Source organism: Eleutherodactylus coqui, chromosome 4 (genome assembly GCF_035609145.1).
Source record: "Eleutherodactylus coqui strain aEleCoq1 chromosome 4, aEleCoq1.hap1, whole genome shotgun sequence".
In the NCBI taxonomy this organism is placed as follows: domain Eukaryota; kingdom Metazoa; phylum Chordata; class Amphibia; order Anura; family Eleutherodactylidae; genus Eleutherodactylus; species Eleutherodactylus coqui.
The window spans coordinates 270,453,712-270,597,890 of record NC_089840.1 but is presented as its reverse complement, the minus strand read 5'-3'; the positions used below and the strand labels follow the sequence as shown (position 1 = coordinate 270,597,890).

The 144,179-nt window shown below is 44.1% G+C and overlaps 1 protein-coding gene across 3 annotated transcripts; it reads left to right on the top strand.

Annotated features, from left to right (window-relative positions):
- The first annotated feature begins 61,724 nt into the window (after window positions 1-61,724).
- Window positions 61,725-128,524, top strand: LCOR (ligand dependent nuclear receptor corepressor). 3 transcript variants are annotated; one of them, XM_066601329.1, is made up of 7 exons: window positions 61,725-61,845; window positions 86,687-86,752; window positions 89,591-89,670; window positions 92,270-92,402; window positions 93,840-94,130; window positions 96,923-97,019; window positions 120,499-128,524. In XM_066601329.1, exons 1-7 carry the CDS (start codon window positions 61,749-61,751, stop codon window positions 124,835-124,837), a joined length of 5,103 nt encoding a protein of 1,700 aa, XP_066457426.1. In that variant the 5' UTR covers window positions 61,725-61,748; the 3' UTR covers window positions 124,838-128,524. The 3 variants fall into 3 exon arrangements, with proteins under 3 accessions (XP_066457426.1, XP_066457428.1, XP_066457427.1); XM_066601331.1 differs by lacking the exon at window positions 120,499-128,524 and adding an exon at window positions 98,596-99,879; XM_066601330.1 differs by lacking the exons at window positions 61,725-61,845; window positions 86,687-86,752; window positions 89,591-89,670 and having other exon boundaries at window positions 92,321-92,402; window positions 93,844-94,130.
- Window positions 128,525-144,179: the final 15,655 nt, after the last annotated feature.

The window sequence follows — 144,179 nt, the reverse complement described above, 5'->3', positions numbered from 1 at the left end:
TACAAGTCATAACTTTTACCTTCGGATCCTGATAACGATAATTTTGGTTAACCTTTCAGATCGGTTTTAGCTTATCATTCTGTTTTTCTCCACTTTGTGCTGAATATTTTTGAGCTGTAATCAGAGAAGTTTCTTATCTTTATCTCACCTTGTGTGATTTCTTGTAAACATCAGCGGTTTTAAAGCTGCATACCAAACTGTTCTCAGAGAATACAAAACACACATGGGAGTAGATTGGGTGTTTGTTCACATGGATGCCTTCCGTGTTTGCCAAATTAGTAAGACCTGAAACAAACTTTAATAATACGTGAATTTATAGTTACAAAAAGCAAGAAATACTGGTTCTGTGTGTGCAAATTTGGTCGACAAACTTTGTTACTTAGTACCCCTGCTTAACTCCAAACTATTAAAGTCCGTTTGGAAAGGATCCAGCAAACTAGGTTTACAGAAGCTCATTCTGTATTTCTTCCTTATAGACTTGTGAGTAATAAATTATCCAGAGGCTTGTTTCACATGACTGTATTGTAGAGCGTCCATAATACAAATAGACTATAAAGACATATGATGAAAAAGAATGCATCAGTACTCTATCAGTATTTGCTTCCATATTTGCTTTATTTGACTTATTTTCTATTGGCCAAAACTGGATTTATTCTTGTCCAACAGAAAATAATGCCAATGAATACAAACATTGATGCATCCATATTTAAAGAGCTCTTAACAAACTCCAATGTGTGTTTCCATCCTCACGTACTTCATGTTGGGTTTTTAAAATGTGGGTATATTTTCTACACCTGTGTAAATAGACTCGAACATGGTTGGTCAATCCATGAGCGACATAAAGTGTCTTAGACTGCAAATGCACTACCAATACCCAGTAGTCAAAAAAAGCACTGTGGCCCTCTTAGAAGAGAAACAAGGGGTCTGAGATTCGATGAATGCATGGCAAAATGTTGCAAAATGTTCCCTGTTCCCTCACTGTCTACCTGCAAAGCCCCCAGTCAATGCATTGAGCTAACTCCTTCTCTTCCTTGTGTGCGCAATACCACACTGTTCTGTCTTCATGGACAGTGTGTGCCTATGCAATGTTGAGGAGTTTGCTCAATAATCCAAGTGATGCCTTTACAAGCAGACAGTGAGAGAACGGAAAGGCGGATGAGTATAAAAAATTACACCCCTTGATTCAGCGACCCCTCTACTATGAGACCATAACTTAACTTTATAGACCTCATAGGTTTTCTTTAACCCCTTAATGATTACTAGAGATGAGCGAGCATACTCGCTAAGGACAATTGCTCGATCGAGCATTGTCCTTAGCGAGTATCTCCCCGCTCGGCAGAGAAGGTTCGGCTGCCGGTGCAGGTGACAGGTGAGTTGCGGTCATGAGCAGGGAGGAGTGGGGGGGTGAGAGGGAGAGAGAAATCTCCCCTCCGTTCCTCCCCACTCTCCCCCGCCCGCCGCCGGCAGCCGAATCTTTGCTCCCGAGCGGGCAGGTACTCGCTAAGGGCAATGCTCGATCGAGTAGTTGCCCTTAGCGAGTATGCTCGCTCATCTCTAATGATTACCCATACATGTTTTCATATTCTGGGCGTCTGGTCTTTAGTCTACAGGGCCATAAAGACAGCCGGCCCTGTAGACAAAAGTCCCGAGGTCTGTTAGTGTGACAGCTCCCTGCTATCAGCTACCAGAGGTAGCCAGGAGCCTGGAGCTGTAATCGAGGCCACAGTGTGCGATCGCCAGTCACACGATCGCCGTTATCTGATGGATAACGCCAATTGCATAAAAGTAAAAACAAAGTTAAAGTTTTATCCGTGAGGGGAGATGAAATTACTTACCTAAGGTCCCCGGATTTGTCCCCTGACAGGATCTTTATCCACGGACCTTTCCCCAGAAGTCGGGCATGGCTCAGGAAACTTAAAATCTCCCTGCTCCTGACAGCCAAAGGTAGCCAAGAGCCTAGAGATGTCACGAGAGGCCGCAATATGCGGTCCCCAGTTATGTGATCGCCATTATCCAATGGTAACGGCGATCATGTAAAAGTTAAAATAAAAAGTTAAAGTTTCATCTCCCCTCACAGCACATACCAGCGTTGATCACAACTGTGTTGCAAAAGCTCAATTCTGGCCATAAGAACGCTTCCGGGTGCAGACTGTGGCTCCGATCATCAGCTCCTAGTCGCAAAAATCAAGCTCAGATTCAGCAACATTTAAAGGTCACCAGCAATATGCCGTTTCGATGTAGACAACATCCCTTTACAATACGCAGTTGAAGTGAATAACAGGTAACAGTAAAGAACAGGTTGCCACGGGAGGTGGTGAGTTATCCTTCAATGTAAGCGTTCAAACAGAGGCTGGACAGACATGTCTGGGATGATTTAGTGACCAGGGGGTTGGACCAGATGACCCTGGAGGTCCCTTCCAGCTCTACCATTCTAGGATTCTATATGAATAACCGATTTGAAGCACTCAGCAACATCGGAAAAGACCCCCACAAATTATGGGAGGAAATCAAATCACGTGGAAGACAGCTGAACAAGTCATCCCATTCAAAAATCTGCAAAACGACCGCAATGGTTATCGGATGAATCCATCAGAATCACCAACAAGTGCCAAGCAGCTAAAGCAGCAGGCACCATTATTGAATTCAGACAGCTAAATGTGGAATTTCAAAGAAAAGTGAGACGAGACAAGGAGCACTACTGGAACGAGCAATGCGCAAAACTGGAAGAAGCAAACCAGCAAGGCCACACCTGAGCTCTCTTCACTCATGTGAAGCAGAACTGGGTACCGGTCATACCATGCAAGGCAGCAACTATCAAAGATTGGGATGGCAAATTATTACAAGAAGATCAAATGAAGCGTAGGTGGCGAGAATATACAGCAGAGTTGTATGCAGGCAATCAAAAAGACAACCCGTTGGATCACGTACATCAAGTAGAACAAGAAGCGGGCATACTGGAGGAAGAAGTCAGATGGGCCCTGAAACAACTACCAAACAGTAAAGCTCCGGGCGTTGATCACATACCAGCCGAACTGCTCAAACCAGTGTCAGTCAAGATCCTAACCGACCTATGTCAAAAGATTTGGAGCTCCAAATCGTGGCCAAAGACTGGACAAGATCTGTCTCCATCACACTTCTAAAAAAAAGTGATGCTCAAGAATGTTCCAGTTACCGCAGCATCACCCTCATACCTCATGCGAGCAAAATTCTTTTAGGGATCATACAAAAATGCATTGCGACAATTGTTTAATGGGAACTGCTGGATGTTCAAGCTGGCTTCCGTAAAGGACGTAGCACCAGAGACCAAATCGCGAACCTGCGCTGGATCATGGAGAAGACCCGGAAGTATCAAAAGGACGTGTACATGTGTTTCATCGACTACAGCAAGGCATTTGACTGTGTCGAACATGACAAGTTTGGAAGTGTCTGAAGCAAATGGGCGTCCCAGAACATATTGAACAGATCAGAAGGTCGCTTTACAACAACCAAGAAGCAACAGTCAGGACAGCTGATAGAAACATGGATTGGTTTGGAATCAAAAAAGGCAGACGGCGAGGCTGCATTCTATTACCAGTCCTTTTCAATCTATATGCAGAAACGATCATGAGGCGATGCAATGTGGATGCATTAGAAATCAGAGTCAAAATCGGTGGCAGAAATGTCAACAACCTCCGAAATGCAGAAGGCACCACCCTGCTTGCGGAAAGTGAAAGGGACCTGGAATACCTTATCCAACGAGTGCCAAAAAGAAAGCGAACTGTACCTCAATAGCAAGAAAATGAAAGTCCTGACTATGGTAGGCAACGGTACAGTGAACATAAAAATTAACAACGAAGAAGTCAAGTCGGTCCAACATTTCATCTTCCTTGGATCCAAAATCGATTTCAACGGGCAATCTGGGCCTGAGATCAAGAGACGGATTACACTTGGTAGGAACGCAATGGAAAGAATGGAAAAGATCTGGAAAAGCAAGGATATTAGCATTGCAACAAAAACCAGACTGCTCAATGCAATCGTCTTTCCCATAACGTAGGAAAATTAATGCGTTTGAACTCTGGTGCTGGAAGAGAATGCTACGGATACCTTGGACCGCCAGGACAATGAACAAGGTAGTGTTAAGATTCCATCAAACCGAAAATATCACTAAACAACAAAATCATCAAACACAGACTCTCTGTTTTTGGACACGTGATGCGTGCTAACTCACTGGAAACAGTACTGATGCTTGGCAAAGTCAGTGGAAAGAGAAGATCAGGACGACAAAGAACAAGATGGCTAGATACAATCAAAGCCATTACGAACATGTCAATCGTGGAACGGATAGAAATGGTGAAAGACAGGAATGCATTGAGAACATTGATCCATAGAGTGACCGAGGATCGGATGCGACTGAATGGATAATCATCATTGTTTTCCAAGGCACTGTGGACTGGAGGACTGAAATTTTTGTACATTCTGTCCGTCAGAGTCAACTGACAGCTCCTGCCCCAGCAGGCTCTGCTATTGTGAGTGTGCACTTACAACCTTTCCACGGAGCTATTACAAAGTGTTGTATGATATTGCTGAGGGATGGTGGAGACCAGGAGGACAGAGAGCAGAGAAAGCTACTATTTCAGAGGGCTGTAATTCACTACAGTTGAATTATCTGCTCTTATCAGCAGTGAGGGGGAACGGACCAACAGCTACTCAGAGAAAAGATGGAGAGATAGCTGTGTAGTATTGATTGGGCATGATTATGTTACACAGCCTCTGAAAGAGGAAAAGGGAGGGGGAGCTGAACTTGTGCATATTCATGAGAGAGACCAGCTGATCAGTGCTGGGACCACCTCCAATGAGAAAACTGAACTTAGAAAAGCCTCCAAACCAGTATGAAGCTTTCTACATGAATGAGAAGGAAAACTCAATAAAAAAAAACAGATAATTGCATATTTTTTTTCTGCAGGAACCTAGTAAGATATGCATATATTGATTTTTCATTCACAAAGGTCTTTAAATCAAAGGAGAGAATTTGGATGTTTGATTGAGTGGTAGCAGTATATTGTTAGCTGCTTATATATGAAATAATAAAAAGATTTTGATTTTTGAAGTTATAAAAGTGTCGTGCTCATTTATATTTGTCTGCACTAAAAGAGTATGGAGGAGCCCTAATCTGCATACACTGCTGCGGCACCCATTTGCTGCAGTTACTAACATGCTAATTACATAAACAATTATTTTGTAACATTGAGTGGAGTCTGACATTGAGAGCAGTCATTCCTATAATGAAGGGTGATAAAGACTAGTGTTTACATGCAGCAATCATCACACTGAAACCCCTTTGATGACAAATGTCATATTAATTTCTATTATGATGGCACTGATTATCCTCATTTTGAAAGCAATCAGATCTTTCACATGCAGCAATTATCTCTAGATTAAGGCCGAATTAATCACTTGTTGGCAAAAATGTTCATAGTTGAAAGTATGTAGACATCAGAACATCACATTATATATTGTGTATGCTGGATATCTTGTTCAAAAACCCATGAGCATTTATATCAAATTAGTTGACTCTTTTATTTCCCTTTAACCCCTTAGTGACCACCCAGACGTGTTTTTACGTCTTGGATGTCTGGGCTTTATTCTACAGAACCATGAAAGCACGTTGGCCCTGTAAAATAAAGCCCCGGGTCGGGGAGTATAAAAAAGCTACTTACTATCCGCTACCGGAGATAGCCGACAGCTTGGAACGTGAAAGTAAAAAAAGGGATAAAAAGTTAATTTCATCACCGATTAGATAAAACTTCTTACTGGGGGCCTCAGCGATTTCCCCCAACGCGATCATCCTCCATGGACCTTCCTTGGCTCCTGCACATGCGCCGGCCGGCAAAATGGTGGAAGCTGGGGAGGGCCTGGGAAATTTTAAATCTTCTTGTTCTAGGCTGCAAAAGGTAGTCAAGAGCCTGGAGCGGTAACCAGAGGCCCTGGTGAGCGGTCCCCAGTCACATGATCCATGTTATCCAATGGTATAACAAGCAGTGATCTATCTTATTCAGACCGCTACCTATAATGCCTACGTAAATTTGTAAATTACGTAGGTATTATACATAGCGATCTGAATAAGGCCAGGCATACAATTGTGGAACCGCTGGCGGAGGCCCGCAGCGGATTCCAGCTGTGAGCCCGGCTGTGACCCTGCGTACGGCCGCATGATGTACTGTGTATAACTGTGTATGCAGACAGTCATGCGCAGTACACCTTTTTTTTGCTTGTTTATATTTCCTGCTCTGTCGCTTAGGAATGACGCAGGTACCCGAAGCCATACACAATATAATTGCGTACGGGCTGCGGGTATATTCACGACTATAGAGCATAATGGGCTCAATGTCGCGGATATCTGTACTAAAATAGAACATGCTGCATTCTATTTTCTGCAAGTGGATTGCACAATTCCAATTCGCTAATGTGAACAGATTTGTGTAATCAAATGCATTCGATTGATTCACATATTACTGTGGATCAAATGCTTGCGGAGTCTGCAATCCCTATCTGGTCCCGTGAGACCGACCTAAGACAGACAGCAAGCTAGAAATGAGCGATGAGCCTTATCAGTGTTGCACGCTGATTTTCTTAGTGGGCGGCACTGATAGCATTCTTTCAGCTGGTATCCCGCTGGGACTTCCTAGCGGGATACCAGCGGAAAGATCCGAGAACTAAGGAGCTGTCAGCACTCCTGCTGTTTCACGGAGCTAGCAGCTCAGTGGGACACTGCTGATAACTGAGAGAACAAAGCAGCTGTTTGCATATACAAAACTGCTGCTTTCTTCTCTGAGCTATCGGGGGGGTATCCTGCTCCACCTGCATAACTCTTAAGTAGGTAATTAGCTACTTAGAGTTATGCAAAGATGATCGCTCAAAACTGTCACTCAAACTGTCATTTAAGCGAATTTGGAGCGATCATCGCTCCATGTAAATGGGCCTTAAGCAATACAATTTTAGAGGCCACCTAAGAGTGACTTTATATGGAATTACTAATTCAATAGTTGCAAGACGTTTCGGCTAACCTAAAAAATAGTCGCTGGTTGACCTAAAATCGCCTGGTACCAACAATCTTTCATATTTGAATGACTTGCAACGAATTTGCCTGGAGATCCTCTTTCTTTCTCTCTCTCCCCTCCAAAATAGAACTACTGAACAATGATTGCTCTGTGTAAAAGCAAACAAACTGTTTTTTCGAATGCTAACAACTTGCTTTAGCAACTATACATAGGATAGCTGTCCAGTGCAAAACCACCCTAAGGGCCTATTCACACGAGTGTATATCGGCCACTGTTTTCACGCCTTGGCCGATATACGCTACCATCTGATGCACTGGATTCCAATGCATCAGATCAAACAGGCGTATTCCCGCGGCAAAAAAAACGCCTGGCCGGACAATATAGCGCCAGGTGCTTTTACGCCAAGTAGGGAAGCTAGTCCTGGAACTATCTTTCCCGGCCGAAAGACGGCCACTGCCATAGACTCCTACGGGAGCCAATGACAGCTGCTGGAGAGTGGAGGTGGGAGGGAGTTTAGCAGCGTGACTGCTAAACTCCCTCCCCCTTCTCTCCTCTATTCTGTCCCTTACCGGCTTTTGCGCCCGTTCACGTGGTTTTTTTTACGTCGCCAGCTGGCGACCATAAAAACGTACATGCCTGTGTAAATCCAGCCTATGTAATAGATTTTCAGCATATTATGATGCACAAAAAGACAACAGATATTAATGTTCTAACCTCCATCGTTATCAGTACGGATTGCTGGGACAATACTGTTGACTAATGCTATTGTTGACTAATACTACACTTTCAGCATTTTCCCTATCTAATTGTTGGACTTCTCGATCACTAAGGGATCCTTCCCACGGACAGATTTCCGCCGCGTAATACGCAGCGGAAATCCGCTGCGTTGCCTGCAGCTATTAGGTTCTATTCCGCACCGTGAAAACACCCAACCTCACCCACGGCATGCTCTATTTGCCGCGGGTGTACGTGCGGAACGGCTTCCATTGCAGTCAATGGAAACCGTCCGTCACACTATCTTTTACTGTAGCACAACAGAAGATAGCCCACACCTACCGGCGCGTCATATGACACGGCTGGCCGCATCATGTGACGCTGTGGGCGTGTCATGTGACATGGCCGGCATGTCACATGACACTGCAGCGCGTAACGCCGAAGCGTCTTGCAGTACGTAGGACGCCGGATCCGCAGTTAAGTATTGGGGTCTCTGGGGGGTGCCGTGACGGGCTCCGCCGGTCACGGCCGTGTGCAGCCGGCCTAAATGAGTGATACTTATGTCCAATCTAATGTATGCAGCTTCTAAAGCTGTAACAATATTTTATAGATATTTTTCTGCACATATTTGAAATAGCATTTCTATAACATAATGAGCAGAAAACGTACTTTGTGTAAATGTACTTCTACTCTTACAATTCTCCAATTTTCTCTTTTCTACTTCTTTACAGTATGGCATACAATACCATTTAATTTAGGCATAAATGAAAAGTGTCAATGAAGCACGCTGTTGAGTGGAGAATAATCTTTTTTGAAAGTGCTGATAAATAACATTGACCTTCAATTTATATGCATCTTGTAGCACTCCATAAGGAAGGGTTAAACAAAACATAAGTGAATGCTATTTCTTTTTGCAGGTATTCACAGCACATTAATTTACGTTGCGACAGAAAGAGTCACATAAGTGGCCTCCATTTTCTGGTGAGCTGTATTAATTATCCAGCATCTAAACATTCTGTAATAAGACATATACATTTTCTTTTTCAGCATTCACACACCCAACAATGGAAAAGCACTTTCATGAGATGTATATACTACAACTATAGTTGTGTGTTTCAATGTCTACATCGATAATTTGTAGAAGGGGAACTATAAAGCACCAACGAACTGTGATTATCATTCTGCGAGATTCCTTTGTAGTTCTCATGGTATATGAATAATTAGCATTCTAGTCTTAGATTAAAATGTTTGCTAGTGCTCACTATATTTATTACGCTCACCTTTCTTCACATAGAGCAGTCCTTAATTTTAAAGTGTATGTCACCCTTGACCATAATCTTACAGTTTATATATGCATAAACCTCAGAATAGCTGATAAAAGAAGAGCAGCAAAGGCGGACGGCAACAAAGACGAAGTTCGGGAACTAAATGCCGATTTTGAGCGAGCGGTAAGGAAGGATAAGGAAATGGACTGGAATGAGAATTGCAAACAACTCAAAGCCGAAGCCATGAAAGGCCATATGCGAGGCCTATTCACACAGGTCAAAATGGCCCGAAAACCTTTCATGGCACACAACAGCACAACCAAAGGCAAAAACGGGAAGGGAGTGAATGACCAACAAGTATCAAGGATAGGTGGAGGGAATACACAGAGGAACTATATGCCTGCAATGACATACCTGGACCATTGCATGAGGTGGAGCCGGTGGACATGGAGTCTGAAGTGGTTATGGCAATGAAATAACTGGCCAAAAATAAAGCATTAGGCATAGATAACATACCAGCAGAGCTATTGATGCCAGTACCAGTGAAACCCATCACAGTGCTGTGCCAGGCAGTATGGGCATCCACACAATGGCCACAGGACTGGAAAAGATCTGTCTTCATCCCTCTACCAAAGAAAGGCGACTCCCAGAGTTTCTCCAACTACTGAACAATCGCCCTCATTCTGCATGCAAGCAAGATCCTTCCCAAAATGATACAGGACAGACTGAGATCAGTAGTTGAAGCAGCGCTCCCTGATGTGCAGGCAGGATACCGGTGAGGACGCGGCACCCATCACCATATTGTAAAGCTGCGATGTACCGTGAAAAAAGCTCGAGAATACCAAAATAATATCTGCTTCATCAAGTACATCAAGGCCTTTGACTGCATCGACAATGACAAAGTATGACAGGCCCTACAAGAGCTGGGCATACTGGCACATCTAGTCAAGCTAATAAAATCACTTTATACCAATCAAGAAGCTACTGTGAGAACACAGTATGGGGGACACAGATTGGTTTGGGATCGGCAAAGGTGTCTGACAGGGCTACATCCTCTCACCCTTCTTGTTTAAGCCATATGCAGAAGTGATCATGCAGAAAATGGACCTAGACAAATTGGAAATCGGGGTGAAAACAGGTGGAAGAAACATCAACAATCTCCGTTATGCGAATGACACAACTCTGCTTGCAGAAACAAAAGAATGTCTGAAGCCGCTGATATGGAAGATTAAAACTGAAAGTGAAGTTAAAGAAGACTAAAGTGCAAAAAATGGCAAAATTAAAATCAACAATGAGGTCATAGAATGCGTGGAAGAATTCATGTTCCTTGAATCAAAATTTGACCAGGCTGGAGAATTTATGCCAGAGATAAAATGTAGGATAGCATTGGGGCAAACGCGATGCTAAACGTGGACAAAATCTGGAAAAGTAGGGATATCGGTATAGAAACTAAATGCAGAATAGTGCAAACGATCATTTTCTCCTTAAGCATGTATGGATGTGAACGCTGGCCTGCAGAAAAAGCAGACAGAAGGAGGATTAATGTGTTTGAGCTGTTATGCTGGTGAAAGCTGCTGCCCTGGATGGCGAGAGTAACAGAGAAGTCCTGAATCGTATAAGACCCGATATATCACTGGAGGGTAAGATGACCGGACTCACAGATTTTGGCCATGTAATGTGAGTAGAGTCACTAGAAAAATCTATAATGCTTAGACAGATCAGTGGCAAAAGAAGACCCAGTCGCCAAAGAACACGATGCCTGATACTGTCAAAGCTGATACTAGCTTTGATATCACGCAACTGAAAGAAGCAGAGCAAACCCGAAAAATATGGAGGGAGGTCCCCTTTAGGGTCGCCGAGGGTTGTGAACGACTAAACAGCTAACAAGAACCACCAACAACATATGAATAAAATATAATGTAAATCATAAAGTGTGAATACAATTGTAAGTACTCAGTACTAATCCTGACCTGCAGTTTGTTTTATAGAGTTCAGAGCTGCATTCATGATTCAGCTTGTGATCTGGAACACAAGTATATTCAGGCTCCAAGAGCCACTACTACAGGACATCCACACTTGTCCGAATGACAGATTTCGATCACCTATTGCCACTGATTAGACTTTTTTTGTGACACAAAAGACAGTGTCAGACACTGACTAATCAAGGAAAATTCAATCTAGGATATTCTATTTTCAGGCCATCAGGTATAGGGTTGAGCGAACATACTCTGCCGTGCTTGATGCTCGTTCGAGTATTAGCGTAAAAAAAAAAAAAGCTCGGCACCCGGCGTCCTACATACAAAAATGCTCGAGTCTCCCATTGTAGTCAATGGGTTTCGTTACTCGAGTAGAGCTCTCGAATTTTAGGAGAAGCTCGACTCGAATAACGCGGCCCCGAGCATTTGGGTGCTCGCTCATCTCCAATCAGGTACAGTTGTTGCCAATAGTTAAAAGGTGCAACCCATGTCAAAGAACGAATAGGAGCTCGAACTGTAATGGTTCATTTTACCTTATGGAGAAGTTGACGATAACAGCAACTTTTGCAGACCAACCATCACCAACAAGTCATTCAGACTTTATCTACAGCATAGGGAATAACTAGCTGATTGGTAGAGATCCGACTACTTGGACCCTTATGATCACCAGAACAGGGGTTCCAAGTCCCATGTCCCCTGAGAGACTGGTAAAATGATTGAAGTGGCAGCACATATGCTCAGCCACTGCTCCATTCATTTTAGTGAGAACACCAGAGATTGTCAAACGATTGAACTCAGCTATTTTTGGAGCTCCCATTGAAATGAATGGAGCGACAGCAGAGCATGTGCGCTGCCGCTCCATTCATTTTATCAGTCTCTTGGTGGGCACAGGACCCCTATTCTAGCAACCAGTGTGGGTCCCAGCAGCCGCATCCCTATCAATCTGTTACATTATCCCCTAAACTGAATGTCACCAAAATACCACTCTAGTGTTGCCCCATCCAGCATCGGAACAATAGTCACTGTTGTTCTAAGCCTTGAACAAGCTGGTAGTGCTAATGTGCCATTCATTGGCTAAATGTGACAACACAGAGCCAAAGAAGAGGCTGCAGCACTCACCTGATTGCGACAGCCCCTTCATACAGCTGATTGCCGGAGGTGCTGGGAATCAGATCCCTATTGATCTGATATTGATGACTTACACTATGGCTAGGATATCAATATTTTAGTCCAGGAAAACCCCTTTAAGTTTGCTACTTTTGTGTGAAAATGGGCCAGAGATTTAACCTTCAACTTTTTATGCAGAAACACAAAAAATACCTGCACAACATAGTGGAGTAAAAAGTGGAGGACACAAGTAAGCAGAAAGGTACTGTACTCACCAAATTCTTTTGAATGATCGGCAAATAGCACTAGGTGGTGCATGGAAACCATCGCCAATCACAGTGGATCCTACGTAGGTAGCTGCATTCATTCTGATGCTTTGCTCAATTTTAAAGAGCAAATACCTGATACACCATAAACCCCAGGACTGTATTCAAATAGGCTATTAGGCATTAAAATCAATGAAACAAGCAAACAAATATAGGGGCTTGACAAACCTTCTCTCCTAAAGGCTTTCAAAATTTCAGGTATTTTTTGCATTTGTCACGATCTATGTATCCAAAAAGCTGGTAAGCTTTAAATCCTCATTTTTAGTGTTCTTTTTTATAATCTGCCTTATGTATGCACCGAGTGATCGTTGGAAATGAGAACCTGCTCTTTGAATGTTAAAATACATAAATACAGAAAATGTTCTAGTATCAGATGTAAATGTTTCCTCATGTTATATAGCTACTATGGTTGAATAAATCCATATGACCCTCATTTAAAGAGTGGAGAGAGAAGATGAGGATAAAAGAAGGACAAGCCTAAATCTTAGAAGTTAGCTTCTCCTAGAAGAATACAATAAAGCCCCACAAGGCATGTGCCAATCAGAGGAAAGAGGAAAACAACTACATCTCAAAAACGAGTGAAGATCAGACTACGGCAGATCGATATTCCCATAAAGCACAGTTGTGTAAAGTGTTGATGTCACTCTTGATCTCAAAGTTGTAAAATAATTTTGTTTGTATAACTTTAATGTAAGAGAAATAAGAAAATGTGATATCGGAGTATTTTGCCTGTTTCTGAACGGATGCAGATTAATTTTCGGGTTGGGCCTATGACAATTAGTATAAATATTATCCTCTGCCTTTGACAAACGCTAAGCATCTGGTACGACTGGCTTTTTTAAAAGTGCAGTTTTACTAATAATTACAGACAAAAGTCAAAGTAATTGGGGTTCCTGTGTTTTTTTTGCATATTTCCCAGACATAGTGTATGAGTAATGGTTTAGTTTTTACTATGTTTAGTGTCTAGGCACAGAGCAGCAGATAGAGCTAGCTAGGTATTACATGCTCCTACCACTCCAGCATCGCTCCTCTTTGTCTCATCAACAAGTGCACCACGTTGTCATGATCTACCTAAGTGTCTGGTTGCCATGGTAACTGGATGCACACCAGTTCTGGCAGGCTATTTAAACAAGCAAGGGTCTCCTCGCCCTTGCCAAAGTATTACTTTTTATACATTCACTCTCTCTGGACTATTATATACCTATATTAACTCTGTTGCATCCTTGCTCTCCCCTGCATTTTGTCTATTGCCTTCCTCTCTATTGTTTTTTTTTCCTTGTTCTGACTTTGACCTGAACTTTGATTTTGCCTTTTTTTGTTACTTCGCGATTTTGTTCCTGGCTAACCTTCTGCTTATGACCCGTGGCTCCTTCTAACTACCCTACCGTTCTGCCATTGTTGTAGTGTCATGTTACCATGACTACTCAGAGGCCCCCCCAGAAGATCCTGGCACTCGTACGTTCAATATTTTGACATAGATAGTGAAAGATAACAGATGTGTTTTGGCCAATCAAAGAAGACTTTGGCAACCGGTGTCTACGTAGTTGAAAACGTCTTGTTGGATGGGCCAAAGTGCATCCTTTATATTTTGCTATCTGTGCAATAAAAATACCGAAAGAGGAATTGCAAATGCCCATTTTGTCTTAGAGTACTACTGGGCTTTGCCTTTCCAAGAGAACTGTCTAAAAACTTAAAGGACTGCAGTCTGAGGATCCAATTGGTTAAGTCCAAACATCCTTGTGGGGATTCCTGGTAAAGCACGGAAGGATCCCTTAGGCTTCGCACCTTATTTTATAAGCTCCAGATCCGTTGCAGCCTCAACGTTTCACTTCCGATGAAAGCTGGCGAGTAGAGTATGAAGTTCAAGAGGTATGAAAAGGTATAGGTGAATGCTATGTATTAAATTCTTCTTCAGTAGTTGCCCAACTTTTTCATTTTAAGAGCCACATTGACATAGAGTTGCTGGTGTCTTACCTTTCTCAATGAAGAACGTCTTGTATTTTCTTGTAAATGAGTCTTGCTACTTATAACAGTAATGCCTTGTTGTCCTTGTATACAAGTGTTGGAAAGCAAAACACTTCAGCTTTAACTCCATCCTCTTCAACACAATTGCGCCACTTTAGATATTTTGCCGTTGAAGAAAACGCACCAAAAACCGAGTGACCTGAATTGCGGTTTTGTTTTACTATGGCCCTTTTTTTGTGTTATTTTTTAAACCATGTGTGAAAGAGACCTAATATACTGTCAGACAATGTCATTAAAGCATCTCGTTCAAACCAGGCATGTGTCTTCCTCGGGGGTAAATTCTCATTATTGGCTGTTGAATATGAATTGAATAGTTGGTCCTGTATTAATAGAAGGGCTGACTGCTGAAATTAATAAAAGAATACATGAAAATGTATCATTTGCTTTTCTCAAAGCCATCCAATTCTCAAGGCATTCAAGTTGGCGGACAATGCATTTGCTTTATCAAGATTTAAGTTATTAGAATAAAAAACATTCAATTAGCGGCGTTAAATGTTGCATTATCTTGATACAAGACTAATAATTTCAATTAGAAAAAAACGGATGTTCCAAGGTGAAACAGTAAAAGCTTTTAAAACACAAAAATCAACCAAGGCGATAACCGTCTGCTTATCTGATCTCCTATACAATGTAACAAAGTGAAAGCACTTCTAAATACAAGACCGATAAATTATGATATGTGGAAATGTAAATCTGATGTCAATGCAAGGTAAAAGCACTATTGAGACTAAACTGTACAAATGGATACTCTAATGTATTAATTTATAGCTAAGAAGAACCTTGCAGTGAAGATCGCACCCTTCATTTACACAACATGACAATAGCTGCATTGAGGGACTCATCATTCAGTAACACACATCAGGGTCACACATTTGGACAATGATTGAAAAGTATTACATTAATTATTCACGCTGTGATACATTTATAAAGTTTTGTAGAACCTGCTCGTAGAGGGGTGCTCACATTTGCCAGTTTTGGTGCTTTTTTCCCTTTGCTTTCTTGCTGCCCTAGAAGACATAACCGCTGACATGAATGCCCGCTGCTTTGTACTTTTGTCTATATCTTTTTACCCTTATCACATTATTAAGCTGTCAAAATCCAGCTCTGTCTTCACTAAAAGGTACCTTTAAGGTCCTTTTACATGAGACGAATGTCAGGCACTCGTCCCTATATTTCCTCGCTCCCAGAGCAGGCTGGTTCACGGAGCGGCCAGCAGGGGGGTGGGGCAGTGCAGGAGATTTCTCTCCTCTCGCTCCCCCGCCCCTCTCTATTCACATAACACAGCCACCGTTCACTATTGAATGGCCGCTGTTTAAACTGAACGATAAGCGATGAGCTGATCGTCCATCGTTTATGCAGCATAAAAAGATCAGTGATGAAGCTCATCGTGTAGTTTAAACAGCCGCCGTTCAGTACTGAACTGCCGCTGTGTATCTCAATGGAGGGGGGCGGGGGAGCGAGAGGAGAGAAATCTCCTGCACTGCCCTGCCCCCCTGCTGGCCGCTCCGTGAACCAGCCTGCTCTGCTAGCTCCCGTGCAGGAGCACGGGAGCAAGGAAACACAGGGACGAGTGTTGGGCATCGTTTGCCCTGTGTAAATGGACCTTTATATGGGAAGATTATTGCCTGAATAATTGTTGGAAAGAGCAATTTCGGGGGACAGTCGTCCCGTTACACACAGCCATCGACAGCGCACTCAGCGAGAAACTGCTCCCTTGTTGTAGTCACTTGGCTTTTAGCTCACCTAAAAGTGCCTATTGACTACTACATGCAAACAGGTTCATTTATGAACAACTCCCTGTTTGCAATGAGTGGAGATGGGTGGCAAGAAGAGATCTCCATTGTGATCCACCTCCATTCTCCAAGTGATTGTCACTCCTGTGTGAAAGCCAATGGGACGGCTGTTAGGTGCTTCTGTGCCTGACAATCATCCCGTGTAAAGGTACCTTAACCCCTTAACGACCATCCATATGCCTTTTGAGAGCGGCCATTAAGAGGCTTTACTCTGATGCAATTGCCTTCTTACTGCACTGGATTAGAAGCCTGGCCCCGGTGCTCAGCTGTTGGACAACAGCCTGGCACTTGCCCCAACAGCGGGGACCAGAGAAACCTTTGATCCCCGCTGTTTAACCCTTTACATGCCACAATCAATGCGACTATGGCATGTAAAAGACCGACAAAGGGAGGGGACTCTCTCTGCCACTCATGTGACCCTCTGTAATGTAATGGCAGGGTTCTGATGGGTTGCTATGGCACTCAGAGGCTTGAATATGGCCTCTGGGTCTGCCAGCTATGGTGGTCTATGAGACTCGCAGTATAGCAGTGTATTATAAGAATGATAAAAGATGGTGATATTCAAGTTTCCTGGGGGGAAAAAATAAAAAGTTTAAAAAGTATTTAAAAAATTGTAAAAGAAATTACAAAATTACAAAAATGGCACAACCCCACCATTCTCACTTTATTTTGTAAAAAAATGTAAAAAAATCACAAATCTTCTATCTTCACGTCTGTAATAACCCAGATAAAAAAGTTAGCACAGTGCATACCATGAAAATGAGTACAAAAGACGGGGCAAAAATAGCAAATTTTGCCTATTTTGCTTACAAAGAATGGAAAAGAAAGCAATTGAGTGTTATATGAATCAACACATGATACCATTAAAAAGTGGAAAACTCATCCCGCAATATAAAACCCTCACACAGCACCATTGAAAAAAGAAAAAAAGGGTTCTTTGAATGCAGTGACAAAAAAATACATTTTTTAAAAAGTCTGAAAAAACCTATATAAATTTGGTATTGATATAATCGTACTGGCCGCAGAATTAATTTAACATATTATTTATGCTACGCATTAAAAATAAAACACATGCCAGAATTGCATATTTTGGCTCCGGAAAACAATGGAATAAAAAGTAAAAGAATATATCTGAGAGGGCTTGCCCGGAGCTCGGAGCAAAATGGCAGCACCCTAGTGAAGCTCCTTCCAGGCCTTAACTAAAGCTACAGAAAGCAGCAATTCCTCACCTTCCTACAGCTGCCTCCTACCAGCCGAAACCTCCTTAGAAATGGCCCGCCGCAGAAGAGGCCAGAGTTACAGCACCAGCATTAACCGTGGGCCAGGAGAAGGCTTACCCCACCACTTACCTACCGCCGCTTACTCCTCCATGCTGTCTACGGACGGGGCTCCAGAACAGGGCCTGGGACATTGATTCAGTGCAGCCTCCCGCTGTCATTCCGCTTCAGTCTCTCGCTCGGGCATCCAAGCATGCTGGGAGTCCCCACGATGGATGTTCAGGGGGCTTGCCTGGGAAATCCCCCATTTAACAGCACATCGGGGCTTGTGATCTCCTCCCCGTGGGATCACCTGGGGATTCCCCTGCTAGGTCTTCTTCTCCGCTCAGTGGAGATACAGACCTCTCATTATGGGAGATGAAAAAAATAACCACAGGGAAAGGGATGTTCTCCTAGAGGAATACTCCCATACTCCTGTGACCCAGAGAGGGGAGTAGGAAAGCAGGGGCCCACAAGCTACCGATGGACAAAGACCAAGCCGCAACTAAGCCTGTTTCTAAAGCTAAGATGGCCCTAGTGGCAGATCTCAGCTGGGACTTATCCCCCTCAAAGGACCGAATGGAGGATCCTCTGAACGGTGGCTCCAAGGTGGACCAACAGACTCAGGTCAGTTAACAACCCAAAAAAGAAAATCTAAACAGAGAAACAACACACATATAGACTAACATCCTGCACACAAGGCAGGGAAAGCATTGCGGTTAGTTAAACTCCCCTCTACTATATGTCCCTCAAACAGCCCTGCTAAACAACGCACTAAGGACTCATGTCCACTACAAAAATACGATCCATGGTCACCATTAATTAGACTGTTTATTGCTTGAGTTGAATGGAGCCCATCCGCGCGTGATCTGCAGTAAAATGGAGCATGTTGCGTTTTTTTTCCGCTAGTAAAATCCACAAATCGAATTAAATCACATCTGCGGGTGTTAAATTCAATTTAATTGACCGCGGGTGACCAATGATTCCCTATGGCAAAATTTGACTGCGGATCTCACCTGTGGAAAAATGCGTGGATTTGCTAATTCGATTTTTCGAGTGGACATGAGGCCTAAATGAGACGCTCAGATGGACATTAATTGTTAAAGCACTCTATTACCACTCAAACTAATATAGCAACTACAGAAGATTCATTAAATGCGATTGCCACCAGCAACCAAACCACATAAGAGGTCTTCTTCAAGGAAGCCATGCTAGCCCTGGGTAGCTCCATCTCAAGGAATATCGCCAAAGTGCAGTTTTATCTACGTTGACACCCTGGGAGAAACGGTGAACTACATAGAACAAAAAATGAGGGAATACTCCACAGCTCACAACACATTGGTGGATGAGTATAATTCACTAGAAGAGGAACTCGAGGCCTTAAAATCTAAAATAGCTGACAGTGAAGGTGAAAACCGCAGAAACAATATAAAATTCAGAGGCATCCCAGAATTGGTGAGAGGCATCCCAGAATTGGTGTCACCTGTGGAACTTCCCTCATATATACAAAACCTAATCTGCACTTTGCTCCTAGATTGTCTACCTCAAGAATTGGTCATTGAGTGTGCCCACAGACTACCAAAATCAAACCACCTTCCAAATGCTACGCCATGCGATGTCATCGCTCGCATTCACTTCACAGTGGAAAAAACATTTGCTCTTGTCAAGAAAATTGCCTTCACTCCCAGCCTCTACCACAATATTACACGGTTTGTGGATCAAGCTACAATTACAGCCCGGAAAAGACTTTCACCAACCACCCAAATTTAAGAAAGCATGCAAAATTGATAATCACAAGAAACAGCTCACCACATCTTTAACCCCTTAGAAAAAGGAACATAACTACTCTAACAATGGGGTTTATACTTAGCATCTCCCCACAAGCAAAACTCATCCAAACCACAATTACCTTCTCTTGAGCTGGTCAAAAATTGGACACCGGCGATGAAGGACTGCTGAGGTTATTTACTTTTCAGCCCCTAGTAGGCCTTGGACAAATCTGTTCTCCTACATGCATGGTTAGACCATTTCTTTATACTAGAAGCAAAACTAGGATAATGTACTTGAGATACCAGGGCTCTGGAGATAAAATCCTAAATCCACAAGCCATAGTCGACAAATTTAAAAACGACCACTACAATCTTTCCTATCTAAAGCTCAATACCTCCTCCCTGCAATCCCAACAAACAATGATAAACAATTTACTTAAAGGGCTAAATCTACCCAGTTTATCAAAATAATGACTTTGATATCTTAACACACTAATATCCGATCCAGAGATAGCCTCTGCAACCCAGGGATTGAAACTGGGAAAGGCCCCTGGTCCAGGGGCGTAACTATAGAGGGTGCAGGGGATGCGATTGCACCCGGGCCCAGGAGCCTTAGGGGGCCCATAGGGCCTCTCTTCTCCATATAGGGAGCCCAGAACTATGAATAAAGCATTATAATTAGGGGCCCTGTTACAGGTTTTGTATTGGGGCCCAGACGCTTCAAGTTATGTCTTTGTGCAGCATGGTTTAGGTACGGGTATGGGTACCGATACAGATAGAGGGGGGCCCCAGCTCACCTTTTGCATCAGGGCCCCTGAGCCTTTACTTACACCCCTGCCCTGGTCCTAACGGACTTTCTAATGAATATATCAAATCTTTCAATCCAATTCTACTTCCATATATTAGCGGCTTTTTAAATCTAGCAATGACCGGAAGCACGTTCCCAGGCGAAATCTTAAAAGGCATATTAATAGCCGCCCTCCTAAAGCCAGGTGGAGAACCAAACTCTCCAAAACATGTTTGCCCTATCTCACCTTTTTAATTCAGATTTAAAATTCTACACTAAAACAATAGCAAACAGATTGTTCCTCTTGATTCCCAGCTTGATAAAAGATGACCAGGTGGGATTCACTACTGGCTGCCAAGCCTCAGATGGCACTGGATCTGTTGGATGTGGTTGCAAGTTGCCAAACGCCTTCTCTGTTCTTGTCCTTGGTCACGGAGAAGGCATTTGACAGTATTCACTGAGGATATCTGTTTCAAATGTTGCAGAAGTTTGGGTTTGAGGGTCATATCCTGTATTCCATTAAAGCCCTACACTTTTCCCCTTCAGCAACAGTGCTGATTAATGGTCTCCCATTAAGAAATGATCCAAATATGGAAGGCACAAAGCTGGGCTCAATGACACACAAGATAAATCTATTCGCGGACGCTATATTAACACTTACAAACCCGGAGACCTCATTACTAGACAAATTTGGCCTATTATCTTTTTACAAAGTCAACTCCGCAAAATCTTTGATGATGGGAGTCAATGTAACAATAAAAACACAACTAATGTCCTCCAAATTTCCATTTCAGTGGTCCTGCCATTCAATTCCTTACCTAGGTATATTATTAACCCCAGACACATCTAATTTGGTTAAAAAAAAATTCCCCCACCTTCTGCAATCAATTCAAAAAGAACTAGATAGGCTAGCCTGTTTGAAGCTCAGATGGAATGGGCAGGATCATCCCTTACAAGATGCCTATTAGAGATGAGCGAGTAGTGCCTTAGCCGAGTATCTCCCCGCTCGTCTCTAAAGTTTCCGGCACAGGTGACAGGTGAGTTGCGGCAGGGAGCAGGGGGAGAGAGGGAGAGAGAGATCTCCCCTCCGTTCCTCCCCGCTCTCCCCCGCCCCCGCCGGCCCCCGAATCTTTAGAGACGAGCGGGGAGATACTCGGCTAAGGCACTACTCGCTCGAGTAATGTGCCTTAGCGAGTATACTCGCTCATCTCTAATGCCTATGCTCCCTTAAAATCCTATATTATCTAAGGACACTTCCAAACCCCATTTCATCAGCAACCTTCGCTTCCTTTCATAGGCAAATACACCGCTTTATTTGGCAAAATGCAAAACCTTTCGTTGCCTGTACAATTATGACCAAAAACAAAAAAACCTTGTAGCTCAGGTCTGCCTGATTTACAAAATTACCACAATGCATTCCTGTTAGATCCATTTCTCTGCTCTACAAATTCTGATAAACGTGGCCTTCACTCGAATCCAACCATTTATGTGTATCAGACTGGCAGTCATATTCCATGGCCCTATCAAGCTTTCCTAATTGTTTACCCTCTCCACACACCCTGCCACTTCAGGCGACCATAACAATATGGAAATCCTGCTTCACAAGAGATCTCTTATTACAAGAAAGCCAGAGGGCTTAAATCCCCGTGTCAACACTTACACATGTTATTATGGAATTTCACCCAGACAGTTGGGTATCTTCTCTTTACATGGATGTGCTGTCATAGCCTACCTCACCTAGACAGTTAGTTGAATACGGATATTAAATTGATTGCAGAATTTTACCACAACGGCCAACTCTTACCATTCTTTGCTATTCAGGAAAAAATCAAAATTCCTCCTTCTGAGCTTTATGCATTCCTTCTAATGAGAAAATTCTGTCGCAAAAACTGAGTAACACGTCTGCAGTATAGAGATATTGATAAAGTGTCCCCAAACTATCCATATCAATTTGCTATTCAGGACCCTGGGAAAGCTGAGTGGACTCAATATTAATTTTCCACTTCCTCCCTCTCAACTGCCAAACCTTTGATGTACATGTGGCCATAGGAAGTCCTTTGTTTGGGTGGCAATAAAGTTAAAGGGGTTGTCTCATGAAATCAAGTGGGTCTATACACTTCTGTATGGCCATATTAATGCACTTTGTAATATACATCGTGCATTAAATATGAGCCATACAGAAGTTATACACTTACCTGTTCCGTTGCTAGCGTCCCCATCGCCATGGATCCGTCTAAAATCGCCGTCTTCTGGCGATTTTAGACGCGCTTGCGCAGTCCGGTCTTCTGTGCGGTGAATGGGGCCGCTTGTGCCGGAGAGCTGGTCCTCGTAGCTCCTCCCCGTCACGTGTGCCGATTCCAGCCAATCAGGAGGCTGGAATCGGCAATGGACCGCACAGAGCCCACGGTGCACCATGGGAGAAGACCCGCGGTGCATCGTGGGTGAAGATCCCGGCAGCCATCTTAGTAAGGTAAGGAAGAAGTCGCCGCAGCTCGGGGATTCGGGTAAGTACTAAACTTTTTTTTTTTTAACACATGCATTGTGTTTGTCTCGCGCCGAACGGGGGGCCTATTGAATAAAGAAAAAACCCCGTTTCGGCGCGGGACAACCCCTTTAAGGCAGTGACTGGTAGATGCTAATTGACCCCACTGCAATGAGGCTTAAGATCACGGGTAGTTCTTGAAGACTCCCTGTCACTGAAAGTTAGATTGATGGAGAATCTCTTAAAGATTATTAGTTGGAGTGTGAGGGATGCTTTACACATAGACAATGGTCAGACATTTAGCCATGTGATGGCAGAAACGGAATGACTGCAGGAGCAGTTGATGGTGGCTGGTAAGGATTGCAGTCAGTAGGTCAGGGAGCAAGTAATCAGGTGGAGTACAGAGGGATTTGTTTAGGAAATGCGGTATGCCTCCCTAAAGAGGTGCGTTTTTAGAGCATGCCTGAAGTTCTGCGAGTCCTGGATTGCCCAGGTAGCCTTTGGTAGTGCGTTCCAGAGGACCGGTGCTGCTCTGGAGAAGTCTTGGAGGCAGGAATGAGAAGTTCGAATCAGAGGGGTGTGCAGTCTAGTTTCGTTAGCAGAGCGGAGAGCCAGGGCTGGTTGATGGATTGAGATGAGGGAGGCAATATAGGAGGGCGCTGCACTGTGGAGGGCTTTGTGGATGAAGGTAGCAAGCTTAAATTGAATTCTGTATTTAACGGGCAGCCAGTGCAGTGACCGTCACAGGGCAGAGGCGTCCGAGTAGCAGCTGGACAGGAAGATGATCCTCGCTGCCGCATTCAGGATGGATTGGAGAGGGTAGAGTCTGGTGCAGGGGAGGCCGATCAGCAACGAGTTGCAACAATCAAGCCGTGAGTGGACGAGGGCAACAATAAGCGTTTTTAGCGTGTCTGCGGTGAGGAAAGAGCGGATCCTTGCGATATTCTTGAGGTGCAGCTGACCTGTTTGGGCAAGAGATTGGATGTAGGGGCTAAATGAGAGATCGGAGTCGAATATGACCCCAAGGCAGCGGGCATGTTGTCTGGGAGTTATGGTGACGCCACACACTGAGATGGAGATGTCAGGATGAGGTTGGTTAGTGGAGGGTGGAAATACCAATAGGTCAGTTTTAGAGAGGTTTAGTTTTAGGTAGAGAGAGGACATAGTGTTAGAGACAGCGGACAGACAGTCGGTGATGTTTTGGAGGAAAGGTGCAGAGATGTCATGGGAAGAGGTGTATAGCTGGGTGTCGTCAGCGTAGAGGTGGTATTGGATGCCAAAACTCCTGATGGTCTGTCCAATAGGCGCTGTGTAGATGGAGAAAAGGAGGGGAACAAGGACCGAGCCCTGGGGGACCCCAACAGCAAGGGGAAGAGGAGGGGAGGTGGAGCCAGCAAAGCAGACACTGAAGGAGCCGTCGGATAAGTAGGAGGAGAACCAGGAGAGAGAATAAAAAATACATTGAAACATATAAAAACAATGGAGTCATTATTCAATAAACATCGGAAAAAAATGCCTCACGGAAGATTATATGCCTGATAGAAAGTCATTCACATCTGATAAAATTGTAGAGCAGACTACTTCCTTTTACCTTTTCAAAAGTATTGTTGGCAGGAATAATTATCTTGAAATACGACTGCCGAAGGATAAACAACGACAAAAAAGGGGGTGGGGGTTGTTGGGGTCAAGACAAGAAGGTTGTATGGGGGGATGGTTTAAAGTTGGGCGTCTTAATGTCTGCCTGGCCTATGAAATTCTTGTGGTTTTTCTGTTAAACAGGAGGCATAGAGGTAACACTAAAAGTCTGACTAAGGTCGCGGGGGTTGGTCTAGGCTAAGGCGGTGGGGTTCCAGATCCGCATAGTTAGGGAATATTGATACTAGGATGCCAAAGTACGATCAAAGAGTTCCACCTGGTCCATCAGGAGGGAGGCTAATGTCTCTTTGGCCATTATCCACGACAATTTAACCTTAACGAGGTCAATGCTAACCGAGGCCTTCCTCCAGGAGCGTGCAATAGCCACTCGGTGCGGATAAGAAGCACAAGGAGATCCACCGGGACATATGTTTGGGCATATCAGGTATCCGCCTTCCCAAGAGTGCCTCCCACAAAGATTTACGCAGATTTACATTTGTGATGGAAAATATCAAATTATGTACTATAATTATATACTAGTCTAGGGCAGTTCCCCCAAATGTGTAAGAACATGCCCTGCCAGCCGCAACCTTGAAAACATAAGCCTGATGTCCCTGGAAACATCTTAGAAAGCCTCTAGGGGGTTAAGTACCATCGCATAAGAAGTTCATATCCTGCCTCTACAATGGATACATTGATGGACAGTTTTGCTGTTGTGTTAGCTATTTTATGCCAGTCAGAGGCAGGTATTTCCTCTCCCAATTCCTCTTCTCATTTAGTCATATAAAAGAGTTTACCCCGCGGTGTCGAAAAATTGGAATATAGCTTGTATTTCTGTTATTTTTAAGTACTGTTTTGTTGTTTATACCTATATTCCCTCATACTCCCATGTAGCAACCTTTTTGTGTGTGTATGTATATATACTGCGAAGATTGTGTTCATAATTCAGCTAACCTATAAAAGTTTGTGGTTGTAGCAAGTATCGTGTGGGCATTGTAGAGAGCGGGAGACATCAGTCCAAATCAGGTGGTAATTGGAACTTTCGCTTCGCATGTATGCAGAAGTCCGGAAAAGTTGGGTACAAATCAGACTGGATTCTAACAACTCCCACTTGCAATCCTGCTAGAGTGATTGATCGAGGCTCTGCCGTGACAAGTGGTCATAGCGGCGAGGCGCTCGGAACAGTCAATCTGTGACAAATCGGTGATAGAGGCGGGATCTGTCGGGTTCCCCCTCTCCCATCTGTGACAATGTCCATATTCCATCGATCTTAAAATATAAATGATCTAGAACTCCCAATGAATACAAAAGTCACACAAAACCAATCTACGCATTCCTTGCTAAAGACCTTTACTTTAAAAAGATTGATCAATTCTTGAAATTGAGAGGTTGACTTTACATACCATATCCCCTTAAATGAATGGCAAGTTGCTTTAAATTGGGCCGGAAATTCCACAGCATGAGCCTCTCACTATGAACAATAATATAAATTACCCCATTAAAACTTTCACATATTTATACTAACACATCTCCAAACTGCTGGAGAAACTGCGGCCATACAAGGTCTCTGCTCCATATTTTATGGATCTTTCCCCGTATCTGAAGTTTCTGGAAGCATGTGTTCCAACTAGTGAAAACATTTTCTCCCTTTTCAACTCACACCCAGCCCAGCCTAGCTCCCTTATTGTTTGGGATAGATGGTTTCCTGGTGGAATGCAGAGCCATTATGTTTCAAACGTATTTATTGAATTTTGGATAGAAAAAACATGGCAACAAACTGCCTTAAAGACCCCACAGAGGGGGATATAGAGAGCGACACAGTGAAAGGCATTTGTATAATGCAATATAAAACATTGAAAAGAACATAACAAAACACTAAAGGTCACATTGTAGAGAGTATTATATAGAAAACACTAGATCTAAAGAATTTCACAGAAGTTAGTTGCTGAGGTACGGTTCTGGATCAATGAGATAGGTCATTATGGCAGATCAGGAACCCTGGGGATGTTGGTTTATGCTTGCTATGGACATATGGGGTTTTAAAGTTGGATATAGTAATGTAGGTTTGGTACATTGACAAAGGATAACTATGGATCCCAGATTTTATTTTTAAACTGGGTCACCCTGTCAAGACATGCGATCATCAATTTCTCGTAGAGAAGTATCCTATTGATACGTTGAATGAGTGGATCAAAAGGGAGTTGGGATTTTTTCCACTGCTATGCTATATGCTATTGGGCGGGACCACCAAATGTGAAATAGTGATCCAATACTTTCACAACCAATGAAACATAACTTAGAGATTTCAGGATGACTGGCATGGATTCGGGTTGGGACAAGGAATGCTTTATGCAATACTTCCAGTGATGATTCCGTTAAAATAACTTGCCAACTATGCTTGCTTAATGTTTCATAACAATGATGCCATCTGTTCAGCGTTAAAGTGGAGTTTTTCCCATTGGAGAATATATGTTAATTTATTATTTTGTAATGTTCCATTCAAGATGCAATAAAGTTGTGAAAGAATGCTAAGATACGTGGGGGAATATTAACATATGGCTTCTAGAGGATTCAGTTCTACTTTGGTTGAGGAGGGAATGAGGGACGACCAAAAGTGGAAGATTTGAGTTTTCCTCCTCCATTCCTCCAGAGGAGGTTGAAATTGGTTATTAAAATAGAACAGTGATTTTAGCTTACCTCTTATTAAAATGTCCTGTAGTGACGTAAATTTGTTAGTTTGCCTCCACACAAATCGGCAGGGTGGAACCTAATCCTGGGGGGAACGGGGACGCTAGATTAGAAAGGAGGGGCCTGATTAGAAGTGGAGATGGGCCTAAACAAGGGAATGCAGAACCATTATATGTCACATATTACCCGCAAACCATCTCTTAATTGTTCACAACTGGAAAAGTTCAAAGATGTCTTCCATAGAAGAAATAATGTCTACAGTCTCAAGCAACTGCACATATGGAAAAATGGCGGCGATTCAAAACACTGATCTGCAGTTTTACAATTTTTTTTCTGTTGTTTTTAAATAAAGAGGTGTATTTTTTCCGCAGATTCCGAAAATGACCTTCAAGTCAGTTTTTTTTCACAATTCATGAAAATATGGGGGGAAAAAAAGGTATTTTTTTTAATGACATTCATATATGACGTTTGTAACATGTAAAATGTTCTCTGGAGGGATGAGATGGAATGGATCTGCAAGGAATCAATAAACATAAATACATAGCTGATTACGAAAATGAAATTAATTTATTTGTATTGCATCAAGATTTGCCGCACTCACAAAGCCTATACATGAGAGAAAGTAACCTTGGCACGCCAGAATGACTCATACCTCACGCCATCTCTCCCTTTTTTCTCTTCAGTGACTGTTCTGTTCTTTCTTCGTGGCGTGTACGATGGCTTCACGTGGTTGTGACAATCCTCCAGACATATTTTGCAACATATGTGGCTATTATACGACAGGATAACAAAGGCAAAATATTACAACTTTCGTGAAAAATGCTTATTATCAATACTTTCGGATTAGAACAAAATGTGCTGTGCATGTGTGGAGGGGTGAGGAACTGGAAAAGTGGAAAAAGGGAATTGATGACGTTCAGTGTACCCATGGTGCTACAACTGCTACTTCTGCACAGTGAAGATCATTGGCCATACCAGTACCAGTAAGTGTAACATTGTGTATCCCAATATGCCTTCTGCCATGAGACCAGTGCCCCGTAGTGAATCCATCCCTGTGCCATTATCCATCCAATCTCAAGCCCCCAACAGACACCAATTCCACCAATCAGACGGTGGAAAAAACATTGTTTCACTTCCACTGGTTGATCCCTCGAAAATACTGTTGCCACTGTTACACATAAAACTAGGCTTAATGAAGCAATTAGTGACAGCTTTAAGCAGGTACAGTAAATGCTGTCAGTACCTTGGTGTTAAGTTTCCATCAATCGCTTCTGAAAAAAATCAAAGCTGGCATTTTTATAGGCCCATAAATACGAAAATTAATGGCGGACAACATATTCGAGAAAACCATGCGTGAGTGCGAATGGCGAGCATGGACTGCATTCAGAAATGTGGGACAAAACTTTGGGGAACACGAAATCTGAAAATTACATCATTTTAGTCGATGAGATGTTGGAATCCTATAACCTGCTTGGTTGCAACATGAGTCAAAGTTCACGTTCTTCAGGCTCATCTAAATTACTTTCCTGACAATCTTGGTGATTTTACGGAAGAACATGGTGAACGCTTTCATGAGGATATTAAAGTGATGGACAAGAGATATCTGAGAAAGTGGATCATATTATGGCCGACTAGTGTTGGATGTTGAAAAGAGACTGTACAGACGACCCCCGAGGAAAATCCAAAAAGAGGACATTTCAAGGGGAGCCAAGTGGTAAATGTTAGGTATGTTTGCATTATCACACGTTACAAATGTAGTCATATATGAATGTCATTAAACATTAAGTTTTTTGTAATTTTCACATTTTCGTGAAAAAACCTGAAGTGATCAGTGATCAGCTCATCCAGATTTAACAAGGTATCTTATGTTCAGCAAATGTACATCATTCTGCTAAACCCGCCTTTTATTAGAACAAATGTGATATTTGTTCTGTACACCTTTTTTATGTTCCGTGTTAAATTCTAAAACCACTAAATATTCATAGTAAAAAAAATAAAAAGTTATATCTCGGATAAATGAAGATTAGAATTCATTCCGCAAAACACAAGACTTATAGAGCTCCATCGATGTGAAAGTAAAAGAGGAAATCTTAAAAAAAAAAAAGAAAGTTTGTTTAGTAAAGAAAAGCAGCAAAACATAGGAATGCAACGATGAAAAAACATACAAAAATTAGTTGGTTATTAAGGTGTAAATAGGTCTTGTCGCTAAGGGGTTAAGAGCTTGTTCACATCAGCATTTTGATTTCTATTTTGAACGGATCCTTTTTTTTAATGGACGCCTGTGCTATTTTCTCTGTTTAAAAATCGGAAATTTAACGGAATGGAAGCAATCTGAGCTGAAACATTTTGGTTCCCACTGAAATCAATAGGAACTTTACCTGAACCATAGCTTTCCATTTAGCTCTACCTCAGGAGGAGCAGCTAAACGCAAAACAAAAGTATAGAACGAGCCCAAATACAGTCACGAAAAAGGACCAGTCTATGCGTCCAACAAAATCAAGAAAAATGCAAAGGGAGATCTAGTGCAATCACAGTAGGTGAAAACAAAACTGAAGGTTAGGAGGCAAGCCTCCTTTCCTTCATTCAGCTGTGGGGTCCAGAGAAGACCCCACCATGATGCCCACTCAACAGATAAGTGACAATCACTTCTCACAGCAGGACAGTATTCTCTGCACCCTTGTGTGAACCCCCGGCTGTCCCATGAAGAGGCAGTTTGCCTTTAAACGTTCATATCTTGACCTCATATCTTGTCTCCGCCTACTGTGATTGCGCCAGTTCCCAGTTTTTTCCTTTGCATTTGTCTTGCACCTTCACAATGCTGACATCTCGTACCTGATGTATCTATATGCATCTACAGAAAATATACATTACAGATTTTTTAAAATAAAAACAAGCCATAGGTAAATACACTCACTGTCCAAAAAATGCAGAGTTGTTGGAGTCAAACTAAACTTTCTATGTGTGAATGCAATGATGTTATATGTAAGTGATTACAATATTAGAGTGAAAGGATAACTTTATTGGGGAAAACTGTACAATTACCAATAGGTTTTAGCATCCTGCTGTATCGCCTCTAGCCTGGATAAATGAAGAGATGCGGTCAGCCATAGAGGCATGCAGACTCTGTATGTTAGCCTGCAACACATTTGCCCACAGATATTGCAACTAGGCCTCTAGATCCTGCACGCTCATAGACTGCCAAAGATGGCATCCCGAGTGGTCCCATAAATGCTCCATCAGCGATAAATCTGGGGACCGGGCAGGCCTGATGGAGGCAATCCTGGGAAATACTTGCTGTGTGTGGGCGAGCATTAACCTGCTGAGAAATGCCTGCTGTACGCCCGGCCATGAGAGGTACAACACGTACCCAAATGATTTCCGGCACATATTGCTGAGATGTTAGTGTCCCTCGCATCACTACTAGGGGTGACCAACTGCTGTATGCAATGGCTCCCCAGATAAACACGCCAGCAGGGGGCAGTGTGTTGCTCCACCGCAAAGCCAGCATTGAAGCGCTCACCCCGATAACTGTACACTCAAACACGACCGTCATTGGCTCCCAAGCAGAACCTGGATTCGTTGCTACAAATGATAGGTTCCAGTCCGTACCAGTCCAGGTTTCTTGTTCCCGACACCACTGCAAACAAAGGCTATGGTGTTGGGGTGTTAATGGCAGGACATGTAATCGGCACCATGACGCAAATTTTTTTCTCCTAAGTACCTGAAAATGATCTAGGGTAGAAACAGGGGTCTGTAATGGAGGTGCCACCTACAGTATGTCTGGATGGTGGACATTGAGCCTGTTGTCCTGAGCTTATCGGTGGATCAAACAATCCTCTCCGTGGTGGTCTGTCTGGGTAGTCCGGAGCCTGTTCACCATGTATGTATGCCCTCACATAACCACTGCTCCCAACACCCCCTAACAGTTTGTTCAGACCAGCTTAGATGGCCGGCAATTAGTTGAAATGACCATTCTGCGTCTCTCATTACAATGATGCACCCCTTCTTAAAGTCTGTTAGCTACCTTCAATGCATCCTAGAGGCATGTCTAGCAGTCGACGATCTCTCAACAAGAGGTACACTACATACATTAAAGGGATTGGGCAAAGCACTTTTATGGCCTCTGATAGCAAGACCTAGTTCCTAATCAGACCACAGCTGTAATTATTTACGGGTGTGCCTGAGACACAACTGCATGCTGCGTTTTGCAGCAATCCGACATTTCTTTTTTTCTCTTATTTGTGTCTTCTGCATTATTTTTCATTATACCAGTTCTAAAACAGAGAACTGAATTTAGCTTGGTTTCTGATTACGAGACTAGATAGCATTTTGGACCAAAAGGGACCACCAAGTTTCAGTCAATTAAACCCTGTGCTATGGGCATACAATGACTCAATGTCTGCATTATAAAGGGTTGTTTGGAAAGGCTGTTCAATGCCGCTCTGTGCTTGTATCAACCAGCCAGCGTGTTCTGAAGAGTTATACCGCTTACACAAACAAATACACCAAAATGGAGCTGCAGGAGTGTCATCTACATTACCTTCTTACATGAGATCTGTTTATTCTTTTCAGGTTGTAGTCATGTTATACTCATTTCCTCTGTTTATATGCTGCTGGTAATGAGCTATGTTTGGAGTTAGCGGGTTTGACAAATTACTGTGAATAGCAAAAGTCAGTCACAAAAAAAAAAAACACATGGAAACGTACTGATACTGCTACTAAATTTCGCAGACTAACTGCTACCAGATACGAGGGTCATCTAGAAAGAAATGCCTAAATTATTAGAACTACAGATTTATTGTAGATACAAATATCAAATTTGGCAGTAAAATACACTCACTGTCAAAAATACAAATGATGAGTTGTGGTGTGATTAGATGAACGGTCTTGTCACCCGAGGCCCTAAGAGTGGTGTGTTCCCCTCCCTCCCCCCCCCCCCCCGGCCTATAAAAGGCTCTTGGAGGCTCCTTGTGTGTAGTGACCTCTTCTTCCGCTTGTATAGAGCTTGTTGACCACTAGACGACTCTATGATACAATTGAAGAGATTTCGCCCAGTTAACAGAGTTTAAGAGGGGCGCATTATTGGAATGTGAGAAGCTGGATGGTCGTATCGGCGAATTGCCCGCCACTGGGGATGTTTTGATCAGAATGTTAGGAGGTGTTGGGGCCAGTGGATGAGTGATGCCGCACACAGAAGGTGACCGGGCTCAAGATGTCTTCAACAGACCACCAGCAGAGAGGATTGTCTGATTGTCCCACAAGCATAAGCAGCTCCAAGGTGGCCCCTGTGTCTGTAGTTTTTCAAAACCATTGCTAGGCTCTTGGCTGAAAGACATTTGGTCTAACAGCGCCCATTACGTGTAGTGCATTTTACACCCACCCACCGTCACCACTGTTCGCAGTGGTGTCAAGAATGATGAAACTGGGCTGCTATTGAGAGGAATTGGGTTTTTTCAGAGATGATAGCCGTATTCATGTCTGGAGACCTCGGGGTGAGCATCGCAATCCTGCCTTTGCTGTGGAGGGTCCCATTGACTCCACTGCTGGTATGATGTGGTGTGGGGGGCTATTGCATATGAGCGTTGGTCACCCATAGTAGTGGTATGAAGAAAAATGACAGCTCAGCCTCTCGTGGCAGGGCTTCCAAGAGGCATTTTCCAGCAGCCAATCTAGAGGCTCAGCTACAGCAACTGTGGAGCGATATGCCGCAGGATACCATATGGAACTTGTATGTCCCATACCCGCCTGTATCACAACTCGCATTCAAGCTAAAGGCAATACAACAGGGTACTAGAGCCTCCCTTCAAGTGTTCAGTTTTTGACAAATTCCTTTTGCTCTGATATTGTAATCATTTACATACATCAACATTACAATAACACAATGTTGAATGGCTGGGATTGGCTGACGCCGCGTGAGTTAGCCAATCTCAGCCATTTAATGATGTAATTGAATGGCTGTGATTGGCTGACACCGCATATGTTAGCCAATCACAGCATTAGCTTTCTGGAGGCGGGGATTTCAAGCCCCGCATCCAGAAAGCAATGCTCTGTCGGGAACAAGGAGGGAGCGACAGCCTGCAGTAGCACCGCAAAACGCCAGGGGAGGTGAGTACTGATTTTTTTTTATATACCGTATTCCAGGCATATAAGGCGACAGTTGGGGGTCGTCTTATACGCCCCGTCGCCTTATAAGCCTGAATATACGGTAATCCATAATTTGAGATATTGGAAAGGGTGTGCTAAATGTATTCCAGGGGAGCTATAAGGCCTAGAAAGCCAATGTATGTAATGAACAGTTGACCAGGCACAACATACTCATTGTAGGAGTCCAATAGTGCCCTCTTTTGGCACTCTTTGGGGTGTCTGGTGATTATATTGGGGTCTGCAGTTCTCCACTTGTTAGAGTGGATATCTCTAGAGGCTTCATTACATATCTGTTATGGTTCTTCAACTTGACCATTTGCTTTGATGCGCTCTTCTATCTACTTGTTTTTCTCTCATAAGTCTATCAAAGGAGGAAGATTTCCAGGTGGGACCCATAGGGCTCACATCAATCTGGCCCTTGTGCCTTTTAGATTTAGGCTGCCTGCAGATGGGCGGGTCGGATCCAGCGGCGAGAATTCTCACCACGGGACCCGACCCGAGCACCTGCAGGGACCAGCACGTACTCACCCGTGCCCGCCGGCTCCGGCTGTTTGATGTGCCGGCTTGCCGGACAGCCGGCGCATGCGCAGACCGGAGCCGGCGGCGGGTGAGTGACATTTCTGTGCGAGGCTCTGCGAGCCCCGCACAGAAATAGAGCATGCCGCGATTTGTTTGCCATGCGATATTTCGCGCGGCCAAATCGCGGCCGTCTGCATAGGAGTGCATTTGTTAACGCAATGCTATGCAGGCTTCCAGTAGCGGAAATCCCGCCGCAGAATTTCCGCTTGTGTGCAGGGGCCTTAGAAGGGATTTTGAAGGCAGTTATGCAGGCTATCCAAGAGGCCCGAGGACAAACAATGAAAGTGCAGGGTGTGGTCACTGGAGCCCAGTCAAGGAACAGCAGCAACAGTCAGGAGCTGTATTGCAGCTAGCTATTTCACAGCAGAATAGGAGTTACCCTCGAGTCCAGAAGGCTCCGTGGTAGTCAGGGAGCAGGCCTGGACATCAGTAACCACAAAAGGAGAGGAACAGGACAAAGTCAAGATAACGATTTCAGGCAGTCTGGCACAGAAGCCATCACACCACGCAGGCATCCACGTTGGATGGTAGTCACACCCATGGAATATTTAATTTACAGATAGTTCACTTGAGACTTCAACTTTATTAGAAATATGAAGTTGTGGGAACAACCTCATTACAATATACCTTTCTTTCAATGATGCAAAAAACATATATGCAGAACTGTAATGAACATCTAAAGAAAAATCAAGTTGGAGAATGTGTGTTTCTCATTTACAAGGGAAGTTCCTCTTTTTAAAAGGCAACTAAAGAGATTTCAGGAAGAATAAATCATTGGCAATTTTAAGAAGAAGGAAATGATTTCCCTTTTTTAGCCTTTGAAGATTTGTAGGGCAGATAAGACTGGATGATGATGCAAAAGGAAGTAAGCTCCTAAATTAGTCACGCACGTTGTTTTCCTTATTACAAATCATTCCAGTTCACACGAATGTATAGAATGTTTTGCCTGCACATAGAGAGCATGGCTGTACAGAGCTGCTCTTTTCTCACTGTGGACACGCTAAAAACGCTTACTGTTGCCCTCATCCACTCCCGGCTCGATTATTGCAACTCGTTGCTGATTGGCCTCCCCTGCACCAGACTCTACCCTCTCAAATCCATCCTGAATGCAGCAGCCAGGCTCATCTTCCTGTCCAGCCGCTACTCGGACGCCTCTGCCCTGTGCTGGTCACTGCACTGGCTGCCCGTTAAATACAGAATTCAATTTAAACTCGCCACCTTCATCCACAAAGCCCACCACAGTGCAGCGCCCCCCTATATCGCCTCCCTCATCTCAATCCATCACCCAGCCCGGGCTCTCCGCTCTGCTAACGAAACCAGACTGAGTGCCCCTTTAATTTGAACTTCTCATTCCCGCCTCCAAGACTTCTCCAGAGCAGCACCGGTCCTCTGGAACGCACTACCAAAGGCTACCCGAGCAATCCAGGACTCGCAGAACTTCAGGCGTGCTCTAAAAACGCACCTCTTCAGGGAGGCATACTGAATTCCCTAAACAAACCCCTTTGTACTCTGCCTGATAACATGCTCCCTGACCTACTGACTGCAATCCCTGCTAGCCATCATAAACCGCTCCTGCAGTCATACTGTTTCTGCCGTCACATGGCTAAATGTCTGACCATTGTCTGTGTATAGCACCCCTCACTCTCCACCTCGCCATACCATGCACATCTCCAGCCCTTTACCTTCTGTATCACCCCATTACTTGTAGTATGTAAGCTCGTTGGAGCAGGACCCGCACCCCTATTGTCTCCATCAGCTGATTACTATGTAACTGTGGTTCTGTAATGTTTGTACTTTTGTCTTTCTGTATTCCCCGTCTATGTAAGCGCTGCGGAATATGTTGGCGCTATACAAATAAAGTTTATTATTATTATTATTATTTTTTTTAAATCAATTTAGACAAAATACTGTGTAACAAATCCAAATGATAAATCTAAATAGCAAGATATCTGCTGAGAACCCATGTCATATTTAATGTAAATATGATATACCAATGACAAAACATGAGGACTAAAGGCCCATTTACACTGCAAGATGAGCGCTCAAAAATCGCACACAAATGACAGTTTCAGCGATCATCTTTGCATAACTCTTAAGTAGCTGATTAGCTACTGTGAGAAGGTGACTGGCAAAGTGCTGAAGGGTAGATATATTTTGTCTAGGATGCTCTCCTATGCTGCTTTGGGGAGCACTTGGGCAGATACGTGCCACCGAGCAGCCTGAGCTCGGTGGAGGAAGCCGGCAGTTGTATGTCAGTAACGTTAAGTTACTGACACGGTGTAGTTGGTAAGTGGCTCCAAGAAGCATAATCCGGGCCGGCTTTTCCTGGAGTGGCCAAAGTGAAGGGTGGGACGGCCACTCCCACGTACCAGGTGAGGCTGGCACCAGGCCTTATAAAGCCTGGGACTGCAGGTCTTGGGAGGAGTGTGCTGAGACCTCTGCAGGTCTGAGGACCAGACTGGCTGTGCGCAGCAAGCGGTGGTTTTTAAGTGAGTAGTTAGGGCCGGTCTATGTATAGTGAGCGCTCAGACGAGCAGGGGTTAATTTATGTTGGCCTGGAGTTAAGGCCTGTTTTGCTTAATTTTGTGCTGAAATAAATCCAGGCAAAGCCTGGACTGCGAACTTTATTCCGTGTGTCACTGTCTCTGGCTGTGAATGTCCAGGTCGCTACCTATCCTAACGCTAATCCCTCACACTACTTAAAGAGTTAAATCCAGGCGGAGTGAGACACTGCTGATAACTCAGAGAACAGCAGCTGTTTTGTATATGCAAACAGCTGCTTTGTTCTCTGAGCTCTCAGCTGGTCTCCTGCTGAGAAGTCCCATTGGAATACCTGCTGTAAGAATGCTATCAGTGCCGCCCACTGAGAAAATCAGCATGTGCCGCTGATAACAGTGATTTCTAGCTCGCTAAAAATCAGTGATGAAAGAATAGCGCACGAACGATGCAGGATGGCAGCGCGTTTAGACACAACGATTATCACTCAAAAGATGGCTTTTGAGCGATAATCACTGTGTCTAAATACGCCTGTAGTATTGCTCAATGGGATTAGTGATAGGAAGTCCAAAAACATGCCTGCCAGTATGATCACTATTTTATCTCTTATACATCGCAGATGTGTAAATGACATTAGCAACTCATTCTACATGCTGCTGACTTTACATTTATGTTCACATGTAGCTGATTTGCTGCAGATTTTAGTGCAGATCTGCAGCAGATTTCACCCCTTCAATTGAAAAGGTGAATTCTGCTGCAGATCTATACCAAAATCTGCAGCAAACCAGCTGCATTTGAAAATACCCTTAGGCTTCCTTCACACGGGCGAGCGTGACATCGAGCTGTGAAAATCAGCCGATACCCAACTCTCCAGCATGCTTTCTATACATGTCAAAAACACCTCCCATCCCTTCAGTAAAGTTGCGATCCTCCAATGTGCCTTTCAGCCGTGTTGGATATTTGGTGTTTCCCATTGTTTTCAATGGTAAGCCTCCCACTAGCATGCACATTGCATGGCGTGTGATGTGTTTTCCGGCTCCATTGAAGACAATGGGCGAGTTGTTCTGAGGAAACAGCCAAAGATAGGACATGCCACAATGTGGAAAAAAATTGCTTGTGTGTATGACCCCATTCAAAAGAATAGGGTTCATATTCATGCGAAATTTGTGCGTCTCGCAATGCACAAATTTCGCACAATTTTCGCAGCCGTGTGAGAGCGGCCTTAGGCCTCCTTCCCACGAACGGATTTCCGCCGCGTAATTCGTGGCGAAAATCCGCTGCGTTGCCCGCAGCTATTAGGTTCTATTGAACCTAATAGCTCAGGGCACACAGTGCGGAATTCCACCGCGGAATTCCGCACCATGAAATCTCCCGTTCTCACCCGCGGCATGCTCTATTTGCCGCGGGTATACGCGCTGACGGCTTCCATTGCAGTCAATGGAAGCCATCCGTTCATGCTATCTCCCGCTGTAACACAGCGGAAGATAGCGTGAAAACGCTTTCCCGCCTACCGCCACCGCGTCATATGACGCGGCCGGCCGTGTCATGTGACACGGTGGGCGTGTCATGTGACGCGGCGGCGGTGGGCGGGGAAGCGTCATGTGCGAGCGAAGAGACCGGATCTGCTGGTAAGTATGGGGTCTCTGGGGGGCGCCGTGACGGGCTTCGCTGCGGAATATTCCGCGGCGGAGCCCGTCACGCTCGTGTGCAGCCGGCCTTAGTGTGCCCGATTTCTGAACAAGATTTTATTATTCCTTACAAAAAGCCTTCTATATAGGAGTAATCACTCTTATCGCTGCTACTGAACTGAACTCTGTTTGTATAAGTGTCCTGTATCGAAAATAAACTTAGTGGTACTGAAAGCAAAGCGTCATGTACTGTATGTGGCATAACAAGTTGACATTTTTGTATACAAGGTGCAAAACAATCTGTAAATAACACCTCTGATTCTCTACAGGTCACATGGTTGACAGAGCATTTTTTTTGTTTCCATCATGTTAATAGAAGTTTTCTGCAGTAAAAATCAATGATGGAATTATCCTCCAACTATAGAATGGTAGCTGCCCTCTAAGTCAATATCGGATCTTTTAACAGGCCTTGCAATATGACTAGTAATGTGAGCCAAACCAGAAAATCCACGAACACACAGTTGTTTCAGGGATATGGCCTAAATGTACAGTAGGGTTTAGGTTTGGCTAGATAAGAGGCTATGAAAGTGAGGGTACCAGCTGTGTATACATGAATATTCAGGTTTGGTTTACATCCCTAGTCATACTGCAAGTTAAAAGATTGGATATTGACTCATAGGCAAGCTACCATTCCAATAGGTAGAACTGTGCATGACTTATATAAAGGCCCTTTTACACGCAACAATTATCAATCAACATTTGTCCAAACAGCCTGAAAATGAGCGATAATCATTACATGTAAACGCAGGCATCGTGCACTTATCATTTGAACAATGGATTTTTGTTCACTTAAAAACCATCATTCAGCCGCTGATAGACTGAGCAGATATATTCCATTTGAATGTATTTCATTCAACTTTCAAAAGACTGCAGGATGTTCCCCCCCAGCGGATCATTACACTAGACACAAGGAGAACAGCCGGAATGTGTTGGCAACCGCAAAAACAATGAAATGTGCGCAGCTGTTTGCACACACGCTGGGATCTGCAAACAACTCCTGGAGGTCCTTTTACATGCAAATGAAGATGTTAAAGTGTTAATAGCCCGTAATGCCATTAACGCTTTATGCAAATACATCACTAAATCTTTCAGTGGTTTGAAAGATTATCTTTGCATGTAAAATGGCCTTAAGACTCCCTACTTCCTTGTGGTGCTTTTTCCAGTGGTCTCTCTACAAGGAATAACATTACCCCCCCCCCCCCCCCGGACTTACCTTGATGGTTTCTCACCTAGTAAGATCCCTAGTGTACAAGGATGAGCAGCAATAACCCAGAAACAGCTGTCTGTACATGGGTTCTCTTGTTTGGGTTGCATCACTAGTTATCTTGCAAGGCCTCTTAAAAGGTTGGATATTGACTCATAGGGGGAGTTACCTTCCAATAGGTGGTGATATGCAGAATTATTCCATCACTCATTTGCATGGCTTTTCCCAAGAAGCATTGTATGGCCTATATAGGGCTCTCTACATCCTTGTAGTGCTCTCTCCACAAGGAGAAACATTTTTCCTCCTAGACTTACAGTACATTCATGGCCTCTCACCTAGCTAGAGCCCTAGTGTATACTGATGAGGGGCAACAACCCTGAAACACCTGTATGTATATGGATATTCTGGTTTGGCTTACATCCCTAGCAAGGCCTTTTAACACGTTAGATTATTGACTCAAAGAGGAGCTACCTTCCAACAGGTAGTGATATGCATCGCTTAACCAAGGAGCATTGTATGGCTTATATAAGCTATCCTACACGCTTGAAGTTGTCTCTACAAAAGGAGAAACATTATCCCCTCTCCCCCAGACTCATAATTCCTGCTAGAAACAGCTGACTTAATTTTGGCAGCATGAATTTAATAAATCTGTCATTGGATGCATCTTCTAAGACTACCTGAAGATTATCATGTGTCTTTGTTAGGTCTCCTTGAGTAAATAGGCATCTTCCCATTGATAGCAATGGAGACGAGAAAAGCGATCAAAATTACAAAAAGCATGATTAATGTTACATACTAATACATCTTTCGATTGTTAAAACTCGCTAAATTGTCGATTAATGCTCATTTTACAAATTCATCTTCACATATAAAAAAATCCTAAACATAAAAAAAAAACATTTATGCTGGTCAATTATCGGTCCAAACGTCTGATTCCATTTGACTGCCCAATCGTCGAGAAGTTTAAAAGTGTAAACAATCAGCCAATGAACAACAACATGTTTGTTCATCGGTTCTTCAGCTCGTTTATGCAAGCATAAGGAAGTGCGCTGTTTGGCTGCATGTCTCCCCATCTGAATAGGGAAATGTACAGCAAATCAATGTCAGCTCTATGGGGATGAATGATCATCCTAACAATCGTCCGTCCCCATGCTACTGATATCGGTAAAGCAGATCTAAATGAACGCTGATTGACGTTTTGTTGATCAGCATACATTACCACAAGCTGAGAATCGTCCTGCGTAAAATGACCCCAAGCATCTACAGTATCTCCAACCATTAGACAAGTGCCAAGTTGCCAGTGTGAGTGTCGTTTGCAAACAAGACTGTTAAATAGAGATGAGCGAACGTACTCGGTAAAGCACTACTCGTCCGAGTAATGTGCTTTATCCGAGTACCTCCCCGCTCGTCCTGAAAGATTTGGGGAGCGCCGCGGGACGGGGAGCTGCAGGGGAGAGCGAGGAGGAACGGAAGGGAGATCTCTCTCTCCTTCTCTCCCGCCCGCTCTCCCCTGCTCCCCGCCGCAACTCACCTGTCAGCAGCGGCACTCCCCGAATCTTTCAGGACGAGCGGGGAGGTACTCGGATAAAGCACATTACTCGGACGAGTAGTGCTTTACCGAGTACGTTCGCTCATCTCTACTGTTAAACATTTGTTTCCATTAAACATCATACATTAAATTTTGCAAAATCAGTGTAAAATACCTGAACATATATGGGAGATTTGGGTTTGTGGTTGAACACAGGAATATTTTCTTATCTATCCTCCTCCTGTGTGGCAATGAAGGGCTGTAAAAGTTGTATCCTGTATTACCCTGGAGAGAGAGAAGAATGGCAAATCTTTACAATTCCGCTAACCTTTAAAACATATTTAGCTCTCATTAACCCACCACTGATTATTTTATAAGCAGACGGATGGAGAAAGGTGATACAAGGTATAAAAATGTGAGCAGAGGAATATGAGTAACATTCAAGTTGCTGTCAAAGATGTCATGTACAGAGAATACATTGTTAAGAATATCAATTCAATAGGTATTCAACATACTGAAGACCGACTCGTTACTCGCAATGCATAATGAGTTGCTGCAGTGATTGAGCTACTTGTATAGCATGGTAGATGCTCCAAAGGTGACAGAACAATGATATAAGCACTCGGAATCTCTGTGGTTGTATCACTGCTGTAGGAGTCTCATGAAGTGCAAATGCCATTGGTTGCTTTCAGAATGGATTTCAGATAGCAGACCTGAATAGTGACTATCGAGATATAATTGCTGAATCAAACTACTAGTGGCCACTTGACCGTTAGTAATGTATGTATTGAGTATGTATGTTTGTATGTGCTTCTCATGCTCCGCCCCTGGTGATGTCATCGCTCCCCCCCTGGTGACGTCATTGCAGGTCCTACAACATATATAGAACACAGAGCCTGACCGACAGAAGAACAACAAAGTTAGAGCTTTTGGAAGGTGAGGATAAAAATAACAAAATGAGAATACAACTAAGCCGTTCTTATCTCAGACACACCACAGCAGTCCTAACAGAAGACATTGACCTACCATCACCACAGGGATCCGGTGAGCTGAAGGACCTGCGGTAATGTCACTGCTGCGGGAGGAGCCATTGTGCAGTTTGGTAGAAAGTACTGTATACTGGATAAGCAGCCACCAGGACCTGTGCTGATGTCACCGTGATGTAATCACCTGTGTGGGTGGAGTCGGGGATCAAATGACCAGGGGCTGATCACTATATCCAGGAGTCTGCTGAGCTGGTGATGTCTGGAAAGGGTGAAACCAGCTGCAGTTCTGCATCAAAATCTGCAATAAATGGTATGGATTTTGATACAGATTTTGGTGTGGACTCACACAAAAAAACATAATACAAAATATGCTACTGCACACAGCCCAGGCAGCAGAAATGTAACTTTACCATCAGTGATTGCGAAGGGGTTAATCTTGAATAAACTTACGCTATAGTCTATACTAAGTAAATACACTGTTGCTAGCAGCTCTTTCAGTTAATGCCTAACTCAACGTAGCTATACTGTATGCAAAAGGTTGTACTAATTGAAAACACTTGAAAACTTTTTCAGTAGGGTTCATTTACATGAATTATATCAACTCTTTTATTGGATCCCAGCTGGAGGAAGGAAGGCTTTTCCTTCGGGAATACAATTATGGAAGGGATATGAAATACATATATGAACAATTCCTTGCTGGGATTCCAAATGTGTGCTTTTCTTTTACATTCTTTTTCCGCATCTATGTGTTGTATGATCACTGGTGAATAGATTTGGTCAGAACACACCGCTGCAGCATAACTCAACTACAAGTGGATGATAAGGGTGTGGAATCCATTTGTTAGGACTTTAGATAACATTTTCAGAAGAAGTATTATATGAAGTATGTGAGTGACCGACTGGTTATGTGCATAATAGCCGGCAGCTGTCCTATACCCGTTAAATGAACACAGGCCAAATCTGCAGATTTTGGTGGGACTGGCCGACCATCCAAATTGTATTGGGGAGTCCTGATTTTCACCCAATGACAGACATTGGGGGAAGGAAGGATCAAGTGTATTGGATTTCACCCCCACTGCTTTGACTTTCTAGGAGATATACTACTGGCAGGGGCTTGCTACCCTCCCTTCACTGAGAACACATGCACACTCATTTTGCATGTACTCTCTGTATATACATCAGCGAATTCTCCCAACGTAAATGTCTAACCTGCTCATTGACAAAACATGGCAGACACGCGCCTCAACTATATTAAGTTTTTTGATACAATTACATGCAAAATACCTGTACAATACCAAACAATTGTGTTCAACATTATAGGCACCCTTGCTTGTTTAGTAAAAAACAGTCAATATGTTCAGAAATAAGTTGATATGTACTAACGTATCATTAGACTATTTAAAGAGTACTTGCAGCTTCACACTGGAGCACCATATTGGGCGGTCTTTAACTGCCAAAGGAGCCAAAAAGGTCTGATGGAGCACGAGCGCTCTAGCGTGAAAGTGCAGGTACTCGTTAATAGCCCGTAAAAATCCACACAAGAAAAGGTTGAGCTGTCAGTATACATGCCATTACTTCTAAATAGAATTAAAGAATACTGAAGGATATGATGACCGGGCTCAGGCTTACTGAAGGATATGATGACCGGGCTCAGGCTCACTGAAGGATATGATGACCGGGCTCAGGCTCACTGAAGGATATGATGACCGGGCTCAGGCTCACTGAAGGATATGATGACCGGGCTCAGGCTCACGGAGGACAAGATGACCGGACTCAGACTCACGGATTTTGGCCATGTAATGTGAGCAGAGTTGCTATAAAAATCTATAATGCTTGGACAGATCAGTGGCAAAAGAAGACCCGGCCGCCAAAGGACACGGTGCCTGATACTGTCAAAGCTGATACTGCCATGGATATCGCACAACAGGAAAGAGCAGTGCAAAACCGAAAAACATCAAGGGGGCTCACCTTTAGGGTCGTGAATGACTAAACGGCTAACAGTAACAATAATATTGACCATAATGTTTTATGAGAGCCAATTGCAGACATATGGATTCAGTGGAATGATTTGAGTAACAAATAAATAAGCTTAATACCAAACATGAGGCTACCCTAGCATATGGTCCTCAACAACCTTAGTTTGGTCAAAAGAGCATAGAAAGAAGGAGATACCTGAAAAAATAAAACAAGATTTTTGTTAGTCACATCCTTTTTGCGGATGTTTATTGAGGGACACAGCGAAGATCTCGGGTATAGCTCCTGCCACTAGGAGTTGGATACTGAGCAAAAGACCCGGCCACCAAAGAACAATTAACTTCTCCTATCAGCTATACCCTTCCTGCAGCCACTAAGCTAAATCAGTTTGTATGCAAGCAGTGGGAGAGTTATGGGCTATTTACACGTAATGACTATCACTCAAACCAACGAATTTGAGCGATAATCATGCAGCATAAACGCAAAAAAAAACATCGCTCACTATTTCTTCCCTTTTAGTCAGCGAAAAAACTCTCACTGGCCTCTCATTATGTGTAAATGCTCCCAGCTTCACATAGAAGGTAGAGCGCTGAGGGAGAAGGCCGCGATCCAGCGATAAGTCTTTCAGTGTAAACGCTCTGCATGAACGCTGACAACCTCAGCGGTGACGTCAGCGCTCGTGGAGTCATTTAAATGACTGTCAGTCCGTGTAAATGGGCCATAAGAGCCCGGGGACTAATTGAACATGTGAACCAAGGTAAGACATACAATCAAACGAAGAAGTAAAGGGGAAAGCCCACAACAGAGAAACAGCTGGCTTACCCAAAACAAATCGATGGGTGCTGCATCCCTAATGAATATATGTGAAAAGGATTTTACGGTGAAAAAAAAATCCTGTTTTCTTAGCTGTCTTGTTGAGGGACACGACAAACAGTTCAGAACTTTCAAAATTATCCCTAGAGGTGGGTAAAAAATACCTGTGATGCGATTAGTGCATTACCAAAAGTATGCACCCTGTAAAATGTTGTGAACATCTGAAGCAAAGACCACAGCCTTGCAAACCTAAAGAAAAGAAGCATCTTGGGACACCGCCCAAGAGGCACCCAGTAAAGAGGGCCGTGATCCAAAGGGACGTTGCCCTGCCCTAGGCATGATAGGCCTCCGTGATTGCTGACCTGATTCAGCGGGCGATTGTGGACTTGGAGACCACTAGCCCTCAGCAAGCCCTCTGTGATGAGAATCCATGAATCAGAATGGAGAAAGGATGAAGATCCGCAGTGTGCATATGACATCAAGCTTGTGAAGATGACATTCTGTAGACTATGCTGGCTCCAGATAGAAGGAGGGCAGAACAATGTCCTCATTAAGGTGGAAAGGCGAAACCACCTAGGGGAGAAAGAATGGAGCCAGGTGAAGCACCACCTTATCCTAATGCAGTACCAGAAAGGGAGATCGACATGACAACAGGGTGAGTTCCGAGATGCGGTGGATGGAAGTGGTGGCTACCAGGAAGGCGACCTTCCAAAATAACAGATGGAGGGAGATCTTACGCATGAGCTCATGAGGGAAATACTTGCAATGCATCTAGGACCAAGTTTAGGTCCCATAGTGCGGGATGTGATAAGGAAGGGCCAAATGTGTCATTCCCTGAAGAAAGGTACACATCACAGCTTTGGAAGCCAGGGGATGTTGGAAGAGGACTGACAGCGCGGAAACTTGACCCTTTAAAGAGATGAAACTCAACCCCATATCCACACCTTCTTGGGGGAAGGAAAGAATATTGGGCACGAAAAAGTGCATGGGTCGACATCTGAAGAAGGACCTCCACACCCTAAGGTAGATACAAGAAGATGAGGGTTCCCTGGCCTAAGCATAGTATGAACAATGGTGTCCGTGAATCCCTGTGCTCTCAAGACTGAGGATTCAACAGTCATGTCATCAAACGTAGAGTATGTAAATGTAAGTGAAGTGCTGGGGCCTGCTGCAGGAGATCCTAACTGAGCGGAAGACACTGGGGCGTGTCGTCCAGAAGATACACAATGTTGAGGTGGCCAGTCAGGGACTATGAGGATTAGTGGGATGCCCGTTATTTTGGCCTTCTTGAAAAGCTGTGTAACTAGAAGAGTCAGTGGGAAGATGTACAAGAAGGAGAACTGATTCCAGTGACATTATGATGGCCGGATGGAAAGGGGGAGCAAACAAAACTGGTGGGAACTGGAAATGCATGCTGCGCCACTCGAAAATTCGACATGTGGCCAGAAAAGACCGCAGAGACGAAGCAGTCAAAACTCCCCGGGAACAAAACCAAGAAAAAGATGCCAATCCAAGGGGCGTGACCAGGCAGCAGCGCACGGTCCCAATACCCCACCCAGGTTGCGAGATGGTCGGGTAGGACTGTGGGAAAACACAGTGACGGTAAGCCAAAAAAGGTGGACAAGTGGGGAGGGGGACTATAGAGGAAAGGAGTCACTAGCCAAGAATACTTAACTTCGCTGGAGTGGAGGAGCCATATGCCATAGCATTGATATACAGCATGATCTCTTATCATTTCTTACCTGTCTATGGTGTGGGAGGGGAACCCAGGGAATTTGAGCAAAAGAATCTTAGCTGGTGGGTCACAGAAATGCTTCTCTTTACCACCTGGCCTTTGGGAGGCAGAGATTCAGCAGGGGAGTTAGAGCAACCCTGATGTCTCTCCTCAGTAGGGTAGTTGGGGGATTCTATCATCCTGTGAACCCTAAAAGTCCAAGGAACTCCAGGATCTGGAAGACCTGCAGCAGGAAGGTCTGCCTCCTGTGCACTCTAAGCTAAAACTGATTTAACTGCTGCAAGAGGGGTGCAACTAGAGATAAGTGAGCATACTTGGTAAGGCGATATACTCGAGAGAGCATCGCCTTTTTCGAGTACCTGCTGGTTCGTCCCTGAAGATTCGGGTGGGGCCGCGAGGGTGAGCGGGGGGTTGCGGAGGGGATCGGGTGGGAGAGAGAGTAATCTCTCTCACTCTCCTCCCCGCTCCCCCTCGCTGCCCCCGACCCCCGCGGCCCCCCCTTACCGAGTATGCTCACTCATCTTTAGGTGTAACTAGTAGAAGTTAACTCTTCTTTTGTTTAGTGTACGCCTCCTAGTGGCAGGAGCTATACCCGAGGTCTTCACTGTGTCCCCTAATGACACAGCCGAGAAAAACCTGTTTGATCCTTGTTTCGCCCAATGGAAGAATGTGTTGGAATTTCAGGCTGAGCCCACAAATTGTCAGCAATATCCACTAACAATTATCTATTCATGTCTAAGGCCAGGACATACTTGAATATCAATCTATATATTAAACGCTTGGTACCCAAAACATACTCAGAATTTATTCTAATGTTTTCTTTTATTTTTGTCATGCCACAGTTTCACGTCTCCAGCCAAGGAGAAAAAAATCCAAGCCAAAATAGTAGACATCTAGAGAATTTACCCCTCCCTTGAGTTTAGATAAACTCTAACAAAGGTTTGTCACAGTAGACTGACATCTCAGTGTAGTAGCAGCATATGGCTATTCATACTGAAACCGTCGATTGACAACCAAGAATGCAAGTTAAGGCTCATGCCTTTTTATTTTCGCTTTTTGTTTGTCGCTCAGTTTCACCCTGCGTAAAAATCATCGCTGGTTTGCTCACTTCTCGTTATGTTTAAACACTCCCCATTCAGTGTTTCATGTAGGAAAGAATTGAACGAGAAATGAGCAATTCTCAGCGATGATCTTCCTGTCTAAACAGTCTGCACGAGCGCAAACAGCTAGCGGTGACGTCACTCGCTTGTGCGCTCGTTCAAACAAGAATCGTCCATGTAAAAAGGGGCATTTGTCAAGAGCTACCATAGAAACACACGAAGAGTTGGTTTTCAAAGTGACATATCTATTTTCTGAAAAAAACGAGTTAAGAGTTACATACGTTTTATGATGCCTGCAGTATCATTAGCAACATGTTATAGTCAAAATCACTCAAATACCTACAAAACATTGATTACAAAGATCATGTTCTATTCCAAAGTCACACCACAGAAAATCGGGTTTGTGGAAAATGGCATTTGTTGGATTTAAGTGACTTTAGAAATCACCTCAAGGGTGAAATTCTCAAAAGCACTTAAAAGGCTGCTCTCATATGCCATACAATGTGAGCGGCTTATTCTGTGATGATCAGTTACTTGGTACATTTTCCTGTAGTGCAGACACAAACATACATCAAATGTGGATGTAAATATAGATATACTGTAATTAAAATAAAAAACACCACATTTCATCAAGCTCTGGGGACATTTTGCCTCATTATTGAAAACGCTGGAAAATACTGCATGATTTTAATACAAACAGCATTTAACAGATGTACAAAAACCTGCCCTGTAAACGGTTAATTTCCAAACATAGTATAACACATAAAATCCACTAACATCCATGAGGCCGGCTGCTCGCTTCATTCTGTCAGTATATGATAAGTTCTCTAAATATTTCAGCCAGTAGTTTCTGTCCGGGAAGGAGCTAGGTAGGGCTCCATCTACACCAAACCATATATTGTTTGGACGAGCGAATGATTTCAGAGCTCAGATACATCATTCAGGCATTCACATTCACTGTATAGGTGAATGAGAACAACTGAACAATCGGTATTTGAACTGAACGATTAGCGAATGAGCCGACAATTTTTATACCTGCATGTAAGGAATGAAAAGTGAATGATTTTGCATTCGTCTTCAATCATTGGCGGCCTTTACACTAAACAATTTGTGCATTTTTGCTCGTTTGAACGATTTTTTTGAATGATAATCGCTCCATATAAAAGGGCCTTTACTGCATCCATTTTTAGCGATTATTCTGACCCTCTTGTCTATCTGTGGCGACTCCTGTTTTATCTTGAATTCAATCAAGTACCTGATTAAGACCTTATTCACAGACGTTTTATCGCAGCTATTTTGATAAACTGTTGGCTGAAAGTCGCGGACGTCTGAAAAATTGGATTCCAATGCGGTCATTCAGATGGGCGATTTTCAGGCACGTAAAATCAGCCGGCTGGAAAGGATAGCGCATACGCCAGCCGGAAGAGATAGGTTTGGCCCTATTTTTTGGCTGCAATCAGTACGGCAGCTCCCATAGAATCGTATGGGAGCTGCCGGCAAGGGGAGGGACTGTAGCACAGCTAGCGCTTTTAACCCTTTCCAATCCAATTTGTATCCTGTTTTTCCTAGGGGGCTTACTCTTTTTCTGCCGTTATACAACAGCGCTATATGCTGGCTAAAGCCAGTAGTGCATGTAGGCTCCAACAGCAGAGAGGCTGGCAATATACAGTAAGAGAACCCCGATGGGTGTCTTCCAACATCGGAGCTGTACAGCCTTAAATCATAATGTCTTTAGACGTCAGACAGTGGATTGGGAAGGGTTAAACTCCCTCACCCTCCCTTTGCCAGTAGCTCTCATAGGCTTCTATAGGAGCCTCTATTGCCACAATCAGCCGGCAAAGAGAGGAGAACAGAGTTTAGCATCGCTAAACTCTCTTTCCCCGGCAGACGGAATTTTGGGCTGAGGTGTATATACACCGAACCCGGACATGTGAATGGGCAAGGAAACGCGAGATTTAGCCACGAGTTGGTCGCGGCTTTTTCTCATTCATACGATTTTTGGCCGCGATGCGGGCAGCCCAAAATCACAAGGCCCATGTGATTAAAGCCTTAAGGTATCTTTGATGCGAAAAACTACAAAAATCAGTTCAGACTTTTCTTCTACAAACAACCAACATACAACATAACTGGAAAACTCCTTTAGTCACTGCACTCTGAAATAGCTTGTGTTAATATGGTAGCCAATGTGATACCTTGCCAAAGTGCAAAATCATTTATTTACCTGAGGTGACCAGATGTCCCGATTTAGGCGGGACAGTTCGGCTTTCTGCTGGGACCCTAGCGGGACAGCCATTTGTCCCGCTTTCGGGACGTCGGGTCACTACTACAGTGGTTACTAGCCGAGGTGCTGCAGCTCCCTGGTTGGTAATCCCACTTCCGGCAGTGTGTGCATTTAGGATCCTCGTCCCCTCCTCTCTCCTCTTTGGTTCTGCAAGAGGAGAGGAGAAGGGAGGAGGCGCTGCTGCAGGTGCACACACTTCCGCCTGCCAGCAGAGATGAGAGGAGCAGCGGCGCTGTGAAGACCAGGAAGAGGTAAGTATGTGGGTCTTAGGGGGAGCGTTAATATTATGGGGCTTCTGTTGGGGGGGGTGGGGTCACTACTATTGCTGGAGCTACTGTGGAGTGTCACTACTATTGCTGGGGCTACTGTGGGGTGTCACTATTATTGCTGGGGCTTCTGTGATGTGTAACTACTTTTGTTGGGGCTTCTATGGGGGGTCACTATTATTGCTGGGGCTTCTGTGGGGGGTCACTACTATTGCTGGGGCTACTGTGGGGCGTCACTTTTACTGCTGTGGCTACTGTGGGGGTCACTATTATTGCTGGGGCTGGATAGGGGAGCGCTATTACTACTGGGGCCACTGTGGGGGTCACTATTATTGCTGGAGCTGGTATAGGGGATACTTTTACTCATGAGGCCACTGTGCACGTGGCAGCATACCTCAAACTGACATGGTCAAAATGCTGTGGAATGTCCGCAGCGGAAATTCCACATCTAAAAAAGTCAAAATCTGCACCATTGGTGTAGATTTTGACTAAAACTCAGCTGTAGATATGCAGCAGCGCTCCCCTTCATCTCCTCTGAGGGCTTCCTGCTGTCAGCGCTCCCCAGCTTCTGGTTCCCGGCGCCACTGATCAGGTGAGGCCAATGCAGGCTGCTGGAAACGGAAGCTGGGGAGCGCCACTGCGTTTCTGCAGCTGATTTCTAGTCAAAATCTGCAACAATAGTACAGATTTTGACTGTTTTTTGGATGCAGAAATGTTGCGGAATTTGCTCCGTCTTTTTTTGAAGGGGCTCATACTTTTTATAAGGACGGAGGTAAAATCATACGTTGTAATAAGCTCCACCCCTGACCATACCCCTATGTCCCACTTTGACCCTGGAAAAATCTGGTCACCTTAATTTACCTAAAAATGATATTATTGTGCTGAAAAATCCCTTCCTTCTAATTTGCTGTCCCTTGTATAATGTAATGTGAAGTCAGTCTCTAGTAACAGAGAAATCGTGTTTCCCCTGAAAATAAGACACTATCTTACATTAATTTTTGACCCAAAAGAGGCACAGGGTCTTATTTTCGGGGCGTGCTTTATACTTACCTTACTTGATTGGTGAATTAAGCGCCGGCTCTGTTTGGCTGAGCCAGTGGTGCTCGTGATCCAATCACAGCACTTGCTTGGCGGAGGCAGGGTATTCAAAGCCTCATTACCTGGAAGAGAATCCTATCAGGGCAGAGGACACTGCAACCTGTCGCAGCGTCAGAGACCAGCGTGGGGCACCAGGATGCCGCCAGCTAGGTGAATATTGCTGCTGTTTTTTAATCAAGTGTAGCTAGGGCTTATTTTCAGGGGAGAGCTTATATTTCAGAATCTGCAGTTTTCCCCACGTACAGTATACAGAAGATATCATAGCAGCTAGTCTCATCCTTTAAGCTTAGAGAGAACTGGAAATTATGCATAAAACTTGCAGGATAGGCCATCAATAGTTGATCACTGGGGATTCGCTGCTCGTGATCTCCATTAATAGCCGATCGCCTGACCCGTTGTCAATGCAGCGCGGCCGAACGTCGTCATTGGGGCCAAAGCAAAAGTCTGATAGGCAGCTCTCCTCCCATGAAAGTCAATGGCAACAAAGCCGCATATTACACTTCCGGCTTTGAACCAATGCAGAACTGGAAGTGTAATAGGTGGCTTCATTCCCACAGATTTCAAAGAAAGTGAAGCCACGTATCAGACTTCCAGTTCTGATCCCGATGACAACAGCAGCCCTGCTGCACTGACAGTGAGCCAAGCGATCAGCTGATCGCTGGGGTTCCCAAGCGGCAAATCCCCAGCAATCAAATATTTATGGATAAAAATTTCAAAACGTGGTTGCTTTCTTTCCAGACGATGATGGTCTGTCATCAGTCAGCTAAGATGATCACTGTTTGTTGAGTGTCACTTGATTTTCCATATTTTTCCCCCGACTCGCACATACTCTTCGGCTGAGCATTCAGCGGCTCATCTCCAGGGGGCAAAATGTATTGATTTTACTCATTTATGTACAGTGCATATAAAAAGTCTATACACCCCTGTTAAAAAGCCATCTTTTTTGTCATGTTAAAAAAATCCAACAAAGATGAATCATTTCAGATTGATTTCCGCCACCAACATTAACCCTTTCCAGTCCAATGTCGGGCCTGCCCCGACATCATCATTTTCCTCCACAGCTCCGATGTCGGGGCAGGCCCGACACTGCAGTGCAGGAGTGGATCTGCACCCGATCGTCAGGCACATCGGGTGCAGATGCACTCCTTTACTGGTCGTCATCGAGGACCCCCGAGGAGAAGGCAGAAAGGGTTTTTAACCCTTTCTGCCCACTCCTTTACACATTACATAGCGCTCAATTAGCGCTATGCAATGCATAGATTCCGGCCGGCGATCATGTGACCGCCGGTGTTACCTGACCCCCGGCGGTCACATGAACGCCGAGCCGGGAGCCTGCACCGTGCAAGGACCTGCTTACCTGACCGGCGTCTTGTGCATTCTCCTTCTGTCTCCCGACCCGGCGATCATGTGACCGCCAGGTGTCACCTGACCCCAGCGGTCACATGATCGCTGAGCCGGGAGGCAGAAGGAGAATGCACAAGACGCCGGACAGGTAAGCAGGTCCCTCCCTGCACCCTCCTGAACTCTGTCAGATCAGGAGGGTGCAGGGAAAATGTATTTTTTGTCACCCATTCTCCCAGCTCCAATTTATTTGGAGCTGGGGAGAATGGGTGAGAAAAAATAAATGGATTGGAAAGGGTTAAAGGGGTTGTCCTGCGAAACAAAGTGGGGGTATACACTTCTGTATGGCCATATTAATGCACTTTGTAATGTACATTGTGCATTAATTATGAGCCATACAGAAGTTATTCACTTACCTGCTCCGTTGCTGGCGTCCTCGTCTCCATGGTGCCGTCTAATTTTCAGCGTCTAATCGCTGGATTAGACGCGCTTGCGCAGTCCGGTCTTCTTCTTTTCTGAATGGGGCCGCTCGTGCCGGAGAGCGGCTCCTCGTAGCTCCGCCCCGTCACGTGCCGATTCCAGCCAATCAGGAGGCTGGAATCGGCAATGGACCGCACAGAAGACCTGCGGTCCACCGAGGGAGAAGATCCCGGCGGCCATCTTCACAAGGTAAGTAAGAAGTCACCGGAGCGCGGGGATTCAGGTAAGCACTATCCGGTTTTCTTTTTTAACCCCTGCATCGGGTTTGTCTCGCGTCGAACGGGGGAGCTATTGAAAAAAAAACAAACCCGTTTCGGCGCGGGACAACCCCTTTAAGGGCATTGTACAATTCCGTTGAAAAGCAAACTGAAATCATTTAGGGTGGAAAAATAACATAATAAAACTAATATAATGTGCTTGGATAAGTGTGAACACCCTTATATTGGGGATGTAGTTGTGTTCAGAATTAGCTAATCACATTTAAGCTCATGTTAAATGGTAGTCAGTACACAGTTGCCATTATGTAAAGTGATTCGGATTTACCCCATATAAAGTTCAGCTGTTCTAGTAGGCTTTTCCAGACATTTTCTTAGTTGCATTTTTCAGCAAAAGCCATGGTCTGCAATACATCAAAGGGATCTTATTATAGAAAGGTATCAGTCGGGAGAAGGGTACCAAAAAATGTACAAGGTATTACATCTACCATGGAACACAGTGAAGATGGTCAGCAAGAAGTGGATTCAATTTGGCACAACAGTGACATTACCAAGAACTGGATGTCTCTCAAAAATTGATGAAAAGACCAGAAGAAAATTGGTGCGGGAGGCGGCCAAGAGGCTTACAGCAGCATTGAAGGAGCTGCAGGAGTTTCTGGAAAGTCCGGGTTGTGTAGTGCATGTGATAACCATCTCCCGTATTCTTCATATGTCTGGGCTTTGGGGTAGGGTGGGAAGACGGAAGCCTTTTCTAACAAAGAAAAACAGCCAAGCCCAGATATGTTTTGCCAAAACCTCCATCAAGTCTGCCAAACGTATGTGGGAGAACGTGTTATGGTATGATGACACCAAGAAGGAACTTTGTGGCCATAATTCCAAAAGGAAATTTTTTGCGCAAAGCAAACACTGTACATCACCAAAAGAATACCATACCCACAGTAAAGCATGGTGGACGCATTATGCTTTGAAGCTGTTTTTCTGCTGCTAGTGGAATACCCAGAGGTTACCCACACAAACACAGAGACCATCCAAACTCCATCCAGATGTTGACCTTGGTTGGATTTGAACCCAGGACCCCACTGCTGCAAGGCAACGTTAGCCACTGACAAAAGATCTGCGTTGCAATTAAACATGTTTGATCCATTTTTCCCTCCGACATCATCTGTTGGGTGAGGTGGAGAGGTCCTCATACACGTGTGAGAGCTGTCCAGCTTCAGCCAAACCATTGGGCTCAGAGGACTATAGTCTAACCGCGGCTTTACATGGGAGAACTATCATATAGTCCCTTGATTGAGCGACTGTGACAGTTGTTCCTTGTAAACACGGCCACTAAGAGTGATGAGCGAGAATTCATTCACTAATTGTTTTGAATCAGCTATTTGATGAAAGGCCTTTTCCAGGGAGAATGCTATTGATGACCTATCCTTTGGATAGGTTATCAATACTTGATCGGCTGGGGTCCGTCGCTCGGGACCCCGACCTATCAGCTGAGCGGGTGCATGCTGTCAGCGCCGCAAATACGCAGAAGTCAGAGTGGAAGCAGCAGAAGTCTCTGTGCCCATCTCTGTGTAGTGGCCGTTGCTTGTAACTGCAGGCACGGCTTTCATTGAAATCAATGGGATCCGTGCCTGCAGTCACAAGCACCGGCCACTACACGGAGGTAGATGTGGAGGCTTCCGCTCTGACCTCTGTATTTGTGGCGCTGACAGAATGCGCCCGCTCAGCTGAATGGTCGGGGTCCCGAGTGACGGACCAAAGCCAATCAAGTATTGATGACCTATCCTAAGGATAGGTCCTCAATAGCATTCACCCTAGAAAACCCCTTTAATTATCGTCTGCCATAAACATGTAATCGTTTTTCAACGACTAGCCAACAACTTCTCAGAAAGGTGTACGCTTGTTTAGTGTGCACGTTCCACTAAAAGCTAATTGGCTGCCACATTTTTTGGAAAGTTTGCCCTCCCACTTAAAGATGATTGGTTCCCAGAAACACAAATACATGCGAGTGATCCCTGACCAACAGTCTGTGCTGGTCTTGTTGCTATGGTCTCCGATTGGTCTTGCTCTTTTAAGATACATTCACTAATGCTGCCTCTGGCTGGTTTGGCCTTCGATGGAACATTAACTGTTCACTCGTTGACTGCTTGCACATATATATGTGCTCAGTGGACTCAGCAACTAATGAGTGTGCATTGCGTCCAAACGTCAAATACACGCCCCCCCAAACTAGCCGACAAATGGGATTTCAGCCTGTATAAAGGCTTCCATCAATTCATTAGGTGATGGAGATGAACAAAAGCTCTAAGAGAACACAAACAACGGTCATTCAATTCAGATGCTTCTTAGCAACTATTCAGACAATGTTTGTCCCATGTAACGCCACACTAAAGGCCATTTACACGTTACAATTATCGCTCAACATTCATTCAAACAAACTAATTTCAGCGATCGTCATTCAGTGTAAGGCTGCATTCCCACGAACGTATATCGGCTCGGTTTTCACGCCGAGCCGATATACGTTGTTCTCCTCTGCAGGGGGGAAAGATGGAAGAGCCCAGGAGCAGGAACTGAGCTCCCGCCCCCTCTCTGCCCCTCTGCACTATGTGCAATGAAAGGAGGTGGGATGGGGGCGGGGCTAAGCTCCAAGGAATTAGCCCCACCCCTTCCCACCTCTCCCCATTGCAAACAGTGCAGAGGGGAGGAGAGGAGGCAGAGAGCTCTGTTCCTGCTCCTGGCTCTTCCATCCTCCCCCCCCCCCCCCTGCAGATGAGGAGGACGTATATCGGCTCGGCGTAAAAACCTAAAGGCCATTTACACGTTACAATTATCGCTCAAAATTCATTCAAACGAACTAATTTGAGCGATTGTCATTCAGTGTGAATGCGAAAAGAAAAAAATCACTCACTTGTCGTCCGCAGTTTAAAAAAGCCTTGCTGGCTCGTTTGCTTCTCATCCTGTGTAAACACTTCCCGCTTCACGTACGAGGTGAAGCGCTAAACGAGAAGCGGACAAAAAGCCCGCGATCCAGCGGCAGGTTTTACTGTGTAAAAGTCTCTGCACGAGCGCCGACGACCTTAGCGGTGAGGTCAGCGCTCATGCAGTCATTTGAGAGACTGTCGGCCCGTGTAAAAGGGCCTTAAGGCTCAGTTCACATCAGGTTTTTTGCTCCGCTCAGGGTCCCATCATGGTGTAAGTTTAATATCCTGAAAACGAAGCCCTGGTCACAAGCCATCTCGAGCATTATAGGCTACCACGCTTTGCTTTTTGGCACCAAGTAGCGCAAATTAACAGAAATCTCCCGAAATAGAGACGTATTGGTTTCCTTTACAGCAGTTTTCTATAATGCTCTAGAGTTTCCATCCAGGGGTCCATTTTTCAGGATTTTAAAAGTATATCGTAATGAGAACCCCCAACGGAGACGGAAAGAGTATCATTCAAAAAATTAGTTCAAACGAGCAAAAAGGAATGAATAATCATTCGGTCTAAATGTGAGCGAACGACTGAATGATAAACAAGAATTGTTCGCTCTTTGCTCGTTGTTTATTTTATGCCGCCATAAAAATCATCGCCTGTTCAGGTTAAACACGGAACGATTCAACGATGAGCCTGCCGGTCTAACGGGCCGCACGAGAGCGAACGAGCTGGTGGTGACGTCACGGGCTCATTCGCGCGTGCAAATGAGAATTGTTTAATCTAAAGGGAGCTTAATGTGTATGGGGGCCTTTATAGTCACTTAGGCCGCCTGTCTACGGGCGCCGCGGGAGAACACTAAAGTCACTGCGATTTTCCCCAATTAACCTATCATTATGATAGAATCATCGCAAAAAATCAGGGCATGCTGCAATTTTTATACGCGAGCGGAAAATCGCGGTAGATTTCCACTTGTGTAAATCAGGCTGCGTTTTCCATAGTTACCCTTTGAAAAGCGTTCATTGCGTTACCCGCGTGCGGATTATCATCGAGGATAACGCAATCCAGAATCGCCCGTGGGCAAGAGGCCTTAAAGGGGTTGTCCCGAGGCAGCAAGTGGGTCTATACACTTCTGCATGGCCATAATAATGCACTTTGTAATGTACATTGTGCATTAATTATGAGCCATACAGAAGTTATAAAAAGTTTTATACTTACCTGCTCCGTTGCTGGCGTCCTCGTCTCCATGGTGCCGACTAATTTTCGCCCTCCGATGGCCAAATTAGCTGCGCTTGCGCAGTCCGGGTCTTCTTCTTTTCTGAATGGGGCTCCGTGTAGCTCCGCCCCGTCACGTGCCGATTCCAGCCAATCAGGAGGCTGGAATCGGCAATGGACCGCACAGAAGCCCTGCGGTCCATGAAGACAGAGGATCCCGGCGGCCATCTTCAGCAGGTGAGTATGAAGACGCCGGACCGCCGGGATTCAGGTAAGCGCTATGCGGGTGGTTTTTTTAACCCCTGCATCGGGGTTGTCTCGCGCCGAACGGGGGGGGGGGGTTTAAAAAAAAAAAAAACCCGTTTCGGCGCGGGACAACCCCTTTAACCCTCCCCAATCCAATTTGTATCCTGGATTTCCTACGGGGCTTACTCTTTCTGCTGTTATACAACGGTGCTATCTGCTGGCTAAAGCCAGTACTGCATGAGGTGACACATTGGATAGGCTCCAAAAGCAAAGAGGCTGGCAATATACAGTAAGAGAACCCCGACGGATGTCTTCCAACATCAGAGCTGTACAACCTTAAAGGGGTTGTCCCGCGAAAGCAAGTGGGGGTATACACTTCTGTATGGCCATAATAATGCACTTTGTAATGTACATTGTGCATTAATTATGAGCCATACAGAAGTTATAAGAAGTTTTTCACTTACCTGCTCCGTTGCTAGCGTCCTCGTTTCCATGGAGCCAATTTTCAGCGTCTAATCGCAAGATTTGACGCGCTTGCGCAGTCCGGGTCTTCTTCTTTGCTAAATGGGGCCGCTCGTGCCGGAGAGCGGCTCCTCGTAGCTCCGCCCCATCACGTGCCGATTCCAGCCAATCAGGAGGCTGGAATCGGCAATGGACCGCACATAAGCCCTGCGGTCCACCGAGGGAGAAGATCCCGGCGGCCATCTTCAGCAGGTAAGTAAGAAGTCACCGGAGCGCGGGGATTCAGGTAAGCGCTGTGCGGTTTTTATTTTTAACCCCTGCATCGGGGTTGTCTCGCGCCGAACGGGGGGGCTGTTGAAAAAAAAAAAACCCCGTTTCGGCGCGGGACAACCCCTTTAAATCATAATGTCTTCAGACGTCTGAGAGTGGATTGGAAAGGGTTAATGGGACTTCCAGCTCCTCAACAAGCAGCAAAAGAAGATATTGGCAGGAATTCAGAAACATAATGCTGTTTAATTATATTTTGATTACAAACCAGTATGAATGTAAGGTGCTACCAGCCCAGAGAATGCCTCAAAGCCCTTTTACACAGGCCGACATTTGCTTCAGCGACTGAACAAGTACTGACGTCACGGCTTAGGTCGTTAGCGCTCGTGTAGTGCTTTCAAACTGAAAGACTTGCCGGCCGCTCATAAGCTTCTAACTTTCCGCTCAGCACCTTCAAACAGCATGAGAAGCCAGCGAGGTCATTTAAGCTGACAGAAAAGTCATCTTGAACAACCGCTAACGACAAGTGAGTGATAAGCCGAATTTAGACGGGGTGAAGGTACCCGACACTCGTCCCCACACATACTTACTCGTCCCTGCATGTACTCGCTCTCGTGCTGCTGCGTAGGAGCTAGTATCGCTGGCTCACAGCTGGGCGGCTGCGGATTTCTCTCCTTGCGCTCCCCCGCCCCTCTCCATTGACCTAACATAGCGGCAGTTCAGTAGTGAACATCTGCTATTTACACTGAACGATCAGCTCATCATCCATCGTTTATGCTGCATAAAGAATAAGCTGAACGCTGATCGTTCAGTATAAATAGCAGTCGTTCATTACTGAACTGCCGCTATGTTAGGTCAATGGAGAGGGGCGGGGGAGCGCAGGGAGAGAAATCTCCTGCAGCTGTGACCCAGCGAAATTAGCTCCTGCGCAGCAGCACGAGAGTGAGTATGTGCCAGCACGAGTGTTGGCATCGCTTGCCTGACATTCGTCCCATCTATATGGACCCATAGTTTTGCTTTCGCACTGAACGATTATCGCTCACTTTCACTCATTTGTACGAATTTTCAGCGATAATCGTGTGTAAAAGGGCCTTTAGAAAATGGGTGTATTCGTGAAGTCAAAGATAAGATTGGAAAAACTGGGCAAGTGGCTTAAATAAGTGGCACATGAGCAAATACCGGCTCTGGAGACGGGGGGGGGGGGTAAGACCTGTACTCCACATTGAGGGTAACCACACAGCCGAGAAAACCAAGCGAGACGTACAAACCTCGCCTGAACATGAAGGGGGTCATGCAGATGAGCAATCCCCCCTCCCCCCGTCTTTGGGCGCGTCCTGGCATCACTCATTGTTTTCATGGGACCGGCGTGATTATCGCACCGTGTGCCACCTGCTTACGAGTGCGAATCGGAGAATCACTACCTCCCCGAAGCGATGTGAGGCGGTTTGATATAAAAACATTTCATATCTGCAGGGAAATCGCATGTTTTGAGATTCACGGCCCGATATCGCGCTGTGAAGTGAGCCCGATTAGACCCAAAACCAGGACATTTACGCGTTTCAGGGACGCAGAGCTTGGCAGAAGCGCACAGTCTGGTTGTATACTGGAGGTCGGAGGTCACTCCTCAAGCGCGCGTTTAGGCAGAACAATTAGCATTCGAGAATGAGTGAAAGCGAGTCAGCGAATTAGAAGCGCGCACTTCTGGCTCGTAAATCAACGGCTCGCTCACATCTCTGGGGTCTAAACGCTCCGCGCCCGTGCTTCACGTAGACAGATGCATCTCAACAGGCTGAACGGGTGAGGCGTCGGACTGCGCACAGCACAAATAACGCCGCGATGACACGAATCCCGCGACCTGTCCACAATGCCGATTGGGGTGGCGGACGGCCTCCATCGAAGTCAATTAAAGCCGTCTGCAAAAAAGCCGTAGAAAATCGCAGCATTTTCCGCTTTCTCCCCTGCGAGTGGAAAATCACAACCGATTTCCGCTGGTGGGCAGGAAGTCATGTTTTACCATAGCAGGCTGTTGGCGGCGGGTGCCCGCGCCAGATACCGCAATGCAATCCCGCCCGTGTGCAGGCGGCGTAGCGGTGACATCATCCTGACGGGAATCGTTGCCTTCCACCCCGCCGCTCTCGCGGAGGGGCGTTCGTCGCGTTCCACCCCGCCGCTCTCGCGGAGGGGCGTTCGTCGCGTTCCACCCCCGCCGCTCTCACGGAGGGGCGCTCGTCGCGTTCCACCCCCGCCGCTCTCGCGGAGGGGCGCTCGTCGCGTTCCACCCCGCCGCTCTCGCGGAGGGGCGCTCGTCGCGTTCCACCCCCGCCGCTCTCACGGAGGGGCGCTCGTCGCGTTCCACCCCCGCCGCTCTCACGGAGGGGCGCTCGTCGCGTTCCACCCCCGCCGCTCTCACGGAGGGGCGCTCGTCGCGTTCCACCCCCGCCGCTCTCACGGAGGGGCGCTCGTCGCGTTCCACCCCCGCCGCTCTCACGGAGGGGCGCTCGTCGCGTTCCACCCCCGCCGCTCTCACGGAGGGGCGCTCGTCGCGTTCCACCCCCGCCGCTCTCACGGAGGGGCGCTCGTCGCGTTCCACCCCCGCCGCTCTCACGGAGGGGCGCTCGTCGCGTTCCACCCCCGCCGCTCTCACGGAGGGGCGCTCGTCGCGTTCCACCCCCGCCGCTCTCACGGAGGGGCGCTCGTCGCGTTCCACCCCCGCCGCTCTCGCGGAGGGGCGTTCGTCGCGTTCCACCCCGCCGCTCTCGCGGAGGGGCGTTCGTCGCGTTCCACCCCCGCCGCTCTCACGGAGGGGCGTTCGTCGCGTTCCACCCCCGCCGCTCTCACGGAGGGGCGTTCGTCGCGTTCCACCCCCGCCGCTCTCACGGAGGGGCGTTCGTCGCGTTCCACCCCGCCGCTCTCGCGGAGGGGCGTTCGTCGCGTTCCACCCCCGCCGCTCTCACGGAGGGGCGCTCGTCGCGTTCCACCCCCGCCGCTCTCGCGGAGGGGCGTTCGTCGCGTTCCACCCCCGCCGCTCTCACGGAGGGGCGCTCGTCGCGTTCCACCCCGCCGCTCTCGCGGAGGGGCGTTCGTCGCGTTCCACCCCGCCGCTCTCGCGGAGGGGCGTTCGTCGCGTTCCACCCCCGCCGCTCTCACGGAGGGGCGCTCGTCGCGTTCCACCCCCGCCGCTCTCACGGAGGGGCGCTCGTCGCGTTCCACCCCCGCCGCTCTCACGGAGGGGCGCTCGTCGCGTTCCACCCCCGCCGCTCTCACGGAGGGGCGCTCGTCGCGTTCCACCCCGCCGCTCTCACGCAGGGGCGTTCGTCGCGCTCCACCCCGCCGCTCTCGCGGAGGGGCGTTCGTCGCGCTCCACCCCGCCGCTCTCACGGAGGGGCGTTCGTCGCGTTCCACCCCGCCGCTCTCACGAAGGGGCGCTCGTCGCGTTCCACCCCGCCGCTCTCACGAAGGAGCGACGTCCCCCAAAACGCGTCAGTTTAATACATCGCAGCGACGAGTCGCCCGGTTTTTGCCCATCGAGTTGCCGGGTTTTTGCCCATCGAGTTGCCGGGTTTTTACCCATCGAGTCGCCCCACACTCGCCCAGGGCCCGGCCTTTTATTTATTGTCTGGTCTGTAGAGGCAGGGCTCGCCATGCTGGGACTTGTAGTCCCCCGCGGGATAGCCCTGTAGCCCCGGGCTGACATCGCCATGGAGACCCGCCGCCTTGGGCCGCTGGGAGGAACATCCCAGCCCTCGGCGATGCTGACAGGAGACGACGTGCTGCCGTCACCGAGCGGAGGAAGGAGGAGGCAGCTGGGAGGGAGCGCCTGTGCAGGAGGAGGGGGAGGGGCCGTGCGGGGCCAGCAGAAAATGGCGAGTCTGTGTAAGAGCCAGCAATGCTGTATCGAGAGGCGCGGTTTTCGGCAGGAACTTGACTCTTGGCGCCACAAGCTCATTCACTGTGTAGGTAAGCTCTATTTCTTTTGACCCCCGCGATCCCTCGAATCACCAAGCGGCCGCTTACAACTTAACGCCCGCCGCCGGGAGGAGGAGGAGGGACGGAGAAACGACGACGACGACTAACCCGGAACCGGCCTCCGCCGCCCCCCTGTCCCCGCGACCGCCGCCGGGAGCCGAGCGCTCCTCTGAGGTAAAAAGAAAAGCGCGGGAAGGGGGCGTGTGAGCGGCGCGCGGCCAACGGCCACTCCGTCACGTGACCGCTCACCCTTCCAGATCCTTCCTCGGCCGCCTCACAGCCCGCTCGGAGCCGGTGGGGGATTATCGCGGCGGGGTGGAAGCTGTAGGGGCTGTGGAGTCGGTGTAAAATAACCCGGTGAACCGTGAGGAGAGGCCATAACCGGCTCGGTGGTCCGGCTGTTGTTGGGGGGGGGAGGAGGGCGGGCATGGGGGAGCGCGAGCGGTGAACTCCCGCCGCTCAGCCCGCGTTTCCATTGCCGGGCGCGAGCAGGAAACACCCCCCTGGCTTATATGTGCGCGCGGCGCGCGTCCCCGCCCAGGGCCCTCTGCTGGCGTGCGCGCTCCCGGCGCCCTCCTCCTGCCAGGGCGCGCCCCCGACGCCTTATTAATTGCCCAAAATCCAGATGCCCCCTATATGTGGTGCTGTGTGTTTTGGGGCTCGTTCACACAGTGCGGTGTATGCTCAGCAGCAGTGACGCCCCCTTATTTTAGTATGAAGTGCATTGTTATCGGGTTTCGAGGTGCCTGCGCCCCCCGTTTACAGCCTCTCGGGGTCACAGACCGCTTCAGTTTGCAGCTTAGACATTTTTTTGGGTGTGTTTTTTTTTTTTCCCCTGCTGTTTGCTTTAATTAAAGGCCCTGGATGCTCAGCGGCGCCCCCTCCCTGCTCTGCAAACACTTTTTGTGTGTGCTCCTTGAATGGTGGGCAGGGATGGGGGTGAGGCTCAGGAGGGGGGTGTGAGAGGGGCCTGAGGCCTACTGGATCCAGCTCGCCACCACCACCGCTTCCGTCCTCACCCCCTGGGTAAGGATCTCCCAAGGAATGGGAGCGGAGATCTTCCTTTTTGGTGGCTGCAGAATGCTGGGGGATGGGCGAGGGATGAATGAAAACTCCCCAGTGACAGGATGCCTCCTTCCTCCCTCCGTACGGTCCGGTACCCCTCCCCTCTATAGGATCCTCGGGATCAAAAATACCTAAAAACTCTAGTAGCTAATTAACCCTTCATCAAAAAAAGTAAGTTGTTTAGGCTTTGTGTGTTTTTGTTTGTTTTTTAATTGAAGGGTCCTTCACCCCCCTCCCCCCCCCCCCCCCCCCCCCTCCTCCTCCTCCTCCTCTTCTTCGCTTCCAGGGATTGTTTAGGTGTTTTACGGAATTAATGTTCACCTCGGTATATTTTTGGAAGGAGTATCTCTCATCTGCGCGGATATAGATCCCTGCAGAAACCGAGGGGGCAGATATCTGTGGTGTAAAGTTAATTGCACCCCTCGTTAGCTGGGGACCGGCTCGCAGATAATTTTTTAGTAGAGCCCATTATGCTAATGGTGCTTTGGTTGAGATGTAATTTCATGCTGGGATCGCCTTTCTTTGTCCCTTTTCCTCAAACAGTAGGTGACGCGTATTACATGGGGGGGGGGGGGGGAGGCTAAAATAGGACCTTCTGCAGGTTTAGCGTATTACATGGGGGGGGAGGCTAAAATAGAACCTTCTGCAGGTTTAGTGTATTACATGGGGGGGGGGGGGGGAGGCTAAAATAGAACCTTCTGCAGGTTTAGCATATTACATGGGGGGGGGGGGAGGCTAAAATAGAACCTTCTGCAGGTTTAGTGTATTACAAGGGGGGGGGGGGGCTAAAATAGGACCTTCTGCAGGTTTAGCATATTACATGGGGGGGAGGCTAAAATAGAACCTTCTGCAGGTTTAGCATATTACATGGGGGGGGGGGAGGCTAAAATAGAACCTTCTGCAGGTTTAGTGTATTACATGGGGGGGGGGGCTAAAATAGGACCTTCTGCAGGTTTAGTGTATTACATGGGGGGGAGGCTAAAATAGAACCTTCTGCAGGTTTAGTGTATTACATGGGGGGGGGGGGGCTAAAATAGAACCTTCTGCAGGTTTAGTGTATTACATGGGGGGGGGGGGGCTAAAATAGGACCTTCTGCAGGTTTAGTGTATTACATGGGGGGGGGGGGGGCTAAAATAGGACCTTCTGCAGGTTTAGTGTATTACATGGGGGGGGGGCTAAAATAGGACCTTCTGCAGGTTTAGTGTATTACATGGGGGGGGGGGGGCTAAAATAGGACCTTCTGCAGGTTTAGCATATTACATGGGGGGGGGAGGCTAAAATAGAACCTTCTGCAGGTTTAGTGTATTACATGGGGGGGAGGCTAAAATAGAACCTTCTGCAGGTTTAGCATATTACATGGGGGGGGGGGGAGGCTAAAATAGAACCTTCTGCAGGTTTAGCATATTACATGGGGGGGGGGAGGCTAAAATAGAACCTTCTGCAGGTTTAGCATATTACATGGGGGGGAGGCTAAAATAGAACCTTCTGCAGGTTTAGCATATTACATGGGGGGGAGGCTAAAATAGAACCTTCTGCAGGTTTAGCATATTACATGGGGGGGAGGCTAAAATAGAACTTTCTGCAGGTTTAGCATATTACATGGGGGGGGGAGGCTAAAATAGAACCTTCTGCAGGTTTAGTGTATTACATGGGGGGGGGGGCTAAAATAGAACCTTCTGCAGGTTTAGTGTATTACATGGGGGGGGGGGCTAAAATAGAACCTTCTGCAGGTTTAGTGTATTACATGGGGGGGGGGAGGATAATATAGAACCTTCTGCAGGTTTACGGTTCGCACATGATTGATCGGCGGGGACTAAGTGGGCTTCAGCCGTGACAGATCCGGGGGGGGGGGGGGGGGGGGGGGGGAACGTTTTGATGGAATCAAAGAAGCCTTCATGTCGGAGGGAGGCTTGTAAACAAGGGAAATGCTGGAGGATGTTTTTGGGGTGGGGTGGAGGGATGGAAATAATTAACCCTTCCCCTGCCGCGGATGGGTTTTTGGATTCTGCGGTCATTCCAGACCCCGCATCTCTAATACTAGTTCTACTGTTTAGAAGTAGCCAAAAAAAATTAAATTAAATTAAAGCGAGTTGTCCCGTTCGCTCCGGAAGTCGTATAGTTGAGCGTCACAACCGTATTTACACGGGCGAGTGCAATGTCGGGCCGAGATAGTCGCCCCAGTATTGCACATGTAAGCGTGCGGCTTTTTTTCTTGTTTTCTGTGAGTGCGATGCGTTTTGCCGCTGTGCATGTGAGTTTCACGTACGGTTTTCACGCGCGTGAAATAAATTGCACGTCCTTCCAGTACATATGCTTTAAAAAAAAAACCAACGCAAATACATGGCATGCACGTGCGATTTTATTTTTTTTGCCCGCCATAGGATTATAATGGGCGATATTGCGGCAAAAAAGGCAGGCTGCAAATTTTTCCTATCATCATTGTGATAGAAATACGCATCGCAAGTGTCTTCTATCTTCATCTGAGTTTTGCGCAAATTTTTGTGCATTGTGAAAGACAAACTCCCCCGGGTAAATACCGCCTTAGGACACGTTCACACAAGCGGATGCGGTTTTGGGCATCGGTGCGTATTTGTGCTCGCGCTGTTTTTGCTGTCTTTTTACTGTACTTCTGCACTAATTAGTTTGACGTTTTCTATTTTCCCCGCGCAAATACAACCGCTATTTTGTTGCACAGCGGAATGGATTTTCATCGACCCACTCATACGAGCGTCTTTTATTGCGTATAACACACAAGTAACGACAGCGCAGCATGTTCCGTTTTACCGTGTATTACATCCGTACAGCCCTATTTTCTATGGGTTGCATATTAACCCTTTCCTAACCACTGTCTGACCTCTGAAGACATTATGATTTAAGGCTGTACAGCTCTGATGTTGGAAGACATCCATTGGGGTTCTCTTACTGTATATTGCCAGCCTCTCTGCTGTCGGAGCCTATCCAACGTGTCAACTCATGCAGTACTGGCTTTAGCCAGCAGATAGCGCCGTTGTATAACGGCAGAAAAAGAGTCAGCCCCCTAGGAAAACCAGGATACAAATTGGACTGGAAAGGGTTAAACACTGTGCTCAGGCGTATGTTGCATATGTCCGGCGTTTAGTACGCAATGGCGCTAAGACAGCGTGCGTGAGAGACCCAGCTACGCAGCGGTTTACGCTTACAGTGAGCCGGCCTTAAATACGCTCATATGAAAGTAGCCTTAGCTCACATTCACACAGGCGAGTGCAAAATCGGGCCAAGAAACTCGGTCTGATATCGTACCGCCAACGTGCAATCTTTTTTTTTTTTTTTTTCACGGTAATGCAAAGCGTTTGATTAAAAACCGCATAACTTCCGTGACCTTGCGATCCAACGACCGTGATGGGATCCAAAGTGTTTCCCATTGAAACAAGGTGTTCCGAGCAAAACGGCCTAAGATGGACCGTGCTGCGATTTCCACGCTCTCCGGCCTTTGACTCGCCGGGTGGTGCAGAAGTCGTGGTCCTCAACACCTGGAGGAGCCGCAGGTTCAGGTGTGATTGTGGCCCTGGAATATGAGAAGGCGGCGGGGGGGGGGGGGGGGGGGATCCACTTTCACAGTTTGCTCCCGTCTTTTGGTGTCTTGTTTCTGTAAAGCCTTTATTGGGGGAGGGGAGCTGTAAACGCTGCGGGCGGCTCACTTTATATCATCGTATTCTTGGTAACTTTTTGTTCTCACTAAATTAACGACAGTCAGAGAACATTTGAATATTGGGCGCAGACCTTGTCCCGGCCCTGAGGCCGGCGCTGCTGACTGTCCTTTATGACTCACTTCGTAGGCGCGTTATATAAAGGATTTTAACAAAAGGTCCAAAGTTTAGAATTGGCCCCTATTTTATCTTTACAGCAATGACACAAACCTGGGATTGACTGATTGCCTCCCTGATCCCGCCCTGCAGCCCTGCGCCGCCGCCGTGACCCCGGGAGAGTTCAGCTCCAATGGATTTTTAAGGGAAATTTATTTTGTTTCTGTTAAATTTTAACATTTTTATGACTTGGCTAACTTATCTCTGTGCAGCTTTTATGATGGCTTTTTGCTTTTTGTTGTCATTCAGCCAAAGTATTTGTGCTCGCCTAGTATATACCCAGGTGGACAAATGACTGGCGCTGTTTGGAGTCCGTTTCATATTCTAGCGGCGAGGCGTTAAGAGCTCCCATATATATTAACACAGAGGCCGGCGAATGTGACGCATCGGCTTCCTGGCAGCACGGCGATGCCTTCTAGGAATATACATGTGGACATTGCTTGCACCGACCGACTTATCTGCATGGGGGCGGTAGAAGTCCGTGTGTTTGCTGCCATTCAGGTGAAGGTTATTGATTCTCAGTTGCAGACTTGTCATTAGGCCTCATTCACACAGACGGAGGCATATCCTGCCTGTGAAGTGCGCAGCGTTGCTAATGCGTGGATAGGTGTATTTGCTATGTATGCAGGGTTTTTTGCATTTATTCACTACGTTTTTCACGCACGCAAAAAAAGCAAGAAGGCGCAATTAATGTCACTTTTTATTAACCCACTGTCTCCCGTCAACATGCCTTAAACGCAGTGAATACGTATGCAACTGTATGGGCGCTACGTTTTTCGTGATCCTAATGGATTCTTTTTTTTTTTCTTTTTTTGCGTGTCTGAATAACCCAAAGCAAATGGCACATTGCAGAAAGATGGCGATATATCATTTTTTTTCTCTCGCAACACCGTATGAGTGAAAGCATCGCAAATGTGAAGGAAACCATTGAAAATCACTGGTTTCAGAACTTTACTCTCACGTCACACGAAAATCGCACAACTTTATCAGCCGTGTGAAACTACCCGAAGTGCTTATTCACATGGGTGATATTCTAGCGTTAGTTCGTGCGATGCGCACAATCCATTCTATTGCATTGATTCGTTTACACAAGCGACTTAACTCTTTTCCTCGCCGCACATTCTATCTTTTGGCGTTCCCTTGGAGCGCCTCGCCAGTTGTTTTCAATGGGACCATAATCTCCTCGCATGCCATGTGATTTGCATGTATATGCAATGCTTCCCATTGAAGTCTATGGGAAACGCTTGCGATCCTATCACGGGCATGGAGAAGTGATGCGGTTTACGTTGCCATGGAGATCGCATGTTGGCAAGTGTGAGATTGGGCAGAGTTTCTCGTCCTGATATCTCGCTCTTCTGTGTGACTGTAGCATTAGGCCTCCTCAGCAGTTGGACCCGACCCTGTGCCCGGCCGGTGACCCGCTTACCTGTCCGGATTATTTCTTTATCTGTACTCTGGGAGCGCCGGCTGGCGTGCATGCGCAGTACAGATTATGCAGCGCTGTCGCTAGGCGATGGCAGGAATCCCGCGACTCTTCTGCAGTGCTCGCTGCGGGAGGGACGGCTTCCGTTGACTTCAATGTAAGCCGTCCAGGCGTAAAACCGCACAGAATGGAGTATGCTGCAATCTTTCTGCCACGTGCGGAAATTTCCACTGGTGTGCAGGTAGCAGCGGTTCTTCGTAGGAGGCTATGGGCGGTATTTGCTGTGGAATCTGGGGGCAGCCGCTGATTCCGGAATCCACAAATCTGCCGATGTGCAGGAGCCCCTAATGAAGTGTCCGTGCAGATAACTATATGTGGACCTTGGTTTATCTAAGCCAGTTGTCTACTACACTTGGCTACTGTGGGATTGCAACTCCCAGCGTCCACTGATAGCCTATATCAGTTGTTGTGCCATGGGTGCGGAGACTACCGGCCTAACGAGTGGTAGGACCTGCCATGTCCTCATGCTGGTAGGGCCGGCTGCATAACTTCGCAGCCACGGCTTCACGGACTCCAGCAATGTCTTGTATCTGTATATGTTCAGCCCCGCTCTGCTTCTGGTAGTGTGACTGTGTCAGGTGGGCGGTCTCCACCACTCACTGTCAATGGGTGACATCAGACTGGCCACACCCACTTGACACATTCACAGCACCAGCAGGCAGTATGGGCAGCAGGGACTATAAACAAAGGAAAGCCATTGTTACAGTCAGCAAGGCCGCCGACATGAGGACGAGGCGCCGCCACCAAGAAGCTCCGTATCTTATAGCGGCTCCCTAGCAGATACATTTCAGGCTTTATACTAGTTTTCTGGTATTGTTTTCCTCCCCACAAACACAGCGGTCGAGGGCTCCGCAGCTTCCGCCTTAGCATGCATTTGGTATTAAGTTAATTAGTCACGGGGTTTGCATCACATTTTTTTGGGTTCCTTGATAGAGGGCACATGCAAATAGATTTTGACAAATTGTGAGCGCAGTAATGAAGATGACTTTCCTTGTAATGCCGCCCGCCCGGCCGTATTAGGATGCAGAGCAGCGAGCGGCGCCGTAACATCCAATCACTTATAACTTTAGGGAGAATTGTTCTGGTGCGATTCCTTAAGTGTTCCTGAATGAAAATCATGAATTATATATTCGTACCCTTCTAAGTTTTGTATAGCTATTAAAAGCTCCACTATGTATTAGGAATTGGCAGGCATGACGCCTGTTGGATAGATGCTGGCGCTGAGGGCTTCCTCGCTCTGCTTTCGTGTAATACGGAAAATACGTTTCATCCTTGTCGTCACATGAATGTTACATTTTGTTTTTTGCTAGCTGCTTATAATGCAGTTCTTAAACAGCGTCTAATGAACGTATGGCGGCTTCACACCCGCATTGCGGTCAGTTCAGAGTTTCTGTTTTTGGAGGAGAGAAACTGGGGGAAAAAAGGGAAAGCAAATGGAAAGCTGAGCGTATTCTGACTCCATATTTAGTCCAGGTTTTGCGGACCATAATACAGAACTAATGTAGGGCTTATTTAGATGACCTTATATCGGCTCGGTTTTCACGCCGAGCCGATATACGGTGTCCTTGTCTGCGGGGGGGGGGGATGGAAGAGCCAGGAGCAGGAACTGAGCTCACGCCCCTCTCCGCCCCTTGACACTATTTGCAATAGGATGGGGTGAGACGAGGGTGGAGCTAAGTCCCGCCGCTTAGCTCCGCCCCGTCCCGCCCCTCCCATTGCAAATAGTGGCGAGGGGCGAGAGCTCAGTTCCTGCTCCTGGCTCTTCCATCCTCCCCCCACCCCCCTGCAGGCAAGGGCACCGTATATCGGCTCGGCGTGGAAACCGAGCCGATATACGGTCGTCTAAATAAGCCAGTAAGATGATGCGAGAGTGAGTGAAAACGCAGAATTATGAAAGCAATGTTTTCACTCCTGCAATGTGGGGTGAAAAAGAAATCGTGGCATGTCCTATCTTTCTGCTTTTGCTTTTCTTTTTTCTCTCTAGCCCGTGTTTCCCTATGGAGCCTCCTTTTTATCGCAACACACAAACTTGCAATTTTCACGCAATGCGTTTTTTTAAACATTAGAAACTCCTGTTGACGTCTGTGCAAGAAAATAGCGGACAGCGGCGATGCGATGCGCGATCTTTCACAAGAAAAAGCATTGCTGACGCTGAAAAAAAATCACCTGAACAAAGCTGTGATCTGTGCAGCGATTTTCTGTTGGCGACGTTGCGATCGCCAGTGTGAAGGAGCCCCACCCAAATCTATGTATTTATTCACATTTTTCCCAGCCGTTTTTTAAAAGCATAGTAGGACCGGTTTTCCTTTTTGCCCCTTTTTGCCCCAGTTTTGGTATTCTTTTCTATTGAGCAAATGCAGATCAATATTTATCCAGTAGAAAATAAAACCAGTGACAGTAAACACGGATCAAATATTGCAGCATATGGTTGTCCTGTCATCTGTAATACTCCTATAATATGGGTGTGTTACAATCCGCTCATCTGTAACTGGCCTTACTGCTTATTATCGCTGTATCTGCAGCAAAATCAAAATGTGAGAAAAGCACAGAATTTTTTTTTTTCCCTTCAAAATCCGTACAATATGGCGTAGATCCGCCACTGTCTGCTGAGAATTGTTTTTGGCAGGAATTCTGTTTCATGTTAATGGGGTTGCGTGGTTTCTGGACAACATCCCTTATATAGGGCTGATGGTAGTAAAATAACAAACTGAGCATTACTTACCTCTCCGCTGGGATCCAGCGCTGCAGCCTCGCTGTGATCCCAGTGTTTGTTGTGACGTTCCCAGAAGTCAGGTGACCGCTACAGCCAATCGGAGGATCTGAGCGCCAATGCCCGGAGAACGAGTGGTGGCGCTGTAACCTATGATTGGCTGCTGTGGACACCTGTCTTTTCGGCGACATCAGGTGTCACAACAAACACTGGGACCACAGCGGGGCTGCAGTGCTGGCTTCCTGCAGAGAGGTAAGTACTGGTCAATTTATTTTTTTCTTCAGTCAGCTCTATTGAAGTAACCAAACAATCCCTTTAAGTTTAGTCCACATTAGGTTCACTTGTAGTTTTCCATAACTGGCCTTTATTTCCTTGGAAAGGGGCGTCTTTACGGATGGTTGCACAGGCTATGCTATGCCAGAAGGGTTACTGGGAACTACGTCTAGGCACCCGGTAATTTGCCTGTTTTCCCGATCATTTGGCCGTGTGAAGGGGCCAACGATCGGCCAACCATTGTGTTCTCCTTCATCAGCTGATTGTGTCTCCTCCGCAAGCATGAAAATCTCACTTGGCAACTTTATGTGAAAGGAAGATGAGCAGCCGACCATTAAATTGATAAAAGGGGTTGTGCCTAACCACAGGGTGGGGGATAACTTTATGATCATTGGGGGTTTAATCACTTGAGACCCCGATCAATCCTGAGAATATGGATTCCAAAAGTCACCGCAAGAATGGACCGAAGGACGCCCGTGCGCCTCACCACTCCATTCATTTCTATGACCGTGCCAGAAGTTGATGATCGCTCATAGTCCACAATTTCCGGCGGCGTTGTCATTGAACTCAATAGAGCAGCAACGTGCATGTGCATCCTCTGCTCCATTCATGCGGCGGCCTGTGACTTCGGTTGTGGTTCCAGCGGTCAGACCCCACCGATCCGAGGGCTATTCCCCCATCCTGTAGTTAGGGGATAACTTGTATCTCGGCACAACCCCTTTAGCAGTCATTCATTCCCAAAAAGGCAGCCATCTGGCGGGTGTGAATGGCGGTGAAGGAGCGCCGATCAATATGCTTTGTCGATCAGAGCTCGTTACAACAAGCCAGTCTGAAAGGCCCCTTACGGTTCGGGAGAGTAGTACTGCCTTTGTGTTGGAGGTACGCTAATTAACACTTTCCTGACTGCATTTTTATTGACGACCCCTCCATGTGCTGTAGGGATTGGTTTGATACCTTTATTCCATGTTTTTCAGTTCACAGGATCATATCCCCTCCGAGGGTGCGGGGTTTTCAGAGCTTTCCTCACAGATCACTGCTACAGCGTGCTATGGATTGCATCCGCATATCTGTCAAAACATTTGTCCCTTCTGAAAATTGTCCGTAAGGCCTAATATTAGGGAACGGCACCAACGGTATTTCCATAAATAATCTATTGCTGTAATCGCTAGCTTTATAAGTGGAAGCCATTTGCATCATGGCAGAAGTTACCCATTCCCCGTGGCCGCCCTCCCGGGCTGTCGTCGGAGTGCAGGAGCCTCTTGCGCCTTATGCTGCAGTGATATAAATGTTAACGGTAGGACCCCCTCCCCTCGGAGTACAAGCTGCCATCAGCAGGTCTCCATATGGAGACTTTCCATATTGTAGCATCACTTATGGATGTTTGTCTTCAGAATTCGTGCAGCCAATGATTGGATTTTGCGTTTGGAAGAAGAGTATTCGGTTCTGTGTTTCCATAGCAGTGGTGATGCGTTCCAGGAACGGTGCAAATTAAGTTTATTTCATGAAAGTAGAAGCACAGTATATCCATCCTCGTAGAAAATTGCTGCTTTTGTGCACTGAGCCAATCTGGGTGATTGTGTGCATTAGTGCTCCTTCCCTCGTTAGAGCGGTGAATGTATCAGCACTTGTGCAACGTTTATTGCCTCCATAATACGTATGAAAGTAAATTTGCCGTTGAATTCTAAATTCTTCTTAATATAACCTGCAGATATGGCTGAACGAACCCATAGAGGCAAGTATTAAAGGGGCATCGGTGACAGCGCCTTGGCCCTAGGAAAGGTCTGTTCTCACCTCCGTCCATTCATCGTTCGCTTATACGGTCTGTCCTTGGAGTTCACGGAATGTCCTTCCTTGTGGAAGCGCAGAGCCCGGAGGCGGCAGACCTCTGGTTTGCTTTCTTATGTGCTGCGCTTGTATTTTTTGGCTGTTTGTGTTACACTTAATTGGATACATTGTTTTCTCTCTAAGTAATGTTGCACTTTCACCTTATTGTTATTGGTATGAGACTTCTTTTTACTGATTCCTTTGTGTCTTTTGGTAGCCATTTATCTGTTATTTGCACTGTGTTAATGCATGCGTACCTTTCGGCCGGGCTCACGCGAACGGATTTAAATTGTGAATTCCGCAATCGCCGTCTGTGTTGAATGTAGGCATTGAAAGGCATGTATTTTCGTATTTCCCTTCATACGCGCGAAGAACGAATTGCATATTCCGGGAGTAGAAGAAAAATCGCAGCATGCTCTATTTTATCGCATATACTGCGTGGAAGGCTTCCATTGAAGTCCGTGGATGCGAGTTTGCCACAGCCCATGCGCAATTTACTTATGAGCGGCAGAAACGCTCTCAGCTTCATGTAACAGAGATGCTGGCTGGGAGGGAGGGAACATGTGTGAGTGAGTGGGAAAATGAAAATCAATGTAGTTTCATTGACGCTATTTACCGCATATATTGCGTGTAGAATAAATGTCTCTGTGAGCCCGGGTCTTAGGCCTCATGCCCACCGGGTCGGATCCCGCCCGTGAAATATCGCAGTGGAATCAAACCCGGCGCCCCCCAGAGACCCCATACTCACCTCTCCGGGTCCACAGTGAGTGCCTCTGCCGACACGCATCCGCACTGACACGATTTCCCACGATACTTCCACTGTGCTCACAACGTGGGGTATCGCGGGACGGACGGCTTCCATTGATTTTTTTTTTTTTTTGGCGATGACTAGGATATGCTTCGATTCTCTCCCGCAAGCGGAAAATCACAATTGATTTCTGCTCGTGGGCAGGGGAGAGTTTGTTAACACGGCATGTCTATAGACTGCTATTGCTGCGGGATTGCCGGCGGGTGTCTGACCGCGAATCCCGCAGCGATTACCCGTCCGTGGGCATTAGCCCTTACATGACAAATGTTGTTCCTTTTTAAATGTATTTATGGCAGCTTTGCACAGTTTGTTATTATCAGGATGTGCTGACTTGGAGTTTGATGTACTAAGCATTCTCCACAACCTGACTACCTAAATACGGGACCAGAGGCCTCCGCTCTAGAGGTCCTCTGCTGTCGGCTTTCCATAGGCTAAGGGCCCCTTTACACGGGACGGCTGTCCGGAGGAGCAGCACCCCGGCAATCCTCCGTACGATAATTGTTCCTGTGCTTTTACACAGGAATGATCATCGCTCAGTCAATGGAAGTGAAGCCGCCCAGAGATCGTTCCAGGCCACCCGCCTCCATTCACAATCATAGAGGAACAATGGTCTGTTTACACGGGCCGGTCGATGTTTGATTTTTATGCCTGCACAATCTGAATGCCGAATGATAATTCATTGGTCCCTCGGATCATTCAGGCATTTACACTGCAGATTAACATTCAGATTTTGGTGATATGAATGACGAAAAGGCCTTAACTAGTGCAGATTGTGTGTTGGGGCACGCCCAATCCCCTAAGGATTGTGTGTTGGGGCACGCCCAATCCCCTAAGGATTGTGTGTTGGGGCACGCCCAATCCCCTAAGGATTGTGTGTTGGGGCACGCCCAATCCCCTAAGGATTGTGTGTTGGGGCACGCCCAATCCCCTAAGGATTGTGTGTTGGGGCACACCCAATCCCCTAAGGATTGTGTGTTGGGGCACACCCAATCCCCTAAGGACTCTCCTGGGCATTGGACTAATATCTAGCAGTGGGCCCCCTCTAGGCGCCAGCATGTATTATTTTGCCCAAGTATCTAGTTGGAATAACCCCTTTTAATAAAAAAAAATCTGCCCATCCCCCCCTGGGGCTTATGGAGATGCCTTCTCCCATTGGGGCACACTGTGGCATGCTGCTTGCTTTATGTGCCAAATCTGCTACAGAAAGACATGACTGACCTTTCAGGTTGTGCCGTGGACTTTCAGATCTGCAGAATACTTAAGCCATTTAGTATTTGTACTTCTTGTTTTCTATAGCGCCAACTTATTCCCCAGCACTTTTTTTTTTTAGCTAATTTGTTTATTGCATCAAGAGAAGATTGTGATGGAAGCAAACAGTGACATGTAACACTCAGTCTCACCCCTTAAGCCTAAAGAGCGTACATATACGGGCTTGTATGGAGAAGGATCGGTAGCCAATCCCACTCTCTACATTGCAGGTGCTGGCTGTCCTTGACTGCTGATATCTGCCTGTGATTGGCTGTAACCCCTTAAATGCCACTGTCCAGTCTGCCCACAACACTCTTCCATAGAGGCCAGTAGGTCAGCTACTGTCCGTTGTGTCTATGGCTCACAAGGCTGCTGGGATGTATAACTAAATGCTTAGGAAAGATGGCCGCCCCCATAGTCATGTACAAAACATATACAGATTGGATAATGAAATATGTATCCGTCTCTGGTTTTAATTGGTAAAACCTCCAGGTGCTACATGCCCTATGAAGGCCTGGCACAGCGATTATGTCCTGGCACATTCACTGAACATAAACGCCAAATATAATGTAGCCCAGAGGGGGCGCTACATATTTTCCAGAAGCATAAAAATATTCATTGCAGCCTTTTTGATAAGTGTTTTCAGCGGATCCACTAATTCAGATTTACAATACATTCTGCTGGAGGCCTTTCTATAACCTCTAACAATCCTTTTATTGTATGGGCAGAGACTACTTTACATCATACACTGCATATAAGGGATGGCCTGTATATGGCAGCTGTCCCAGCGGTGATCCTCGCTCAGTGGATGGAGGCGGAGCGGCTGGGGGTCGTTCCTGCCGCCTCCATTCACAATAAACGGGCAGTTTCTATACGTGCATAAAGTGAGCGATAAGCGGAAAAATGAGCATTGGTTGTTCAGTCGGCACATGCGTTTAGTTTACAACATCGGAGGTTCACTTTGGAACCCCTCTGTCTCTGAGTTCTGCTAGAATAGCACTGGAAGCGGCACCAGCCCCTCCGGTAAAGTTCCATCATAAGATTCAGACGGGTGCTTTCGGGGAGCAGGAAAATGGAATCCCCCAACTTTGATGTGGCGAGGCCTAATAATGCTGCCTTTTCTGGCTCCATTAGTAATAATACCCTGCTTTATGCTGTAGAATTAAAAAGCAAAGGCCAATCTGCTCCCCTGTCACTCCGCCGCTTCCCCTTCCGGATAGTGCGATCACGACACATGACTGCTGCGGCCAGGCCCTATCGTCAGTGACGGAGGCTGGGGGGGGCGGCTGCTGCGGCCATGCGCCATCCAGAGAGAAAGGAGAAGACTGTAGAGGTGGGGAGAGAGGGGAGGAACTTGGCATAATAATATAAATATATATAATTTTTTTATTTTTTTTTACAGCGGACACGGAAAAAATCCGTCTTGTGTTGCGATAGGGATGAGGGTGATCTCAAGGATAAATTTACGTTCTTGCAAGCTGATGTGAGCAGGTTGGATACGGCTGTTGTAAACCCTCATCTTCGAGAGCTGTTCGCCTCAGCCTCCAGATGTGGAATAAAAAACCATAAATGGTTCATTCACAAGTGTCCTTCGAAATGATGAGATACTGAAATACAAAGAGTATTGAGAAGTTGTTCAATATTTCATTATAAAATTCTAAGGCTTTATTCTCGGTACATTGATCTGAAAACCGTCCTTAAAGGACCACTCCTGCGAAAACACATTTTTTTTTCATCCTTCTCCCCTGCACCTAATTGCCTTTCATGCACTAGACATCTCATATATATAATATACATATATATCTCTTGATGTGATGTCCTCTCCAGGTGAGAAGCGGGAAGTGGAGCAGCAGCAGCAACTCTCCTATTGATTTCAGTGGGAGTGAAGCCAGCGCCTCTACTGACCGCTGATGAGACTCTGTGGCCCACTGCAGACAATCTACTGGGGGACAGGAGTCCCAACAACTACGGATTACCTCTGGGTTTAGGAGTCCAGTGGATGGTCCTGCTCTGTAATTGGCTGTTGTACATCGTACATGGAAGGTTGTCAGTCACTGATTAGGACTGCCAATTGGACTTTTGAGCCCAGAATGAGCAAAGGGAAGGTGCCATCAGAAAATGACCTATTATGTAAATCACATTTTTGTGTTAGACTTTTTGGTGATTTATTTTTTTTTTATTTTCAGTCACAACCTACATTTAAAAAAAAATATTCTAAAATCTTGCTTTTTTTTCACACAGACCACAGAACCTAATAGGCTGATACATCCTGATCTGTAGAGAAAGTGAGGTGACTGCTGCAAAGCTAACATCACAGGCAGGATTACACAGCAGGTAACGCCTATAGGTAGAGAACACAGGATCCACCAGTCACTGTAGGTGTGATGATCTACTTCCCTCCCTGTCACAGGTCACAGTCTAGCACAGTCTTCATACAAGTCAATGGGTCAGCATTGTAGCCATTGTATGGATGGCCCATGAGGCTGCTGTAAGGCTGCCTCTCCATGGGCGATGATCTGCTTGTGATAAATCGCCCGTGGATCACGCTCTGTAAAGCTTTCCATAGGATTACTATGGAAATTGCAGCGCCAGCGTCCACAAGCGGAGAATCGTAGCCATTCTGCGCTCGTGGGATTTAAATTGCGGCAGGCTGCTTCTGCACGAGTCTCCTTTGGTGAGCCTATCTATACAATAGGCTCATCTTGGACACTGGTCCGTGCTCCCCTCATCTACCCCGCAGTGGAATATCGCTAGCGATATTCCGCCTCAGCCGTGGACCGGGGTGCTAAATTGGATCTCTCAACATTGTGAAAAGCAGCGCAGGCAAGATGGCCTCCCCCATAGTCATGTAGACACAACATGAAATAAATATTACAATCAGAAAATAAAAATGGAAAAGATTTCTCTATCTGGGTTTAGTTAATAAAAGAAAAAGGTGATATAAGTTAAATCAATAAATTACTAGTTTTACACCTTTTTTTTCCCCCCCTCAAACGTAGCAATTTGTTGAGCTCATTTGTCTCTACAGCCTGGCTCCTGCCCGCTGGACTGCATTGTCAACACAAATGCCCCTTTAGGCTGGATTCAGACGAACGTATATTAGCCGTGTATTCACGCCCAGCCGATATACGTCGTCTCTCTCTGCAGGGGGGGAGCCTGGAAGAGCCAGGAGTAGTGCTCTGATCTCCCGCCCCCTCTCTGCCTCCTCTCCACCCCTCTGCACTATTTGCAATGGGGAGAGGTGGGGCGGGGCTAATTCTCGGAACTTCACCCCATCCCGCCTCTTTTCATTGCAAATAGTGCTGAGGGGCAGAGAGGAGGCAGAGAGGGGGCGGGAGCTCAGTTCCTGCTCCTGGCTCTTCCATCCTCCCAACCCCCTCCCACCCCACCCCCCTGCAGATGAGGACACCGTATATCGGCTCGGCGTGAAAACCAAGCCGATATACGTTCGTCTGAATCCACCCTTAAGATGTTTTTACAGTGTCAAATAATTATATTGAAGAAAAAAAAACATAAAAAGTCGCAAGGAAATCCATGCAATAACCTTATTCCTAACGAAGACAGCGATGGCAAGTAATGAGTCTGTTTTGTAGGTATTTTATAAGCTAATTGCCTAAAGCTGCCAATACAAACTTTTTTTGTTTTCTCTCTCAAATTGAAGAGCGGTGGATCCCGCTGACGTTACTTGGTGGTTTCCAGCGCCCGTCCCCTGGCGCTTCATATCGTTAGCATGTTTGTTTTCCAGAAATGTCTCAAGTTAATCTGGGCAGCTAATTAATGTAGCTGCTGTCAGATGAAGATGTGCTGAATGTCAAGGAGTGGCTGAAACCTCGAATGTTGGCAACAGATATTTAGCCCATTCCATAAGAGGCGCATGATATCCTTGCATGTACGAGCCTTGGGTTGTCTAATCTGAACATATTCTTGCATTTCTGAGCGCCAGGGAAGCTTTGGGCAGCCGTGTACTGTCAGGATAAATATTAGTACTATATGGGACCCATTTAGGCCGGCTGCGTAAGTAGCATCGCGCGCTGGGGAGCGCCTCGCAGCCGGTGCGCGCTGGGGAGCGCCTCGCAGCCGGTGCGCGCTGGGGAGCGCCTCGCAGCCGGTGCGCGCTGGGGAACGACCTGCAGCCGTTCCGGGCTAGAGAGCGCCGAGCATGCTGCAATATACATATTTTTAAAAATGATTTGTGCCAGTAATACGCGATTGAAAACCCGCAGATGTGAGTCCAGTAGAAATACAATACACCCGTGTGAGAGCGGCCTTAGGCCAGCGCTACTTGGTGACATTGGCCGCAATACATGTTGAGCGGCCAGTGATCGCCGCGTTCTCCTGCCTGCATAACCTGCTGCACCTCCTGCTAGTCGCAGCGTCACCGCATTCACTTCTGGAGCGTTTATCCAAAATGAGTCAAGTTCGTTTGTAAAGACTTTGCTTCTGTTTACAAGGCGATTATTCAAGCAAAGTGAGTTATTTGCTGTTGTATAACCATTTTATTTAATGCTGTCCGAGCAAAAGAAGTCTCTGAGGCCCAAAGTCACTTTGTAGCCCTATCCTTAGATGTAAGGCCCCCTTACACACAACTCTCAGGCTGAGCGGACCGGATTCCGCACGTGGGAGGCCTGCACTGGATTCCGGCTGCGAGTCTGGCCGGCGACCCTGCGTACCTGTGGCTTCTGTATTGCAGGTGACCGCAGCGATGACATGCGGTGACTATTATCCCCGCGGGGATGTTAAACTCTCAATGTTGCTTATGTTGACTATTTTTTTGTGAATGCACTCTGTGATTTTCTATGATATCCACAACAAATGTGTTCCATCTGAATGCACCTTCAAAAGGCCAGATCTGCAGTAAGACTTTCCAGGAGGGGCCACGTGGTCATCTGTGTTAAGAATTGACATGTTCGCTTTTTCCCCCCTGCATCTGCACTATTTTGCTGTGGCCTTGGGGTAAGTTCACACGGCACAATTTACAGTGGAATTTTCCACGTGAATTCCGTCTCTAAAAACCATGTCAAAATCTGCGGCTTTCTGCCACGGTTTTAAGTGTGGATCCACGTGCGGATTTAGCCCTGTCAATGGTCAAAATCCACGAGTGGAACTCTGGTGATTTCATTAATGGGGCTAAATCCGTGCCAAAAACCGCAGCAGAAAGCCATAAATTTTGATGCATTTATTTATTTATTTATTTATTTTTAAAAGTCGAAATTCACACTGAAAATTTCCAAGCGAATGACCTCTGAACTTGCGCTTAGGCTGGGTTCCAACACGGTGCATTCCCGCCAGAACTCTCACGGCTTGGCTACAGAAAAAAAAAAAGCGAGATTTCTGCCAGGAAAACTTGCTTCAAAACCTGCAGCACTTAGCGCAGGCTTTGAAGCAGCTTGGCTGCATGCTTTTCCGTTGCAGTGGGAAAAAAAGAAAGAATGGACATGCTGCGGCCGGCAAGTTCGCGCCGCAACGCCGGCTTTGCTGCAACAAATTTGCTGTCTCGTGGGGATGAGATGTCTGAGAAATCTCGTCCACATAGCTGGCTAATCCCCGGGATTAATGGCCGCAGGTGGATTTGGCGCGGGGAAATCCGCTCTGTGTGAACCCAGGCTTAGGGGGCTTCACATGGTGCGCATTCACTGCAACAGTGTATCATGGCTGTCGGTTCTAATAAGTTAGGTTCCATAGACTTTGGGGGCTGATTGTAGGATAACCCCTTCTAAGCGCCGGACAATCATCCTATATAATAGGGCCCCAACATATAGTTGTAAAACAAGACTATAAAGCTTATCATCCACATAGATATATTTGAGCCAAACGATTCTCCTAGAGTAATTCTATGTGAATGCAATAAGCATCTATGCATAAAGGAAAGAAAACTATTCCCAGGGAGAGGAGGGGTATGTGATCGGCCAGTTATCAGCTCTGAGACCCCCTGAGTTTCCTCTCCAGCCTGCCTGTGTCAGTGTTGGCAGCTGTAGCTTCATTGAAGTCTACCATCATATTTTTCTAACCCTGACTTGCTCTAATGATGGATAGCTTTTTAGGGTTTTCTGGTTTTCAGTTGTGTTTTTTGTTTATCTATGTAAATAATATTTGCAGGGGTTACTCAGCTTATTTATTTGCCTTAGGCCTCATGCCCACGGCCGTGTCAGACTCTGCCAGAGGAATATTGCAGCGGAGTCCGACACAGCGATCCCATACTCACCTCTCTGGATCCGCCGTAAGAGGCCCATCCCGTGCGCATGTGCAGTGCGGCGCGTGGGCAGTGACGCATAATGGCGATACTTCGCGGAAGTATCGCGTGATGGACAGCTTACATTGACTACAGTTTTTCCGCGTCAGATAGAACATGCTGCGGAATTCCGCAGCGTGAACATTGGAAGGCAAAAAGATATTAGGTTCAATAGAACCTAATAGCTGTGGATTTTCCCAACGTGAAACGCGGCAGAAATCCATCCATGGGCATTAGCCCTTAAGGCATACCTGCACTTTCATATGACCTTTTAGAATAAGCTGCCGTGTGTGTACATGAAGAATAACACTAAGGGTGACTACCCACTACAGTTTTTCACTGCGGAATTCGCAGCATTTTTTTTTCTGCAGGGGTCTATGGGACTTGTTATGTTAAAATCGCAATTTCGCGGTAAATTGCGATTTATCGCGATTTTAATATTACAAGTCCCATAGACCCCTGCAGAAAAAAAAAACGCTGCGAATTTCGCAGTGAAAAAAAAACTGTAGTGGGTAGTCATCCTAAATCTGGATATTAGGTGACCTTTATCCTGCAGTTTTCTCCCTCTGCAGGCTTCATCTCTAATTTCCAGTTTTCTCTGAGTTGTTGGTTAGACTGCTGCTAGTGTTGGAGGTTTCATTCGAAACCTCCTGTTGCTGAATTTCATTAAAGAAATGGATAGCATGGCGCGGCATGTTGCGATATGTAGGTCTGTAAAATGATAGGTGCGTGACAAAAAGCAAACTGATTCCATTATAGTCCGTCCGGTTACACCATATGATGGTTTTGTTCAGACACTGGGTACCATTCTGCCATAACGGAGCCGGAAAACTGAATCCAAAAGTACTGATGGGAACGAACCCTAAATCACTCACAGTTAGCTGCAGCAGCTCTGAGTCTCTTCCCCTCTGTATACTTCTATGGTGCAGCACGCGTCATTAACCTCCTGTTTCCTGTCATCTGTTCGGCTAAATGCACTCGGGCTAGTTGGTTATTGGTCTGAGAAACTCGCACCGAACGCACCCTGGGAAATATGCTATTTTTATGTGAGTGGGATGTGTTTTGTAAGAAAAAACGCATTGCATCCCTGTACTTGCGATTTTCATGCACATCAAACAAATCACATGGGCTTCCAAAAATTGCATGTGAGCGCAGGGAGAGTTTTTTTTTTTGTTTTTTTTTAAGATCCTGTAGAAAGTAATGGGCGGTTCTTTGCAAGGAATCACACTAAAATCTGGCAGTTAGTTTTTTAGTTTGTCTTTAGTTCGGACTATCGCTCGATATGAAAATATAGGGTCCTTTTCGCAAGTTCCATCTACATCATAATCGAACAGGACTCGTGTATGAAAACCATCCGTGCGACTACAGCCTCACTAGAGACAGACTTCACTTGACTCATCGTAGCCAGCACTTTAGAGCGATTTTTCAGCACAAAAACAATATTTTAGGTTTAAAAAAAAAAATGGGATTTGCACTTTTGCCATTCATGTAAGCATAAGAGCTCCTGTCCACGGGTGGGTCGGACCCCGCCTGCGGGATTCCCTCAGCAGAGTTCTGGCCGGTGACCCCAGCGTAACTGTCCGGCGTCTCTTATCTGTGCTGCGGATGTGCCGCCCTGCACTCCAGCACGCATGCGCAGTGCAAAGGATGCTTCGCCGTCGCTATGGCGGAGGTGGCGGCAGCCGCGTCTTCCTGCAATGATGATTGCAGAATGGCCGCGGGACAGATGACTTCCATTGATTTCAATGCAAACCGTCAGTGCGCAGCCCACACAAAATCGCAATTGATTTCCGCTCGTGGGCAGGAAATCGTGTTTTTACATTGCATGCTATGAGGCTGGATTTGGACAGGAGCCCTAAGTTTGTTGAAAAGTCAGTGACCAGTTAAACGTATTTCTAGAACAATAATCGCATGATTCTCTAGTCTGCATGTGTTTACAGTTTTGTTCTCACACCTTTCCCTCCCGCCACAGTAGAATGTTAGAACCCTTGGATCAGCCATTGACTAACTGAATAGGATTAAACATGGCGTCCGTCATGTGACCCCACACACGTTATGTCACTGCTGCCATTCAGTTAATATCCATGGAGTAAGGCCTTTTTACACACGATTATCGCGCAGAATATGAACGTGAGCAATAATCGTTCAGTGTAAAAATCGCTCACTTGTTGTTTGCAGTTGTTTGTTACTTTTCAGTCAACCTTAAAAAACCTCGCTGGCTTCACGTTTCGTGTAAATGCTCAGCGGTTCACATAGGAGGGGGAAGCGCTGAGCGGGAAGCCTGCGAGCCGCTAGCTGGACTTGAATGCTCTGCACGAGCGCTAACGACCTTAACCGGTGATGTCGGCGCTCCTGCAGTCGTCCAAATGACTGTCGGCTCGTGTAAAAGGGCCCCAGCGGACTGGAGATGGTGGGTGATGTATAACCACTATGGCTTTTGCTGCGTGTACTTAGTTGTTTCCGGACCCCAGCAGCAGCTCACGTCGTGTCTTAAGGGTCGCTCACAATACGGTTTTACCGTCAGTTCTGCTGTCCCATCGGAGGTTGTTTGGCTGCCCATTGATTCCTGTGGGGTTTGCTGGGCTTTAGTTTTGTTTTGTTTGGTTATGTTTCATCTGCTTTGTTTTTTTTTAAAGCTAAAAACCGAAACCTTTCCATTCATTGCCATCACCCACTGACTGGAATGAATAAAAAATGGAAAAGGTCCTCAGTTTGGTTACATTTTTGTTGTTCATTTGTCAAAAAATCATTCAAAGATTGAAGCTGAACGCTGATCCTTCCGTGTAAACGCATCCAACGATCGAACAATAAATCGTTCACTTTTTCCTTAATCCCTCATTCTATGTAGCCATAAAAATGATCGTGTGGCGCAGATTGTTAAGGCAGTCCTAAGCCCTCGCTCACGACCTGAAGGTTGCGGGTTCAATCCCTGCATGGCTCAGGTAGCGGCTCATAGTTGACTCGGCCTCCCATCCTTCTGAGGTCTGTAAAATGAGTAGCCAGCTTGCTGGAGGGTAACAAATAAAAATTACCTGAAAAGCACTTCAGAATAAGTTGGCGCTATCCAAATAACAAGTCCCCCTTTAAATAGCGCTCATTCAGTCGTTCTCATTTACTTAAACACATGAACGACTGAACGGTTTCTCATTGGATCGAGCCAACAGGCTGCATGAGAGCGATAAATCATTTGGTGTAAACAGATCGCCAAATGAAGTCCCTTCATTTTTAGCTTATGGGTTGCATTATTGTGGAAATAGGAAATATGTCTGTCAGTATCGGTGTGAAAGGGATGTGAGCAGAGTTTTTAGTAAACTAGATTGACCCGAAGTTCGCTACACAAACATAAAATGGAAAATGGTTGTAAATGTGTTGGTATGGCGTGATGTTGGCCTACTAGAGACACTCATTTGCTCGCGATTATCAGCTCTATGTTGGATTTGGCTTGAACTGTTTGCTTCCCACAGCTCGGTCTTCCATGTTTTTGGGACGTGGCAACAGTCAAACTGGTAAGCACTTGATATGAACGTCACTTAGCAGCGCCTGACTTTCCCTAGCGGTGCTGCTGGCTAAGGCTGCCGGTCCATAGATCTCCGGCGCCCGGGAGCATGTACCTTGTTGAAATCGTGAGGAACGGAAATGCAATCTCCTTGCTGCCCATGAATGATAACATCTCTGCATATAAACAAAAATCTTAAACGGTTTTAAGGCATTTTCCACACAAATACCTGTGTAGTGGCCGGCGCAGTCATTGATTTTCATGGAAAGCATTCTTTGTATAATGTACTTTTCTAGAGCCCTTTCACGATGGGAGCTTTCCTGTATGGGAATTTAGACCCGTGACCCCGGAGTGCAGAATAATAAGTTTTCCATGGATCCGTTTCTGTATGAATGCACATTAGTATGGGACAATCCAGCGTTCTGAGGAAGGCCGGTCATTGGTGCTAATCTAGCCGAGGCCAGGATTTTGCCGTCCACCTTTTTTCAGGCTCACTGCAACGGAGCAGGGTGTATACTTTAAAATTGCATGATTCAGGAAAACATCCAGGGAAAGGAAATCCTGTGGACAGAAACAATTCCTCACCAAAAGGGATCAGAGGAGGATGTCAAGAATAGTTTTGACGGAGAGTCCCTGCGCTTTCAAGCACCTTGCAGCCTGACGAGAGGCTGCAACTCCCAACCAACGTGTCTAAACTCGTCATCCCTTAGCACAGATGGGCTGTATATCAGCAGATGACCCGTTCCTGTGCCATTTCTGTCTTAAGTGCATTCACACGTCGCTGATTTGCTATAGACTTCGTCTTAGATTTCTAAAAATACCCAATAACTGCGAAGCACATTTTTCTTCATCCGTTTGAAAACAGGAGAAAAGTTTGATTCTCAATATACATAAAAGATGAGGGCAAATGGGGATTAGTTCTTCAAATTGTATGGAATTTATTTTAGTTACTTTAACTGTAAATGATCACTGCTATGGGCAAATACAACAAATGTAATATTGTACTGTATATCTTTTTTTCCTCCACATACGAGATCTCTTCATTCCCTCTTAAATTATTCACCCACTCTGAAAAGCTGCTTAAGTCCCTTTCGGTAGACAAGACAAAATAACTGCTACCATTCCGATTACATGGTGGCCATAGAAGTCTGTAGAGAGGAGAAGGAGTCTAGTGAGAGCACAGAGATAGACAGATGTTTTACTTACAGCTACTGAAATCACATCTACACTGCTTGGTACTGCCGTATAATGTCCTTCATGCTGCTGCTAGTGATGGGGAAGAAGGATTTCCTTTTTTATGTGCTCTGTGTCAGACCTCTTAGCAGCTAGTTTCCATCTACCAGTTCAGGGAAAACTGAGAAAAGGGCAAAGCCTGCAGAGGGGAAAACTGGTTATAAATGCAGGACAGAAGCCATGAAATGGGAAGAAATAATACCACTCCTAATGTGCTTTTTATGCAGTCACATGTAGGGTATGTTTACACGTAGCAGAAATGATTCTGACTCTTTTGCAGAAATGCTCTGGAATTTTGGTGTGGAAATTCTGCAGCACTTTCGGTAGATGTAAACATACCCTTAAGGTTAGGGCAGCTTTGAAGTGTTTACTGAGCCTTCTCAGTTCTGTTTGTTCATTGTGGAGTGCCTTATATAATGTATTTTGGTCATACGAACAGATATGCTAAGTGATTCGGTAGCTAATTAACGGTGAAACTTCAGGACTTTATCCACATGCTTCACTTAGTTTTAGTGTAGGATGAAAGTTGTATTTTTTAATAAATTTGAATCCCTTTTATGTGAGATTTTTATTGTTTCTGTTATAAAATGCTCAGTACTGTTGTTTTCTCTTCATTTTAGGTTTTGAGACTATTTTAGAAGGACTGTTTGGACCAGCATTGCTTAATGATCTCAGCTTATTTAAAGGTATTTATGTTTCTTAGTAATTTAACCTTTTTGTGAGTTCCTTGCATACTTGTTTGGACTGGTTTGAATAGCATTTTAGCGATGTTTACGTGTTCTTTGGAGAACACAATAGTGTAGTCAACCATACTATTGTGCCCTCTACTGAAGTAAACAAAGGGATACTAGGTCAAAAGAAGTCCAAAGTCTGTACCTTTTTGGAGTTGGTATTCAAAAATAGCCCACAGTGGATTCATTCACTTTAATGAGGAAAACTGCTTCAGTATTCAAGCCTAACCCCCTGCTGGAAAGCTCAGTTTAGAGGTACAATGCTATGTGAACCCAGCCTAAAGCCTCATTCCTGCGGCCGTGGCAGGCTCCGCTAGCAGAATATCGCAGCAGAGTCCGCCACGGTGCCTCCCAGATCCGCCGCGCTGTTCCCGTCCCTCGAGCCAGCACGCATGCGCAGTACAGCGCGTGACGCGCCTGCAGTTCGGGATGACGCGGTGGGCAAGGACGCGTTTTCACGCGATACTTCCGCTGTGCTACAATACTATGTAATACTTTGTAAATACTATTGACATGTCAAAATTTGTAATTACTGAGACTCCTAGCAGTTGCTGGACTGAGCCAACCAAAATGCTCATCCCAGTGCTATCACTGTTTGCTTGACGAAGGCTGGCTCAATAGAAGGTCTATGGGCCCTGTCTTGGGCTAGCGAGCAGTGACAACACTTAGATGAGCGCCTCAGCCGACTCAGTCTGCTGATCGTTGGGGGTCTGAGCAGCCAGATCCCCAGCAGTTGTAAATGCTTGAACTCTCCCTATGACATTTTAAAGGTTTCTAAAAATCACAGTCACACTTTAAAGAGTTCCTGACAAGATCTTTGGAAACTTTATTCATGTTGCCACCTTCTTATTCTATACCGTTTGTTTTTCTTCAATACTTCTGTGTAGTTGTCTTGTATTTTGTTGGTTTGCTTGCATGGTGTTCAGTGGAAGAACTGTCATATAATGTGTTTTGCTTAGTTGTTTCTTTTAAATTAAAACTGCTGTGGCGATAATTGTTCAAGCCGATGTGGATCTGACACTTAATCCACTGCAGAAATTCAAGGCTGAGCCTCAGAGATGTGCCTGTTTGATTTACATGTGGTTCCTGTAACCGGTTGGGCAAATCCCTTTCAGGCGCTCAATGTGGTTTCTGTGCAGAAATCTCAAGAGTTGAAATGTCGATTCTTTCTCTGTGACGTGGATTTCAAAATTCATGTGCCAAAAAAATTCGCACCATATGAGTTGTGACGCAGATTCCCATGGCACTTGGTGGAATGATGAAATGGCTCAGATTTTGATGCAGGTCCGTGCCAAAAATGAATGGGGTCTTGCCTTTTAGAACAGAAATGATAAGCATGATGATTACCTCTCTTCTGGGTGATGCAAGGATAAGAACAGTGCATACATTGCCCGACCATCATACTGAAGGATTGCATGTTTCATTTGTTCACCTTTTTTATTACAAAATATATAGGCACATTGTCAGATCCCTGCAAGTTACTGTGCACACAGAGGGACCAGTTGGCATCAGGAGTACTGTGTGTTTGTGTATTCATGACTATACATCAGCTTTACTGGACTCCTGTGCAGTCTTGCAAAGTTGCAAAAGTAAAGCCCCATTTACACAGATGATCACTCAAAATTCGTCAGAATCTAACAGTTTTGAGCGATCATTTTGCATAGGTACCAATGGGCTAATCAGCCCTTTAGTACTTCATTGCATGTATTTAGAGAACAGCGGGTGGTCTGTTCTCTAAATACTTCACTGCTGTTTTCCAGTGGGACAGCTGTTGAAAGAATGTTATCAGCACTGCCCGCGGAGAACTCAGCGTGCGGTTCGTCTTATCATGGATGACGGATTTTAAGCTGAGCTGAACTCAGCGATCGCCGAAAAGTGCACGATGGGCACATATTTACACGCAACAATTATCGCTCAAAAGATGGCTTTTGATCGATAATCATTCTGTGTAAAATGGCCTTAAGATTTGCAAAACTACTAAACCGATTGTCTAAGTGACAGACCACTGAAATCCATGTGTCTATCATATATCCTTCTAGCACAGCCTGCGCAGCTAGAGGGGACCTGACAAGTACCTTTTAACAGTACTAGTTATGCCACATAGTGCCCATGGGCTATCATAAGCCAAACTTAACCTGTACCATTTGCGTGGGACGACTGACAACCATCGCACATGAGCCCCTGACAACCATCGCACCGACTATTGCTTGACTATCACTCCTGTACTTTACAGGAGTGATAGCCATTCTGTGAATGGAGGCAGAGCGGGCTGGGGAGCTCGTCCGTTCGTCCCGCCTCCATTCATGATAGTCGCTTTGTTTCTGCTAGAAACCAAGCGGCTTTTGACAAGTGAGCGACTTCTTGTTTCGTGCCCTGTCGGTGGCCGCTTGTACATGTGACGATTATCGACCAAATTCACTGTTTCCACCCATAATTTGGGTAATAATCGCCCTCTGAACTGGTATCTTTAGTTTGCATTTGCTTTATTCACATTTCATTACAAGTATATACAAAAAAAAAAAAAAGGGAAGCTTTTAGCCGTCCTCAGTGAATGCGGTGTGAATTTAAGGTATAAATATATGTGCCGTAGTTTCCCACCCATCACTGAGAACGTGTTACATGAAAGTGCTACAAAGAGCTCTGCATGATAAAGTCAGCCAATAGCAGGAAGTTTCATCTAACCTCAACTTCCCTTTTTAATGACTTTAAATCAAGTAACATGCGTATTTGCTTTTAAGGTTTGAGTGAGGGGTTTTGGTTTAAAATTGAGCTTTCTTTCTCCTCATATTCTAGACTGTGAACCTACAGGAGTATGTGATTGGTCCTTTGATGAGAATTGCCTTTTCTGCTGCTTGAGAAGAGAAAAAGTGAAGGTACTGAGTTTTTTATATTATCAAGTTTGCTCTGTTTTATAGAACCCTTTATTTTGTCTATCACCGCATAATTTGTTCCATGAATGCATTTAAGGTGCATCGCAGATGTAGCAGAGTTGTTCCATTGCAAAACCACAGCAAAATCTACATTTGGTGCATGCAGCTTTTGCTGAGGATGTCACTTTGCAAAAGGTCAAAACCGCAGCATTTCTGCAAGAGGCTGTAAAAAGGTAAACCAAGTAATCTTGCAGATATGATACCTTTTTAGTGTAATATATATTATAGATTCTTTAGGTCTGTCTTGTTGGAAGCTAATGAAGAATCATGGGTAGATTTGACAGCTCGCTGTAACATCATTCTCATCTGTTGGCCATTAAAAGGTATCCTATCTACAAGATTACTGGATATAACTTTTTACTCCACCCGCTAGCATGGTACCAAACTTCATTTTTTTGCAAAAGGCCGAGCGTGCCACATTTTTTTGCAAAAGGCCGAGCGTGCCACGGAATCCTATGGGTATGTACAGACAGCATGTCTTAAAATGTGCACCATTTTTAAGTCCATTTGGAAAGCCCTATTCACATATAATAGACTAGGATTTTAGTGCATGCTGGTTTTCTGTGGATGTTCAAATATTCAGCATCATCTGTATGTTGCAGAAATGTTGTGGCATTTCAGAGCGAGACTGAAATCTGCAAGTAACAGAAAAAAATAAAGGCCTGCTGCAGTTAAAGGAGTTGCTGCATTCAGGCCAGCGGTGCACGACCGGATTTGAATTGTCAAAGATCCGCAGCATTCCGCATCTATTACAAAAATAGAACATTCGCATGTTCACTTGCACTAGTGGACAACTGTTGCGATTTCCGCTTGCGGAAATTCAGTCGCAGCATATTCTATTTTTGTCCGGATTCCACGCGGACGGCTCCAATTTAAGTAAATAGAAGCCGTCCAACCTGAGACCCATTCGCAATTGACCTTGCAGATAGGTCACAGGTACCTGCGTCATCGCTTGTAACGGCGCAGGAAAAACAGATTTAAAAAAAAAAAACAACTACTGTGCATGGCCGACAGCGACTCGCCGCAGCCATCTGCAATACAGATTTAAACAGCTACGTGCGGATACCGGCTGGAAACAGGGCCGGATTCCGCTGTGGGCTCCTCCCTGCATGCAGAATCCAACCCATTTGTGTGCAGCTGTCAGTGTATGGAGCAAGAAACAGATATTTCTGTATATTGTGCAGTGGCCTAGCATGGTATTGCAGGCACAACTCCTATTCACTTCTGTGGTGGGTGTCCGGGCACTGAGACCCCCACTGATAGCTTAAAAGAACTTCAGAAGTGCTCAGTTGACTCGCTGTACTTCATCGACTTCAATTGGTTGTCTTTGCACAGATCTGTAAAAAGTATGAGTTCATACAGCTCTCTGAAGACAGTCACCGAAATGATAGGCACCCATTAAAGAAATTAACCCCTTATGAACACCTGATATTTTTGTCAGTAGTCTAAAGTCCTGCGACAGAGCTTCTAGATCTAACTAGTCCTTGTACAGCCCTAATTGCCACGTGATCAGGCTGTAGTGCCCTTTGTCTTCTCCTACTAAGGGACGGCTCACATGAGCGTATGCGTAAAACGTTACGTGTATAATGCAGCAGTTTACTGCCGTGTCAGCAGCCATATCACTGTGCAGGGCAGCGATCATGCACTACGCTTGACAGTGTACCTCACGCATGCATTCATGCGCAGTCTGACTTGTTTCTTTCTTTTTTTTTTTAAACTTCCCGAACTGTCGCTTAGTGACATTGCATATATATGCAATGTAATTGCATATGTACTGTATTTTATTACATGCCCATAGAAAACAATAGGGCTCTATCATGCGCAGTAAATTAGAACAGGATGTATTCTTTTTTTGCGTGTGTATCATACGCAATTAAAAAGCCGCTCGTCTGAGCGGATCAATGAAAATCAACGTACTTTCCTCGACTCCATTCACAGCGTACTACGCAATGAAGTTACACCCGTGACAGCCCGCCCTTACAGTGTCTGAAGTTCTAGCCCAACATAGACAGACAACAGTAACGGAAATATAACTTTCATGTTAAGATTTCTTTACACAAGTTAACCCTTACACTGCCAACACCTTCAACGCATCACGACTTTAGATCCCTATTTATCACATTAAAGCACTGAATGTTTGCTTTGAAGTGATGAAAGCTGTAAGTGCGATATTCTGATCACAGCATTATTTTTTGGTGTCCTAGCAGAATAGAAAGTTGTTCTTTACCTCCTAGTTCAGGAAGTGTAGGGGAAGAGTGAGGGGGAAGCTTTAGGTGACATTAGGAAGAAGAATACATTTGTCATCGCTGTCCCTCCCCCTAATGATGCAGAGACATTTGTTCAGATTATCCTCCACTTTATCAATTGTCACATTGAGGATTTTACACCCCTCCGCTAAGGGGGTGAAGAGTTACACATCTAAGTAGACCATTTGTCGACTGACTCGCATGTTTGCCTGCTTTTGGAAAGTAGCTGTGTTTTAATGTACATGCCTACAGCGGACATGGCGTTCCTATTAAGCCATTATATTTGTTCCTTTTAGGAGCATTTAGCTGGCTTTCATAAACCAATTAATGAACCTGGCCAAGAAAACTTCTTGAAACAAGAGCAAGCAAAGATAATTCGGCTAGAAAGGCAAGCAGAAGAATTCATCAATGCAGTCTTTTACAAGAAAGGTTTGTGGTGTTTATGAATAGACATTATTTTCTTGTCTCTAAACCTGCTTGTATTAGTCTTTGTTCTTACTGGCATTATGAGTTTTATTTAGAACAGCTAAGCAGAAGTTTTTTTAAAGTGAACCAATCCTCTGCAAACAGCACCATAAACTAAATTATGTTGCTGTTTAGGGAGTCGAGGGATGTTGTTGTTTTTTGTGTTTTTTTTAATACTCACCGCTCCCCTTGTGCATTCACCCTTTATGTGGTCAAGATAGCGCTTGCTTTATTATTGTTACTTTAAAAAAAAAAAAAAAAAAGTTGTAAAGGCAAACAGAAACCCTATTTGGAGCAAACTAAAAGGGGTTGTGCCAAGATCAAAACTCATCCCTTAAGGTCCATTTAGACGGGACGAATGTTGGGCAAGCTATGCACGACACTCGTCCCTGTGTCCTCGCTCCCATGCTATTGCACGGGAGCTAGTAGCGCTGGCTCGCTCACAGAGCGGCCAGCTGGAAGGCTGCAGGAGATTTTTCTCCTCGCACTCCCCTGCCCTTGATTTACCATAGTGGCCGTTCAGTACTGAATGGCTGCTATTTACTCTGAGCGATCAGCTCATCGTCCATCGTTTATGCAGCAAATACCAGACGTTCAGTGTTGAACAGTCGCTATGTTAAGTCAATGGAGAAGGGCGGGGGAGCGCGAGGAGAGCAATCTCCTGCAGCCTCCCAGCTGTGAGCCACGATACTAGCTCCTGTGCAGCAGCACGAGAGCTAGTATGTGCGGGGACGAGTGTCAGCATCGTTTTCCCTGGCATTCATCCAGTCTAAATGGGGCTTTATTCAAGTGTCTGGTCAGACCCTACCAATCAATCACAACAATAGGAGTCCCCATATGAACAGAGTGGCAGTGGATAAGTTTTAAACTTGACTTAACCCTTTTAACTTTAATGTGTCTAGACTCCATCATGCTCAAATCATGGAGACCAGCGGGGAGGGGGATATCATTTGCTTTGTTATTTTACATCATGTGGGTTGGGTAGGGGGTTGGACTCCTTGAGATCCCTTATATATAACTCGGACAACTCCTTTTAAGTAGATCCAAGCCGACAGCATGGTACCGATTTGGCTTGAACCAAACAGTCAAGTAATGCAAGACAAATTTTATTAGACTACCTATAGATAACTCTATAGCTTTTTAAGTTGTTTTTTCTAGCCACGCATTCATCATTGCCAGTCCAAGTAAATTGACCATTGGGCCTGATAGAACTAACAATGTGGAACCTATTTGTATTATCATGCGTTGTACCAATTGCCCTACAAGTAACGTATAGAATTGCATAACGTAATTTACTTTAGTAGTTATGCTTAGTAAAACATGTAGTTTAAAACAAAACTTACGATTATATTCTTTTTTTCTTCTTTTCTTTTTTCTTCCAACACCCTACCATCAATCCAGATAGTCCTAGGATCTCTGATCCTAATATACCCCTAGTTGCTCGTGAGATCATGCAGCGAATGATTAGACAGTTTGCTGCTGAATATACCTCAAAGAATAGCTCTACTCAGGATTCCAGCCCGCCCAACAGCACAAAGAACCAAAGCTTGCCGAAATCACCCTCTGGACAAAGTTCACCTCCCCCAGCCACTACCCAAAATCCTGTGCTTAGCAAGCTTCTGATGGCTGACCAAGATTCTCCATTAGACCTCACTGTCAAGAGGCCCCATTCGGAAGAGCCCTGTGAGCAAGGTAAATTTATGTGTGGTGGTGTTCGTGTTTTTACCACAATATATTAACACTTTGTCTTCAAAAAACACCAGCGTCTTTAGTTCACAAGTGTCTGGTTTTATTGCTAATTGGGCTTCCTCAAAGTTCTGGTTGCCTAACTAGAATACAACACTACAGAACACGTTATTTCAGCAACTGCGCTTCAGGTTTAGTGGGACATGAACAAATCTGAATGTCCAGGACTAGTAGTTCTCTTTGACGGTAGGTTCACGCATGGCGAGTTTGATTGGGGCCGTTCGATATGTCTGAATAAGGGGTTTATAAAATTCTCATTCAGATGTGTGGAATGGATTTTGTCACAGAAATTACTGCAACTGAGATGTCACATGCGGAGGTCCAGAATAAGGGAGAGTTGTAAACTGTTGCATTACTTCATAGCTGAGACTTGGCAAAAACAACTGTGGAGTTAGCTAAGTATATGAAAAAAGACGCCTAAAATAAAATCTAAAATATCTGTAGTTTTTAATGATTAAATTTTTGGGGTACACATAATACATTGTATAACTTTTACTAACTTGTTTTAGAGAGCGCGGAGGAAAAAATGCTCCAATTCTGCCTCTATCTATCTATCTCATATCTATCTCATATCTATCTCATATCTATCTCATATCTATCTCTCTCATATCTATCTATCTATCTATCTATCTATCTATCTATCTATCTATCTATCTATCTATCTATCTATCTATCTATCTATCTATCTCATATCTATCTCATATCTATCTCATATCTATCTCATATCTATCTCATATCTATCTCATATCTATCTCATATCTATCTCATATCTATCTCATATCTATCTCATATCTATCTCATATCTATCTCATATCTATCTCATATCTATCTATCTATCTCTCTCATATCTATCTATCTATCTCTCTCATATCTATCTATCTATCTCTCTCATATCTATCTATCTATCTATCTCATATCTATCTATCTATCTATCTCATATCTATCTATCTATCTATCTCATATCTATCTATCTATCTATCTCATATCTATCTATCTATGCAGCATACATGACAATAAATCTTTTACGCTCGTTGTACAATTAGAACCATACCAAAATTACATTTTTAATTATTTTTTAAGGTTTTTTTCACTTTTGCACGGTAAAAACTTTTTTTCTTTTAATTTATTATTGTTTTCTTCATCTCTGCATTCAGTCCCGTAACTCTTATATTTTTCCATCAATGGAGCTCTGTGAGGGCTTGTTATTTTTTTTTTTTTCTGTGACAAGCTGTAGGTTTTATTGGTACGAAATTAGGGTACATACTACTTTTTTATCACTTCTATTGCATGTTTTTGGGAAGCTAAATTAATAAAATAAGCACTTTGGCAGTTTTTTCCTTTTTTTTTTTTTTAAAGAGGGGGAAAATGAGTGAAAAATGTTTTTTCTTTTACACATCTCTTATGTCCCTGTAGGGGACTTGACTTTGCGATTGTATGCTTGCGATCATAATATTTTGCAGTGCATCTGTGCTGCAATGAATTATTGCTATTGCTAGCGATCGTTTGCCACAACAGAGCCAGACGCCAGGAAATGGCAACCTGTCATTCCTCTGCGATATCTCCACGGACTGATGATGTCACAGAGGGAGTTCACGCCCCCTCTGTAAACCCTTTGCGTCACGATCAACGTTGATCATGAACTCTAAGGCATTGACAGTGGGAGGTCTGTTCTCGGTTGTTGTTATTAAGTTGCTTTATCCAGAAATAAGCCTTTATGTGAGGTCAACCAGATAAGGAGTATTAAAAAGTAATTAGGGGATGAGGGAGCAGATTTATGAAACTGTCTAAAAGAAAAACTGTCTTAGCAACCATTCAGAGCTCAGCTTTCATTTTACTTGAGCAGAATATAAAATGAAAGCTACACTGTCATTGGTTGCTTTGGGAAGCTAAGGCAGTTTTTTTTGTTAGACAGTTGCGGAAGTCTTCCCAAAAGTTCCTGTGATGGTGTCAAGGTGGTCAGACTATACCCCAAGATAAAACCTGTTCGTCCAGAATTATTTCTGCTGTCCTTGGGTTTTAACCTCCATGCAGAAAACTGTGACTGAACCTGGACTGCACCATAGTTGGGAGTTTTTGAGCTGGTGACCTCTTTGTTCTCCATCTCACATAATTTTACTCTCTACTAGTCTTTTTATACTGGATGAAAAAGACTGACTGGGATGTAAAACATGAGACGGAGACCAAAGAGCTCGCCGTCTCACGTATGCTTCCCCTATCCACTTTCCATCCCCATGGAGGATGGCACCAATGCTGGTTTCACAAAATGTAATGCAAAACCAGACTTTCTTGCAATGACTTAAGCCCCATTTACATGCAACGATTATCGCTCAAAAATAGTTCAAACTATGGTTTTTGAGCGATAATCGTGTAAATGCTTCCATCTTTCACTCTTAGGCTGAGCGATGATTTTTAGGTGAGTTTAAAATCCATTCTTCAGTGGAAGAGGAGATAACAGGGACCACACGCTGTGTTCTGCACAGGAGCACTGATTACATTGTATTCAGCTGATAGCCTATGAGTTAACAATGGAGCTGATTGCAGAGCTCAGACCACCTGCTGTGTCCTGCAAGCAGCTCCTAGAAGCTCATTTACATGCAAATGAAGCTAATCAATCTTTTAATCCTTCAATAGATTGTCTTTGCATGTAAATGGGCCTTAATTCTTTACATCATATAATTTTGGCCTTACATATTGTAATCAAGCAAGTAGTAAATGTTGTTTGCCTTGCTCTATTTCAGCAGATGGAGTGCTTGACTTGTCCACTAAAAAGAGTCCTTCTTCTGGAAGCCCAAATTCCTCAATTTCTCCAAGTACCTCAAACACTATAGGGAATGGGTAAGCATCATCGAATCATCATGTACTGTATATTCTTTTAATTGCACTTGCGTGATCATAATCTGTTTCAAAACCTAAAGTGATTATACCTTCCATCCTTTTTAAAGCAATGAAATCCACTCTTTAAATTAGTGTTGTGTTCATGAAATCCGATACTTCGTTTCCATTCATTGTACAACCAATTTGACATAAACCTGCAAGATTTCAGAGTATCACTGAAAAGGATTGGACGGGTTGTTATGGAAGGCAAACACGGCTTTGAAATAGTAGATTTATGGCTATGTGTATGCTAATGTGTATTGCCTAAACAATTTTTAGTATGTGTAGTTACATTTTTTCCATTTTTTTTCCCCCCTACCACTTGTTTTCGTTATGAAAGGGACTATGATGCTTTTAACCATTTAGCAAATGTTTGTGGCTTCATAACGTCTAAATTCAGAACATTATCCCTGCATTCTCATTCCAGCATATTTAGTGTGAGTGACCTTTCTATTTTTTTTCTCATAATCCATTATCAGTTTATAATGCATTTGTACAGGTTTTATAGCTCCAGCTGCATTACATTAAATTCAATTACTACTTACTAGTCTTTATAGTTCAGCTGAGTGTTTTGGGATTCATAAAACGAGACAGCACATAATTGCGTTTTTAAAAGCAACTGTAGGAAGTGTCTTTTATGCTATTTTTTTTTTTTTTTTACCCTCCTAACAAAATATGTATCTTGCATTCCAATGTTTTGAAATCATGTCTTTTTAAATCTGTAATCAATCACCATCCAAATCATGCCTCTTGTCACCTATCAAATCTGTTCTTTCAAGGGGAAAAATGGTCTGACTCCGTAACGCTCTGAAACCTGACATGTACATTCATATCTGTTGGGTGTTTTTGTGCTTTGCCAAAATTGTAGACCCGCTTAGTGCATATTAGTCAACCTTACGAAAGCACACGTTGCTGTGTAAAATTCTACTTGTGAGGCCATTTTTTCTCTTATTTCAGCCTTGAGAAGACAAATTTACTGATTATTTAAAACCGTCTCCGCCACGTTGTCTTGGGCTTTTCTTGATGTTCTCTATTATCTGTATAATGATGTGAGCAGCCGGCACTGTTTTTTTACTGCTTTTTTATTTTGTCGATTGCATTATGTACCAAGTGGCTTACTCTTTTATTACTGTACTTGTTTAGTGGTAACGTCACATAAATCACTTGTGTATACACCTAAAGGGATTGACCACCACCAACCTTAGTGATAACTAAAGTGCTACTCACAGACTGTTGCGCAAGACCTTTTTGTTTTCTTTTTTCCTTTTTAATCTACAAGAATTTGTGAACCCAGCCAAAGATCAAGTTGCAGCTTATTTTTATTTTTAATTTTTTTTTGTTGCCCACAAAATTTTTTATTTTATTTTCTGTGAACTTTTTTTTTGTGTGTGTTAAACTGATGCTGAGATAATGTTAGAATACAAAAAAAAAGTGATGTTACCCAAGCAAGGCCTTCTAATAAAGGAGTGGCCCCATTCACCCATCCCTCCCTACCTGTGCAAGTTCTGCTCACATCAGTTTCCTTCCATCCAATTAGGCGACCTGGGAGACCCAGCCTGCACCGTCCAGATGGACTTCTGCGCAGTGGTGATGGGGTGCCTCCGAGAAGTTTGCTGGATGCAACCAGGGAAACTTATGGCCACTCCACACCTCTAAAAGTGCCATTGGCTCGCTCCTTGCAGATTAGCGAGGAATTGCATAGCAGAAAGTTTTCAGCATCTGCCAGCCATGGCTCGCCTGGACTGCAGAATCAAGGACAACATTTGATCTTATCCAGGGAAGCTTCTTGGGCAAAACCGCACTATGAATTAAATTTTGGCCGTGTGAAATATAGGGGTAATGGCGCACTCAGCAACATCAGTGACCTGCCTGTTCTCACAGAAAATGCAAACGCTTTTCCAAAAAATTCCCAAAGCAAACACGAAATTAAAAAGGAATTGGCCCTTTCTTCTCCAGTTGATCTAAAAATTCCACAGGTCCGCGGCATGGATTTGTCTTGGGAGTCCCGCAGCGGGGATCTTTACAATTACAACTCTTTGGTTATGGGTTCACAAACTGAGAGTGCACTTAGCAAAAAATTAAGGACTATCCTTCCAAAGCAAAATCGAAGGAATTTATTGGATACTACCACTGATTCCTGGAGCTCAGATGTTGAGCAGTCTACCTCTGGACAGCCATATTCCACCTCAGATCAAGAAGGAGACCCTGGCTCTAAACAACCAAGGAAAAAAAGAGGGAGATACAGACAATATAACAGTGAGATATTGGAGGAAGCCATTGCCGTCGTCATGAACGGCAAAATGAGTGTCTCCAAAGCGCAAAGCATTTACGGGATTCCTCATAGCACACTGGAGTACAAAGTCAAAGAGAGGTTAGGCACATTAAAAAACCCTCCAAAGAAAAAGCTGAAACTAATGAGGTTGGAAGAACAAGACGTGGCAGTAAAAAGTGAACTGGAACCTCAGGAAGAGGTGGAAGCATCGCCAAGTGCAAACGAATCTAAAGATGAATAGGCATGTCGTAAAGTCCTAAGTGTAGGAAACGAGTTGTAAGCAAACTGGGCAAAGCACTTCTGCCTCATGACGCACAGCACACTTTACACCTGCTTAACTTATTGTGAAACTTTTAAGGCAGTTTCCTAACAGACCTCTTACAGGTGCAAACTCTGTGCTCCGAATCAGGCAGATCTGTCAATTCCTCACTCACGCCCAGTGACAACCCTTGAATACTTTATTTGGCCTTTACGCATGCTTTTTATTTTCAATATCGAATTGTTACCTCAACAAGAGAACCTATACATGTGAATACGGACTCGTTAGTATTGAGCCTGCATGTATCGCGTTCTTGATGTATATTTTGAAAAAAAAAATTTTTGAACACAAGTCCACTTTAAAAAAAAAAAAGACAAAAAAAACAAACAAAAAAAATAATTCAGGAGTTACTTAAATATATACTTACCAATGTCTAGGGGGATTAAAATAAGAAAGCAGTCTAAAGATATTTAAACACTTCATTTCCTAGAAGTCTTGATTTTTTTTTTTTTATTCTTTTTTTTTTTTTTTAAGTGTTTTATGCCAAAATGATGATTTCTGAAAAATTGAATGTACCTCATGTAATTTTTGGAAGGTTGTTACCTTTTTTTTCGGAGAATGCAAAAAGAAAAAGGCTTTAGTTTTAGAGTGGCGGTGTGCAAAGAGCACAAAACGTGGGCATGGGTAGGCCTTACGGCAGTACGCTTTCTGACCTACAGGGGAGAGGGTGTTACTAGAGCTTTACATTTCTTAAGTTTAAAGATTCTCCAGAGCAGGGCAGTGTCCGTCCTGTTCCCACAGGAGACATGGAGGCATCTGAACGGGTGTGCGTGTTTTTGTTTTTTTTTTTTCTTTCCTCGTGGAATATTTCTTGTATGTGTCAGAACACATATATATATATACTTCACACTCCAGCAATGACCATTGAAAATATTTCATTGCAACTGAAGATGGACTTAAATATTCTTCTGTAGGTTTCGATAGATTGCATTACACTACACTGCTTTTCCTACCCCCCCTTTCCCCAATCTTGGCTTACCTGCCATTCTATTTACAGGGAGGATATTGTACACACTACCTTCAAACTATACCAATTGCCAGGTCAACACTAAGTCTGTGTGGCAACGTGATGGTAGGGTTTTTTTCTGTTTTGACTTTAGAAGAAGTAGCCTTATCATAAGACTAGCGCTCCTGTTTTTCTGGAGGTGTTGGTTTTGCAGAGTCCTCAGCGTTCTGGAATTAACACGGTTACTATACAGATATGTACATTTTCACTTGATTTCTAGTTGCTAAACTGCGTGGTTTCTCCATTGTAGGTGTCGGGGGTCTCACACACACTTCGAACTACTCCGATATTATCTGGTGCATATTGTTTCCTAACAGTACAACCTCATTACTCCTCAGATTTCAGGAATGAAGGGCACTCCTTGGGTCTAGCGCGTTTCGCTAGGATTGATTTTTACTGTATAATAGTCATTGTGTAAGCTGATAGTCAATCATTGTCCGGTGAAGTAAGGTGCACAGAATGCAGCCTTTATGGTCTCTTCAGGTAACTTCTTTAGAAGCCCTCCACAAACCACACAGTTTTGTACTTTTCTACTTTTTTCTCTTTTTTTTTTTCCTGTGCTCTCCATGCATTTTTTAAGACACTCCACTATGAACTTGTTTTTGCACCAAACATGCTCTGCAAAGATTGATTTGCACCATTTATAAAACCTCTTATTAACACTGCTTATTTTTAATTTTCTCTTCAGTTGTTCTGCTTTATACTTAGATGCAGTGATAAATGTAAAATAGGTTTATACTTACAATATGGGCAGCTTAGCTTGCCACGTGATCGCTGCACTGCAGTGTTAGCAAGGATGAATTGTTTGCTGGCTTTTTTAATGATCTGTGTAGTTGCGTATTTTTTATGTTTAATCGTATCCTACATAAAAGGTAGGCACAACTTTCACCTCATGCCGATGCTTTAAAATTTTAAAGGGGTTCTATAACAAGACACCGGCCGTGTTACTTGTATCAGCTTACGCTCACTTAAGGGCCATTTACACGGGGCGATCATCGCACAAAATTCGTTTGAACAAACGAATTTGCGCAATAATCGGCACGTCTGAATGAGCAGTGTACAGTTCATTGGTCGCTCACTTTGAACCAGCATGGAAATCATTGCTGACTTCTCGCTGAATGTAAACACTCCCCTCTCAGCGCTTTGCATGGAATGTGCAGCACTGAGCGAGATTCCAGCGGTGATCTGCCTATCTAAACACTCTGCACAAGCGCTAACAACCTAGCGGTGACGTCAGTGCTCTTGCTGTTGTCCTGTCCAAATGGGACGTTGATTGCATCTTAAGAAGTTTTTGACTGACATGCATAGTACCCCTTCTAAGATTTCCTTAATTCAAGACTGTTTCCAGAACCACTGGTCCATTCTGTTGGGGTTCACGGATACAAATTCATTTGGCAATGAATACTTTTTAACTAGAGGCCGGTAAGGCTTGTCATGTATTCTTGCGGAAGCTTCCAAAAATAAAATATTGTATGGCAAACTATGTCTAGAGATAATCGAGGATGCCTCATGTGAACTTGAACTATACTCAACTTGGAGTATAGGTTTTTTTATTCTTTTGAAAGGTCTATGAAAAGGTACCAAGTTTTGTTTTTTTTACCTTTTTAGTGATGGCCAATCCTTTTAAGGTGGTGTCTTGGCTGACTACTGACAGCCAGGCTCCTACTGTAACTGCCAGGAGAGGAGAAACCTCAGATTCTGGCAGTTTAACCACTTACAAGCCATGATAAATAGCAACTGCAGAATTTAAGCAGATGACAGGAAGGGGGGTCCTTCTGTCGCCCATCGGCACCCCAGCCAATACCCTGACAAAGACCTCCATGGCTGTCATATAATTCAGCCTATTAGACCCCCACCTACAGCAGAGCCTAATAGGCTTCTGTCATACGCTTAGTAGAATGCACTACATAAGTAATGCAGTGTACTATCCTAGTGAATTAACAATTATATCTTCAAGTCCCTCTTGATGGACTAAAATATAGTCTGCAAAAGAAAAAGTTAAATGAAGTTTTTAATTAAAAAAAAAACTATAATTTTTCCCCATAAAACACCCTTTTAAATGGAGAAGATACAAAAAAGTAAAAAAAAAAAAAACAACGCATGATCAGTGTTGCCATGTTTTGTAACAATTTAGACAATTAACATATTTTATTATTTAGCTCACATGGTAAACACTGTAAAAATGATTTAATTTATTTTTTTTAATTCATGCCAGAATTGCTATTTTTCTTTTGTTTGCCTCCCAAAAATGTACTAAAAAGCAATTTTAAGTCTTAAAACTTATACCAATTAAAACTAACTCTCCCTGCAGAAAACAAGACCTCACATAGCTCCTTTGACGAAAAAATATAAAGGTTATGGGTTTTAGAATTTGGCGACGCAAAAGCAATTGTTTTTCCCTTTAAATAAATAAATGTAAATAAACTTTGTATCGCAGTAATTGTTCTGATTCAGATAAGAAAGTTAATGTTATTTTTACTAAATGGTGAATGCTGTAAAAATGAAGCCCTCCAAAAAATTGCAGAATTTCTTTTCCATCTCCCTTCCAAAAAATGCATAAACCTTATCTAACACATTCTATGAACCCCCAGTGTGTTGCCATTAAAAAATACAGCTCCCTCCAAAGAAGCAAGCTATCCTATGCTATGTCAATAACTTATGGCTCTTGCAATGTAATGATGAAAATCGCTTTTGCCCTTTAAAATGTGCCTTCAGGCCTGGAGAAACAAAGATGGCCGAACCGCTTTTCTGACTGTGTGATGCACACTGTATATTAGTATACATCGGTAGTCTAAGAGTCTGCATGCTGATCTGACTGGCCGGCACTGCTCACGTGGGCAGCGCTAGATGAGCCAAGCCGGTGTAGTGTCTTAGACTAATGATGCTTACTAATTAATACACAGTGTGAATTAGGCAGTCAGAGAAGCTGCTGCAGTCATCTGTTTCTCCAGACAGGAGGGTCGCTTTAAGGCACATAATAGGCTGGTCATTAGGGGTTAAAGAGAAAGCATAATAGTGTAGTTACATTTAAAGGATTTCTCATCTTAGTGATGACAGATCGGTAAGTCTGACTTCTGGGACTCCAGCTGATGGTAAGAATGAAGGGGCTATTGTGCTGGTTTAGCCCCTCATCGCTTTCTAAATTTTACCTGCATAGTGGCAATTCGGCTATGTTGGGAAATAGAGCACAGCCCCATTCATCTAAATCCGGCCATGCTGAAGTTGTCTGCACAGTGGGTGGTCGGGGTTTTGCTGTGTAGGGAAACTGAAGGCTAAAGCAGAGCCACGACATCTTCAATCTTAGTGATATGCCATGACTTTGTAAGATTAGGAAAATCCCTTCAATGTAATTTATTTTCTTGTACTTTGTTAAGATGCTCAAATACAGTCCAGCGGCGTTGGCACCTCCACTTCCGGCCTAACTCGGACATCGGGTCACGTGGTATGGACCTCTTGTCAGTGGCATCGTTGTAGGGGGCTGCCTGACTGGCAGATTTCAACAACATTCATTTTAATTGGAACTTGGCCTGCAATGCCAAGCCTGGCCACTACAGTAAGAATGGGGCTGTCTGCTTCCTGCAGAATTCAGTTCAGCACACAAATGCAGCGGGCCAGTGAACATCTCATCGGCAGAGGGAGTAAGCCATCAATAGCTTACAACCAGACAACTCCTTTAAACATTTTAGCATATTTCTCATCTTAAAGTTCTGTCTTGTAGCCAAAGCGATACAGAAAGCTACTCAAATGATTTCATTTCCTAAATGCATTTAAAACCAGCTCCATACCTGAGGCCGTCTTTACCTGGTTGAGTCACTGCCAGCTACACGTTTAGCTCTGACAATCGAGCCCTTGTGAAATAGTGTGCCTACCTTTTACTGTACAGGTGATACGTCTGGTGCTCGGAGTTTAGAATAGGCTTTGTAAATAGGTTGTTGGCGTCTGATTTTTTTTTTTTCTAACATATTCTATCTACCAAACATGTTGAACCTTTTTAACACCACCTAACCTGTGACATGACGATTGTATTGCATCTTGTCAGTTTATGAGCATTCCACTAGAATCTGAAACCAAACTTTCAGGTAAACTAACTTTGCGGGAGAGTTGTTTTCGAGAAGGCAAGCGCCTATTCGCAGGGCACTTGTTCTGATTTTGCAGACGCATGAAAACCTTTTAAGCACTAATTCAATTTGCAAAATAAAATGGCGCTTACTATTTTGGGGAGGTAAAATTAAAAAGGCCTTTTACAGGACCTAAAGTTCCTTTTCTTCATAAAGTAGCTGCAAATAACCTAAAAACCCAGCCCATTTCTTGTTAGAATGGTTCCCCCCTCTCAAGCTTGTTGAATGTATATTATAACGCTATGGTAACGAGATGTCTCTGAAAACAATCCTTGCGCCACATGATTGTCTTATGATCACGTGTACCAAAACAGCACAAGAACTGGTCACCATGGCCATTTTGTTTTCGTACAGCTGGTGCTTTTAAAGGGCCACTCCAGGGAAAACCTCTTTTGCCATTACTGCACCCCTCACCTGATTTTGTCTAAAGTCCTGTGTATATTACGTTCACTTTCTTGCAGTGCAGCCTCCTGTCTGATACTTATCAGACATATCTCGATTTATTTTTAGCCTTTCACCCTTCTTTTCTTCTTCCCGTTTGCTGATCTAGCACACCTGTAATTCTTCAGCACGGTATCACAGGACTAGATTGAGCCAGTAATACACTAAAGACCATAAATATACAGTCAGGAGGCTGCGCTATGATCTCCTTCATTATAACTGTGTGACAGCAGCTGTATAATCAGCAGTAACTAATAAGAGTTTCTGTCCCCTTGTGAAGAGCCTGTGTAGCACAGTCCGCATTATTTCATCATACAGGAAGTTCTGGTGACTGAAATAGTAACTCTTGAGAAAACCTAGAGACGAGTAATTCCCATGCGGTCACAATGACTAGTTACATAATGAATGAGAAAAAAAAAATCAGTGGAGTGGCCCTTTAAACAAGGCGAAAGGGTTTGTAACCCTTATGCTAATATATTGGTCACTTTAAGAAAAAAAATGCAGAGACTTTTAAGAAATTTTCACAACCTCATGACTCGTCATGGTCCCTTTTTAATATTTCATAACCCCTTTAAAAAGAAGAAAAAGCTGCTGATTTATTTCCAGAGAGTTATATTTTATCTTGTAGATTTTGTAAAGTTTCAGTCTTAATATTCAGGTGCACCTTGTTTCTAACACTAGTAGTATGTCCGTGGGCGCGTCCGCCACCACAACGCTCAGCTGTTGGGAGTCATGCAGACAAGTCTGTTTGTTCCAGAACAGACTTGGCTTTTATAAACCAATTGCGCAAATGCAATTCACTTGCTGTGTGTCATGCTATCCGCATTACAAAGAAGTATTTCACTATATATCCCCCCCCCCCCCTCCTCCTCCTAAAAAGAATATCCTTCTAGTTTTGACACTGATTAATCAGTGTGACTGAAATATGCAATGAAACGGCAACAGTGGAAAGGGTTTTTAAATGATTACTCTGAGCCATAATAGACCCACTCGGATTATATAGTTTTTCACTACAACAAAATCTACCTTTTTGACCTTTTTTAAGTGATTCCTAAGTGAAGCACGAGCCTGGCTTACTGTTAAAACAAGACCATTTTGGAACATGAAATACCTCTTTTCGAGTACATCGTTGTTCATACTCTGCTTTTTGATATGTCTTCATATTCAACTTGGTATGACTTAATTCTCCATCAGGTTTTGCCATCTTATCTGTGAACTGTGAGTATATACTTTTGCAATACCTACTATGCCTTTTGTAGGAGTGTTTTTTTGTTCTTCATTCTCGTACAACAGGAGTATTGTGGGTATTTAGTTTCAGTCGTCGACCACTTTTACCGGCTGTAAATATTTTTGGGTTCTGTACGGTGTCACTTTTTTTTTTATTTTAACGATCACTAAATCGAATTATTTTTATGTACAAATAAATTCCATACCTCAAAGTTTAACTTTATTTTTAAACTCGTAGGTTAGCTTTAGTCGGAGTGAACAAGTAATGGAGTTGTTTTAAAAAATAAAAATGAAAAAAAAAACTAAATCTCTTGCTAAGGGAGAAAGCAGTGCAATTTCAATAAAGCCGTTTTTACGACAGAGCCATATGCAGGCGAGGGAATGTATTGCTGTGTCACTGAATTGTCTAGCATGTAAGTATTACCGCATCCGCTCATCCTCTTGGTTACCGACTATTGGGTATTTAGCCTTTAGGGGTTTTCTTTTTTTTCCTTGCTACAGATTCTGTCAGTGGACCAACGCTAGATGTGCTTACAGGTGTATTTGCCAAAAAAAGTCTATATACTAGATTGCAGCTTGTTACGCTAAGCTTATGTAAAGTGTTTATAATCTTCGTACTCATTTTGAAAAACGGGTGAGGGGTGAGACTTTAAATTTAGGCTGAATCGCTCTATTAATGCAGATTTCTACCATGTGCACAAGAAGTGTGTGGGGAAGGGGGGGGGGGGTAACGCTAGCTTGTCTGGCATTTTACGAAAGCACGTTTCCTAGATGCTGTGGGGTTTTTTGTTTTGTTTTTTTGTTTTTTCTTTTGTTTTTTTGTTTAGGTAAATTTAGCACTTGGCATCCCTGTTGAGTAGAGGAGGGAGCTCATTAGCACTTTTTCTATTTCAGCACTAATATATATTAATTCCTCACTGCTGTAATACATAATTGATCTTACTAGTCTAGATTGTTTTTTTGGGTTGTGTTTTTGTTAAGTCGAAGCTAAACGGCTTAGGGGTGCGTTCACACATCAGAGGGAAGAGTTACAGTACGATTAGGTGAACAGGGTTTGCATTAATCCCATTCAATGTAATAGTGTGATGTGTGAAAGCTGCCTTTAGAGGCCCCGTCATGTCCTATCCTCTGTTAGCGGGCCGGCTGTTTAGCTTTGCCGCCACGGTCCTGTTAAATCCAACAACGGCCCTTATTTATGAACACTGGCATATATGGCACCAATTCCTTTTAGAACTCAACCGCCTTAAATTGTGCCAAATTTACAAAAGCGGCGCACAGACTTGTGAATTTGACACAATTTACTCTTCACAAAATAAAGGAGCGATGCACCAAAAACGTGCCCATTTGTATCCCAAAGTGTTTTGCACCACAAATTAAATTCTTAATCTTCACTGGTAGGATCCTTAAAACGTAATGATGATGAACTAAAACACATATGAGCTCAGGACCATCATACAGATAAATATCAAGCAGATACCAACCTAATCCTAATTCTTAAACCAGGGGTTAAATGGGAAATCCGGAAGTTTTAGCTGTAGACTTAGAGCAGAACCGAGTCAATAGCACATGCCCTGCCCCCAAATCAAGTTTCACCCCTCAATAGTCAATAGTTCGTGTACTTTGAGTAGGTAAATGGTCTATATAATACCAAAGTCCTATTAATGTCTTAATCCAAACCTTGCCATTATTTCCCAAAGGGGTACCAGATTTTCATTAAAATGCAACCAGTCTGTTATCATCAGGGGACCAAGAGGTATATATCAAGGACTACAGTGCCGGAGAGGTTTATTTGCATTGTTATCACTGGACAGATGGCACTGTTGGACACAGGTTCTAAAAATCAGATTCTAGATACAAGTTGCAGGCTCTAGTTTTGCATTCCAGATAACTATTCTAGAATGCATCTGTAGAATCTGGGTTTGGTTCTAGGTAATTTTAGAAAAATTCAGGGGTTCATATTGTAAATTTTCACTTAGGCTTTGGATTCCAGACCTAAGGCTGGGAATTCTCAATTCAGGCTCTGCATACTAGGTTCAGGTTCTAGGTTTTTAAAAAAAAATTGCAAGTTCTGGATTCAGATCTCTAGTTATGAGTTCAAAATTCTAGACTCACCATCCAGATTCCTGAAGTTAGATTGGATCCCTCTGCCCCAGTGATTTTGTACAAATTAAATTCTGGTTTATTTACGAATATAAAAAGAAATTAGTCGGCCGTCTAGTTGCTGATTTTATTTATTTTTTCCTAACCCTTAAAATGGGGCAAAATCAAGAATAAATAAACATATCCATGTACCGTATATACCGGCGTATAAGGCGACGGGGCGTATAAGACGACCCCCCAACTGTCACCTTATACGCCGGTATTCAGTGGAGAAAAAAAAAAAAATTTTATTACTCACCTCCCACGGCGTTCTGTCGCTCTCCGGCAGGATGTCGCTCGCTCCGGCAGGCTGTCGCTCGCTCCTCGTCCCCGGCGCAGCATAGCTTTCTGAATGTGGGGCTTGAAATCCCCGCTTCCAGAAAGCTAATACACACGCCGGCAGCCATGACATCATTGAATGGCTGTGATTGGCTAAAGCACACGTGGCTTCAGCCAATCACACTATTCAATGACATCATTGAATGGGTGTGATTGCTAACACGTGCGCCTTCAGCCAATCACAGCCATTCAATGATGTCATTGAATAGTGTGATTGGCTGAAGCCACGTGTGCTTTAGCCAATCACAGCCATTCAATGCTGTCATGGCTGCCGGCGTGTGTATTAGCTTTCTGGAAGCGGGGATTTCAAGCCCCGCATTCAGAAAGCTATGCTGCGGCGGGGACGAGGAGCGAGCGACAGCCTGCCGGAGCGAGCGACATCCTGCCGGAGCACGACAGAACGCCGTGGGAGGTGAGTAATAAAAAATTTTTTTTTTACACTTTTTTTTTTTTTGTATTACCGGCGCATAAGACGACCCCCGACTGCAGAGCAGATTTTTCGGGGTTCAAAAGTCGTCTTATACGCCGGTATATACGGTAGTTTATCTTGCACCGCAAAATACACCAATTTCCACATAATACTGCGATGTGAGCCAAAATGTCTCCAGTTTGCATTGTTAAATGTTTTGCTCCTACAATTTAATTCTTCATCATCTACTAATATAAACTAATGAATCAACCGTCAAAATTATTCATAATAGAACAAAAAATTGAGGCAAATAAAAGAGCACCCTACCCATGTAGTTGGACTTGTGCCAAAACAGGCATGCGCCAAATGTCTCTTCTCTTACAGCAAGTTTTATTAGCACCACTTTTTAGCAATATTTTCTGGTAGCGTTTCATAAATTGCTTGCCACGCCCACTTTCCCTTTTGATGCAGACTACTTGTAAATTTGCCTAAAACTGTGTGCCTTAATTATGGCGCAGTTTTAGACACAAATCTGTCGGAAACATTCATAAATAAGGGCCGAAGTCTTTTTCCTTCTACTCCCTCCGATTTCTCATTAAGGCTCCTCTTTGTTTCATTTCTCCTAGCAGTGAATGTGTCAAGTGGGCGGTCCCAACTCTTCACCATCCTTAGGTGACGTTATCGTTGATTGACTGTCTGCTGTAGGAACCGCCCACCTGATACATTGTCACTGAAATTCAGATTCCATCCAGGGGAGCAGGAGAGAGCTGACATGACGGGTCCTCTTTAAGGGGTTAACCCAACTGCCATATTTTAGCTCTGTTTTACATATGGAAATGTGTCCAAGCCTGACCAACTGTCTCCAACCCAAACTCCGAGCTACCTATGCTACTATGATGCTCAGGAATCGGGCTGGGCCCCCCTTCCTTATTACGAATGTCAACACAATTTACAGCAGTGTAGTTAACCCCTTAGTTGGACTACTATTAGTTTTTATGCCTAGTTAATTTTGTCTTCTAATTTAAATGACTCCTTTAATATGTAGAAATGTTTAGATGCCATTTGGTAACATAAACTACTAATTATGTTCCTTGAAAAATGTTGCGATGTTATTTTTTACCGCATCACTAGAAGGGTGCAGTCGGACGGGCATTTTTTTTTCTTCTAAGTTTGCGCATGTATAGGCGTAAATTAGAATCGGCTCCAATAGAACCAATGCTTTCCAATGAAAGCGGTCACATGTCCAATTCTTACATGCGCTACAAAATCGCACCTGCAAAAGATAGAACACACAAGTGCAAATGCACGAGGTCACGCAATTTTTTTCTACACGTGATGTGCGATTTCCTTCCCCCCCCCCGCCTATACATGCGTGAAAAAGATCGCTTGTCTGACTGCAGCCTATGGGCGTGTTCAGACATTGCAGGAATGCTGTGGGCTTAAAGCAGCAAATCTGCGTTCTTTTACAGCACAAGCAGCGTGGAAGGGATTTCAAGAAACCCCACACGCTGCAGAAAGACAAGCCGCAGCAGAACTTTGACCTGCTCTGCAGCATGCTGATTCCTGCTGTGGATTTTCACCGTGGGTTTCTCCTTTTTATAGGAGGAGTGAAGTCCCTCACCGTTTCGGGCAGCACATATCTGAACCTCCCGAAAAGGGAGTCGGGAAGAAATTTTTCCCCGTAAAGGGCTAATTGGCTTCTGCCCTTGGGGTTTTTTTCCTCTGGATCAACAAGGAGGTTAAGCAGGCTGAACTAGATGGACATCGTCTTCATTCGGCCTTACATCCTATGTTACTATGTAAAAGTGTAAATTTGAGTAAAGTATTCTTCTTAATTTGCTAGGGTGCCCCCCCCTCCCGGTTAGGGAATATCCAATAGCATTACTTCAGCTAATGTAGTCCTCCTCCTTCATAAGAGTTCTGTGGGGAAGTCCGAGCCTCCAATGTAATATCCTAATATTGTGCACAAAGAGAGGGCATGCTTATCCATGCGATTACCCCAAACTTTCCGGTGTACTTTAAACTGCGTTTATGTTGTATGCCATATTTATCCAGACCCTTTCCCCGGCTGTCAGTGGGTAACGGTAGCGGTTTATTTCCGGTTGCACTGCGTGCGACTGACTTACAAACTTTTCTGTGGGGCCGGCCGTGGAAGAACGCCCACTGACCTGCATTGTATATTTTCCGTACTGAATACCCAACTTGGCTTCAACCTGTTTGTAGTCGCCCTTCGATATTACGTTGTAACTAAGATAAAAGTATCTCGCCCAGTATACTAGTAAGGGCCTTGAGTGGCACTGACCTTTTTTATACCAAATTACACTTAATATCTCCGTACTTTGGTTAAAAAAATACTTTTAAAAAAATTCTGATGAGAACTAAATCTTTGCTGTTTAATGCACATGAAGGGGTGAAATTCCTGCGTTTTGGATTTCTCATTTCTGTAACGAGTAGACTTGTGTCATTCTACCAGCGGTTGCAGAAGTATTTCTAGCTCATGAATGCATTTGATTGTAAACTGATCCTTTTTCAGCGTATAAATGTTTATATACTTTTTAAAGTAAATGTTTTATCGGACTCCCGTGTGTTTAAGGCGACCAATGGGAAGTTTTGTACAGCAGTTCACTGCTGCGCGGAAGAGAAAACCCTTGTACAAAATAGACATTAATGTTTCTTGTATAACTTGTAGCCTCTGCTTGGTGGGATTTCTGGGATTGCTTCTTTTTGGTTTTTTTTTTTCCTCTTGCTTTTAGGCTAAAATGTATAACTTAGGATATCAACATATGTACACACTGCTTAAAACCCTCAGGGACACTCGACTCACTACTCACTTGATTCAGGTACTTGTACGCTATACTTAAATTTTAGCAGTGATTTCTATTTTGATTTAGTTCTTTTTTTCTTTCCTTTTTGACGTGCTTGTAGCACATCCTTGATGAATGTCAAGTTTAAAAATAAAAAAATAAAAACTCACTTCTTCAGGTATCCAGGTATGACTCAGCCAAACGGTTTCTAAAAAGCTGCATATTAACTCCTCAGCACACAGTGCCTCAGATACTTATAGTGGCATTCTGTATATTCAGTTACTACTGAACAGAGAGCACGGGGGTTCCTGTTTTTTTTTTTTTTATTATTTCTTTAAAGAAACAAGAACATAGATCTTAAGAAAGTGTAAGAATAATCAAAAGTAACTTGAGTCTTCAACTGCGTTTGCTCCTTTGGAAAGGTCCAAATGAGAAACCATTTGGACGGAGTTGAACAGCATATTCATTTGCCACTACAGGCTAACAAATGGTTAGTCCTCAAGTTACCCCTTTAATAGCAAGCCCCGATTATCCACATTTACTAAGATAATACAGAAATTCTATTCTGCGTAATGACTACTTTTTTTGTTTTTGTTTCTCTCTATATTTAATTTATGGTAATTGGATAACCTGCGTCTAAACAGGAACCCCCTCATACACACTTATTGACCTCATTTCAATATGCTGTTTACAGTTTGACAGAATTGTATAATTTAATATTTCTCTTGTACTGTAGTTTATATTTATTTACAGATTTTTTTTCTCTTTTTTTTGTACCGTGTGATTTTTAACTTTTTGTTTTTGCTATGATCAATGTCTTATGTAGTAGAGCACTTATGATCACGATTACTTTTTTTTTCTTTTTGTTTGATTGCACTACATAATTTTTTTTTTTTTTATTGCAGTTCTGATTTTGACTGGACTAAATAAGATATGTCTTTAATGTATGTGATAAGTACTTTTAAACTTTAAAAAAAAATCCATGTGGTTCATTTTATTAATTTTTTTCGACATTGTATGTTGAAAGCGCTGATTCTGTCGTCTTGCATGTGTAAAAAAAAAAATTTAATAGTTCCATTGTATTATTTGACCATGTCATTTTAAAAACTACAAAAAAAAATACATTCCCAGCTGTAATGTTGTGTATGGTAGTTTTCACTGGATGCTAGACTTTTCAAAACCACTATTCTTCTAATAAATTTGTTGTGAAAAAAATAAAATTCTCTGTTCTTTCATGTTTTCCAAAAAAAAGTGTTTTTATGTAACTGGCATATTTCGCTGTTTGCTTGGTCACTCAGAATTGTACTGAGAGGGCTCTGTCTGCGTTATCGATAATATTGTCTCTATGGGACTGATGTGTTTGCTTGAATTCCGTTGACAATAGACCCGCCTCTGTTTCTGTAATCTGTCCCTGTGAAGGCTTAAGGGGGTATTTCACGCACAACATATTTTTTGCTTATCAACTGTGATATATGTGAGATCTTTGTGGGACTCCTCACTGGGACCCCCGCTTTCCCACAGCCGCGACTAGGAGCACGGTAATGCAGCTGGACATCTTACTGCTCTATGCACACTGTATAGGAGTGACTTAACGTTAAAGGGGTATTCCATCTGTATACCGCAGCCAGGAGTATGGAACTCCCATAGAATTGAAGGAGAGTTACGGAAACCCAGCAAGCTACGCTGATTCTGTAACTCCCTTTCACATCTAGAGGAGTTAGGAATCTGCATAGAACAGCCCACTCGGCTTTTATATAACCGCCCATCGCATATAGTCAAAAAGGAGGTGATTGGGCTCCGTTCTTGAGATAGCTGTGGGTCCCATCTCCTGTTAATATGCCATAAAAGTCTGAGATGGGAATACCCCTTCAAAGCAACTGTTTGTAGACCCAGTAGTTCTAATGTAGCACTTTACCCACTTGGTAAGCTCCCATAAATGTTAGATTTCATGTTGTTGTATTCTGCCGTAGGGTTGTGTGTACATGCACTCCAATAGAAAGGTAACGTAGACCCAAAATGTAAGGGTGACTGGAATATCAAACATTATATGTGTGTTGGTCCTGAACACGGGAATGTTTTATGACTTAAAGGCATTTTCTGAAATATATATTAAATGGCTATGCATGCAATAACAAATGAAGCAATATTTGCGTCTTCTCTTCCTGGGAATCGGTGGAGCAGCTCTGATGATGTTCCGACTCTCGGCACAGACCAGATGTCATGTGGTTGCCGCAGCCAATCAGAGGCCACAGCGTCCCTGTTCCGAATTCCTGGAACCATGGCTCCCAGGCTTTGAGCGGTGATGCTACAGCCTCTGAGTGGCTGAAGTGATGATATGACTCCCAGTCTGTGCTGACAGCAGGATATTAATCAAAGCGGCTTTGCTATCTCTTGTGGGGAGAAGGCGTATAAGGACTGCTTCTCATTTTATCAATGGCAAGCTGCTAGAAAAAAATCTACATCGACAACCTCTTTAATGACTTAATTTCTAATGTACTTAAAACTGTAGCTGACTAAGCTTTTCATTACAGTGGCATCACAGAAAAAGTGGGCATTAAAAATGTATTTTGCATTGGAACCTCCAAGCAATGTTAGACATAAATAATGTTACCAACGGGGTATTGTGGACACAACCTTACAAGGGAAACCTGCCCTGACAAATGCCAGTTGGTACAGTTGGGATTGTGCTGTCTATGTAAAGGGAATGGCACATCCGAAATGGAATAAATATTGTGGGTTGTGTAGTCTAATTAGACCCAGCTCCATCTGATGACAACTGTCTAATTGATCTCTTAAACCATTTGAGGCAGCAGCATCGCTGCTATATTGATGTATACGACTTTCAGTGCTCTCAATGAGTTCTATGTGAACAGATGAGATCAAGGAGAAACCTTTAAAAAAAAAGTTAAGGTGGGAAAAAAAAAACTCCTATTTGTTGGTTCTATGTCCAGCTGCATGATTTCGTGTGCAGTCTTTAATGGAATCCATGAAGATGTGCGCGGTCATGAAGGTGATACAGTACAACTTTGGTATGGCACCTTTTGTGGAAATAAACATGGATAGAAACGAGGGGTAGTCGTAGTGTATGCATTGTGTAGACCGTTAAGATTTCATTGCCAAGAACCGTCCACACATCTTATTCTTTCTTTTAAAGTACATGCCATATGACCTGTTCATGTACACTTACTGTAAAAAAAAATCAAGCACCTAGAAGGAGTTGTCGGAATCGAATGAAACGTGTTGTGTGATTGTAACATTGATTACAAGATCAGAGCAAAAGGAAAACTGAACACTTGATGGGAGGCTCTAGTACCCTGTTGTATCTCCTCTAGCTTGGATGCAGGATGGGATACGGGTGGGAGTGGAGACTCCAGTGCTATGCTGGACCATCTCTAATGTGGATCCAAGATGTGATAGGGGCAGGAATGGAGGCTGTAGTTACCTGCTAGGCTACCTCTAGTGTGGATCCAAGATTTGATACTGGGGTCATGAAAGCTCTAGTACCCTGTTGGGCCGCCTCTAGCATGGGCGTAAGATATTATACGGGTGGGCATGGAGGCTCTAGTGCCCTGTTGGGCCACCTCTAGCATGGATCCAAGATGTGATTATGAGCAAGCATGGAGGCATACAGGAGCCGTATGGTATCCTGCGGCATATTGGATAACGTTTGCTATAATGAAGCCTAGAGATCGTACAAACTCGTAGGCTGTCGAAGTTGGCATTCCTGATGGTCCCATTCATATTCTGTTAGCGATAAATCTGGCAACCTGGCAGGCCAAGGGAGTGTGACAATATCGTGGAGGCTTCCTATAACACATTTGCTGTGTGTAAACAAGCATTCTCCTGCTGGAATATGCCTCTTGGAAGCTCTGCCATGGGAAGCAACGCATGTGACTGCATTATGCCCTGAACATGTATTGCTGAGCTGTCATTGTCCCTCGTAACACTACTAGGGGGGACCGACTGTTGTATGCGATGGCCCCCTAGGCCATCACTCCAGCAGAGGGCAGTGTGCCGCTCCACAACAAAGGCAGGATTAAGGGGCCGCCCTTGGGTCTCCAGACACAAAAGCAGTCGTTGTCTGTGCCCAAACTAAACCTGGATAAGTCGCTGAAGTCCTCCCAGTTCCACACCATAACAATCCAGTTTTCTTGTTCACAACACCACTGCAAACAAAGGTGACAGTGGACGGGTGTCAAAGGCCGTACATGTAAAGAGCACAGTGCGACTAAATGTCCTTCAGTAAATTACTTTGGAAATGGTTCTGACAGACACAGGGACCTGTAATGGTGTCTCTGGATGGTGGGCAACAAAACAGTTCTTGTCAGATGACCTTCTCTGCTGGTGGGCTGTTGAAGACGCCCTGAGACAGTCACCGTGTGTGTGTGCCCTCACACATCCACTTGTCTTAACATTCTGATCAGAATGGCCCAGTTGACGGGCAATTTGTCGATATGACCATCCAGCTTCTCTCATTCCAATAATGCGCCCCTCTCAAACTCTGATAACGGGGTGAAATCTCTTCAATGGCTTCATAGAGACATTTATAATGGATAACCAGCTCTACACAAGCAGAAAAAGGTCAATACCTACAAGTAACCCCTTTATAGATCAAGAGTGACAAGACTGGTCATCTAATCACATCACATCTCTTAGTCATTTGCATGGGATGTAACTGCATGCCGAGTTTTGCAGCAAAACAACTCCTAAGGGCTTGATTTTTCCTGACAATGAGTGTTTTTAGAACTATAGATTGGATTGTGTATAAAACTGAACCAACAGAATAGTTCAGCATTGATTGTAAATGTGCAGAGCTTTTAAAACCCACGTGAGTGTCAAACACATGCCGGAAGCCATGGAAGTCTTTTTTTATTTCTTCTTTCCTTGTAGTGAAAAAAAAAATCCTAATGCTAGGCTTTCTATCTTTTTTTTCCCCCCTGGTATTGTTTCAAAAACCTGTAACCTATGTTGGTGGGAGTTCACCTTCAGGGAATGTAAGCTGTTGGCTGTTACCTAAAGTACATGTCCACGCTTAGGAGGAATCCTCTCCTATTCAATATTGTTGAACTGCTTTGCAGCATGCAACCTGAGTACGGGGTCACTTTTTGGAATTTAATGATATACATTTTTTCTTCTTAAAGCTTCAAAAATGTCTGCAAAATGGAAAAAGCCACTAAAATGTATTTGTACAAAAAACCTTTTCAACTCCCGCTTTTGTTTACATTGAGAAGGATTGTGATATTTTACTGTGTTTTTGAAATACATTTTTTTCAGGTGTCACTAACATTCGGTGAGCTGTAGCTGACCGCAGATGGTCTATTGTTGACTTTCAATTTAGAGATTGAATTTAAGAAAGCGGACATTGGGTCACTAATAACGCCATCTTCCCCGCCTTCTCTCTGCTGTCTTTTGGCTTTGATCTTAGTTAATTTTAGCAGTTCTATATGTAACTGCCCCAAATTGGTATTTAATTTGGGAAGTGCTACGAAACATACAGATCTAGTACTGCTAACACACTTCACATTAGGAGGCTGCTGAGCTAATGAGTCACAACTTATTCAAATAATGGCAACGCTACGCAAATAGTTTAGCGGCGCCTCGCGGTCTATGCCAGAAACATACTGCACCATCCTTCGAGGATGGCGCTGCTACATCTGTATCTACTTTGAGAAAGTGCTATTCTAATTGCCTTTTGCTGATTCTTCTCAGACTACGACTTTTAAATATAGTGCCATAAATAAAGGCTTAATGAAAGGGGTTTTTCTTTTTCATAAATGTTAGAATTATGAAAAGTCAGACAAGCCCAACCATCATGTATGAAACACCTCTAGGCACAGAAGAATATATTTCATGCTGTCCAGTAGCTTTTTGCGAAATGAGAATCCAAAATTGTTATCGTGTGGTAAATTGGAAACTCAGTTGGGAAGACGTTTTGAGTCCTTACACACTGTGTGTTCGACCCACAAAAACAAGAGTAACGATTTTAATAAATTTCCACACCTGAAGTCCTTCTCCAACCTTAAAGACTAACTAGACTTTTAGCACTTTTAAAAACTTTTGACATGTCCGAGTGATCAACTCTTCTCAGCAGCTGAACATAGGCACATAGTTGTCCATAGAAGTCCGTGTCCGTCTTCATCTGCCAAGAGGAGCCAACAAAGAACGATAACTGACGAAGGGGCACGGCGCTCCTCATGCTCTAACATAACAAATAAGCATATACTCGCCTCTCCCCACTCCTGCTGTGTCCTGCGGCGCTCCTCTGAATCTCTGCAGTGGTGTTATGTTTACAGGCTGGCCAAGCCTGTCTACAGGAAGTCACAGGCCCTGCAGCAAATAACAGAGCCCTGTGATCAATCATTGAACTCTGTTATTGGCTGCAGTGCCTGTGACTTCCCCTAAACCAGACGGGACTGCAGTCTGTAAGCAATCACAGGCGCAGAGGACTGGACATCGGCATGAGACACAGCAGGAACCGAGAGAGGGGAGTGTATACTTGTTATGTTGGAGCACGAGGAGCTGGATTTACAGTGATTCTACAAGTCTGAAAACCTCTTTAATTATATTTGCATTTGATTAATGTGTTTGATGTAAATATGTGTAAGCCTTTCCAAAATGCATCACAAATAATGCGGGGTATTTAGACTTCAGGTGCCCTTACATACTTTAATAATGCATATAATATGCCGATTTTTCTTATGTACAAGTAGTTACTATTGGTCTTTGAAAAAACAAAATTACAGCACCAAATTGTAAACGGGTGATATATTTTCTGACTATCAAGCAATTGCATTTGCACATGGCAATATTTAGGTATTATGATTGATATTAGCATACTGGAAGGTCTACAAACGAGATTTTGACTACAGAAAGTGGACATCTATAATAATTTTACATGTTGAAACCATCATAAGCAGCAATTGAAATGAGTCAAAATGTGCTAAAATCTCAAAGCATATCAAGGCACTCCTTTTTTATGTAGGTTGCTTCTTTTTATAAACTTATGCACTTTTGATGTACGTCCAAATTGTCTGCAGTGAAAAATCCAGATACATTAGATACAGACTCACTGTGGATCTCATCTTGTTTATTTGAAGGGGTAATGTCTGTAGTGAAAATCCACAATTTAACTTGGCTTGCTCCAGATTGAAAAGCCGCACCACAGGCCCATTTACAATGCAGATTTATTTTGTGTAGCTTGGGATAGATTTCCTTAAATCTCACCCAATTTGCTTGTCATACGCTGCTTGCTGCATGCAAACGGGCAGTGGAAAATATGCAGCATATATGCTTCATATGAACATACTTTTAGACTAATAAGCCTATATAAAGTTGTGGTTTTATTCGATGTTTCTTCATTATTACAATTATAAAAGTTGTTTGCACCAATTGTACAGTAGTATAGAAAGCCCCAAACAAACCTATCCCCTTTAATTGGAACGCCGTCTTATTTACTCTTTATATAGTAAATGACGTATCGATTTGTTTTACTGATTGTCAACAGTAAACTATCTTATTGCCTCCAACTCTACAAATATTCATTAATTAGACTTGTGTGTTCTTGGTGTATTGGAATTCATTACAAACACATTAAAGGGGTTTTCCCACTACCTAAAATTGCTTCACAGCTTCTCTGTACTTTCTGGTTGCTGCAGCCAATCACTGGCCACAGTGGTGACTTTCTATAGCCCATAATTGGCTACAGCAGTCACATGCCCTGTTTGCATATTAGCCTTTTACTCCCCACTTCTACAGGAACCAACCCAAATAACCAATCACCGTGAATCAGGCAACCCAAATAACTAATCACCGTGAATCAGGCAACTCAACTAACCAATCACTGTGAATCAGGCAACTCAACTAACCAATCACTGTGAATCAGGCAACTCAACTAACCAATCACTGTGAATCAGGCAACTCAACTAACCAATCACCGTGAATCAGGCAACCCAAATAACCAATCACCGGGAATGAGTAAATCCAAACAACCAATCAGGTTGTGAAAGGTGTGCATTTGGGGAGTAATAGAGATCTATGCATCCTATTCAGCAGCAACCAGGAAGTATAGATTTTTTTTCTTTCTAGATAATGGGAAAACCCCTTTTTAGGTTTATTATCATTAACGTATAATATGCAGGCTTGAACATTGTCAAGTTTTTATTAAAAAAAATAATAATTGCACTAGTGCTTCTGGAATGTTCAAGGATATTTTATTTCAAGGTTAGATTATTTTACACTGTTTTTCTAAACACTTACAAAGCATTATAGCAATGCAGTCACACTCCTAGGAAAAACTTGCTAGGAATGTTGACTTTATTGATGTGTCATTTCCCTACTAAATTTTTTTATTTTTTTCCTCTTTCCAGCACTCAGGATACAGAAAGAAAAGCAATAGACCCTAATAATTCAACAAGTGTATCACTGGAAACGTTCATGGCCAAGCTGTGTTCGCATCACCAAAAGCAGTTTATTCTTGTGTTGAACAATTTATGCACTGAAGAAGCCGTAATGAAATCTAAAAGACAAAGTGCCTCCGTTTCGGAAATTGAAAATGCTAATATAGAAGTTTATGATCATTCCTGTTCTAATAGAAAAGTAAACTTCTCCCTTGTGCAGATAAACAAATCTGCCCCTGAAACTTGTTTGAATTGTAAAGTTCCAACAAATACTCCAACAACTCTACACGAGGACAACTACCATAGTGGAATGCCACGATGTTCAGATTATCTTTCAAAGGTTTCCATCTCCTCAGATTCCAAGGAAGATCATGCCATAGACCAAATCATTACGGATAATCCTGTAGGTATTCCAACCACAGAGGAAAAAGCAGGAACAATTTTTGCAAAAACATCTGAAGTTGGTCAGACTGTTTTTTTAGAACATGGTGTTCTTTCACACAGTAACTCTGCATTAAACACACTCAATGATTCACCAGGATCTGATCTCCCTACAAACGTCCCAAAAATTGCAAATAAAGAAAACACGCAATACATGAATCCTAATCAAACACTTTTGGACTGCAGTGACTGTAAATTAAATCAGGAAAATTCAGTAACGTCAGTGACTGTAAAGATGCTTGGCAACCTTTGTGAGAGTCCATTTCAGAATCTTACTGACCATTCTGGTTCTGCTTTACAAAAAGTCAGGTTGCATGAAAATAAGCGCTTAAAAACCGTTAAATGCAAGCATTCCCGAGTCTTGATGACAAATGATTGTGATAAACAATGTGATGTAGTTTACATTAGTGAGCCAATTACACCTGAATGCCACTTTGAAAACCATAAAGCTATAGTTGGTTCTCGGAAGACTGCTCGGAAAAGTACCAGAGGATATCTATTTAGTGACGACTGCTGTGAATTGTCCACTGTTCGCACATTGATAAGAAGCTCAAAAGTTGAAGACAAAGGAAATTCTGCAATAGATTTTGCTAAAGCATTAATTATTCCTAATGACCTGATTGAGACACTACCTTCCACAGATGTTGCATCACTGATTCATGTAGTAGAGAAAAGTGTAGAGACGGGTTCTTTTAATTCTCTACAACAGAATGATGAATTGAGAGAGATAATACCAAATTGTTCTAGAAGCGAATCTGAAAATTGTTGTGATCAAAGTTTCGGTATGGCTAGAAAGCCAGTAGATCATGTCTCTGATTCTTTCATAGCTTTGTTTTCTCTTACACAAGATGAACTCGAAAAAGCACATGTTCCAAGCACCCACTCTGACCTGGCACTTCGTGAACATGTTGATGAAATTCCAAAGATGAAACCGAATCCTTCTGTAGTGAATATAGATTCCCATTCTTTATCTGTAAATGATCATGAAAAAAGTGTAGTTAAATTGGCTGTAGATCCAGACGTTGATGTCTCCTGTTCCAATAATTCATACAGTCAAGTCAACAGATCAGGTACCACATTACTAGATATGGGAGTTTCAATAACTAATAACCGTGTGCTTTCTGAACATAATGCAACACCACCCAAGTGTTATCCACATAATACAGTAGTGGAAGAAACCTCTGTTACCTTACAATGCAGCCACACAAGTCTTCCTTCTGCATATTCATCTTCACTACCCAATGGGATCCCTGACAAAGATTTCCCGCACTTTGGTTCTTCCAGTCTTGTTGAAACCAAGATTTTACCGGCAGAGATTTCTGAAGCTGTTATTACTGATCCTGCTGTTACCTCTGAACAGCAGCTATTAATGAAGATGTCTTCTGGTGATCTACCTAAAGAAAATTCTGAAAGTCAGATTTTTAAAGCTTCACAAGTTGATCTTAGTAGTGCCGTTGGTGTAATGAATTTGCATCAGCTCCCCGGGCCAAGTATTGGTGCAAACAATGTACACCTCATAGATTTCAACAGATTAGAAAATCTAAAGAATGGTCTCGCCCGAGCTTTTAATCATTCTGTTAAAATGGAGACAAAAGATCGAATATTTGAGAGTGTAAATACCCCTCAATCTTTAGTTGGTCAACTGAATTGTCCCGTACTTGACTCCTTAAGACCCATGGAACATTTTCAAAGTCCTTTAAATAAATGTGCAAAACATGTTGGAAATAGTAATGAGAGACTAGAAGCAAATGTTTCAATAGAGGATATGAAACCATGTGATAGTGTAACTTCTTCTGGATGCCACAACAATTACACACTTGAGGAGCCCTTGAAAACCAAAGAGGTTAATGGGGAAAGCAAGATGGTTGCAGTTAATCTAGGCAAAAATGATAACTTTTTAATGAGCAACAAGAATACAAGTAAACCTCAAACAGCATCAAAGAAGCATAAAAAAATTCCTGCCCCAACTGACAGATGTCTTAGGAGTCGTGAAACCCATGGTGACCCACCTTTACAGAAAATACCTTCTCTTCTGGTTCTTGTGTCTTACATTAAAGACACCAACTCAGCAGAGAGGTTTGTGGAATTAAAAACAGAAAATACAACATGTGCTAATATCATTAATTCACGTCATGATACCAGTCATGATGAAAATGATTTTGCTGCCTCGTTAAACAGTCATAGAGAGAGAAAACCATTACTTTATGAAAGGATGTTAAGTAATTATTCATCCCCCTTTAAGATGTCTGAAAACCTCAAGATATGTTTGCTGATAGATTGTGATAAGCGAATGGTTTCTTTTGCAAAAGAAAGTCAACACAATTGCGTAAAGATGGATGCAGAAAGTAAGTGTAGTACAGCAAATCTGAGAAATGCTTGTCAGTTGCAACTACAGAAGTGTAATAAAAGGCCATCAGAAAATGCCTCCAATTGTCGAACTAGGAGTAGCACTAAACATGTTGCATTAAAAATCTTAAAGAATACAAAGTACTGTAAATCTAATAAATCAAAGAACCTGTCTGAAAATAAGCAAATAAATAGACCAAAATTTATAGACTGGTGTTCCGAAGAAGAAAATCAGGAGCGTATCTCTAATTTTAATGACAAATACACAACCGTTCACAAAAACTGGATTCCACTGGAAAGAGAAACCGCAAATGTGACAAAGTCCAAAAATAAAGCCGACCGATTAAAAGAGATTTGGAAAACGAAGAAAAGAGTTCGTAGACCTAAAAGTGTCCAAGATGCACCAAGAACGTCTCCAGTGCAAATGTTATTTATAAATTCTTTTAAATTATCAGATGTTTGTAGATGGTTTATGGAAACCACAGAAACCAAGTCTTTAGTGATTGTGAAGAAATTAAACACTCGTCTCCCTGAGGAACATCAGCTGCCAATGATGCCATCTCCGAAGTATTCAAACCAAAGTCTATATCCTCACATACAGCAGGCTCAGCGCTTGAAAAAACATCTAAAGAAATTTGCTTCAGTTTTTCCAGCGCGCAACGACATACCAACTCAGAATTCATTGAATCAATTGATGGAGAACAGCATTGTACCACTTAATCAAGTACCTAAAGATACCGTGAAAGAACCGACTGACTGCAAAAAGCAAGAACCATATGTTAAAAAGACTGCTTCTGTTCATATCCTGCAAAAATACAACAGACTGAGGGACAATTTAAAATATCAGTCTTCTACCGTAAGTAAACACAAGAAAGTGTTGATGATAAAGAATACTGAAAGTAAATTGGACCATGTTGAAAATATTAAAGATATCTCCACTAAGGAATTGAGCTTGCAAAAAATTCCAAATGCCCTTGCCTCACCTCCTCCATCGATAAAACCTCACAGTAAGAAACGTTGCAGAAATGACTCCATGACAGAATCTGTTGAACGGCCTAATAAAAAGAAAAAAGTTGAAGCAAAGCAAGAAATATTAAAAAACAGATCCCATATCAACAAAATTATGGTACCTACAAAAACTAAAGCCTGTAATTTAAGTAAAATCAACTTGACTTCCAATTCTCAAGCCCCGAAGAAACAGGTTGGAAAAGCTGCTGTTTATAAAGCAAGCTTAAGGAAAGAAAAGGCAAAAACTCCTATGCAAAAACAATCCCACAAATCACAATTTGTTCTTAAACACGAGACAAGATCAACTAAACTTAGACCGGGTCCCCCAAATTTGTCTGATTCCCCTAAAATTACTAGTTTGTCATCTTCACATAGGAAAAAGGAACTACATAAAAAAATATGTAATTTCTCTGCAAACAACAAAATAAATGTAGCATCCAAAGTGAGACACCGCAAACCAAGGTCACAGCCGGGGCCTCCCACTCGCAATGGGCGATCACTTGAAATTAAATAACGAGCTAGAAACTGTTACCTATGTACTATTGTACATTCTTTTGCATTAATTGTGAACCTCCTAAATAAGCTGTAGCAACCCTTGTTATCTATATTACAAAGGCATTGTGATGTGTGGTAGTGGGGAAGTTAACGTTTTCTCCCTCTGGTGCTTTAAGTGTAAGTTATTCTCTAGTTTTTGTATTTTTTGTTTTTGTTTTTGTTTTTAACAGTGAATGTTAAGTACAGTGCCTTATTTTCTTTCTTTTTAGATTTCAGAGACCTGCCATGTGATAAACATTGCATTTAATACTTGACGCACAAGCACTTGTACTGATAAAAGAAAATCAGGCATACCCATGTTTTGCTTCTTTTGTAGCTTTCATTTTTTTTTTATGTAGACAAAAAAAATTGCATACATTTTTATTAGCTTCACCAATTTGAGATGTCTTCTATTTAATATTTGGTTAATGGCAAATAATAAGTTTGTGCTTCCATTTTATGTGTTTTTGTATATATATATATATGTTTTTTTTAACCAGAAGTCTGTGTAAAATGTAGACCCCTATTTAATGGGCTAAATCATTTTGTTAAAGAATCACCCTAGGGTTAGACACTGAGGTACGGAGTATCTTCACTCAGTGCTGTTGTCTCACATGTGAAATTGTTTAAATGGCTGTTTCTAGGCTTCGTTTAGGTGTCATGTCCACTTATGTTTCCCAAGGTGTTCTGAAATGCATATGTCTTTGAAATGAGTTCATCAGGTCAATAATTCTGATCGGATATGCATCTAGGTCACTAATATTCTATTTATACTACACTTAATTTGCACTCACTTGAATTTCATTGAATTTGCACAAATGAACTGGTAATTGAAAATCTGTGTGTCAGCATTAATTTAAAAATGACTGAGATGTTTTTAGAACTTGTATTTTAGTATCTAGCGGCTCATCAGGAAAGGTGGATTTTTGTAACACCGTTTTTTTTAAAAACTTTGTAAGCATTATGTGATTACATTAATGATGGCTATTTTTAATGATGGATAAAATGGGGTGTCATTGGAAAATCCAACAAACTGTACTGGTATGTAAAAAAAATTCTTATTTACTATGGCAGACAAATATTGGCTGCAAGTAAAGCACATGCAATACAATGAAATGTTATGTTTACGGCGCAGTTAATTACAGACTTTGCACTCTTATTTTAAAGCTTGATTTTATTTGGAGACCATAATTCTTTTTTTTTTGCTTTAGACATGCATGATTGATCCATCCAGACGCCCTTTATCAAAATTTAGTCAAAAAGTTGATTAAAGGGGTTGTCCCGCGGCAGCAAGTGGGGTTATGCACTTCTGTATGGCCATATTAATGCACTTTGTAATATACAATCAGGAGGCTGGAATCGGCACATGTGACGGGGCGGAGCTACGCAATGATGCATACAACGGGGCGGAGCCAGAAAGCCGCTGCTGCCGGACCGAGCCGAAGGGAAAAGATCCATCTGCGCAAGCGCGTCTAATCGGGCGATTAGATGCTGAAGTTAGACGGCACCATGGCGATGGGGACGCTAGCAACGGAGCAGGTAACTGAATAACTTCTGTATGGCTCATATTAAATGCACGATGTACATTACAAAGTGCATTAATATGGCCATACAGAAGTGTATAACCCCACTTGCTGCCGCGAGACAGCCCCTTTAACATTCCAAAACAGTCAACTGTAAAAAAGACCATAATCTAAAACAGATTATTTCAGTAGCTATCGCCACTTTAACCTTTTCAGACTATGCTTACTATTTCAACCATTCAGTAACTTGCGACTCTTGGGCATTTCTAGACTTTCTATTTACACTGTTGGCCGCATTATTTTAATGGCTTGAAGTGGCTGAGCTTTGCTTGAAAGCCTCCAACAAATTGGGTTGCGTGTTGAAAACTAGAGACTTTCCTGTATATTCTTCTTGAGTGCAGCTGTGCATCTGGTAGTGCTTCTTTTAGTACTTAAGTGGCTAATTTATCTATCATTTTTGGAGCTGCATTGTAATTCTTTGAGCTTCAGCACGCTCCATGTAGCCCATTAAAGGGGTGTTCTGTGACTAAAAAAAAAAAGAGACCAGGAATAGTGGTAAATTAAATAAAAAAAGCTGTACTCTATTCCCATATCCCCAGGATAATGCAAGAGTTCATATCCCTGCTGCTCTGATCTAGGAAGAAACTCTGACATGTCACGTGCCGTTCCTGGTGCAAGTGTCCACCTGGTGAATCACAGCTGAAAGATTCTCCTGTGATGAACATGTGACCACTGAACCCTGTGGTTGGCTGAGCAGTCACGTGTACAGCAAATAGCACGTGACTGCTGGAGCGTCTTCTTGGTTTGGAGGGTCAGGGAATGAGGCTTCTGTGCTGGATGGATGGACCACTGAAGAAGGTGAAAATACCTTATATCTTTTTTTGTACACCATTCCATGCCCCTCATTTTTTTTATTTTTAGTTCCAGAAGACCCCTTTTAATAGTGATACCCAGTCTCTTCCTTTGCTACTACAATGTTGTTAGCAAATGTCAGAATTCTAAAAGAAGTACAACAGCCTAGTGCACTCTTTAAGTCCTTTAATTAAATGTGAACTGTTGTTAATTTACCTCTCTAGTGTTTTCAATACAACTTAAATTGAATGACCTTAGCATAATTTACTAATTTGTCCTTGTGAAATTGGGAAAATTTGTCTGTAAATCAGTGCAGTAATTTGCGTATTACACTGAATTGCTAGCCCGTCGGCTGTCAAGTGGAATAGTCTGGGTTAAATGTACTAGGAAAGAGGAAACTTTTAAGCATCTGCAGTTCCTTTTGTTAGATAGTAGGCAAGGACACATCTAGTTTACCAGCTCCATTATCACTTCAGAAAACAATAGCGTCTTTATAATTGAGTAAAAAAGAATATTTATTTGTGCAGATGTTGCAGATTGAACACATTCTTCATACATAAATGTGTAGGGTAATTACTGTTATGTATACATTTTTTTCAACTTTACACCCTCCGTTTTGAATTGCCTTTACCTGCTACACTACCAGAATTGCTGCATATGATTCACTCGGGTACTCGCATTTCTTGAGATGAGAATTCATTTATATTGTGTTATGTTTATTACACAATATTACTCAGGCTTTTACCTGTTTTTGTATCATTTGACAGTAGGGTTAAACAGGTGATGGTATAGCGAAACATGCTGTACATATTTTGTTTGTGTGCAAATCTGTGCTCAATTAGAGAGTTGCGCTGATTTATCTCCAACCAATTCTGTGAAGTGTGACAGTGTGTTCTGTATTGATTGTGGCAGTACATGCCTACTATTGCACATTGTCAACTTCTCCCTTTTTGTGTGTTTTGTCTGTTATGTTAATGGAAAACATGCTGTGTACAGAGCCATCTCTAAGAAAAGGTTCAGGGATTTTGAGCGGTTTTAACTATTTTTGTATTGCAGTGTCATTTTTGTAGACATGGGTTTAGATGTGGTTTTTTTCCCTTTTAACACGACTGTACAGATACTGTGAAAATACATTAAGGTTTTATTGACTTATGATGATTCGGGGTATTTAAAATATGTTGTAGTAGAAGTAAATTAAATGTTTGCTGTACTCCTGTATTTATATATAAATCAATTTGATATATTTGTTGAAGCTTTTTCTTGCTTTGATTACTATAAAGATTTTTTTCAACACCAAATTGACTACTCACATTTTATAATTCATTGCTAAAGGAAAAAAAATTCTTCCCATCTATAAATGTGTAAAGCATTTAACAATTTTCTCTACCTGAGGAATACGGTTCATGGATGCCTTTTTATAGATGTCCTTTTCTTCGTTTTGAAGGATTCAAATTAATTGAACTCCACAGAGGTAATCCCATTTGTACATCTGGTGCTATTTTAGAATCGGAGCCTACTGACTGCTTTATGGTACTGCTGCAACAGTTTTGAAAAATATTTAGTAAAGGTGGTTTACTTTAACAATCCTTTCCACCGCTGGCACAGTTAGCAGCGGGTCGCATCTTCCCTTTGCAAAATCGGCAGTTTGCCATGAGTTCAGGGAGCTGTCGCGGCTCTCGATGGTGTTGTCTGTGGCGATACGAGCTGCTTTATAGAACTTTAGAGAAACAGACAATGACCGTTTTTTCTTTACATTCTTTCTTACACCTGCTCTGTCCTTGACAGAAAAATCACTGCTTTGAATAATGTAAAAAAACAGTTGAGACGAAAATGCCGGTCATCTAGGGAAATTGTTGATTTTAATGGAATATCTACAGAAAACCATTTTTCGTCGACCATCACTTTAGTTGTGTAATCAATTAAGTTGTCTAATCCTAAATTATCATGTGAAAGTGTTAGTCACTAGCATAGCTTAAAACTCATGTTGCTGTTTAAGGACCTTAAACTGGACTTCTTCAGTATCTGGAACATTGGCATTTGTGGATTTATAGTCTCAAAAAAGCACTTTCTTGTAAAGAAAAGTTATTCTATGTGACAATTTTTTTCTGGACATGTTACAGAGGTGGCTACAATCCTTCCATAGGGCAACATAAAATTACATCTAACCAGACTCGAAAGAAGTGGAAAGACGCTGATACACAACTGTACAGGAAGATTAAACACATCGGAGTATCTAGTTTAAGAAACTGGCAATTCACAGCTAGCAGCTTTATTAAATAGTTCCTTCAAAGCACCAGCATCGTAGTCAACAGTTAAGTAGCTACTCCATGATGCTTGCCTCCTATGCAGTTTAACCCCTTAAGTAAACTATATGGACAAAAGTATTTGGACATTGCAGAAAATCAGCAAATATGCAAATACTGAGTTTGCCGAACGGTATGCTGGGAAGAGCATGGGTAAAATAAAAAGCTGCTCATTTTGTAATAACCATTTATCCAATTGAGCACTTGTGGAACGAACTGGAGTGACGGGTACGACACTGCCACCCATGCCCATCTTCACAACAATCTCTTCTCACAGCCTTGCATGATGAATGGTGAGCTATTCCTGCCCAGACTTAAAGAATTTGTGGAAGTATGCCTCGACGTATTGCCGCTGTAATGCAAGGGCCTACACATTACTAAATAGAATAATGCACTTTTTCTGAAAAACATGCAGTGTCCAAATACTTATGTCCATATAGTGTACATGGGCTATTTTGGTCATAAGGGCACGACAATTTTGGGGGACTTTCTTCTCCACTTTTCAAAAGCCATAATTTTTTTTATTTTCTAGTCAACATGACCAAATGAGGGCTTGTTTTTTGTGTGGCGAACTGTAGTTTTTCATTGGTACCATTTTTCTGGAGTACGTATAATGTATTGTAAACTTTTATTACATTATTTTTGGAGGGCAGAGAGAAAAGAACAGCAATTCTTTCAGTTTGTTTTTTTTCTCCAGCTTTAATCATACAGCATACATGACATACTTTTTTTTTTTTTCTTTGCAGGTTGGTATGATTAAGATAGTACCAAAACATACAATTTGTTTTATGGTTTTTTTTTTCAACTTTTATACAATAAAAACCCTTTTTTTTTTATTTTTGCATTGTTGCATCCAAAGTTCCATAACTTTTATCTTTTCATCAGAGCCCTGTGATAGCTTGTTTCTTATCATGATGAGCTGCAGTTTTTATTGGTTCCATATTGGGGTATGTACGGCTTTTGTGATTACTTTTTTTTATTGCATTTTTTGGGAGTCAAAATAAGCATAAAATAAGCATTTTTAAAGTTCTTGCCATGCAGGATAAATAGTGTGCTCAATTTATTGTACAGCGCTTTAAAAATATGATGATACCAAATATATGAGAATTTAAAAAAATATATATATACAAAGGGGCAAGTGCGCAAAAAAAGTTTTCGTTTTTTTACTATTTTTCTTCTTTTACATTTTTTTTATGTTCCTGTAGGGAACTTGAATCAGAATAGCTATGGTAATGCATTTCAGTGCTTCTGTACTGCAGTGCATTATTACTTACAATAGCAATCGCAGGCCCTGACAACATTGCCTGGCGATTATATATCGGAGGGACGATGACGTCACAGAAAACGCGCACACTCTGTGAATCCTTTACACATCGCAATCAACATTGATTGTGCAATAAAAGGGGTTAACAGCTGGGATCCCCGCGAGTGCAGTGGGAGGCTGGCTGTCACTGCCAGTTCCCACTGTGGGATGGTGCAGGCTCACTTCTGAGCCCATGCCATCGACAGGACATCAGTTTACATCCCGTCACGTTAAGTACCATGCACCCAAGGCGTAAACTTATGTCCTGTGGTGTTAATGGGTTAAAAATAAATTTATATCTAATGTACAAAGGAAAATTTATAAAAATTGGTAAAATCACAGACCTTGTCAAACTTGACAAAGACCACAAAACGTTTTTACTGATTGATACAATAAAGATGCATCTGATGATGTGAATATTAACCTTGAAGTTTCCTGTGTGCTGCTTGAACAACCCTCTGAATGAAAAGCCTAACGTTTTGTCTAAGGCCCAATGTCCACGGGCGGATCTGATTTGTGGAATCCACGCAAATCAAGTCGCCCATAGTGAAGCATGAGTCCGCACATGAATTGAAGCATGCGGATTTGTTTTGCGGATTTTTTTGGTTCAAAAAACAGATCGCAGCATGCTCCATTAGTGCAGTTCCCACACGGACAGCTTACATTGAAGTCAATAGAAGCCATCCGATTCGCGGCCCATCTGCAATTGATTCGTGGATGGGTTGCAGATTCCACCGGAAAGCAGGAGTTTTTAAAAAAAAAAGCCTCCATTGCGTATGTGCAGTGGCGCGCTGACCGGTGCTTCCGCACACATCCACAGTGAAGAAAATAGAAGACCTAGACAGATAAGCAGGGTCCTCAGCTGCAGGCAAGGTCGGATTCTGTTGGAGGCTCCCGAATGCGAACTCTATTCCGCCCGTGGACATGAAGCCTTACTGTTTGTGATCTAATAAAGTTAAATTTGGAACACAAATATACTTACCAATTGATCTTCCCCACTACAGCAGGCCTCTGTTTTCCAAAGTACTGCAGTGTCCAGTGATCATGTGGCCACACTGTATGCTGCAATTGGACAGTTTTGTTACATAAATTTCTAAATATTTTTCTTATATAAGGTGGCAATATTTTAGGAGCAGGGGAGAGTAACAGAGCTTTTAATGAAAACCAGTGGTAGATAAACTGTTTATATTCAAGCAAGTCCTGTTCCTAATTTCGCCTGTGCTTTGAAATCCCTAGCGTACACGGCAAAATTGCAGAAAACAAACTGACAGCGTATTATGACTGCTTTAGCAAACAGCATGAAAGCTGAACTATTACATTTTTTGTTACTTAAGATAGTAAATATAACAAAATACCAGAATTTTAAAATGTTAATAACACAACCTGATTTAAAAGGTATGTAAACCTTTGCCCTTTTTTCTTTTAATCAATGTTTATTTTTTAAATTAAAGTATTGTAAATGATTTTCATTAAAAAATGATGATTGTTTGATTTCTATGCTTGTATTGTTATAGAAGACACTTCAGACTGGAGGACTGAAATCTTGTCCAATTCTGTTACAGTAAACTGACTGACGTATCCCCTAGCTTGCTCCCTTGCTTTGTCTTTGCATTCACTGCCTTTCCATTGAGCTATTACAGAGGCCTGTGTCATAGTGCCAGGGCATGGTGGAGGAGAGCAGAGAAAGCTACTATTGCAGAGGGCTATAATTCATTCTGGGTGAATTTCTGCTTTATCAGCAGTGACAGGGAATGGGACCAGTTGGTACTCCAGAGAGATGAGATAGATTAGGAAATAGCTGTGTAGTTAGTGTGATTATGCTACATAGCCTCTGAAAGAGGGAGCTGAGCTTGTTCTGGTTAATGAGAGAAACCAGCTAATCAGTGAGGTGAAAGTCCACGCTAGAAACTTCAAAATAAGAGAGCCTGCAAAGTATGATGCTTTCTAATTGCATGAGAAGGAAAACTCAATGCAAAAAAATATATTTGCATAATTTTTTTCTGCAGGACTTGGTAAGATGTGTGTAATTACTTTTCATACAGAATATATTCTGTAACCTTTAAATAATGTCACTTTCTGATTATATATTTCCATTAAAAAATTGTTCTGCGAAAAATGAGATAGCACCTGCTACAGTATACAAATAGGCAGCATGCTCTGCAAAACCACACAGCTATACACCACTTTGAACAAATTTATTTTTATAACTGCTTTTTGTTATTCTAAAATATCTGCTTGTTACGGCAGTGACCAAACAGTTTTTTTGAAGATGGCATTTTACAATTTAGATAACTATAAACAAGAATAAACAGCTCTTGTGCTTGTTGTTGAAGTTGAAACACCCCCTGATAGAATCTGTAATCTTTTTTCCATTTGAAGTCTTTTTAATTAGTATTTTCATAATATTTCAGGATAGGATAGAATTTTTTACTAGGGTAGGAGATAAATTTGAACAAATCCCCCGAACGTGTCAAATCTCCAATATAACTCACAAATCGGAATTGGTTAAATTTATTAAATTGTGATTTGCTCGTAGTAAGAGAAACAAAGTAATCTTATAGATATACCTTTTAATGGCTAGCAGAAAGAGATGATGTTACAGCAAATTTTCTAAACTACTTAGGGTTTTTCATCAGGCTTAGTAGAATAGATCAGAAGAAGTGTTTATATGTGTGTGTGTGTGTGTGTGTGTGTGTGTGTGTGTGTATATGTGTGTGTGATATATAAAATATTTTAGTGGCAGGTTGGGGTTACTCCCCTTTAGGTTCTGGTGCATGTCTGTATTTATTTCACATACAGCAGTCACTGGTACATACAGTTCCTCAGGGCTTCCAACCCATAGGTCTGAGAAGATTTTTAAATCCAAGGAATGCGACATCTCTTCAATAAAATCCCTAAGGGAGAGTACAGTGGAGATGGGCCAAGAACTTCTGGAGGACTTGGTCATAGAGGTAAAAGATAGCGAATATAAAATTCAGCTTTAAAGTCTTGGTCTAGAACTGAATGCTGTAATCCAATGAATAAACTCGAAAGTACGTAGTCGGTGAGGAATTTAAAGGTCTGGACCCCCTGGTAACCGGGAATGCTAAACAGTAAAAAGTGTAAGTATATTTTGCCAGGCACCTTGCTACACTCATTAGGAAAGCTTTAAATTAGAACAATATGGGAACCGCTTTTGCTGACAACTTTATCTTTCAAAAGGTAGAAGAGGAAACAAGGGGATCTGCTATCTTGGACCTAATTCTTACCAACAGGGAGGAAATGGTTGAGGAAATAAGGGTGGCTGGGACCTCAGGAGGTGGTGATCATGCTATCCTTCAATTTTGAATAAAAAGGGGAGGAAGACCTGAGAAAACTCAGACCTCAAGGTTGGATTTCAGAAAGGCAGATTTTAATGAATTCAAAAAGAGGATAGGAAGGATCCATTGGCTGGATGTTCTTAAGGACAGAAATGTCCAAGAAGGTTGGGAAATATTGTGAAATGAGATTCTCAAAGCACAATCGTTAACAAAAACCCTAACCTATGGAAGAATGGGAAGCATTCAAAGAGACCAGGATGGATGAACACAGAACTTATGCACATGACAAAAGAAGAATTTTTTTTTTAGCAAATGGAAAGAGGGGGGCATATCTAAAGAAGAATATAATGCAGTCTACAGAAACTAAGGCAAGTGTCAGAAAAGCTAATAATGAATTGAGACTTGACAGAAAGGCCAAAAGTAGTGAACAAGGATTTGAGTGGTATGCCAAAAGAAAAGTTAAAGGTTGTATCGGATGTTTACAGAATGTGAAATGGTTAAAAATTATGTTAAGGTCAAACTTTTTAATTCCTATTTTGTATCTGTTTTCTCAGAAAGTAAATGTAACATCAACTGATCTTCCCTGTGCTAGTGGGAGAATAAATGAATGCAGGCTATCTAAAAACAGAAAGATGGTGAGGGAATACTTGGCTAACTTTAATTTAATCAAGTCTCCAGATTCAAATTAATTACATTCTAGGACACTAAAGGGAGCAGGAGAGATAGTTGCTGAACCACTCGTCATAATCTTTGAAAATTCCTGGAGAACAAAAGTCCCAGGAGCTTGGAGAAGGGCAAATGTTGTCCTTGTCTTGAAAAAGAAAAGAAGGTGGATCCAGGAAACTACAGGCCTGTGAGCCTGACTTCTATACTGGGAAAGAGCAAATTATTAAACACCATGAATGCAAGTACTTTGATGAAAATGCAGTAATTAACCAGATCTAGCATGGGTTTGTAATAAACAAGTCATGCCAGAAAAATCTAACGTCCTTCTATGACAGAATCACCAACTGGGTCTATCAGGGAAATACAGTAGATTTACTATATCTTGACTTTAGTAAAGCATTTGCCAAAGCATTTCATATCCTTATTGAAAAAATGACCAAATATTAGATTGCTAAGGCAACTGTTCGGTGGATTCGCAACTGGCTGAGTGATCATACTCAGAGTGGTCAGAAATGGCTACACATCAAACTGGGAGAATGTCTGCAGTGGGTTACCACAAGACCCCATGTTGTTCAACATTTTTATAAATGATCTAGAGGAGGAAATTGAAGGGAAACTCATCAAGTTTGCCAACGACACAAAGCTAGGAGGGATAGCTAACACTAGAAAAGAGAGAGGATTCAAAAAGATCTATACAAGCTTGAACAGTGGGCAGCGACTAACAGAGTGGTATTTATCAGGGAGAAATGCAAAATACTACATCTGAGGAAGAAATAAGGAAGCCAGGAGACCAGGGGATGCTCGGCGGCGAGGAATCGAGCCTGCTGGATGCCTACATGGACCATATTCCGGGGCGGCCCGCAGCTCCGGAGGGTCTCAGGATGGCGCCGCCGCTCAAGAGAGGGGGAGGAGCCTCCCCTCCGCTCGCGCCGGAACCTCAGAGAAGGTAACCGGACAGACTGCCAAGCCCCTGACCACCCACAGCAGCCCTCCGGAGCCCCGAGACCAGAGGCACCCATCTCCCCAGCCACAGAGGCAGGCCAGAACAACTAAAAGCCTCCCGCATCAGGCCCTGCCCACGGCCACCGGCGCCATTACTAAGAGGCTGCGTGCAGCCCGTGGCCTCAGAGGAGAACACCCGAACCCCCAAGAGCAAAAGACCCCCGCAGGGGGAACACCGGCACGGAAGCCCCCTGGCCACCAGAGGCACAACAATTAACCAGTGACTGCCCAGGCCGGGTAAGTGAAAGTCCCAGGTCTAAGTTGGGGGAGGGGAGTGACTGCTTGTCCCTTACTATGGCGACATATGGGGAAGAGACATATAATTGATCCCTATCTCCGGCAAGCAGCGAAGGGGAACCCCACAGTGAACCCCAGGCCCACACAGACCCAGAAAAGATCACACACAGAAATCCCAGAGTCATCTCTGCTCTAGCTCTAACAACACCTGCAAAGAGCTCCAAATCTAAAAGCCAAGCAAACACCTTGGGCACAGCAGCTCTGGATGTTGATGATGATAGCGACGTATGGGATTCGAAAGTGCACCTAAAAAGTATCCCCACAAGAAATGAAATTGATGCCCTGCTGACTAAAGCAACTAGTACAAAATGCAAATAGAAACACTGCAAGCTGAAATAAAGCACATAGGGCACAGAGTCGCTGAATCAGAGGAAGCGCAAAACCAACTTCAGTCACAACTCACTGAACACCACCATATTCTCCAAGACCACTCCGCGCAAATAACCAATATACTAACCCAATTGGACGATATAGAGAACCGCAACAGGAGAAACAATGTCCGTATAAGAGGTTTAACGGAAGAAGTGGAATTAGCCCGCCTAGAAAAATTGGCAATGAAGTGCTTCGGCGACATTCTCAACCACACTGAAGACAATCCAGTGATGATTGACAGGATTCACAGATCCCTAGGCCCTAAAAGCACAGATCCAGCCAGACCTCGAGACGTAGTATCTAGAGTACACTTCTACAAAGAAAAAGAGGAACTATTAAGGAAAATTCGAGAGAAAGGCCCTTTAACCTACAAGGACTCCACCCTTCTGGTGCTACCCAACTTATCAAGGAGAACTCTCCAACTCCGGAAAGCATTGAGACCTGTGGTTTCGGCGCTAAAAGGGAAAAACATACCATACCGCTGGGGATATCCCTTCCAGCTGCAGGTGGGAAAAGATGGGAACACAGCCATATTCAGAGGCCTCGGCGACCTTCCGAGATTCTTAGCCAAGTTTGAACTTCCTATGATCGCAATCCCTGACTGGCCTAAAGTTGGTGCCCCGTATCCGTTACCCCCGAGAGAAGAATAGCACCTGGTTGGCCCAACCGGGAAATGTTAGCCCGGAAGGGGATAGAATCCCCCTGATGTGGCCTTATTTCTGCTTTGTGTTAGTCTAATGCAACTAACGATATGCCTACAATTGAAGTCCGTGGATGCTTCGAGACATACCCTCTTCGGGGTTCAGATATAGTTGCCGGGGTTTGGGGGGGCTGCTGCCTGTGTTTTGGTGCACTTTCCCCCAAACTAAGCCAGCAGCACGCGTTGCTGCAATTTAGTTAACGTCTACTTCCGTAGCTTGGTTGCTACATGAATACTATGCATGGAGGCGAGGTCTTCCCTGGCCTAAGACAGCGCCTCAAAATGTTTACAATTTATATTTCCAGTTTTCTCTTTTCTCTCTCTTCTGTCTTTCATCCCCTTGGACTTTCCCACCCCTCAACCCTACACACCTTACCGTCCACCACCCTAAAGCTACAGAGCTTTCATCCTGTCACCCTTGGCGATGTCCCCCAGACCACAAGAGATGGCTTCTTTGACAATAAGCTCTTATAACACCAGAGGCCTCAATAGCCCTGGGAAAAGAAACCAAATTCTGTATGGCTTCCATAAAAAGAAAGTCTTGAAAGCCGTCTTCCAGCAAACCCATTTCACCACCACTAGTACGCCTAGTTGTCATAACAGGTACTACCCATACTGGTACCACGCCCCCCACCCAAATCACAAAGTTGGAGGTGTCTTCATTGCCTTCCATAGATCCCTAAAACCACAGATTATAGAATTCAAAAAGGAGGACGAGGGACGATACCTATCCCTGAAACTAAAACTGTTAGGGCTCATGTCCACGGGCAAAATAAGAATTAAAATCCGCAACAGATTTTAACTCTTCTCCTGCCCGCGGATCCGCACCCCATAGGGATGCATTGACCACCCGCGGGGTAGATAAATACCCGCGGATGGTCAATAAAAGGGATTTTTTTAAAAATGGAGCATGAAAAAATCTGGACCATGCTCCATTTTCATGCGGGTCTCCCGCGGGGACGGCTCCCGCGGGCTTCTATTGAAGCCTATGGAAGCCATCCGGATCCGCGGGAGACCTAAAATAGGAATTTAAAAGAATTTACCCATCCGGAGTGGACCGGGAAGGTCTTCTCTTCCTCACGGCCGCATCTTTCTTGCTTCGGCTCGGCGGACGTGCCGCAGCCGTGACGAGTTCATCCGCCGGCCGAAAAAGAAGATCCGGCCGTGAGGAAGAGAAGACTTTCCCCGCCCGCTACGGATGGGTAAATTCTTTTAAATTCCTATTTTCAGCGCTCATGTCCGCGGGGCAGGAGGGACCCGCTGCAGATTCTCCATGGAGAATCCGTAGCGGGCCTGATTTTCCCCGTGGACATGAGGCCTTAACCTTTTCCAATCCACTGTCTGACTTCTGAAGACATTCTGATTTAAGGCTGTACAGCTCCGATAATGGAAGACATCCGTCGGGGTTCTCTTACTGTATATTGCCAGCCTCTCTGCTGTCAGAGCCTATTCAACGTGTCACCTCATGCAGTACTGGCTTTAGCCAGCATATAGCGCCGTTGTATAATAGCAGAAAAAGAGTAAGCCCCCTAAGAAAACCAGGATACAAATTGGATTGGAAAGGGTTAAATGACACTTATACCCTCGCTAACTTTTACTTTCCTAATCAGGGCCAGGCTTCCTTTGGCTCCAGAGCTCTCCGGAGGCTGTCAGAGTTTGCAGGAAACAGGACCATCGTTGCAGGAGGGGACTTCAACGTTGCAATGGACCCATGTTTGGACACCTCTTCCAGGAAATCCTCGATTCCTCACTCAACCACACGCAAGCTCAAAAAACTGCTGGTAAGTCTCCACCTTGTTGACCTGTGGAGATCTCTCCACCTGGCCGACAAGGACTTTAGCTGTCACTCGCGAGTGCACAATTCGTACAGCAGAATAGACTATATTTTTGTCTCTCATAAACTCTTAGATGGCTCCCCCAAATGTTCCATGGGGAACTTTATATGGTCTGACCATGCCCCAGTCCTAGGAGAGCTAAACCAAGCGAGACAGGACTATAGAGGTTACAATTGGAAACTTAACGACAATTTACTTAAAGACCCCGGCTGTAAGGCTGACCTAGATAAGACAATAGAGACTTTCCTAGAGGCACACATATCCGATACGACCCCAGCACCAATAAAATGGGAAGCACTAAAATGCACCCTGAGAGGGGTATTCATGTCCCATGGCGCGAGACTTAAGAAAGAAAGAACACATAGACTCAAACAGCTGTTTCAGGATTTAGAGTCTCGCGAGACGGCTAATAAGGCTCAGAGGTCAGAGACACTCTGTTACGGCACTCTGCCCCCAGAGTGCCAGGTGGGGTGCCCTGATCTTCCCGCACCCCACTGTCCCTGCCTACTTGCCTCGGCCCTGGCTGACCCCAGGCGGACAACTGGGCGGCGGTCCCTGCTCTGGCTAGGGATCTGGTGACTACCTAGATGGAACTAACTAACGGAGGACAGAGTGCCGACAGAAGAGGCGGGTGGAACAGACCAACAAAACAAAGACTGAGCAAAGACAGGCTGGAGGAAGCTGACTAGCTAACTAGGAGCTGCTGAGACTCGCTGCAGACAGACTAACTAGTGGCTAACAGAACCAATAACTGGCAGTGAGCTCAGGTCACCGAAGGGACAAAAAGGTTTCGTTAAAGATTTATGGAACCCCCTGCGAACCCTCCTTTTGGGATTTCCAGAGGACCGGCACACCTTCTGTCCCACCCTGCACGGCTCAGATACAGACAGACTTCCCACTACGCAACTGCATACGAGACCCCACCACTTCTAGATTCTTTTGCACTTCCTTCCGTCCCCCCTGCAGCACATCGGTGGCGACATCAGCAGCAGGACAGGCAGACGGGGTAGGAAGGGAAGTCAGACCACGGGGACTGAGCGCGGTATCAACTGAGCAGAGAGGAAGGGGAGCAAGATGGCTATGGCAGGATGGTCCCCACTGGGTCAGCTCCCCAGTGGCCCAATCGAATTGGGGGTTGTGCAATGCCAGCCACGGCATCCCTAGTACCATGTCTACCGACATTTTCTCCATCACCAGAAATGATAGATCTTCCGAGTGGCGACCCCCCACCGTGAACTGTAACACTGGGGTCCTCCATCGTACCAAGCCCGAAGCAAGAGGGGTAGCATCAATGCTAGCAAAACGAATTGGCGTCTTCAGCGCCACAAATTCAGCCATCAGGGGCCCAACGAAACGCATGCTTAAACGCCTGCCCTGGGCGGGAGAAGTTCCGGAATCTAACCTGGCAGTATACCAGAAGTCTAGGACGTACCTGTAGTCCTAGGCGATCCTCCCTGCAATCGCCGAGGACTTGGAGTCTTTCTGCCGATTCAGACTGTGGGCGCTGAGGCCTCAGGGGGCAGGTTATCACCCGATGTCCAGCTTTCCCGGAGTAGAGGCAGAGATGATGCAATAAACGAATCCGGCGTCGCTCCTTGGGGTCCAGCGGGTCCATTTCCATAGGCTCGGGAACAGAGACTGGTACGGAAGAGGAGGGAACAGGACAAACGACCTCGCTGACTCTATGGACTGTCTATCTTGCTTCGCAGCCCTGAGCCTCCTATCTGCCTTCACCGCTAGCCCCACAGCCTCCTTTAAGGACCCGGGAACGGGATTGGTAATCAATAGTTCTTTAACCGCGTCTGAGAGGCCCTGCAGAAAAACATCTTTCAGAGCGCCATCGTTCCATGCAGTATCACCCGCATAGTGTCTGAAATTGAAGCAATAATCCTCCACACAAAGCGACCCCTGATGCAACGCCAACAGCCGAGAAACCGCCAACCCCATTCGGTGCGGTTCATCGAAGATACCCCCGAGTTCCTGGAAAAAGGAGTCCACCGACTGCAGGCCGGGGGAACCCTCGGGAATGGAAAAAGCCCAGGTCTGGGCAGAGCCCCGCAGCAGGGACATTATAAGCCCGACCCTCCTGGCCTCCGACCCGGGAGAACGGGGACGCATCCGAAAAAACAACTGACACGCCTGTTGAAAAGCAAAAAACTTGTTCCTCTCCCCAGAGAACACCTCGGGAAGAGGGCACTTTGGTTCAGGACTGGTTAAGGCGTCCCGCCCCTGCGACAATGCCCACTGCTCCTGGGCCACCATGCGAGCTGACATCCTGGATCACCGGCACCAGGGCTTGCAGCTGGTTTGTGAGGGAGCTGTTCGCCTCCATGGAAAAAAAAGTTTAAAGGGCCAGTTATTATGTTACGGCACTCTGCCCCCCGAGCGCCAGGTGGGGTGCCCTGATCTTCCCGCACCCCACTGTCCCTGCCTACTTGCCTCGGCCCTGGCTAACCCCAGGCGGACAACTGGGCGGCGGTCCCTGCTCTGGCTAGGGACCTGGCGACTACCTAGATGGAACTAACTAACGAGGGACAGAGTGCCGATAGAAGAGGCAGGTGGAACAGACCAACAAAACAAAGACTGAGCAAAGACAGGCTGGAGGAAGCGGACTAGCTAACTAGGAGCTGCAGAGACTCGCTGCAGACAGACTAACTAGTGGCTAACAGAACCAATAACTGGCAGTGAGCTCAGCTCACTGCCAGCCTTATAAACGAAAGACTCCACCCAGGGGTGGAGAGTGGGAGGAGCCAGCTCCCCCACTACTGCACAAGAGAGGTGGAGGAGTGCGGGCGGCGCCCTACGGGCGGACACACGCCCGCCGCCGGTAGAGCCCCGGCGTCGGCTCCAGGACGCCGGAGCCGACGCCGGGGTGGCGCGCGCTGACCGCGGGACCCTGCGCTGCCCTGCATGGTAACACACTCCTATTAGAAATAATTAACATCAGATACGAGATACTAGACATACTCGACCAAAAAACCTTACACGTTAGGGACAGATTCCGGGCTGGGTGTTACTAATATGGTAACAAAAGTGGAAGATGGTTGGCAAGAGCCCTGCGGCCCAGAGCCCCCCAGACGAATATTCAGTCCATCCTCGACCTATCGGGAAGGGAGGTCCACGCCCTGAGCGAGATACTAGAAACTTTTAGGAACTACTATTCTCAACTATACAACATACCATGTCCTGAGGGGTCGGACGAGCCTAATCTAAAAGAACAAATCCGTCGGTACCTACAACAACATACACACACATACAACTATCCCGTCGGTTGATACAGAAGCACTCAAGGAGGACTTTTCCCCTGCGGAGTTATCTCAGGTCCTGAAAGACTTGAAACTAGGGAAAAGCCCTGGCCCGGACGGGTTTACACCAAGATTCTATAAAACATACGGAGTCCAACTTTCAGAAATTATGCTAACAGCGTTTAATGCGGTCTCTCGGGGGTGCCCATTTCCTCCCCAGGCGCTGCAGGCCAATATTGCAGTGATCCTGAAGCCAGGGAAGGATCCTCTCTCTTGTAAAAGTTACAGACCCACCTCCCTCATAAATAGTGACCTTAAAATATTTTCAAAAATCTTGGCAAACAGATTAAATCCCCACATTCCATCCCTCATTCACATAGATCAAGTTGGATTTGTACCTGGCAGAGAAGCCAGAGACAACACGATTAAAACAATATCTTTGATCAACAAAGCCTGGAGCTCTCGTGTTCTCCTGTGCCTCCTCGCGGTAGACGCCGAGAAGGCATTTGACAGGGTTAAGTGGACCTTCCTGGAGCAGGTGTTGAGGGAGGTGAGTCTGGGTCCGAGGATCCTTTCCTGGATAATGTCCCTATATAGCTCACCCACGGCTCGCATCAGAGTCAACGACCTCCTGTATGCGCCCTTTCAGATACGGAATGGCACTAGACAAGGCTGTCCCCTCTCTCCTCTTTTGTACATACAGGCGATGGAGCCGTTGGCGTCGGCCTTGAGGGGAAATCCTGCTATACAAGGGATATCAGGGAACAGCGCGGAACATAAAATCTCTATCTTCGCGGACAACTTACTATTGTACGTCACGAACCCCAATACGTCGCTTCCTGAAATTATAACTGAGCCTACTAGATATGGGAATCTTAGCAATTTTAAAATAAACCCTCAAAAATCTGAAATTCTAAACATATCTCTATCGCCATCTGTGGCCAGACTCACTAAAGTACTTAGGTATACACATCCCGCCTAACCAATCAGACACCTTTGACCTAAACTATAGACCTCTGTTGTCCATATTTGAATCAGAATTAGAGGGCTGGTCAAAGTTACTCCTTTCATGGTTTGGCAGGATAAACTCTCTAAAGATGAACCAGACAGTGCCCTATAATATCCCTAGGAACTTCTTTACCATGTTACAGAGGGTTTTAGTAAGGTTTTTTGGAGAGACCTCACACCCAGAATAAGCCACAAGACTTTATCTCGTGCTAGGCTGGCCGGCGGAGCAGGCTTACCAGACCTCGAACTATACCACAAGGCAGCAATAGGGAAATGCATCCTAGACATAATACACTTTTCAGATAAAAAAGAATGGGTGTCCCTAGACATTGAACAGAATAGTCTAAACCTAGGAGGAGCTTTCTGGGTCCCGGGAAAGGTAGACTGGAGAGGGCAGGGGGCATCCCCCCTCGCTTTGCATTTGTTGGGGGCATGGAGGAGCATAACTAAGAGCGGAAGGATGACAAATATACCTGGCCCCCTAACACCACTCACAGGAAATCCCCAAATCCCTGCCACACGGGTAACATCGAAACTTTCAATCCTCCCGGACAGTCCCAGGCCTCAAACACGAGAGGTATGGGGAGTAGGAGGCATGCGTCCAATGAGCGATCTTGCTGGGGGACACAGACTGAAACCGGGCGCCTGGATGCAATACTTCCAGGTGAGGGACTATCTAAGTTTGTCCGGGGACCCGAGGTCGCTTAGTACAGACCTCACCCCTTTTGAGGAGTTGTGCACTGCATCTTCCGCCCCGCCTCACGCGATATCTTTGCTGTATGGATTGTTGCTCGACGAGCGGTTGAGGGAGACTCGCTTGCTGTGGGGGGCAAGATGGGAGGAAACACTCAGCAGACGGTTCTCCGGGGAGCTCTGGAGCAGGTCCTATTTGTTAGCCCACAAGATGTCTATTTCAA

What these genes read in the sequence shown, in the direction of transcription:
- LCOR (XM_066601329.1), top strand. Translation starts at nt 61,749, where the DNA reads ATGGCGAGTCTGTGTAAGAGCCAGCAATGCTGTATCGAGAGGCGCGGT. An exon ending in TGAGAAGAGAAAAAGTGAAG is followed by an intron (nt 89,671 to 92,269) that starts GTACTGAGTTTT and finishes TGTTCCTTTTAG; the next exon opens with GAGCATTTAGCTGGCTTTCA. An exon ending in GGAAGAGCCCTGTGAGCAAG is followed by an intron (nt 94,131 to 96,922) that starts GTAAATTTATGT and finishes GCTCTATTTCAG; the next exon opens with CAGATGGAGTGCTTGACTTG.